The sequence below is a fragment of the Pygocentrus nattereri genome, chromosome 19, assembly GCF_015220715.1.
Source record: "Pygocentrus nattereri isolate fPygNat1 chromosome 19, fPygNat1.pri, whole genome shotgun sequence".
Classification (NCBI taxonomy): domain Eukaryota; kingdom Metazoa; phylum Chordata; class Actinopteri; order Characiformes; family Serrasalmidae; genus Pygocentrus; species Pygocentrus nattereri.
Window position 1 is genome coordinate 28,077,397 of NC_051229.1, and position 134,784 is coordinate 28,212,180.

General features: G+C 41.9%; 6 protein-coding genes and 1 non-coding gene across 8 annotated transcripts; 4 read left to right on the top strand and 3 right to left on the bottom strand.

Moving 5' to 3' along the window:
* Window positions 1-28,916: 28,916 nt before the first annotated feature.
* Window positions 28,917-33,782, bottom strand: tmem70 (transmembrane protein 70). The gene is made up of 3 exons (XM_017711734.2): window positions 33,449-33,782; window positions 31,494-31,593; window positions 28,917-29,953 (listed from the first exon to the last, which is right to left on the bottom strand). The coding sequence occupies exons 1-3, from the start codon at window positions 33,653-33,655 to the stop codon at window positions 29,508-29,510; spliced, it is 753 nt and encodes a 250-aa protein (XP_017567223.1). The 5' UTR covers window positions 33,656-33,782; the 3' UTR covers window positions 28,917-29,507.
* A 157-nt stretch (window positions 33,783-33,939) lies between these two features.
* Window positions 33,940-39,168, top strand: elocb (elongin C paralog b). The gene is made up of 4 exons (XM_017711735.2): window positions 33,940-34,069; window positions 34,440-34,467; window positions 37,052-37,195; window positions 38,430-39,168. The coding sequence occupies exons 2-4, from the start codon at window positions 34,464-34,466 to the stop codon at window positions 38,618-38,620; spliced, it is 339 nt and encodes a 112-aa protein (XP_017567224.1). The 5' UTR covers window positions 33,940-34,069; window positions 34,440-34,463; the 3' UTR covers window positions 38,621-39,168.
* A 1,224-nt stretch (window positions 39,169-40,392) lies between these two features.
* ube2w (ubiquitin-conjugating enzyme E2W (putative)) lies at window positions 40,393-46,920 on the top strand. 2 transcript variants are annotated; one of them, XM_017711731.2, is made up of 6 exons: window positions 40,393-40,978; window positions 41,744-41,835; window positions 42,960-43,062; window positions 43,146-43,301; window positions 43,481-43,556; window positions 45,351-46,920. In XM_017711731.2, exons 1-6 carry the CDS (start codon window positions 40,964-40,966, stop codon window positions 45,362-45,364), a joined length of 456 nt encoding a protein of 151 aa, XP_017567220.1. In that variant the 5' UTR covers window positions 40,393-40,963; the 3' UTR covers window positions 45,365-46,920. The 2 variants fall into 2 exon arrangements, with proteins under 2 accessions (XP_017567220.1, XP_017567221.1); XM_017711732.2 differs by lacking the exon at window positions 40,393-40,978 and adding an exon at window positions 40,989-41,544.
* A 10,723-nt stretch (window positions 46,921-57,643) lies between these two features.
* rdh10b (retinol dehydrogenase 10b) lies at window positions 57,644-62,859 on the bottom strand. The gene is made up of 6 exons (XM_017711728.2): window positions 62,133-62,859; window positions 60,225-60,460; window positions 60,018-60,116; window positions 59,726-59,871; window positions 59,163-59,294; window positions 57,644-59,053 (listed from the first exon to the last, which is right to left on the bottom strand). Exons 1-6 carry the CDS (start codon window positions 62,404-62,406, stop codon window positions 58,930-58,932), a joined length of 1,011 nt encoding a protein of 336 aa, XP_017567217.1. The 5' UTR covers window positions 62,407-62,859; the 3' UTR covers window positions 57,644-58,929.
* A 74-nt stretch (window positions 62,860-62,933) lies between these two features.
* Window positions 62,934-69,037, top strand: rpl7 (ribosomal protein L7). The gene is made up of 7 exons (XM_017711729.2): window positions 62,934-63,014; window positions 64,339-64,441; window positions 64,532-64,698; window positions 65,011-65,148; window positions 65,489-65,598; window positions 66,119-66,338; window positions 68,984-69,037. Exons 1-6 carry the CDS (start codon window positions 63,001-63,003, stop codon window positions 66,325-66,327), a joined length of 741 nt encoding a protein of 246 aa, XP_017567218.1. The 5' UTR covers window positions 62,934-63,000; the 3' UTR covers window positions 66,328-66,338; window positions 68,984-69,037.
* LOC119261666 lies at window positions 64,853-64,941 on the top strand. The gene has a single exon (XR_005129158.1). It is a non-coding gene; the product is annotated as a small nucleolar SNORD12/SNORD106 (small nucleolar RNA).
* A 1,595-nt stretch (window positions 69,038-70,632) lies between the features above and the next one.
* Window positions 70,633-120,770, bottom strand: LOC108435719 (potassium voltage-gated channel, Shab-related subfamily, member 2). Its single transcript, XM_017711727.2, has 3 exons — window positions 120,390-120,770; window positions 115,989-116,698; window positions 70,633-74,462 (listed from the first exon to the last, which is right to left on the bottom strand). The coding sequence occupies exons 2-3, from the start codon at window positions 116,562-116,564 to the stop codon at window positions 72,564-72,566; spliced, it is 2,475 nt and encodes an 824-aa protein (XP_017567216.1). The 5' UTR covers window positions 116,565-116,698; window positions 120,390-120,770; the 3' UTR covers window positions 70,633-72,563.
* Window positions 120,771-134,784: the final 14,014 nt, after the last annotated feature.

Here is a 134,784-nt window from a genome sequence, read left to right on the forward strand (position 1 = left end):
TAAAACACTCCCACCGACCGAGACACAGGAACGGCTATCAGAGGGGGGTCAGAGGCCTTGGCGCTAGACCCACTGTACATACTGTATTCTGGATTAAAGGAAAGACAAAGTTTGCAGTGTGTTGTGTTTGTGGAAACCTACAGGCTAATCTGCTGAAAATATATGTTGTCAGAACAAAATCTCGTATCTCCAAAATGATAACTTTACAGGAGAAGGAGAAAACCAGCTTTACTTTTAATGTAAGTCAATGGAACCAGACGTCTTTCCGAGTAATTTTAAGCTGTTTCTTTTGGTCCATTCATCATGAAATTTACATACAATGTAAAGAGCAACTGGCACTTAAAAATGATGATAAAAACTGAAAAACTATAAAAATGGAGATGCGTTTTGTTCGAACAGCAGCGACATGCTACAGTTAGTGTAACTACAGGTAGGAAGTAAGGAAATATCCGTAAACTGGGCTGTGAGTGGAAAATGAGTGATGGTAAGTGGACTTTTTTCTGATACTTGCCTTAAAAACACCGAGCAAACCGCCAGCGGACCACCAGCTTTGCCGTTAGCGGGCCGACAGTGGACCGCTGTCCTCTTGCTGTCAGGGACGATGATAATCTGCTTCGTTCTAGTTTCACTGGACGTTTTAAATCTTCATCAATGACTTTAAAGTAACGTCTACATCCCAAATGCTAATGTTGCTAACAGTGTGTGAAAATGTATAGCCAACGATTAGATTAGCATTAAGCGCTAGCTTCGTTCATAATTAGCCACGTTAGCATGTTGGGTCGAGCTGCTGCTTCAAAGGGTCATAAAATTATTAAGACGTATTTAAAGACATTCGGCGTGATTTGATGTCAAATGTACCAATGAAACTTTGTTTTTTAGTTTTTATTGATTTAACAGTTTGGTACCTTCTTATTATTAAATTTTACTTTTATGATTTTTATCATTTGATTATAGTTTTTTTTTTTACTGTACAGCTTCTCAATCCTTGATTCCTGTATTACTCAGCTACACTGTAAATAAGGGTCTCCCTCGATGTATTCTGAGTTAAATAGAGGCTGACTGACTGACTGATTGATTGATTAATTGATTGATTGATTGATAGAAAGCATTTCATGCCTCTAAAAGCCACCTCACATAGAGTAAGTACAAAACACGGTATGAATAAGCTGCTTAATGTTTGAGACATAGTGTTACACAAGTTTTGATATAAAAGTGTATTTTTTAATATATTTAGGGTTGAGATATATGTAGTGTGCTGTAAGTTAAGTGATACTTTATTAGTCCCACAAACGGGGAAATTTCACCTCCGCATGTAACCCATCCGTGAAGTGCAACACCACATACACACTAGTGAGCACACACACACACTAGGGGGCAGTGAGCACACTTGCCCAGAGCAGTGGGAAGCCCTATCCACAGCGCCCAGGGAGCAGTTGGGGGTTAAGTGTCTTGGTCAAGGCCACCTCAGTCACGGCCTGTCAGCACTGGGGATCGAACCGGCAACCTTCCGGTCACAGAGCCAGTTCTACGACTGCCCCGAAATCAAAATAGTCCCCAAGCAAAACTTATTTTTCAGATTTATCGGCGCTTATTAACATTATATGTAAAATCTTCTGTTTTGGATAGTAAATAAAATGGCTCTATCTGTGTTGTACTTATGGTGACCCCTGGTTCCTATCACCACCACTGTAAAGATACCCTTTAAGTTTCTCCTCACTGACCCACTTCACACAAAATCTCTCTGAATGGCATAGTTTATATCTCCAGTACTAGAGAAACATTGAAAACTTTATGTCCAGTTATTAATATTAAGGCTCATTATTCACTGGTGCCCTGCTGCTGGTTTGTAAATTATCTACTGAGGAATCGAAAGTCCCCGGTCATGAAGCCTCTCTGTGGAAGCAGAGAGAAGATGCAGCCCTTAAAGTCCTTAAACTCCACCATCTGCTCCTCTACACACGTCACGTCATCTCTATTTTTCAGTTTCTCTCACGTTTGGTCTTGGTGCTTCATGGACGGGCTGCTTTACATGGAGGCTCCTTAATTAACCCTTGTTTCCTAACACCCCCCTCCCCACCGTTAGAACTAGATTGATAGGCCCCGTGGGTCAAAGCTGTGAGGTCGAAGCGTCCGAAAACACCTGCTGCCACTCATCAGGCCTGCAGCGCTGCGGCCTGTGCCAGAACGGCCAGAACACCCCACCCCTGCGTCTCTCGCTGCCCGAGGAAATGCGCAACACACAGGGACGCGCTCAGCCAATGAGGTTGTAACATCATGATACATGATACATAATAAGATGTTGGTGAAAAAGTTGGTGAAAGAAACACTAGTGACACCTTAAAGGTTTGAAAAACTAAGCTGAACATAAACTATTTAAATGGGAATTTTCTCAAAAGTTTAAATTCAATTACGATAAGCACAGTCATTCCAAGTGAGGTGCCAAAATAGTTAGCAGTGGTTCCTGGAACCGGACGTCCCAATGAGTTTAATGCCTGTAAAAGCATGACGTGGTTACGAATGTGACGCCTGATACGTGAGACATTGTTTTACAGTAGTTTTGGGATTGGATTTTGGCTTAAAATGGATTACTTAAAATGAATTACATGAAGTGCAATGGAAGTTTTTAATATTTTAATATTTATAACCTCAGAAGGCATGTTTGCTGGACACGGGTTCACTGGTCATTATTCATTTTTTAACAGTAAATACAAAGACTGTGTTTGCATTGTAGACATTGCAACTTCTGGTTCCCATCACCACCATTGTATGGAAAATCCGCATTTCTCTACCTACCAAACCACTCTCAGCAAATGGAATTCTGCTTTAGGAATGATCAGAGCGCATTACCAACCAACTGGAAAAATGTGAACTAATAAAACAGACTTTTACAGTGGGCAATTCAGTTAGCTGCTTCTTAGTTTACATGGCTCTTTAACTTGCCTTGTTTTCTTAACCCCCCCTCACCCCCAAGACCCTGAAAACGCTCAGTTTACATACTTTTTGCTTTTCCACAAAAAATACTAAGCCAGTTATTTTTATTATTAAAATTTGCACTGTAGCTATGAGGCCAACGTAACTAACGAGTAACGAATGATGTAACTTCCCCAATTCACCCCATACAAATGATCACATTTGCCTCAAACGTAGCAACATTGTTCAGTAACCTCAAACAGACTTATTTATGTGCTTTCAGCATATTTTTATATTTAAAAATGTACAAAAGTAGCAGGCACCTTGTGCTTTGTCTGTACTATATATCAATATAGCATTTTAATGAACTGTAATCGCAATGAACTGTAATCTTATTCATATTTTGTTTTTTTCCATCTGAATTTACAAACCAAATCATACAGCAAATTATTCAGGAAATAAATAAATGAAATAATGAAATAAATGCAAATTTTTATTTATTTATTTATTTTTTGTAAAAGTTCCCTCAAATGAACAGAACATGTGTTTTATGATCTCCACACATCACTACATGCATCTTTGTGTTGTTTTCTAAAAGTGATGTTTCCAGAGCAGATCACTGAAGAGACACCGTCTGTTTATAGTTTAGAGCCCAGATTTGGGGAAAAACAGGTCGACTTTCAGTAGAAAAACAAACTGAGTTCAGCTTCTTTTATTGTAAGGGTTTAAAATGACATCACCATCTATTAGACTGGAGAGAAAAGCTACAGCCTCACACGATGCCCAGCTTCTGAATGGAGCTTATGGAATATGAACGTTATGGAGAACATGACCGAGTGCGGTTTGGACCCAGCGGTGGTCCCGAGGAGTTACATGGTTAAAGAGAGATGAATCCGTCCCTGCCCTATTCCTGTAGTCGACCTTTAACCCTCTATTAAACAGCGTTCCTTCAGGGCAACAATGATTTTCCTCACTTTAGACTTACTTGTTACATATTCATTATGTTTACAAATGACAGTCAAATGGTTCAAAGGGAAGAGAGGAGTTTGAATAAACCAACTAAAACCTCGTGCTTGGGCAAAGTGTCTCCTGCTAAGTATTATCAACCTCTTTTTGTCGTGGTGCGTCTTGTAGATAACAATTCTTCAAAGACTGTCTTAACTGTTTTTTCCCGTATATATTTTTTGACATCAAACAAAAAATAAATAAAATATTTTAGACAGAGTTCATTTTTATAACACACTGTATGATTGTTAGAATGAAAAAGGGCAATTTATTGAAAAGTGTTGCCCAGAAGCAACAATAGTATGGATTAGTAATAATATTCAGCAACAGCTGAAGTAACACGTATTTAACCATCTAAATATACTGTAGTTACTGTTTATTTTTCTTTCAGATGTCTAGACTTTCTCTAGACAGACAAAGCTCTTCTTGTAAGTCGCTCTGGATCAGAGCGTCTGCTAAACGCTGTAAATGTAAATGTTGCCCCAAGGCAACATACGCCAAAGGGAATTATGGAAAAGTTAATCAAACATTGTGTAAACATTGCTGTCATGATGCGGTGAAATAGAGAGTTCAGTCTAAAATAATGTTATAGCAATACTATATTAGACTGTTCAGCACAGACTGGAGTGGGAAACACTAACTGATTCATTTATAGGAGAGGAGTTCACCCACTGACAGCACAGTGTCACTTATATTGTGTAAGACATATAAAACATACAAAATATACAGTAAAATGTACAAGAAAATAATGTTTTATTTCACTGAAGAACAATTTATAACAATGAAGAATTTTTAAATAAATGAGACGTATTCATAATAAAACATCCAAAACAAACAAATCAAGATGGAACTGAAATAAAATGATAAAAAAACAGAGCAATCCAGGCATTTAAAAGTAGTTTCGTTTATAATTTAGTGATTTAGTTTATAACTATAATTTCATCTATAGTTTCCACCTTCCTTTCTACTTCAAAAGGAACAAGCAGCTCTATTTCATCTAATAAACAGAATAAAAATGTCTAGTTTTTAGAGTTGTTATGAATTATAGCGTCTATTTTCTTATGACTGTTCTGAGGAAAAAGGGGGTAAAAAATCAAGAATCTTTACAGCTTATCTGTGTCTGTGTATTGAATTATATGAATCATGACTTTCACCTACCAAAACAATAATTCACAGTGATTAATCAGTATCTGTCAGACACTGACTCACGAATCACACGCTGCCTGTGAACGTGTAAAATCTCAGCGTGGAGCTGGGCTTTCATTTCGACCTAATCTGTTACAGTCCAGAGCAGCTCTTCACTGAGAAATGCTCAATAACTCACAATGAGGCCCGTTTAGGTAGAATCCGTACGGGTTAGCTGGTCCATACAGGCCTTTATTCGTTCTTAGCCTTGCCAGCGTGTTTAAGTGAGGTTTTCCTTAATTTACAGATCCTCAGTGCCTCTTTTTTTAGGGTGAGGATTATTCAAATTAGCCTCCGTGGTTGGCAAAACCTGCCAAGCATGGCCTTCCCACTTCATAAACACATGGCTGAATGACGCTAGCTGTCCTACAGCACTCCCAAATGGTCAAAGGGGCCGTCCCTGCCGTCGTGTCTCACATGCATGGTCAACTTTGCGTTCACAGATAATTCCCTTTCCAGGTCATCAGTAAAATATGCTGTGCCAATGAACAGATATTCCCCCTAAAAATGAAAGAAACACAGTTGGTAAAGTTAGCTTACCTGTGCCGCGTGGTAGGTCTCTCATATCGCTGTTGTCGGAAGAAAACCTCGTATCTCCAAAATTACAACTTTACAGGAGAAAGAAAAAACATACTGTAGTTTTAATGCAAGTCAATGGAACCAGACGTCTTCCCAAGTCATTTTGGGCCCTTTCTTTTGTTCCTTTCATCATGAAATTTACATACAATGTAAAGAACAACAGGTCCTTTGAAATTATGTCAAAAACTGAAAAATGGAGATATGAGGTTTTCTTCCAACAGCAGCGATATGCTTCAGTAGGAATTACAGTCTCCTCTGAAAGTTTTGGAAAGGAAAATTTGATGCTTCTGCTTTTGCTCTACATTGGAGACATTTTGGTTTGAGATCAAAAGATGAACATTAGACGATCAGAGGTTCAGCTTTTAATCCTGATGTTTACGTCTAGACAGTGGTGGTCAGTAACTGAGTATCTGAGTATCTGAGTAAATGTAATTAGTTTCTGTACTTTAGTATTTTTGGTGTATCTGTACTGAAGTTTCTCCATCCTGGACTTTTTCCTTTCACTCCACTACATTTCAGAGTCTAAAATCCGACTTTTTCCTCCTACATTTTGAGAAATCTGTCGTTCCTTTTGGTTTCTGTGTGTATAAAAACGTAACATGTCAAAACGAAAGAAGCACAAAGCCAGAGCACCAATCAGGGCCCAGCGGTCACTTTGTTTAGAGCTGGTTTTGACCTGTTGGTCATACCGACCCAGTGCAGCACGCGGTTCAACGTCAGCGCAGCAGCGTAAAACTTTGGGAGAGTCTGTTCAACATAAATGATGAACTAACCTAACTTTGTGTAAATAGAGCACAATATAGAAATATGTCCACATATGCAGTTGAGACTGACGCGGCTTTTTTCTGAATTTCTACAAACACCATTTCATTTTATAGTAAATTAGTTTGGGCTGGTTTATGTTTATGAACAGAGGCCTACAGATCAACATAGTAAAGGAGCTCATTTTTTTGGTGATACCTTCACCACTTCCCTGTATATGACTTGTTGCCCGTGGGTTTTTCTTCAAAGCTCTCTCAGTATTTTCCATGGTTGACTCATCAGATTCCTGGTTGTTAAGGCACCATTGTCTTTTTCTTCATCAGGAAATTCCAAATTCCTTTTTTGGCCTGTGCTCAATTCCGTGCAATGGCTCTGATTGATTTTCTGTGTTTTCTCAGCTTCAAACTGACTTGTTTTTTTCCCAGAGGCAGGTCTCTGTTATTCCTCTTTGATCTCAAACCCACATGTCTTAGTGTATAGCACAGGGGTCGGCAACATGCGGCTCTTACTGCCCTGTTGCGGCTCCACAGCTGAATCAGATCGGTAGGTAATAATAAAATAATCCTCCTCTACAGTAAAATAAAGCTCTGCTGATCCTTCAACACAATTTAACAGTAAATGGTCTTAAACTCTGGAGTTAATGTAGAACTGCTGATTCACCCTTTAACCCTGAAGATCAGCGCAGATGGCTGGTCACCATAGCAACACAGACAACCAGTCTCGCCCAGCTATTAGCCACGAAACGGCAAAGAGAGAGATTTAAGACGAACATCGATAATTTGGAGATTAATGGACTGATTTGTGTTTATAAATAACTCCAGCTGATTTCCTGATTCAATTAATCTGCAACGTTTCTCATTCATCAGCTTTTCGTTCTAATTTTCCCGTTCCACCTTAAATGGTGCAGCGGTTACATTCTGGCACCTCAGGCACCATTTAAGGTTCAACGGGAAAATTTGAAGCTGGCGAATGAGAAGCCTCACAAAAAAATCAAATGTTGAGAGACATTTTACAAGAAATAATTCCACTTCTGAGGAAAAGTTTCCTGCTGGAGATGCGAGAAAAGCGGCTGTAGCTGAGCTAAAACTAAAAGCAGAGCAAAGTAAGTCTTGTTTATATTACATTTCTAACCTGTACTTGTACTACAAAATGGCTTTTCTTAACATTTGGGTTGTGACCCCTAGTATAGCACGATGCTTTCAGAGGAGACTGTATTTAGGGGTTATTACTCACCGCAGGGATGTAATACGGCCTGAGAGTGACGGTAAATGATTCATGAATTGTTTCTGTAATAAGGAAGGAAATGAATGAATGTTATTTGAAGGCTGAATATTGTTTTAGATTATGATGCTACATGAACAGGCTACTGTATTTTTTATTACTTGAATATTGATCTACGATCAGTGCACACAGCTAATACGTATACAAAGTCACTGTTGTATATCTACAGTGTTTATTATATATTTTTTGTCTGTATTTACTGTATTTATTGTCTGTCAGAGGTGGGAACAAGTCACTCAGTTGCAAGTAACAAGTAAGTCTCGATTCTTCACGCTCAACTCCCGAGTCAAGATGAATCTTAATTCGAGTCCTGAGGCAGTACAGGTGAGTCTCAAGTCAATAGTCCTAATCTAGCAAGTCTGCCTGCATTCTTCAGCTAATTTAAGACCACAACACTCAATAATGGTAACAGTACTGTAGCCTTTTAATGACAGCGTGTATGGCTGTATATTCATTTTTATTTTTTTTTTTTTTTTTGTACCATTCCAACTAAAACACAAAATCCATTGTACACAGATAACCATGACAGTCATACTGTCTACAGAAGGAGTAATGCACTACATATGGAAAGGATTTAAACTGTACTACTGACCTCAATTTCAAATACAAACTTTAAATTTCAAGGTAATTTTTGATGATTATGGGAAACATAAAATAATTAATTAAAATAAAAACCAGCTCAGCACTAAAAACAACCTCTAGTTTGAACTGAATTTAGACGACAACAGTGTTAGAAATTTGGCAGGAGGAGTCAGGAGACTGGAGCTTCGGCACTGACTCTAGTTTAATCCCACATAGGGAGTACGGGTACAGCGCGGTCAGTTCTCAGGATCAGGAGTCTACACTTATTATCATGCACGGGCACAGTTTGGTCATCAGTGTGTCACCAGTCTAGTCTCCAGGCTAGTCTGATCACCAGTCTAGTCTCCAGTTTAGTCTGGTCACCAGTCTAGTCTCCAGTCTAGTCTGATCACCAGTCTAGTCTGATCACCAGTCTAGTCTTCAGTCTAGTCTGATCACCAGGCTAGTCTCCAGTCTAGTCTGATCACCAGGCTAGTCTGGTCACCAGTCTAGTCTCCAGTTTAGTCTGGTAACCAGTGTAGTCTCCAGTATAGTCTGATCACCAGGCTAGTCTGATCACCAGTCTAGTCTCCAGTCTAGTCTGGTCACCAGTCTAGTCTCCAGTCCAGTCTGATCACCAGGCTAGTCTGATCACCAGTCTAGTCTCCAGTCTAGTCTGGTCACCACTCTAGTCTTCAGTCCAGTCTAATCTCCAGTCCAGTCTGATCACCAGTCTAGTCTCCAGTCTAGTCTCCAGTCCAGTCTGGTCACCAGTCTAGTCTCTAGTCCTGTCTGATCACCAGTCTAGTCTCCAGTCTAATCTGGTCACGAGTCTAGTCTCCAGTCCAGTCTAGTCTCCAGTCCAGTCTGGTCATCAGTCTAGTCTCCAGTCCAATCTGGTCATCAGTCTAGTCTCCAGTCCAGTCTTGTCACCAGTCTAGTCTCCAGTCCAGTCTGATGAATACATGGTCTGGCATGCTGTAAGTAGAGATACTTGGGGTTGGGGGAGGAAGCCAGAACAGAGGGGAAGTAGAGGGAACAATACAGATAAAACACCAAAAGGCAGAACTGCGAGAAAGCTGACCCAGCAAAACAGACCTTTACTTTCAACAGAAACCAAAACGAGCAGACTGGACAGGCTTTACAGACAACACAGTGAAACGATGGTGAACGAGTGAAACTGAGGTTGACTTTTTCCGCCCCCTTCCTATTTGAAGTTCTTATTCCACCTTAAGTGGTGCTGCAGTCAGGTGCTGGAACATAACTGCTGCACCGGAACTACAAATTCCAGTATAAAGCCGGTGAATGAAAAGTCAGCTTCAGACTCGTCTTCAATACTGCGCTTGTTTGAACTGCAGAAGCTGTTAAAACTGGTCAAAAAGACGCCGTGTCTCTTGTGTGTTGTTATCGTGAGGGAAATGGTCAGTTCGCCTGGTCAGTTACTCCAGTAAGGCTGGAGTTTAAGTGCTGAGTGAGGGTGCACTGATGCTGTTGATGCTTTGCTCACTTCCAGCTCATGGAACTCTAAATGCTTCACTTCTCTTCCAACATGTGTTCTAAAGGAATTACAGTGGGGTCTAAAAGTCTCTTTAATAGTAAGGCTACTATTTTTTAATTTTTTTTATTTAATACACTTTTTTTTTAATTATAAATTATATTCTCAGTGGAACAACTTAAAGTAGAATCTTTAAAATATTTACAAGAATCTCAGAATTTCTTAGCAGTTGTTGTGTCTCCGTTTTGCTTTCATGAAACTGAGTGTGTTTACATCAGATGTTGTCAGTACATCAACACGTTTACATGCACTTGAGTAATCAGATAATGGGGAAACTCCAGGTCTGCATGAATCAGACAGTAATCAGATGTCTGCTTTACCTCCAGCCAATAAACTCACAGAAGACGACGTGATGTAGATGTGAAGCAAAACGCAAAAAAAAAAAAAAAACCAACCCACCACCTGAAAATATGAACATACATCATCTAGTAGACGAAGAATGTTTAAATCCTTCATTTCGTCAGAAATCAGAGTAAGAGTTTACAGCACTGAGAAATCTGACTACTGAGCTAAAATCCAGCCTCTCGATCAGATTTCTTCATCAGAGTATGGTGTTTTGACCATTGCAGAAATCTGATTATGATCTGATTCCTGAGCGCATGTAAACGCACTCATTGCGCGCTCAGCCTGGCCTGGTTTTTTCTAGATTAGACGCGACTGAGAGTCGTTTGAACACTTCAGCTCGAAGACCTGATCTTTTTGTACCAAGACCTTAAGAATCAGTGTAGCGTCTTGATATGTAATCTTCATTTTACTTGTCTTGACTTTGCTTTGTTCTAAATGTTTCACAATTCTTTTCAACGTAGTCTCAGGTGGTGAGACAGTTGACTCTGATTTGAAAAGCCTACGTTCAGAAAGATCCTACCTCCTTTGATTATTTCACATATTTTTACATCCTCGCAGGGATCCTCGAGGTCAGAGAATTCCATCCACGTCTTATTTTTGTACAGGATGACACTGCTGTAGCCCACATGCACAGCCGTGTACACTGGAAGGGTAGACAGAGGGCAGAGTGTTAGCTGCTCTTAGTGTCAGGGAAATAATGAAGGTAAAGGGCCCACGTTCACGCCGTCCAGCAGCGGTGTGCGCTCGCTGACATACTGTGGCATACTGTGATGTACACTGCACCCCACCACTATATTAGGTACACCTACCTTATATCACTGTCCATTTGATCAGGTCCACTGACCACACAGGTGCACTTTATAGTTCTACAGTTACAGACTATAGTCCAGCTGATGCTGTTGGCTGGTCGGGGGACCCTTCACCTTTCTCCATCCAGCAGTAACCGTAGAACTACAAAAGTGTGCCTATATGGCAAGATGACCTGATAAAATGAACAATGAGTGCAGATACAAGGTAGGTGTACTTAATAAAGTGGACAGTGAGCGTTCCAAAGTATTAGTGAACAGGTGTAACCGCTGCTGACACAAGCTGCCTTCGGAAAGCTAGACCGTAGCTGAGAAAGGTGGGTTAGACCTGTCCATAGACCTGTCCTACGACAAGAAGCATCCCCAGAAAAGAGAAGGTCTGGACTCTCATACCTGGTGGAGTTTCCTAAGCAAGGAAAGTAAAACGAGTCGCCAAATATACTTTGGAAATATTTGAAACGTGGAGTTATGTATTCCCTGTCTGAGTGGAGCGGCCGGCGATCTGTTCTCCTGTGACCGAGTGTGAGTGACGAGATCAGTGGTGTAACTGTGCTGACCTACAGTGACCTCACCTCTTTCTGTACATCCTAACAGGCTTTAGCAGCGTTAAACCACGTCTGCTCCTCACAACTACAACCCTGTTACAGCGCTCAGTCATAGTTAGGTTAGGGATCTGGCCCTGTGACGAGAAGGTTACCGGTTCGATCCCCAGGGCCGACAGTCCATGACTGAGGTGTCCTTCAGCAAGACACCTAACCCCCAACTGCTCCCCGGGCGCCGTGGACAGGGCTGCCCACCGCTCCGGGCAAGTGTGTTCTCACTGCCCCCTAGTGTGTGTGTGTTCACTAGTGTGTATGTGGTGTTTCCCTTCACGGATGGGTTAAATGCGGAGGTGGAATTTCCCCGGTTGTGGGATCAAAAAAGTATCACTTAATCACTTAAAATGACAACAAATCAGGCGCAAAGCTTAAAAGAAAGATCAATTTGGCATTTATCGTGATAATTATCGATATTGACTGATAAAAACTTTTTTATTGTGATAACATTTTTGGCCATATCGCCCAGCGCTAACTGTATGCTTCACTGGCCTTTTTAAACAGCATGCAGTGGTCAGTTTCAACTTCCAGCATAATTTTCTCATAAACCTTCCTCAGTCGTGATAGAAAGCGGATAGTAAACCACTGCCGGCTCCCTGGCGGCAACGCTGGTTTTTTGCCCAGCATTTTCCGGGATGCCCACCAGTGATTAAGCAGAGTATTAGACAAAATTCCACCTATCATCGTAGGTCCACTCATAGTCCCATGTTTTCCTTCCTTCCTTCTTTAGTTATGCTTTGTAGATTAGTTTAGTAAAATCTTTTTAATCTGTCGCAGTGTCAGTTTTGAGCTGGGTGGGTGTAATAATGGCTAGAAGGAGGGGAATAATTCTTAGATTTCAAAATACAACAAGGTTTTTTTTTTCTACAACAGCGGCTTCACTGCAAAGCAGAACTTCAGAGTAAATGTGCGAGTCTGAATAACAGAGCGCCACATCCAGGAGCTTAATGCCGTGCATTTTTCCCTGCATGACTCACAATAAAGTTTCTAGCTAACTGCTCACGACAGACGTGAAAATACAGTGAAATTTCCCATTCAGAACAGGCATCGCCGTGAGCCTGATGAAGGGACAAAAACATACTTGGAATTGCTGTGTAGGTCACAGTAAGGTCAGTCATGCCTATGTAGCAGTGAGAGAAGTTCAATGAGAGGTGGTAGAAATACAGATCTGAAAAAGAAATGAGACCCCATTCAAACAGCAGCAATGGCATTAGAAATCTGAGACAAGTTCAAGTTTCAGTAACTCAAAATCCCCACTCAGTAACAACATATACACCGGCCAGGCATGACGTTCTGACCACCTCCTTATTTCTGCGCTCACTGTCCACTTTATCAGCTCCACTTACTGTATAGCTGCACTCTGTAGTTCTACAGTTACAGACTGTAGTCCATCTGTTTCTCTGATACTCTGTTACCCTGTTCTTCAGTGGTCAGGACCCCCATGGACCCTCACAGAGCAGGTACTGTTTGGGTGGTGGGTCATTCTCAGCACCGCAGTAACACTGACGGGTCCTGACCACTGAAGAACAGGGTAAAAGGGAGTTAATAAAGTAAACAGAGGAACAGATGGACTACACTCCCTCTCTCTCTCTATTATATATATATATATATATGTATACACGATATAATATTAATTAAATTAAATCATAATTAAAAATGAATGGATACAGTGAAGTACCTTATTTTCTGAGCTTATCATTTTTTTCATATTTTATAATATTTTACTCACCATCTACTTCAAACCAGATGCTCATGGATTCTGAAGAGCACAGCAGTCGCTTTTCTGCAAAACTCCACCTGATACAGCCCAGCGCCACGACTATTACAGTAACCCTGAACGCAGTTCTGCTGTACAGCAGCTCCATGGCCTGATGTTCACTGTAAGTCTAATCTTACTCACAGCAGTGTCCACAGTCACAGTCTCACTGGAAACCCTTACTGGGCTTTCCTCAGTCAAGACCACGGAGAGTCCAAACCAACGAGAGCAGTGTTCTGATTGGTCATCTGCCACGAGGGACAACAGCCACTGTCGCTTTCACTTTCCAGTCCAGCCTGCAGAGCACTGATCACTGAAACAGCCCAGTCCAGGATTACTGGTGACCAGTTTTTTCAACAGTATAAAGCCACGTTCAGTACGGCTGAGCGGCTTTTAAGCTTTTAAATAGTCGGTAGGACTTTAAGAGAAGCGAAGAGAGACGACAACAACTTATTGCAAATAAGCTCTAATTGCAGTATAGAATTTACAGTATATAATAACAAAATCTTTAAAATACTGAATGAACAAACAAACAAAACCTACATACCAAACTTAATATTGTATATACACCATAAATAATTAATATAACAAATGATTTAGAATTTGAAGCATATAGTTAGCATTATATAAGGTGTACAGTAAAGTAAAAATATATATATATATGTGTGTGTGTGTGTTTTATTCTGTATATTTATAATACTAATAATAATATTTATCATTATTATTTTATTTTTATATAGCATTTAATAACAAGACTAATGAACATATAGTAAATGATCATATTTTACTGGGTACTAGGTGCATGTCTTTCACTGAACCATAATAACAGAAATAACATGCTGTGATTTTACAGTCACCTCAAGATGACTGTGATGTAGCTTTTATTCTGCTGTACATTTACAGTAATGAGCTGAAATTAAAATACAGTAAACAACTGTAAAGAAAACAAACAAATGGATCCTGGAACAAATCAAGCTTTACCTCAAAGCCAGTTCTCTGACGTTGGACACACTCTGAGGAGACCGCTCATTGTAAAAGCCCACTATGCTCGGATACAATCAGACCTATAATGAACTCAAAAGCCTTAAGACCCAAACGGAGGACAGAATATTCTGGAGAAAGACTGACCCTCTGACCGTACGGTCACCAGGAGTCAGAAATGACTTGGCAGCACTAATAATACTTTTTCTGCTGGTTCTTCTGTTCATTCCAAGTTTTTCACGAACCTCAGAAAGACTAAATAATGTGGTACATCTTTGCTTAGGCGTTTACTTTTAGCATCCCAATTAGCTGCCATCTGTTTTTCCTGGGGTCCGGTGGACATACTGTACATTACAAAACAGTGCAGTAACAATCAATGAAACACGTCATACAAGAGTAAAAATAAAAGGCAAAGCAAAACACATTTAAAAACAAAAATAACAAATGAAAAAATAAAATCACAGCAAAAAGGTGATTAAAAATGGAAAAATCAGACTGAAAGGAAACGTCATTTTTATATCTCTGTCTATAAAGACCTTAAAAGATTCTATTCTGGTGATTATCTACATCCCTGCCCGCCATGAAACTCCACCATCGAGTTGTCCCGACTGTCAGGGTCCTATTACATCTAAAACAAGTTTTAAACATTAGGAGCTTCTTCGCACAAGTCATCTCTCTCTTCAACAGTTAAAATATCACACAACACAGTATCCCAGCTTCAAACTGCACTTCTACATAAACTGGTATATAGTATCAAGTTCAACTCCATCCTCTGGAACTGCCACTCAAACGAGTCTTTGTTCTAGCATCTTACTCACCTGCCATATCACCCCCCCATCTGACTGTCACCCCACTTACCTGCCATATCACCCCACCTATCTGACTGTCACCCCACTTACCTGCCATATCACCCCCCCTATCTGACTGTCACCCCACTTACCTGCCATATCACCCCACCTATCTGACTGTCACCCCACTTACCTGCCATATCACCCCCCCATCTGACTGTCACCCCACTTACCTGCCATATCAACCCACCTATCTGACTGTCACCCCACTTACCTGCCATATCACCCCCCCTATCTGACTGTTACCCCACTTACCTGCCATATCACCCCACCTATCTGACTGTCACCCCACTTACCTGCCATATCACCCCCCCATCTGACTGTTACCCCACTTACCTGCCATATCACCCCACCTATCTGACTGTCACCCCACTTACCTGCCATATCACCCCCCCATCTGACTGTCACCCCACTTACCTGCCATATCACCCCACCTATCTGACTGTCACCCCACTTACCTGCCATATCACCCCCCCTATCTGACTGTTACCCCACTTACCTGCCATATCACCCCACCTATCTGACTTTTAACCCACTTACCTGCCATATCACCCCCCTATCTGACTGTTACCCCACTTACCTGCCATATCACCACCCCTATCTGACTGTCACCCCACTTACCTGCCATATCACCCCCCATCTGACTGTCACCCCACTTACCTGCCATTTCACCCCCCATCTGACTGTTACCCCACTTACCTGCCATATCACCCCACCTATCTGACTGTCACCCCACTTACCTGCCATATCACCCCACCTATCTGACTGTCACCCCACTTACCTGCCATATCACCCCCCTATCTGACTGTCACCCCACTTACCTGCAATATCACCCCACCTATCTGACTGTTACCCCACTTACCTGCCATATCACCCCCTATCTGACTGTTACCCCACTTACCTGCCATATCACCCCACCTATCTGACTGTCACCCCGCTTACCTGCCATATCACCCCCCTATCTGACTGTCACCCTGCTTACCTGCCATATCACCCCACCTATCTGACTGTCACCCCACTTACCTGCCATATCACCCCCCTATCTGACTGTTACCCCACTTACCTGCCATATCACCCCACCTATCTGACTGTCACCCTGCTTACCTGCCATATCACCCCACCTATCTGACTGTCACCCCACTTACCTGCCATATCACCCCCCTATCTGACTGTCACCCCACTTACCTGCCATATCACCCCCCTATCTGACTGTTACCCCACTTACCTGCCATATCACCCCCCATCTGACTGTCACCCCACTTACCTGCCATTTCACCCCCCTATCTGACTGTTACCCCACTTACCTGCCATATCACCCCACCTATCTGACTGTCACCCCACTTACCTGCCATATCACCCCCCTATCTGACTGTCACCCCACTTACCTGCCATATCACCCCCCTATCTGACTGTCACCCCACTTACCTGCAATATCACCCCACCTATCTGACTGTTACCCCACTTACCTGCCATATCACCCCACCTATCTGACTGTCACCCCACTTACCTGCCATATCACCCCACCTATCTGACTGTCACCCCGCTTACCTGCCATATCACCCCCCTATCTGACGGTCACCCTGCTTACCTGCCATATCACCCCACCTATCTGACTGTCACCCCGCTTACCTGCCATATCACCCCCCTATCTGACTGTTACCCCACTTACCTGCCATATCACCCCACCTATCTGACTGTCACCCCACTTACCTGCCATATCACCCCCCCTATCTGACTGTCACCCCACTTACCTGCCATATCACCCCACCTATCTTACTGTCACCCCACTTACCTGCCATATCAACCCACCTATCTGACTGTCACCCCACTTACCTGCCATATCAACCCACCTATCTGACTGTCACCCCACTTACCTGCCATATCACCCCCCCTATCTGACTGTTACCCCACTTACCTGCCATATCACCCCACCTATCTGACTGTTACCCCACTTACCTGCCATATCACCCCACCTATCTGACTGTCACCCCACTTACCTGCCATATCACCCCCCCATCTGACTGTCACCCCACTTACCTGCCATATCACCCCACCTATCTGACTGTCACCCCACTTACCTGCCATATCACCCCCCCTATCTGACTGTTACCCCACTTACCTGCCATATCACCCCACCTATCTGACTTTTAACCCACTTACCTGCCATATCACCCCCCCTATCTGACTGTTACCCCACTTACCTGCCATATCACCACCCCTATCTGACTGTCACCCCACTTACCTGCCATATCACCCCCCATCTGACTGTCACCCCACTTACCTGCCATTTCACCCCCCTATCTGACTGTTACCCCACTTACCTGCCATATCACCCCACCTATCTGACTGTCACCCCACTTACCTGCCATATCACCCCACCTATCTGACTGTCACCCCACTTACCTGCCATATCACCCCCCTATCTGACTGTCACCCCACTTACCTGCAATATCACCCCACCTATCTGACTGTTACCCCACTTACCTGCCATATCACCCCCTATCTGACTGTTACCCCACTTACCTGCCATATCACCCCACCTATCTGACTGTCACCCCGCTTACCTGCCATATCACCCCCCTATCTGACTGTCACCCTGCTTACCTGCCATATCACCCCACCTATCTGACTGTCACCCCACTTACCTGCCATATCACCCCCCTATCTGACTGTTACCCCACTTACCTGCCATATCACCCCACCTATCTGACTGTCACCCTGCTTACCTGCCATATCACCCCACCTATCTGACTGTCACCCCACTTACCTGCCATATCACCCCCCTATCTGACTGTCACCCCACTTACCTGCCATATCACCCCACCTATCTGACTGTCACCCCACTTACCTGCCATATCACCCCCCCATCTGACTGTCACCCCACTTACCTGCCATATCACCCCACCTATCTGACTGTCACCCCACTTACCTGCCATATCACCCCCCCTATCTGACTGTTACCCCACTTACCTGCCATATCACCCCACCTATCTGACTTTTAACCCACTTACCTGCCATATCACCCCCCCTATCTGACTGTTACCCCACTTACCTGCCATATCACCCCACCTATCTGACTTTTAACCCACTTACCTGCCATATCACCCCCCCTATCTGACTGTCACCCCACTTACCTGCCATATCACCACCCCTATCTGACTGTCACCCCACTTACCTGCCATATCACCCCCCATCTGACTGTCACCCCACTTACCTGCCATTTCACCCCCCTATCTGACTGTTACCCCACTTACCTGCCATATCACCCCACCTATCTGACTGTCACCCCACTTACCTGCCATATCACCCCACCTATCTGACTGTCACCCCACTTACCTGCCATATCACCCCCCTATCTGACTGTCACCCCACTTACCTGCAATATCACCCCACCTATCTGACTGTTACCCCACTTACCTGCCATATCACCCCACCTATCTGACTGTTACCCCACTTACCTGCCATATCACCCCACCTATCTGACTGTCACCCCGCTTACCTGCCATATCACCCCCCTATCTGACTGTCACCCTGCTTACCTGCCATATCACCCCACCTATCTGACTGTCACCCCACTTACCTGCCATATCACCCCCCTATCTGACTGTTACCCCACTTACCTGCCATATCACCCCACCTATCTGACTGTCACCCCGCTTACCTGCCATATCACCCCACCTATCTGACTGTCACCCCACTTACCTGCCATATCACCCCCCTATCTGACTGTTACCCCACTTACCTGCCATATCACCCCCCATCTGACTGTCACCCCACTTACCTGCCATTTCACCCCCCTATCTGACTGTTACCCCACTTACCTGCCATATCACCCCACCTATCTGACTGTCACCCCACTTACCTGCCATATCACCCCCCTATCTGACTGTCACCCCACTTACCTGCCATATCACCCCCCTATCTGACTGTCACCCCACTTACCTGCAATATCACCCCACCTATCTGACTGTTACCCCACTTACCTGCCATATCACCCCCCTATCTGACTGTTACCCCACTTACCTGCCATATCACCCCACCTATCTGACTGTCACCCCACTTACCTGCCATATCACCCCACCTATCTGACTGTCACCCCGCTTACCTGCCATATCACCCCCCTATCTGACGGTCACCCTGCTTACCTGCCATATCACCCCACCTATCTGACTGTCACCCCGCTTACCTGCCATATCACCCCCCTATCTGACGGTCACCCTGCTTACCTGCCATATCACCCCACCTATCTGACTGTCACCCCACTTACCTGCCATATCACCCCCCTATCTGACTGTTACCCCACTTACCTGCCATATCACCCCACCTATCTGACTGTCACCCCACTTACCTGCCATATCACCCCACCTATCTGACTGTCACCCCACTTACCTGCCATATCACCCCACCTATCTGACTGTCACCCCACTTACCTGCCATATCACCCCCCCTATCTGACTGTTACCCCACTTACCTGCCATATCACCCCACCTATCTGACTGTCACCCCACTTACCTGCCATATCACCCCCCCTATCTGACTGTTACCCCACTTACCTGCCATATCACCCCACCTATCTGACTGTCACCCCACTTACCTGCCATATCACCCCCCCATCTGACTGTCACCCCACTTACCTGCCATATCACCCCACCTATCTGACTGTTACCCCACTTACCTGCCATATCACCCCACCTATCTGACTGTCACCCCACTTACCTGCCATATCACCCCACCTATCTGACTGTCACCCCACTTACCTGCCATATCACCCCCCTATCTGACTGTCACCCCACTTACCTGCAATATCACCCCACCTATCTGACTGTTACCCCACTTACCTGCCATATCACCCCCCTATCTGACTGTTACCCCACTTACCTGCCATATCACCCCACCTATCTGACTGTCACCCCACTTACCTGCCATATCACCCCCCTATCTGACTGTCACCCCACTTACCTGCCATATCACCCCACCTATCTGACTGTCACCCCGCTTACCTGCCATATCACCCCCCTATCTGACTGTCACCCTGCTTACCTGCCATATCACCCCCCTATCTGACTGTCACCCCACTTACCTGCCATATCACCCCCCTATCTGACTGTTACCCCATTTACCTGCCATATCACCCCACCTATCTGACTGTCACCCTGCTTACCTGCCATATCACCCCACCTATCTGACTGTCACCCCACTTACCTGCCATATCACCCCCCTATCTGACTGTTACCCCACTTACCTGCCATATCACCCCCCATCTGACTGTCACCCCACTTACCTGCCATTTCATCCCCCTATCTGACTGTTACCCCACTTACCTGCCATATCACCCCACCTATCTGACTGTCACCCCACTTACCTGCCATATCACCCCCCTATCTGACTGTCACCCCACTTACCTGCCATATCACCCCCCTATCTGACTGTCACCCCATTTACCTGCAATATCACCCCACCTATCTGACTGTTACCCCACTTACCTGCCATATCACCCCCCTATCTGACTGTTACCCCACTTACCTGCCATATCACCCCACCTATCTGACTGTCACCCCACTTACCTGCCATATCACCCCACCTATCTGACTGTCACCCCGCTTACCTGCCATATCACCCCCCTATCTGACGGTCACCCTGCTTACCTGCCATATCACCCCACCTATCTGACTGTCACCCCACTTACCTGCCATATCACCCCCCTATCTGACTGTTACCCCACTTACCTGCCATATCACCCCACCTATCTGACTGTCACCCTGCTTACCTGCCATATCACCCCCCTATCTGACTGTCACCCCACTTACCTGCCATATCACCCCACCTATCTGACTGTCACCCTGCTTACCTGCCATATCACCCCACCTATCTGACTGTCACCCCACTTACCTGCCATATCACCCCCCTATCTGACTGTTACCCCACTTACCTGCCATATCACCCCACCTATCTGACTGTCACCCTGCTTACCTGCCATATCACCCCACCTATCTGACTGTCACCCCACTTACCTGCCATATCACCCCCCTATCTGACTGTTACCCCACTTACCTGCCATATCACCCCACCTATCTGACTGTCACCCTGCTTACCTGCCATATCACCCCACCTATCTGACTGTCACCCTGCTTACCTGCCATATCACCCCACCTATCTGACTGTCACCCCACTTACCTGCCATATCACCCCCCTATCTGACTGTTACCCCACTTACCTGCCATATCACCCCACCTATCTGACTGTCACCCTGCTTACCTGCCATATCACCCCACCTATCTGACTGTCACCCCACTTACCTGCCATATCACCCCCCTATCTGACTGTTACCCCACTTACCTGCCATATCACCCCACCTATCTGACTGTCACCCTGCTTACCTGCCATATCACCCCACCTATCTGACTGTCACCCCACTTACCTGCCATATCACCCCCCTATCTGACTGTTACCCCACTTACCTGCCATATCACCCCACCTATCTGACTGTCACCCCACTTACCTGCCATATCACCCCCCTATCTGACTGTTACCCCACTTACCTGCCATATCACCCCACCTATCTGACTGTCACCCTGCTTACCTGCCATATCACCCCACCTATCTGACTGTCACCCTGCTTACCTGCCATATCACCCCACCTATCTGACTGTCACCCCACTGACACCTTTCTCTGCCACTATACGCCCTTTACCTGCTGCTGCACTCAGAACTTTAACTTTAGACTCACACTTTGCACAACGTAAGGTTTACAGGTATGACCGTGTGTGTGTGTGTCTGAGTGATGGTAGGAATGCAGGTTTTATTTCATTTTATTTTGTTATATTTTATATTTTATCTTATTCTCTACATGTGAGTGTCTGTCTGATGCTGTGCTCTGTGAGCTCCTGTAACCAAAACCAAATTCCTTCTATGTGCAGCACACCTGGCCAATAAACCTCGGTTCTGATTCTGATTTTACCCTCAGTTTTAATTCTGTTCCATTATATTATATAAACTACTGGTCAACAAATGAATAATTTTTTTGTTTTAGGCAATTAGTAACCATTTTTGTTGTATATCTTGTTGTATTACAACCCCATTTCCAAAACACTTAGGGAAAATGTAAATAATGTAAATAAAAACAAAATGCAATTATGTGCAAATCATTTAATTGTGTGTGTGTGTGTGTGTGTGTATGTGTGTGTGTGTGTGTGTGTGTGTAATGTGGCCTTGACATAGTCACCTTTACAAATTTGCTTAAATTTTAATAGTGGCCTTGGCTGAATTTTGAATATTTAATACAGAAGAACTTCATTAAAATTTACTCGTGCTTCAAGTGTCCACATACTTTTTGGGCCTCCTGTAAATAAAAGCTAAACTAGCTAAACTAAAACTCTTCACCTTCACAGAACAAAAACAAAGCGAACTATTAAAAAAACAGGACAAAAAACTCAATGACAGTAAAAACTAACTAACTAACGATAAATACAATTTCGTGGCTGTTTTACATTCCAGGTTTTTCCACAAACCTCAGAAAAACCACATCCTAGAAGAAGTCGTGTATCATGAACATGCCTTCAGCTGACTGTGGTCGTATCATCAGGTTGGTGTAGAAACCTGAACGGTCTTCCCAGCACTGGATGAAGACACAGCTCTAGATCTCTATCTGCCATTCAGATATCCATTAATGGTTACATTGACAGTGAATTCCCTTTCAAAGTCATCAACGATGTTTATTCTCAGGAGAGCCAGATATTCACCCTGGACAACAGAAACAAAGCACTACAATCAGATGTTTGCTCTGAAAAAACAACAACAGCGCAAACTTTGAATGATCTTAAAAGTATTTTAAGAACTCACTGTAAGTTCCAGTCTAGAAAACACATTCAAATGCACAGGGAATGATTCCTGAAAGCTTTCTGTAACAGAAAAGTCAAGACATGAGCATCTTACAGCTGTTTACTGTCATTGTCGTAAGAAAATAGGCTTTGAGCACGGGAGAAGCGCTATAGCAGGGCTTGGCAACATGCAGCTGCGGAGTTGCATGCGGCTCTTTTACTGCCCCCTTGTGGCTCCACAGCTGAATCAGATCAGCAGGTAATAATAAAATAATCCTCCTCTACAGTAAAATAAAGCTCTGCTGATCCTTCAACACAGTTTAACAGTAAATGGTCTTAAACGCTGGAGTTAATGTAGAACTGCTGATTCACCCTTTAACCCTGAAGATCAGCGCAGACGGCTGGTCACCATAGCAACACAGACGACAGTCTCGCCCAGCTAGTAGCTACGAAACGGCAAAGAGAGAGATTTAAGACGAACATCGATAATCTGGAGACGAATGTGTGTTTATAATCACTCCTGCTGATTTCCTGATACAGTGCGTTTAATCTGCAACAAGAAACTCAAACATTAAAAAACCACGAAGCCGAAGCCAGTTCTCATTCACCAGCTTCTCGTTCCAGTTCTACCGTTCCACTTTAAATGGTGCAGCACAGCGTTCTGGCACCTCAGACACCATTTAAGGTGGAACAGAAAAATTCGACAAGATGCTGGCAAATGAGAACTGGCTTCAGCCTCGTAAACAGTCGAACGTTAAGAGACATTTTGCAATAAACTAAAAGTTTCCTGCTGGAGATGTGAGAAAAGCGGCTATAGCTGAGCTAAAGACTGAAGCCTGTGTTTTCGTTTATATTTTAAGCCTATACTAGGACATCAGCACATACTTGGACATTTTCAGCCAAGACGGTGAGACGTTACTTCAGTAAAATAGATATAAAATGTTGTGGCTCCCAAGGAGGTTGGATTTTTGCTGAAAGAACGAAACGGCTCTTCTTAACATCTGGGCTGTGGCCGATGACGCTCAGTTCTTACCTCCTTTAATGATGTGGCACATTTTAAACCCCGAACAGGAACCCACAGGTTCGGAAAACTCCAACCACTGTTTGTTCTTGTATAGGATGGATAAGTGGTATCCAGCACGTTTAATGGTAAACACTGAAAGTGAAGATGCAAAAAGGGAAAAGTTAAACAGTGTTTGGATGCACGTTTTTCAGCATTTAGTGTGCCCACACTTTGCCTTCATTCCAGCTTCCGTTGTTTTCAGGAATCTCACTTTCAGCTCCTCAACGGATCTGCAGACATGCCTCAGTCTTAGGAGTTGGTTGAAGTAATCAAACCTATTCAGTGGTGCTGGGGTCTGGGCTCTGGGGTGGTCAGTCCATTGTCCAGCTTCTTTGTTTGATGTGTCCGTCTCCTTTTCTCAGTGAGGTTCTTCTTGATCAGCTACACGTCCTTTCAGACCCACAGCGCTGGGTAGTCTTCTCACAGTGGAAGGATGGACAGAAACACCTGTGGATGTTTTCAGATCTGAAGCAGCTTGATCTTCTCCTCTCTCTCAGAGATGAAAGCTTAAGTGCTTGGCGAATGCCAGAACAACATTACCTGCCTGACTGCACTCTGCCAGCTGTAAAGTTTGGTGGAGGAGGGATGATGGTATGGGGCTGTTTTTAGGGGTTGGTCTAGAACCCTTAGTTCCAGTGAAGGAGATCTTAATGCTTTAGCACCAAGACATTTTGGACAATTCCAAAACTTCCAACTTTGTGGAACAGTTTGGTGAAAAACCTTTTCTGTTCCAGCATGACTGACTGAGCCCCAGTGACCAAAGCTCCATAAAGGCCAGACTGGGTGAGTTTGGTGTGGAAGAATGTGACTGACCCTCACAAAGGCTTGACCTCAACCCCAGCAAACACCTTTGGGATGAGCTAGAATGGAGATTGTGAGCCAGGCCCTCTCGTCCAACATCAACGTCTGACCTCACGAATGCTCTTCTGGATGAATGGACAATGGACAGAAGCTTCCCAGAAGAGTGGAAGCTGTTAGAGCTATAAAGGGGGACCAACTCCATATTAATGCCTATGGATTTAGAATGTGAGCTCCTGTAGGTGTCCTAATACTTTTTTTTCCCATATAGTGTATTATCTATCCACCTGGATTCCAGAGAGAAAAACAATTCCTAATTGGCCCGTTTTCCACTCAGCATTTGAAGAATTTAACCCTTTTGATTCCATCCCAAACTTAACAATGAAACAAGAGTAGTGCTCTAATACAAGTTTAAACACAAGCATGATTTTATTGACTAATAATTACAAACACTTCCCCAGAAACCATGCAACCCTCGCTGAAGGTCTAGAAGACTCTGAGGGTTCAGAAATAGCTCCTGAATAATTAGTCATTTGTACTTAATGGCCACTTTGACTGGAAATTAAATAAATGAATGGTGGTTTTTGGCCAGAGCAAAATAATACTTACTGGAGTAATAAAATACAAGGAGAAGGAGAAATCAAACACCATAAAAGTGGGATCAAAGGTAAAAGAAAAGACATTTAGTATCTTAAAACAATTATAGACAAAGAAGTAAAGCAAAAACAAAATGAACAACTGAACCAAGCAAAGTTACAAACATGCAGCATTAAGAATAACGGCGGGATAGAAAATGACATCTTACTCGGAATCACAGAGTACTGCACGTTTGTTTGCCTCATCCCGAAGTAACAGGGCGAGACACTCGCTGTGAAGTGATATATTGGTCCTGAGAGACAAATACAGACAGTCAGGTCCATAAATATTTAGATATTGGCAAAGTTCTTGTCATTTTGTCTACCACAGTATAATAGAGTTCCAGTTAAAGGGAACTTCCACCAATTTTCCAACATTTCTGACTATTCCAGTCCGTGTATCATTCAGAGCAGTTTGATGTGAAGTGGTTTACTGCAGTTATTTATACTTATAGTTTTACTATAAAGCCATTTTATTTACTATGAAACCCACTAGTGAACCCACACGTGTCTAGTTTCATCAGGTATTTTATATATATATTTAAAATATATATTATACATTACTGTGCGAAAGTCTGAGGCACCCAAGACACATTTTCAAAATCTATTTATTAGTGTAGTTTGTGTTTATTTGCTGAGAAACGTTTTAATATTTGAATAAACAACATTTACAGAATATTAACTAATAATAATTTTATATATATATATATATATATATATATATATATATATAATAAACAGTGATTCTCTGGATGTCAGTGTGTTTGTTTACCCATCTCCAAGCCTCTCCTCGAGGAAGTCCAGCATTATATGTAGTTAAAAAGCAGCTCCTGGTTTGACCAATCAGTGCTCAGTAAATTGAGCTCATGATGTCATTGATGATATTAACGAGTCTCTGTGGCGGCTGTGAAGGTGTCGAGGAAAAATATGGACCCAAGAAATTCTTGTTACTTTTTATTCTTTATACTTTTTTCTGTTTATTTGAATTGTGAATACGACTTTATTCTAATGTATATTGTGATAAACTCACCGCTGAGGGAAACTGTTTAAAATGTGCTTAAATGCCTAAAACTTTCATACAGTAGTGTGTGTGTGTGTTTGTGTGTGTAAACCATTTCATGCAATAATTTTCTGTGAGGGAGCTTTAACTCTGACTCGGAAAGTTTCTCTAGAACAAAACGTTTCACAGCAAACCACTCTGAACGACTCTGTTTACATCACAACCATTTAAGTGTGTCATTTCTTTTCAGTGGAGTTCCCCTTTAAATAATGAAGATGCACATAGTTCTTGGGAGAAACAGACGACTCGAGGCTTTGGTCCATAACGCAGCTTTATTTTTAAATTTGCTGAAAACTGCACCAAACATGAAGACAAGAAACACGACCGCTACTAAGACAGGCTGGCAGACCTTGCGGTGGGTCGGTTTTCTGCTTTTTGTCCCTGAAATCCAATCCAAAGGTATTACATGTGTTTAGGTCATTCTACAGAAACGTCCACTTTCCTGCCTCTCCATAGGAGTCACTGGTGTTACCGAACGTCATCGGTGTTACACATAATAAAGGAAACACCACAGACGTTTTTAATAAAATTAGTGTTAAAAAAAAAAAAGTAATTTTACTAAATGGCTGCTACAGAGCATCAAACCAGGTCATCAATCATGGAACATCCACTAAAATGTGGAATTTAATCCATTTGTATTTAAATTTTTAACAGAATAAATGAGAAAATCTCTGATCACTGAAAGACACAGGGGACTCACCATGTGCCTTTCTTCATTAGATCCTCTAATAACAGGTAAAAGGAAGCCAAGTGGCGTCATCGGTGTGACTGTTATTTCAAAATAAGAGATTGTTATTTTTGTTATGCGGTAACACCAGTGACACAACTCCTATCAATCATTATATCATTTATGATATTTGTTTCCTTTGTCATTTAAATCATACAGTAAAACATCATATTGTTTTATTTAAAAATGAAAATAAATTGTAACTCTAATGTTTTTCAAGTGTAATGTGTCTGTAGGACAGAACAATTGGACGGTTCCATAGAATGATCCATTTATGTTTTCATATCTGACTTACCTTCATAGTCATACCAGATGCCGCCGGACTCTAAAGAGCACAGCAGTCGCTTTTCCGCACAGCTCCACCCAACAGAGCACAGCACCACGACTACAGTAACTCCCAGAGCGGTGAAACTGTACAGCAGCACCATCGCCTGGTGTTCATCTACTCAGCACACAAGGTCGAACCCTACCTGCAGCGAGCTGTGATGGGGAGACATGAACGTGTTATCACTACAGTGGCACCAGCTCGGACTCTTATCCTCACCAGAAGGCAGAAGAAACACTACAGAGAGAAACAGAAGCTCGGTCAGATTGCAGAAGTGGGATATCCAGAACCCACGGCTTAAAATTACAGCAGATCCCTTTTTTGTCTTATGCTGGTGACGGTAAAGACACAGCGTCACTGTTCATCGTACGTGCATTCCTACCGACATACTTCCCCTTTTAATAACCCACAGCATGCCAAGGGTTTTACACGTCACACGTCTCCTCATTAGCCTTCATTCATGACCGACATGCTTGGAACATCCTCCTGCATAAGAAAGGAGAACGGTCCAAGAAACATGAATGACAGTGTTTCCATAACCGAGTTTTAAAAGATGAAAATGGCACTTTCAAGTTTTTCAAGATCAAGCTGCTTCAGATCTGAAAACATCCACAGGGGTTTCTGTCCATCCTTCCACTGTGAGAAGACCACTCAGCGCCGTGGGTCTGAAAGGACGTGTAGCGCATCAAGAAGAACCTCACTGAGGAAAGGAGACGGACACATCAAACAAAGAAGCTGGACGATGGACTGACCACCCCAGAGCCCAGACCTCAGCACCACTGAATAGGTTTGATTACTTCAACCAACTTCTAAGACTGAGGCGTGTCTGCAGATTCTTTGAGGAGCTGAAAGTGAGAACAAAGAAGCTGGACGATGGACTGACCACCCCAGAGTCCAGTTTTCCTTTTTTTGCAAAATACAATATGACAGAAACACTACACCTTGATTGTGCGAGTGTATATTTACACCGGTCAGGGGTAACACTCTGACCACCTCCTCGTTTCTACGCTCACTGTCCACTTTATCAGCTCCACTTACTGTATGGCTGCACTCTGTAAGTGGACACTCCAGCAGCACTGCTATTCCTGATCCACTCAGACCAGCGCAACACCACCACTACCATCAGTGTTACTGCAGTGCTGAGAATGATCTGACCTTCCGGCAGGTCAGCGTAGCCGGTCAGTCTAAAGGCCGTGTGAGGCTCCGTTTTATATCAGAAATGAGACTCTAATGATCCAAAGTGTCTTATTTTGGGAGAAAGAAGAAAGAAGCGAATGGATGAATGAATGAAATGAATGTTTACGTAGTAGTGGAGACCTCATCAATTCAAATGTTCACTCTTTAATTACCTTTAATGCTTAATATTTATAAAATTTAAGCCAGGGACACTTTTTAAAGGGTTCTAAGAAGACAGGCAGAGTTTCACTGAAGTTTTATAAACTTTTCCTGCCGTCACTGAACAGAGCGGCGACTTGCCAAAGAAGCAGATGACTGGTCCTCTTATGAAGTGCTGACTGGCTCACAGACAGAACCTTACAGAATTAAGTTAAGAGTCTGACTGTGACAGAACCTTCGTTTCCTTCTCGAGTCCAAAAATGCACACAACCTGAAAAACATCACATCATTTTAGGAAGTTTTCCCAGAATACAAATATGTGAATAACTCAATTTCAATGGATAGAGCCTTAGAAGTCCAAGAGGACGATATGCCTGTCCCTCTGTGGGCAAAGCTTCTGAGCCTGAACCATATTATAAACAGACAGAGGTTTATTAGCAGAAATCCTCAAATAAGTTACACTCTTACTAACATATCGACTGAGATCTTTCAGCCTGCGTTCAAAATCTCGTTCACAACCGTTCCTCTTTATATGCGCTTATGAAGTGTTACAGAGATACAACCAACCGGAACTCAGTTAACTTTTATCTGGCTTTTTTAAATCGTCCAAGTCGAACGAGAACGGCCGATCGTAACCCATCAGGTGGTTGTAGTCGTGGGGCAATTCAAAAAGCATCGGGTTTACGAGCATTGAGCGCTTTTTGGCATAGAAACTCGTGAACATCCTGCTCACGTCGGGGATTTTGACGTCACTCTGGTGAAACACAGTCTTTTTCTCCATCAGAAGCACGCTGTACGTGACGGCCGTGTACATGTCCGTGTCTTTGTTGTGATACAAGCGCACCACGTAGCCTTTGGTGATCAGGTGGAGGAGCGCCGGAGTCAGAAAGGTGAAGAAGCCGATGAAGCCGCAGAAGGCCACCTTCATTGCCAAGCTGCTCGCTCCGAGGCCCGTCTTCGTGAGGACGTAGGGCATCACGCACAAGCTGAACATGCTGGTGGAGTAGGAGAAAAACTTCACTCCTGCAATGAAAACAAAAGCATGTTGACTCACTGGAATGATGATGCAGCAGATTTAAAGCAGTGATGATCGGTATTGATACAAGTCAATAACTATAACATTTTCCAAATTTACATCTACAAGGTGGACTGACGAGGTAGGAGCGTCTAATAGAGTGGACAGTGAGTCGACACAGTGTTTAAAAACTGCAGCACTGCTGTGTCTGATCCACTCATACCAGCGCAACACACTAACACAACACCACATCAGTGTTACTGCAGTGCTGAGAATGATCCACCACCCAAACAGTACCTGCTCTGTGAGGGTCCACGGGGGTCTTGACCACTGAAGAACAGGGTAACAGAGTATCAGAGAAACAGATGGACTACAGTCTGTAACTGTAGAACTACAAAGTGGAACTATGCGGTCAGTGGAGCTGATAAAGTGGACAGTGAGCGTAGAAACAAGGAGGTGGTCAGAATGCTACGCCTGATCGGTGTATAGAAATGTTGTGGACTGAGTCGCAGCATTAGATCAGCCACTGAGCTGGACAAATCAATCTAGCAGCCCAAGTGACCGATTATAGTTTATAGCCTCTTGTTAGCTGCTCAGAAAACATTTACAAGTTTCCACTATTAATGCCACTGAAAGAAGGTGGAACCGAAAATGAACCACTTTATCAGCTCCACTTACTGTATAGCTGCACTTTATGATTCTACAGTTACAGACTGTAGTCCATCTGTTTCTCTGATGCTTTATTTGTTGATATTTTATTAAATGTGCTAATACCTGTGTAAAGGTATAGATGATCCATTGCTCAGCACTAACGCAGAGTAAATGTAATGAGTACCAGGACTTGGTGGCACCAGAAGTCAAGTTTTAACCCATCCTTTTACTTTGGCTGCATCACAATTCATTAGATCACTCAGTTTATCTAGTAATGACTAAACCCATACACATCACTTTAACTCGACCATCACGCGCTCAGAACTAATGTATCGGCTTCCTGCCATGGAAATACAACAGCAGCTTGTAGTGAATGATGTGCACAAGTTGAACTGAATAAAACAAAATACTTTGGCCAATGTCACTAATAGGCGGAGAGCGGACCGGGTCTGGACCCAGACGCTGTCCTATGTGGACCTGGACCTATAACCTATAAACTAAGCAGAATTATTTAATTTCGACAGGGTGGTCCTGTTTTAATCGGCGTAACTTCTCTAGTCATTACGGTGCTCCAGGAGACTCACAGACCAGTCGCATGTGTTACACACATCACATGTGATGTTACTCGGCCAATCAGATCTGTGCATTACGATGAGCCCTGAGACTTGAGTGAGTGGCAGGGGAGGGACGAGGCGAGAAACAGCAGTCAGAGAAGAAAGTGAGCCAGATTATTTCACAAGTCATTCTCTAAAATGAGAAAACTGACAAATATTGTTGAAGTTTTACTGATTTGGGCTTTATTTGATTTGACATTCAGTTGTTGACTGTATAAGATGTTGACATTCCTACTCGGCTACTTCAGTAAACAGTAAAATGTAAGCATAAACAGGAAAATACCGAGCACAGCTTTGCCCAGATTGCCAGTGTAGATCAGGACTCCATCCTCAGGGCTGACCGGCTGGGAGGAAAAGCATCGTCCATAGATGTATGGCTGAACCTGTCAAGTCAAGACGAGGTGGTTAGGGAGCTTAAAAGGACAAAATAAACCTTTTGTGAATTGTTAACAGACTTACTTGCATATTATATCCCCTCTGCGACATCAGTACAGCATATATTAATATATAACTGCTATAGCAGTTAACATACAATGTACTGAGCAGCACCAGTACTGCATACAGTATTGCAGATCAGCTACCACCACAGTTATAGTTTGACCTTCAGTGCACATCTTATCAAAAGCACTCACTCGGCTAAGCAATAATAGTGTCTGGACACAGCATCAGTTTGGGTGAGCAAGGTGACCACGAGCTTCCTTACTATGCTACACATCCTGTATCCATCTATAGCTCATTCAACATGCTCTAAAATGAGGGGTATTAGTAGTGAGCTTGTCCTCCTTTGTGGCAGTAACAGCTTCCACTCTTCTGGGAAGTCTTTACAATAGATCAGGGGTCGGCAACATGCGGCTCTTACTGCCCTGTCGTGGCTCCACAGCTGAATCAGATCAGTAGGTAATAATAAAAGAATCCTCCTCTACAGTAAAATAAAGCTCTGCTGATCCTTCAACACAGTTTAACAGTAAATGGTCTTAAACGCTGGAGTTAATGTAGAACTGCTGATTCACCCTTTAACCCTGAAGATCCTATAAATAAATAAATAAATAAATAAATAAACAAATAGAAAGTCTACTGCAAAAATCAAAACACTTTGGGAGCCACAACATTTCATGTCCACATAGTCAAATGAAGACGGAGTTCCACCCACTCCGGCCTCCAGATGGCAGCAAATTGCTGCTCAGGGAGCACCGGAGCATCTCAGAATATATGATCTTGAGATAATATGAATGAGGTGTCCTCTGGCAGGCCACCCTTTAAAAAAAGTCCACCATGTCTTCTTGTGGGCGCCGTATCTTTATACTAGAAGTGGGCGATATAGTAAAAACGTGATATAACGATATGTGATGATATGTCTGTATATGTCGGGAAAATGTTATAAAAAAAAAACTACGATAACCTTAATATACACCCATCAGTCATAACATCATGTCCACCTCCTTGTTTCTACGCTCACTGTCCACTTTATCAGCTCCACTTACTGTATAATCTCACTCTGTAGTTCCACAGTTACAGACTGTAGTCCATCTGTTTCTCTGATACTCTGTTACCCTGTTCTTCAGTGGTCAGGACCCCCATGGACCCTCACAGAGCAGGTACTGTTTGGGTGGTGGGTCATTCTCAGCACCGCAGTAACACTGACGTGGTGGTGGTGTGTTAGTGTGTGTTGTGCTGGTCTGAGTGGATCAGACACAGCAGTGCTGCTGGAGTTTTTAAACACCTCGGTGTCACTGCTGGACTGAGAATGGTCCACCAACCAAAAACATCCAGCCAACAGCGTCCAGTGACCACTGATGAAGGACTAGAGGATGACCAACACAAACTGTGCAGCAGTAGATGAGCTGTCGTCTCTGACTTTACATCTACAAGGTGGACTGACAAGGTAGGAGTGTCTAGTAGAGTGGACAGTGAGTGGACACAGTGTTTAAAAAATCCAGCAGCACTGCTGTGTCTGATCCACTCGCACCAGCACAACACAATAAGTCTCTTTGCAGTTGTACTAACGAATTATTTAACACAATAACCATAAATATTGCCATACTGCCCAGTCCTAATTCATACGAACAACCCTGAAATTCCTATAAGCAAAGGAAGATTCCGGTCAACTGAAAAATTGATATTTTGGGTTATTTATGTACATTAGCATCAGGAAATGGGACATCTATGCGGACAGGCCTGCACAGCTTTTGGGTTAATTAAGTTAGATTAATATAAAGGGTGCGAATGCACGTTTCTCACCTCGTTAACTCCAGGCTTTAGAAACGTCCTTCGGAGGGCATGAAGCACAAGCCCCCTGCTCAGGTGGAGGGACCAGGTGAGGGGTTTAACGTTACTCTGCTGAGCTCCGTTCCGCAGGTGAACCCCTCTGCACTGCACGGTCCTCCATATGTGCTGAGGCTTTCCCGAGATGTATCTCAGTCCCGGTAAAACCCTGATCAGATACATTTCCAAAGGCTTGCTCTTTTCCAATGAGCCAGTACGCAAACGTGGTCCCAAGCACCACCATGCGGATCCGGAGCAGCGCGCCGCCAGCGCCGCCTCATTGGAAAGCGCGCCGCCGTGAGTGTGGAGGAGAGGGCAGACAAGAAAAGGTTTAAAACCACTCGTTACAAAGCCAAGCACATTCAATCGCTTATTCAAAAAATATAAACGCGTCGTTCGTAATTTGACACGGTTATTGCCCCTACAAAACAAATTTTATATAACAATTACGACTTATAAAAGTCCAATCTGCTGGTGACTTTTATTTTGGAGAGCCCTTAGCCGTAGCGGTTTTACTCAATCGACTCCTGTTTCAGATTCGCTGGTTGTTTTTTTTAGCAGTGCAGTTTGCCTCGGCGAAAATCGGGCGGACGGAAGGTACAGATAAATAATATAAACCGGAATGATGTGGTTTGAAGTGGTTTTCTCGGTGTGGAGAAATGTTTATAAAGACTTTTCTTGTAGCGCTTGTGTCGTTAGCTAGTGAGTCAGCTAGCTTAGCTCCACGCTAGCTGTTAGCGACTAGAGGCTAACAGCAGCGAAAGCGATTTAAATAGAAAGCTTTCTGGGTTATAGTGGCCTTTTATAAACAGCGTACTAGTGTAATTAATCGGTAAAATATATGTTTAGGGCAGCCCTGTATAGCAGGTGGATGTGTATCAGTTAAATGAGGCTATTGGCCTGTTTTTCGGAGAAGCCCTGCTTTGCTGATCTCTCTGTGTTGTTGTGATTTTGTCTGAATTTCCAGAGACAGAAGAGCTGAAACAGTAAGATGGGTAAGTAATTCACTCACTTCACACCTTGGAAAGAAAACGCTGAGGGCTTGTGTCTTAATCTGGAGTGCTCGCCAACATAGCAGGGGCTCAGCTGTTACAGTCCAGGACATCCCTGATTTATGGCAGTACATTAAATAGGTTATATGGCGTTTAGTGGTAACAGAACAATTGGACATTTTAAATGTGAGTACAGTCTACAAACGAGTCTACATACAAGTCTAAAGTGGTTGGTTAGTGTAGTGGTTAACACCTCTGCCTTCTACGCTGTCGACTGGGGTTCAAACCCCCACCTGGGTAAACACCCTACACTATACCAATGAGAGTCCTTGGGCAAGACTCCCAACACCGCCTTCACCTCCCTGAGTAAAATGATCAAATTGTAAGTCGCTCTGGATAAGAGCGTCAGCCAAATGCCGTAAATGTGAATGTAGTACCAAAAACGGTTCTCTGACACTAACAGAACCATTGTCATTGTTAAAGAGCCCTTGAACCATATTCTAAGGGCGTATTTAGAGGTGGACGATATGGCAAAATACAGTATCACGATTCTTTCCAGAAGGTTTTTTTAATGATACGAGCGGCCACAACGCTCATATTTTTCTGACATCTGGTGACTTGCAACATGCGAAGAAGTGCCACTATTTAAAATGCTATTAAAAATCTATGAATCGAGTGATGTCTTTTCAGCATTTCACACACTCTGCTGCATTAAATGCAATTAATCGACCAGTAATGCTATTTTTTAATAAAAAGCAGCTGAGAAGTGTTTAACCTTGTGTTCTCCGGGGGATGTTTTGGTTTGTGTGTCTGAATTTATGTGATGAAATCTAAAGGCAAATTATTCAGTTATGCTTTTTTTTAAAAACCCCTCAAATGAGCAGAACGTGTGTTTTATGATCTCCACACATCACTATACGCTCACAATTTACTGCTGAAAGGCAAAAATCTCCGCCGCTCTTTGTGTTATCTTCTAAAAGTGATGTTTCCAGAGCAGATCACTGAAGAGACGCAGTCTGTTTATAGTTTAGAGCCCAGATTTGGGGAAAAACGGGTCGACTTTCAGTAGAAAAACAAACTGAGTTCAGCTTCTTTTATTATAAGGGTTTAAAATGACCTCAACGTCTATTAGACTGGAGAGAAGAGCTACAGCCTCACACGACGCCCAGCTTCTGAATGGAGCTTATGGAACATGAACGTTATGAAGAACATGACCGAGTGCGGTTTGGAGCCACCGGAGATCCCGAGGAGTTTTAAGTAGATAATCATTGATAATGTCCATGATTTACTCAGAAAGGTATATTGAGACATTTGACGCAGTTTATGATAAACATTGCTATGTTGTCCAGCTTTGTGTGTATTTACCATTTGTAGAAGATATTCCTTTATTAGTCCCACAGCGGGGAAATTCACAGTATTACAGCAGCAGAGTAAAAACGCTTTCCCTTCAAGCTGAAGTGAGCCAGAACTTTGTGGAAGTGTCCCGTTTATTCCTTTAAAGCAAAATGAACTCTTCTGTCCTGCGGTCATAAAAGTCTTACCATGAGTTTGTCCACAGACATTAAGGGGAATATGAGAGAGCATTAACAGAAAGTCTGAAGTGGGTTGATTTGTTTCGCATTACGTTGTAGAAATTATTCATTTAAAGTCTGTTTGAGTCTCTTCTTAGTCTATAAAGTGTATTTGCTGAACATTTGGATTTCTTCAATTTAATATTTAAGTAATGAATCATTTTGTTGAATGTTGTGTGCTTTTTATTAGTGGGGGAATCTCTTGTTTAGTTCCATTAAAAACAGTCAACTACTGCAAATACTAACAAAAGTGACTCACCAGCCACTTTATTAGGTACAGTTAAATTGCTTGTTAACACAAATAGCTAATCAGCCAATCACAGGCTGCAGCTCACTGCTTTTAGGCATGTAGAGGTGGTCAAGACGACTTGCTGAAGTGCAGACTGAGCATCAGAACGGGGAAGAAAGGGGATTTAAGGGGCTTTGAATGTGGCGTGGTTGTTGGTGCCAGACGGGCTGGTCTGAGTATTTCAGAAACTGCTGATCTGCTGGGATTTTCACGCACAACCATCTCTAGGGTTTACAGAGAACGGTCCGAAAAAGAGGAAATATCCAGTGAGCGGTCAGTTGTGTGGACGAAAATGCCTTGTTGATGTGAGAGGTCAGAGGAGAATGGGCAGACTGGTTCCAGATGATAGAAAGGCAACAGGAACTCAAATAACCAACTAAAATCTCTGAGGAACGTTTCCAACACCTTGTTGAAAGTCTGCCAAGAAGAATTAAGACAGTTCTGAAGGCAAAAGAGGGTCCGGCCTTTTACTAGCAAGGTGTACCTAATAAAGTGGCTGGTGAGTGTAGATTGATAGTTGGTGAATGGTCAGTTATTACATTACATGTAGTCTCGGTCAGTGATTACAGTTCAAGTTCACTTAAGTCAGTTGTTATTGTTTGGCCTTTTTAATAAAGACTGATTACTTAATTGTCCAAATAATTGGCAAATTGCTCGATTTCTAGTATAAATGATGGTGACGGCTATTAAAATGTTGGTGAGTTTGAAATGTGTGGATTGTTTTCAGACTGTGAAGAGAAGACGTATGGTGGCTGTGAAGGGCCGGATGCCATGTATGTGAAGCTGATCTCCTCTGATGGTCATGAGTTCATCGTGAAGAGAGAACATGCTCTGACTTCAGGAACCATCAAAGCTATGTTGAGTGGCCCAGGTGAGTAACGTCTGATAAAAGACTAACAGGCATTTGAACTTAAGCTTAGTGACAAATGTCTTTATGATTTATTAGATATTTATTACGAAAAGGGTGGAATGCTCTGTTCAGGTCGGGAGTGAATTCTTGCCTCAAGTAGAGGAATTTAAATATCTCGGGAGCCAGAAGGTGAAGCTGTCAATTTACCGGTCAGTCTACGTTCCGACTCTCACCTATGGTCACAAGCTTTGGGTAGTGACCGAAAGAACGAGATTGCGGATACAAGCAGCCGAAATGAGCTTTCTCCGCAGGTTTGCCGGGCTCTCCCTTTGAGATAGGGTGAGAAGCTTGGCGATTCGGGAGAGACTCGGAGTAGAGCTGCTGCTCCTCCACATCGAGAGAAGCCAGCTGAGGTGGTTCAGACATCTGGTAAGGATGGCCTCTGGACGCATCCCCAGGGAGATGTTCCAGACATGTCCGACGGGGAGGAGACCCCGGGGAAGACCAAGGACACGTTGGAGGGATTATATCTCTCGACTGTCTTGGGAACGCCTCGGTATCCCTCCGGAAGAGCTGGAGGAGGTGGTGGGGGAGAGGGCGGCCTGGGCCTCTTTGCTTAGGCTGCTGCCCCCGTGACCCAGACTCGGATAAGCGGTTGAGGATGGATGGATGGATGGATGGATGGATGGATGGATGGATGGATATATTTCTTACTTTTTCTCTGATTATTTTTAATTAATATTTTGAAAACAGGGATCAGTACTTTATTGATCCCGAAGGAAATTTAGCAGACACCCTGTACAGTAATAGTAATAAGGGTCTGTCTACAGACAGATACACAAATAGAGAAATACAACAACTTGTAATAAGAGCTCTAACCTGAGATACACACTAGTGAACACACACACCAGGGGGCAGTGAGCACACTTGCCCAGTGCGGTGGACAGCCCTATCCACGGCGCCCGGGGAGCAGTGGGGGGGTTAGGTGTCTTGCTCAAGGGCACCTCAGTCATGGACCGTCAGCCGAGGGGATCAAACCGGTGACCTTCCGGTCACAGGACTGATTCCCTGACCTCCAGCCCACGACTGCCCCAATTGTGTGCAGAGCTGGTAGCCAAGCTAATTAGCAGGTCCTCTCTCCTAGTTAGCACCACTGTTTAACATTTGAATCGTTAATTAGATGGTTTGGTTTTTTAGTAATGGTTTGGGAATCTTGCACAGTAATACCTGACTCGAACTTCTGTCCTCGTTACAGGTCAGTTTGCCGAAAATGAAACAAACGAAGTGAACTTCAGAGAGATTCCTTCTCACGTCCTCTCCAAAGTCTGCATGTATTTCACCTACAAAGTACGATACACCAACAGCTCCACAGAAATCCCAGAATTCCCCATTGCTCCAGAGATAGCCCTGGAACTCCTGATGGCTGCAAACTTCTTGGATTGTTAAACACCTGCATGAAACCTATTTATATTGCTGCCCTACGTCGCTCGATTCTTGTTAAGAAAAGGAACAAATAATGTGAAAATAGCATCATCATGATTTATGTTTTTTTTTTTTTTTTATCTTAGTGTTCACTACAAGAATAGACTGCCCCCCCCCCCCCCGAATCCTTTCTGTAATTAATACTGCATAATGACGAATATATAGAAACCATCTCATCTTCTCATGTACACCAACTATAATAACCTTATATGAACGTTTTCCCCACATAAAGCCTTCCTCACCAGTGTGCTGGATGTTGTGATTTTTGCTTGTTTTTTTATTCGTTAATAATCCTGCTGGCTGTTATTCCCGAGTGCTCTGCTCTAAAATGCCATGACAGTGTTGGTTTTTAAAAACTAGGGTTATGATCAAAGTTTATTCTCGAAACTGTGGAGCCGAGAGAAGTTACTGGTGTAAATAAGTAAAGTCTGGTAGGAAGAGTTCAGCCGTGTAACCGTTTTTCTTCTTAACTTTTTCATTTTTTTTCAGAAAGTATTAAACCATTAAAGCTCCAGGGTGTCATTTTTTATTATTATTATTATTATTATTTCTTTAGGTATGCTGATACCAAATGGTAGCCCTTCAGCCATAAATAAAAGGTGTGTTAAGTCATTAAGCACAACTGATTATCCCCACAATCTGTCCGTTTGATCAGCTCCACTTACTGTAGAGCTGCACTCTGTAGTTCTACAGTTACAGACTGTAGTCCATCTGTTTCTCTGATACTCTGTTACCCTGTTCCGCAGTGGTCAGGACCCCCATGGGCCCACACAGAGCAGGTACTATTTGGGTGGTGGGTCATTCTCAGCACTGCAGTGAGACTTACGTGGTTTCTTGTTAGTGTGTGTTGCGCTGGTACGACTGGATCAGCAGTGCTGCTGGAGTTTTTAAACACAGTGTCCACTCACTGTCCACTCTATTAGACACACCTACCTTGTTGGTCCACCTTGTAGATGTAAAGTCAGAGACGACAGCTCATCTGCTGCTGCACAGTTTGTGTTGGTCATCCTCTAGTCCTTCATCAGTGGTCACAGGACGCTATTGGCTGGATATTTTTGGTTGGTGGACTATTCTCAGTCCAGCAGCGACACTGAGGTGTTTAAAAACTCCAGCAGCACGGCTGTGCCTGATCCACTCAGACCAGCACAACACACACTAACACACCACCACCACGTAGTGTTATTGTGTTCCAGTCGCTGCCTCTGTACATGTTTATTACCGTCCGTTTGGACTGGTCTCCTGAAAACGTAGCTGAGAATGTGCGGCCAGAGAAATTTTAGAGATTAGAATTCCCCCTCTGCAGTGTCTTCTGGGTGTCCCAAACGCTAGAGGGCGCTCCCGAGTGAGTCCAGAATGAGTGGGTTGATATAGAGCGTTTGAGCAAAATTATAATCTATAAATGCTTCAATATTTCTAATGTAAAGGAATTTAGTTTAGTTAGGAGTTTAAAACGGCAACACATGTACGCCCATGACGTCAGTGAGCGCGAATAGCCAATGAGCTGCTCCGCTCGCCAATCAATCATCACGCTTTAGCAGTACAGCCCCGCCTCCTGCTGCCCAAAACCCGTTTGCAGTACAAAAAAGGAAACACACAGGTGAGATTTCTTCGTTTTATTAGTGAAATCCACCCTTCCACTGTCTAAAACTAAAGGAAAGTTCTGGGCGATTAGAAAAACTATTTAACTGCTCGTTATTAGCCGTTGAGCTCCATTCACATTGAGGACTCGCTCTCGGGCGCCCTCTGCTGGGGGGCTGTGGTACGGCTTGTATTTCATTTTGTAGTCCATTCTATGAACTACAAATTCCTCGGAGCACAAATCGGACCCCACTGGCTCATCCGGGCACTCTGGCCGTAAAACACATCGCTAGCTAGCCGATTCCCCACCAAGCTGTTCCTCCTAATGATTCTCGCCCCTCGGAAAAGAGAAGTCTTTCGCTTTCACACGTACAAAAGCAGACGATGTCGCCGAAGGGTGACGAGCCAGGCTGCTGGTCATCGGAGTTCATCCACAGACTAACGCTAGCTGAGCCGGAGCGCTGGTGTTCATGGGAGATGTAGTTTCTGAACAGTGACCAGCGAAATTGATGCGGACGGCGGCTTACGCGTTTGGGAATGTGGCGCAAAGGAAGTGGGAAACGGACAGTGGCGCAACGTAAATGAGAAAGAAATACGTTAAATTTTGAGTTGTAAAACAAAACAAAACAATAATATGAATAATAATAAAAAGTAAATGCCTGAAAGGAATGGGAGGAATCCGGTGTGACGTCACGTGCCTACTCGCCCGTCCAGTTCGGGGGGTTCAACATGGCGTCCATGCAGGTGAGTAGCAACCTGCCGTAAACAGTCGAGTGAATTCGGACCGGTACGCGCCGCCTTTGGTTCGGCCGCCCGGTGCAGTGTCCAGCGCTGCTGGGCGCCCTGCGCACATTTTTTCCAGGCGCTGTTATTTCGTCTCTCGGCTCTGAAACGGTCATTTTAATGAGCGGAGTGGTCGCGAGCTGTTGTGTTAGCCAAGTTGCTAACGTTAGCCGTTAGCTAACCTAGCTAACTCGGGTGTCTGCAGGTGTGAACGGCAGCGGCTGCACTCACACCCTGACGGCTGTAACGCGACTCAGACACGGGCTACATCGGCTCTGGGCGCGGAGAACGCTCCTGGCTTAGCGTCCGATTGAAACACACTCTTGTTTTGGCTCGACGGCAGAGAGCGAGTTAAAGGGGAATTCCACGGATCTTCCAGAAATTCCGCCTAGTTCGTTGCTTGAGGTGTAAACGCAGCCGCGCAGGCTGGTCTGGGCTCCTCTAAGCTTCTCCAGTGTGGATCATCTAACACCAAACCCCCTCTGAACGACGTTATTGAGCATTTGATTGAGCAGAAATTCGGAAAGGTCGGTGGAGTTCCCCTGCGAGCTGGAGGTCAGGTGATGGGGGGAGGGGGGGGGGTGAAAGCTAAACTCTGCTGTCTCAGTAGTTTGCCACCTTTTTGCCGACTTGCCTGGTGTTTTGCTTGGCAGCTGTGGAAAACCCTGTTCGTGCTGCTGCTCTTGTAGTTACGTCTTTGTTTCTTTCAATGTTTTTACTCACTAGAAACGGTTACAGAAAGAACTGATGGCTTTGCAAAGTGATCCACCCCCTGGAATGACCCTGAATGAGAGGAGCGTGCAAAACACAATCACAGAGTAAGTGTCCTTTTAGAGTCAGTACTTTACCAGAACGCTGACCAAGCCTCAGACGCCTCCCTGCTTCCTACATAGTGCACTACATAGACCGTAAAATAACAGATTATACTCACGGATATGGCTCTCGCTGCACTTGGCCTCCCCACATTTATTACTTAAGCAGTAGAACCTGAGAGGGAGGGTGTTATCACGAAATACCGTCCCAGCTGTGATCTGGTGGCCGTAGATCATCCCAGCCATGATGTTATTGGTGATAACTTCCTCCTCGAGTGCTCTACTGCTTTAATACAGCAGTTAAATAAATACAGTAAGAAATGAATAAACTGGCCGTGAACGCAGCGTTTAATATGTTTAAATGTTCAGTTCCTTCCTCCTAATTAAAGCTCCTTAACGAGCAGCTTGTAGCTACGTCAGAGTAACGAGCTCCGCCCACTCGCTGTTCAGCCGGCAGTTCGTTCTCCAGCTCCTTACACTAAATTCCCAAACTGTCGTCTCCACTGAGTAGCTTTTGTTTTTATTGGGTCAGTTTTACGGCTCAGTCTGATTTGGTCCGACTCTGAAGATCAGACACGTCTGGCGAATGGTGTTGGGTTCATTTCTGGCTGATTCCAGGTTGTTCAGCTGTTCTTCTGTCACAGCTGCCGACTGAAAAGCTGCTCAGTGGTGACGACAGTTTGGGAATTTAGTGTCGTCTCGTCGGTCAGATGTGATCTTAACAGTGTCCGTTTTCTGTTTGTGGCAACGTAAGAAGTAAAAATGTTCAAATGGCTCGAGCGTCTCCTACAGCTGTCAGAGTCGTTGCTTAGCAACGGCGTCACAGTGGAGAGATGCAGTGTTGTTTGTGATGTTGTGGTGAAATAACAGCACAGTTAGACGCCTCTCAGCTAATCAGCTCGCGCGGCCAGAGCTACTTTAACTTTTCCCTTTTGTTATTTTGGTTCACTTGCTTACTTTTAAGAAATAAAACATTTTAAAAATGTAAAACTTAAATGTTTTTCTAAATAAAAATAAAACTGAATTTTATGGATTTTTTTTTATCTGCTTGATGCTTATGACACTCACATATTTAGGGACGTGTTTTGGCCTCGGCCGCGTCGCAGCGTCACGGTTGTGTCTTTGTCTAGGTGGTTTATAGACATGGAGGGAGCCTCTGGTACTCTCTACGAGGGCGAGAAGTTCCAGCTCCTCTTCAAATTCAGCAATCGTTATCCCTTTGACTCACCTCAGGTAAGTTTTGTGTCGCGCGACCACAGTAAACCGCCTGTTAATCTCCTTCTGTGTTTCTGATCTTCTTTATTTCTCTCAAACAGGTAATGTTTACTGGAGAGAATATTCCTGTCCATCCACATGTGTACAGCAATGGTCACATCTGCTTGTCCATTTTAACAGAGGACTGGTCCCCAGCTCTCTCTGTTCAGTCTGTCTGTCTTAGCATTATCAGCATGCTGTCCAGCTGCAAAGAAAAGGTAAGCGCAGTGGTTGTTGGCAGGTGTGTGTGTTGATTAAGGCCGTGTGTGTGTGTGTATATATATAATATATATAATTTTTTACTTTACATCCATAATATTTAATAGGGTACATTTGATGATTTGAATCGTTAATTAGTCACGTGAACTTATAACATGAGTTACCTCTCTTCCTGAAGCGGCGCCCACCAGATAACTCCTTTTATGTACGGACATGTAACAAAAATCCAAAGAAGACAAAGTGGTGGTATCATGGTGAGTCTGTTTGTTTTAAGTGTAACCAACAGTGGTGGATGAAGTACACAAACCAAGTACTTGAGTTAAAGTCGAGACCCCCAAGGTAAAATATTCCTCCAGTAAAAGTAGAAGTTCCTCCCTTTAGACCTCCACTTGAGTAAAAGTACTAAAGTATTTACCTTCAAATGTACTTAAGTATAAAGTAAAAGAACTAAAAGAGTAATTCTGGCTCTGATGTCCTGTTTATAACCAGACTGGCTTCATGAACTCATTTCAGGTGAAAGTCCTCCAGCGTCTCTCTTGGTAAACCAGTCTTTTAATAGAACGTCATTAATTAGTGACGCTGACGTCTATTAAAATGATCATAAGCACAAAACACTGAAGGTAAACAGTTTCCATCAGGGAGAACCGAGTGGCTCTGAAATCACTTTTTACACACAAGCAAAGTTTCAGTTTCAGATTTATTTACAACTTAGTTCCAAGTTTAAGTTGAATAAAAACTGGCTTTAAACTCAGGATCACAGATGAGCTCCTTTACTATGTTCATCTGTAGGCCTCTTTTCTCAAAATGTAAGAGGAAAAGTAAGAGACACTATATTTCCAAAAGTATTAGGTCATATGACCTTGAGTCCTTGAGTGACATCCCATTCTTGATGTTGGACGAGAAGGCCTGGCTCGCAGTCTCTGCTCTAATTCATCCCAAAGGTGTTCTATGGGGTTGAGGTCAGGACTCTGTGCAGGCCAGTCAAGTTCTTCCACACCAAACTGGCTCATCCACGTCTTTATGGACCTGCTTTGTGCACTGGTGTGCAGTCATGTTGGAACAGGAAGGGGCCGTCCCCAAACTGTTCCCACAAAATTGGGAGCAGGAAATTGTCCAAAATCTCTTGGTGCTGAAGCTTTAAGAGCTCCTTTCACTGGAACTAAGGGGCCGAGCCCAACTCCTGAAAAACAGCCCCACACCATGATCCCCCCTCCACCAAACTTTACACTTGGTACAATACAGTCAGACAAGTACCGTCTCCCGGCAACCGCCAAACCCAGATTTTCCAGATGGAGAAGCGTGATTGGTCACTCCAGAGAACACGTCTCCACTGCTCTAGAGTCCAGTGGCGGCGCTTTACACCACTGCATTCCACGCTTTGCATTGCGCTTGGTGATGTAAGGCTTGGATGCAGCTGCTCAGCCATGGAAACCCATTCCATGAAGCTCTCTACGCTGTTCTTGAGCTGATCTGAAGGCCACGTGAAGTTTGGAGGTCTGTAGTGATTGACTCTACAGAAAGTCGGTGACCTCTGCGCACTATGACCCTCAGCATCCGCTGACCGCTCTGTCATTTTACGTGGTCAACCACTTCGTGGCTGAGCTGCTGTCGTTCCCAATCGCTTCCACTTTGTTATAATCCCACTGACAGTGGACTGTGGAATATTTAGTAGTGAGGGACTTGCTGCACAGGTGGCGTCCGATCACGGTACCACGCTGGAATTCACTGAGCTCCTGAGAGCGACCCATTCTTTCACTAATGTCTGTAGAAGCAGTCTGCAGGCCTAGGGGCTCGGCTTTATACACCTGTGGCCATGGAAGTGACTGGAACACCTGGATTCAGTGATTTGGATGGTGAGTGAAAGTAAAAAGTCGCCCAAAAACGGAAATACTTCAGAAAAGTACAGATACATAGAAAAAGTTCAGTCACAAATTACATTGACTTTGTTACTGTCCACCACTGTTAATTATACACCAGTTACATGATGCGGCTGTTTCCTTGGTTTTCTGTCTTTCTCATTCACTTTCTCTGCTCTTTCTCTTTTTCAGATGATACATGCTAGTGGTGCTTGGACTTTTAGTAAACTGTAATTATAAAAACAGACTCACTGATGGTACATCTGCACTTTTTTAATATTCAGTCTTTGGCGTTAGACTGAATGAACAGACCTCCTGGCTACTTGGGAAGCGGCGTGTTTTGGGGGCGTACACTTCAGCGGGCTGAAAACTGGGCAGAGCACTACAGGAATGTAAAACTCCATATTCTGAAGCAAGCGAGCAAGTCGTTGCAGTATATAGGGAACTTTTTTTTCCTCTAATGGTGAAATTACTTTTGAGTCACTTTTTTGTTCTCATTATCTTTCTGTCTGTCTCAGAAGCCTTTCCAGGTCGAAGCCTTTTGTGCAATAATCATTTAAGCATGCTTACGTTATCAAAGATCAACAGTCCAAATGTGTAATAATCTGGAAAAAGACAAAAAAAAAAAAACCTACTGTAAGGGATCAAGCATTATAAGCAGAGACAAACGTCTCTCTTTTGCCTCACCTCAAAATATGCACTGTGAAATTTGGGGAGTGAACACTATCCTGTTTTGTACGTCGTGATTATAAAGTAATGAGACCTTCGTTTGGAGGGAGCCCAGATTAAAGATAACTTCAGTGTGTTTGATTATAGATTGTAGAAGTTATTCCAGCAGGTAGGTTGTTATTTACTGTGGTACTGACGAAATGGAGTGACAGTAAAAAGTCAGCAGGGGTCGAGGTTCATGTGTCCTTTACGCTCCCCCGTCTCTCTTGCGTAGTTTTCTCTTGAAGCCCATTCCTACCAGTAAAATTAAAATCTTTTTTTTCCTTATTTCTGCAAAGTTTTATTTTTTGTTGTAGTTCTCATGAAATAATTACACATTTCCTCAAAATATTTGCTTAGTGTCTCAAAATATTGACTATTTAACTTAGTTATTTTCATGTAACATTAATGCAATCTTGAAATATTTACTTATTCTCTCAAAATATTGACTTAGTATGTTGAACGAATGACTTATTTTCTCAAAATTATAACTTACCATCATCTCAGGATTTTCAGTTAGGACGGAATGAATATTATTTTCAAAATAATGAGTTATTTAAAGTTTAAAGGTGATAAAAAAAATTATACTATTTCAGAATTTTTCATTTTTCTGAGGTACTATATAGAGAAAATAAGTCAGTATTTTGACGTAGTAAGTCATTTTAAGAAGAAAAGTAATTGAGATTCTGTGTCAGAATTTTGAAAGGAGGCACTGTTTTCAAAATTCCAAGAAGAAAAGTAATTATTTCAAAATACTTTGTCAAAATTTGAAGAAAGTTTTTGAAAATAATTACATATTATGTCAGAATATTGAGACAGTAAGTCTTATCAGTAAAATAAGTCATTATATTGACCTACTATGTCAAACGTTTGAGAAGAAAGTCATTATTTTGACACATTAAGTTGATGCGTTCTGGTTAATTGAGATTTTGGCAAACTGAGGCCAGATACAGAAAAGGGAAAAAAAAAACATTTCTTTTCTACTTTCCAGGAACGGGCTTCTGTAATTTTCAGAGAAAAACTCATTAACCACTTGATCGTTCATGTAATGCCATCGCTTCAGGTTCTTTATCGATTTTCTGTATCAGATTTAATGGGTGGATGCTCTTACATATTGCAGTGATGGGAAAGGCTGTTTTTTTAAATTCTTTATTCTTTTCTGGTAGTTAATCTCTTCCATTTGTTTGAGAGCTGATGAAAGAGCTCCACAGCCACTCTGGGTTAAATCTGAGTTTACTGACAGAGCCTGTTAAACGTATGTAGTGTGTGTTGCTGTTATTGGAAAGTTTCTGTTTTTTTTGCAGTACTAAAGTATGATTTCTGACTGGGGCTTTAAGGCAAGTAACTTTAATTTGAACTTGTGTGAAATGGTTTATGTTTTTATTTAACATTATTTAAACAAAATGTTCTAATTAAAAAATAATATATTTTGAAATGACTGCAGTCTCAGAGTTTTTAGTGTTGTAGTGAGAACTTCATGCTGTTCGGTCTAAACCTTAGTTCTAAATCCTGCGTCGAACAGGTTTTGTACCCCAAAATGCAAATAATGTAAATAAACAAAGTCAGTATGGTCAAAGTGTGCAGCTTGAACTACACTGTCTTTTCTAGGGGTATGTTAAGGGGTATGTTTCTATTGTTCCGCAACCTGACCAGCTGTCCGAAGTCGGCGCTGATGATCGCTTAAAGATTACGTCAGTGATTCCACTGAAGATGTGCCAGTTTGTTCCTCAGCAAAAAAGTTACTGAAGATTTGCTAAGACCCTTTATGATACCACCCCAGTGATGGCATTTTTTTATTATGAGGGGGATGTAAATCTGACCTCACTATGAATTGATTAGTTTACACTGATCAGGCATCACTGTCCACTTTATCAGCCCCACTGACCGTATAGCTGCACTTTGTAGTTCTACAGTTACAGACTGTAGTCCATCTGTTTCTCTGATAGTCTGTTACTCTGTACTTCAGTGGTCAGGACCCCCATGGACCCTCACAGAGCAGGTACTGTTTGGGTGGTGGATCATTGTCAGCACTGTAGTAACACTGACGTGGTGGTGGTGTGTGAGTGTGTGTTGTGCTGGTACGAGTGGATCAGACACAGCCATGCTTGAGTTTTTAAACACTGTGTCTACTCACTGTCCACTCTATTAGACACTCCTACCTTGTCGGTCCACCTTGTAGGTGTAAAGTCAGAGACGACAGCTCATCTGCTGCTGCACAGTTTGTGTTGGTCATCCTCTAGTCCTTCATCAGTGGCCACAGGACGATGTTGGCTGGATATTTTTGGTTGGTGGACTATTCTCAGTCCAGCAGCGACACTGAGATGTTTAAAAACTCCAGCAGCACTGCTGTGTCTGATCCACTCAGACCAGCACAACACACATTACCACACCACCACCACATCAGCACAAAAACAAGGTGGTGGTCATAACGTTATGCCTAATCAGTGTATGTGTTTTTAGCCAACAGTTCAGTGCGTCATGAAGTATAATATTTCATGTGACAGTTATGTTTTGTTGTAGTTTGCTGTAAGAAGTCAGTTTAAAGTTTTTTTGTTTAGTGCATTTTACAGCAGGCAATGTCACAAAGCAGCTTTACAGAAAAGAACATCTGTGTTTGAGCCCCCATGGGAATCATGTGAGGTGACGGGGGCGAGGAAAAAGTCCCTTAGAATAAGACGAAGAAACCTTAAGAGGTGCCCAGACTCAAAAGGGGAACCGAGCCTCTGGTCGACACTGGATGGCAAACAATAAAATAAGCAAAGAGACAGATTTTAAGACAATGTGAAAACCAGCGGGAGCAATGTCTGTGATTAAATAGTCGGGGCCTGAGGAGCAGCAGCAGCAGCATCGTCAGGAGGGCCAGTTCATCAGGTAAGGTTTACACAGCATTTCACTCCGGTTCTGAGGGGTGAGTCCATTTAGAGCTTTATAGGTCATTAAAAGGGGCAGTCGTGGGCTGGAGGTTAGGGAACTGGCCCTGTAACCGGAAGGTTGCCGGTTTGATCCCCAGCGCCGACAGTCCATGACTGACGTGTCCTTGAGCAAGACACCTAACCCCCAGCTGCTCCCCGGGCGCCATGGATAGGGCTGCCCTCCGCTCTGGGCAAGTGTGCTCACTGCCCCCTAGTGTGTGTGTGTGTGTGTGCTCACTAGTGTGTATGTGGTGTTTCACTTCACAGATGGGCTAAATGCGGAGGTGGAATTTCCCTGTTTGTTTTTTTAATAAAGTATCAAGAAAAAAAATTGAGGACTTGCAACCAGTGCAGGTTTGATAAGACTGGGCTGATATGGTCAAACTCTGGTTCTTGTGAGACTCTGGCTGCAGTGTTCTGGACTAGCTGAAGCTTTGGCTCGAACGTCCAGACAGCAGGGCATTACAGTGATCCAGCCTTGAGGTAATAAATGCAAGAACAAGCTTTTCTGCATCCTGTAGAGACCGTACAGCTTTTTGTTTATTTCTGTACCGAATACACGGTCATTTTTTTTTCAAGCTTCATGAGGAAAAAAATCAGAAATCACCTTTAACTTAAAATTAAAATTACACAGAGAAGCTTCAACAAAAATGTTTTTTCAGTATTTATTATGTGAATTACTGCCCTTTGTCCTCCGTTCAATTCACAAGTCTTGCTTTCAGTTTTTGAAAGAAATCTGCAGGGATATTTTTCCACACCTTGGAAGTTCAGTCTTAGAGGTTAGTTGCATTAACTGTAGTAGTTCCACCACACATTCAGTGACGGAGGTCCGAGTGGTCAGTCAGTTGTTCTTTTTCTTATTCGCAGATGTTCTTTTTTCATCCTTTCAGACACCTAGCACTAAGTTGTCTTCTAACGGTGGAAGGATGGACAGAAACAGCTGTGGTTCTTTTCAGGTCTGAAGCCAGAGTGAAGCTCAGTGGACGTAATGCCATTTTACTGAAGGTGACATAGTGATCGACTGTCGGATTTAACTGGATCATAATGGACAGTGGAAGTCCTGTGTGAGAGCCGATTGGACTGCATTAATTCTGTCTGCACTGTTAGACGTGGACACTACCACCAGGAGGCAGTAAAGGAGTGTTTTACTCTAAAGCCGATGTTTGTTTAAAGCTGGACTTCTGGAGAAACCGTTTGTCTGTCTAGACGATTAAACTGAAATTTATGAATGACCTTTTCCTCTTGAGAGGTTTCGTTAGGTTCTGTTCTGACGACTATGTGAAAACCCAGTCAGAGCCAAGTGTAGTGAGGCATTGTGCCGAGATTGTGTTGTAATAGTGACTAACAGCAGTGAATATGCCAAATAACACACAATCCATTTATTCAGAACTTCTGTAATCAGACCGAATAAATTCCATCCTCTGATCTTCCCTCCTCCAGAGCTCTGCATTCTTTAACCGTGTGTGAGTGTGCTGTGACTCAGTTCAGTTTCGTCTGGTGTGGAGAAAGTCTGAGTGTGTAATTTTACCAAAATAGGCTGCATTTCATGACAGCCGTGATGTTCATATCAGTTTATTCAAGTTGCTGGACAGTGTCCACTTACTGAAATAATTGTTCTCAGTCTAAGATGACTGTACAGTATCTCTGTCTGGAAAAGAACTAGATTAATTAAGATCAAGAGACCCTTTTTAGTCCCACATTTAATCCATCCGTGCAGTGAAACACCACATACACACTAGTGAGCACACACACACACACTAGGGGGCAGTGAGCACACTTGCCTGGAGCGGTGGGCAGCCCAATCCACAGTGCACTGGGAGCAGTTGGGGGTTAGGTGTCTTGCTCAAGGACACCTCAGTCATGTGCTGTCGGCTCTGGACATCGAACCCGCGACCTTCCGGTCACGAGGCTGGTTCCCTGACCTCCAGCCCACGACTGCCCAAATAATTAGCTCCTTGAGCCCTTCAGCCTTGAATAAGTTTTTTTTTTTATTAATTATATATATATATATACTAGATAATACTAGTTAATTTGCTCAATACATACATTGGATGGGATAAAATATTACCAGTACAACTAATTTACCCTTAAAACAAAAAAACGTTTTGTCCATTTTTATTGATCAAGCTCATTAAGGCTGAAAAGAAACGGAAGCGTATACCTCACTGATTAGCACTAGGCTAGTTGCAAGCCTAAATCATCACACATTTGCCTCCAACAGACAACAAACGCAGTGGTGGACAGTAACTGAGTAAATGTAATTAGTTTCTGTACTTTAGTATTTTTGGTGTATCTGTACTGAAGTTTCTCCGTTCTGGGTGACTTTTTCCTTTCACTCCACTACATTTCAGAGTCTAATATCCGACTTTTTCCTCCTACATTTTGAGAAATCTGTCGTTCCTTTTGGTTTCTGTGTGTATAAAAACGTAACGTCAAAATGAAAGAAGCGCAAAGCCAGAGCACCAATCAGGGCCCAGCGGTCACTTTGTTTAGAGCTGGTTTTGACCTGTTGGTCAGACCGACCCAGTGCAGCACACGGTTCAACGTCAGCGCAGCACCGTAAAACTTTGGGAGAGTCTGTTCAACATAAATGATGAACTAACCTAACTTTGTGTAAATAGAGCACAATATAGAAATATGTCCACATATGCAGTCGTGACTGACGCGGCTTTTTTCTGAATTTCTACAAACACCATTTCATTTTATAATAAATTAGTTTGGGCTGGTTTATGTTTATGAACAGAGGCCTACAGATCAACATAGTAAAGGAGCTCATCTGTGATCCTGAGTTTAAAGCCAGTTTTTATTCAACTTAAACTTGGAACTAAGTTGTAAATAAATCTGAAACTGAAACTTTGCTTGTGTGTAAAAAGTGATTTCAGAGCCACTCGGTTCTCCCTGATGGAAACTGTTTACCTTCAGTGTTTTGTGCTTATGATCATTTTAATAGACAGCGTCAGACTAATTAATGGCATTGTGTTAAAAGATTTGTTTACTAAAATGTATTTAAATTGAATGGGAAATCAATGTAATCAAATGCGTGACTTTGAACTTTTAGGCTTGAATATTTTTTGCAGCTTTCGATTGTCGTTGTTAATAAAACTAGAACTGCACACACGTTATCGTGCACCTTTAACCTCAAGGTATCATCAGTCCTTATTAACAAGCAATACGGCCGAAGCTGTACAGTTTCACATAGACGCTTCATTCAAAGCCTTTGTGAAGCCGTTGTCATTTCAGAGGCTTAATTGTTTGGTGTCATTTGAGCAGATAATGGTGTTACGTAATGCAGGGACTGGAAGTCCCTCTGTGTTCCCAGTCCAGTCTGTTTACATCAGTGGTCCAGTGGGAAACTAATTAACTGCACATTTTTTATGTTTGCGCTGCTCTAAGACGCCTTAGCTCAGCTCATGAAAGACTCGGTAATTACCCGATGAGCTGAGTTACGGGACCCTAGAAGGAATGTTAAATCGAAAATCTCTATAATACCAGGTTAGATTTACTCACAGTGGTGGTGATAGAAACCAGGGGTCATGAAGTCTACAAGGGCAAAATGGAACTGAAAAATGACTTCAACTCAATTTATGTTGCACCATATTGCAAACACTTATTATGGGAGACCTCAGAATCATGTTGGTGAGTGTTACCTAATTGCTACAAATCTCAAATCTCAAGAGCGCTTTAGAGCCTAGTACAAATTCCCATCTTTTACATTAACAAAACCTTGATCTAGAGATCTTTCTTAAAGGTGCCTTCACAGATGTGCAGGTTGGCCATGCCACTGGCATTAACACACCCCCCGTACCATGACAGATGCTGGAACTTGATGCTGGTAACTATCAGGATGGTCCTTTGCCTCTTTGGCCCGAAGAACATCATGTGCATGTTTTCCAAAAACAAGTTGAAAGGTGGATTCGTTAGACCACAGAACACGTTTGCACTTTGAGTCAGACTTTCTTAGACGAGCTTTAGCCCAGAGAAGGCGGCAGCGTTTCTGGATGATGTCAATATATATGGCTTCCGCCTTGTGCAGTAAAGTCCTAACTTGCCTTTGTAGATACAACGGCAGACAGTAGTCGCTGGCAAGGCCATTTTAAATATCCTCAAGCCCATGTGATTATATTCATTTCAGAATCATGTCAGTTTTTAACGCAGGGTTCAATGTCACGGACATTCATTATTAGTTTTTGTCCTTGGCCTTTACACACAGAGATTTCTATCACGTTACGTCCCATAGAGGGTGAAATACATAATCCATGCAAAAGCTTATTTTCATTTAAATACGAAATACTGCTTTCTGTTTTAATGAGCATTTTACCTACTGGTCCATACTGAGCATATTGATTAGTACTGACATTATCTGCTATATACAACAGCTGCAATTAAAAGCTTGATCATCTGTTGGCAATAAGACCACACAATTCAACGGCTTTAAAAACAGTCAGATATTAGGAATTGTGTTACAGGAATTCTGTGACGTAAGCAAATAGGAACGTTTATCACTCTGAACGTGTGATTTCCTTATTTTCTTCATTTCCACCGGATGAATTCATCCTGTGGAACGCTCCCACAGCTGTAGGACATTGTAAAGATAAGCTTAGGCCGAACCGCAGTGATACTTCATCATCCTGATTTGACTGCGAGTCATGACTGCAGGGAGAGGATTCCCTTAATGAAGTAGCCACACAATGGGCTGTTCTATCTGACCTTTATTCACTCACTCCTTTACACAGAAGGGAACGTCTGTGAATGCCAGTCCGATGCTGTAATCAGGCCATTCTGGATTGGGATTTCCAGAGGCAGTGTGTGCGGAGATGGAGTTCCCGTTGGAGCAGGAATGAGCCCAGCCTGGGGGATGATTAACAGAAGATTTTTAACCCCCTGAGGTCCTGCTGGGATGAAACCTCTTCACTGATCATACCGATTGCAGTAAAGTTGGTGTTCATGAATTACTTTCAGTGTACGCTAAAAAAAATAACACCGCACCGTCTTAAAGTCGGAGACCAACCTTCATTTATCAAATTTACAGTCAAAACAGACAATTATGTACAAATGATTATTTTTAATTATTATTTTCAAGTGAGGTTGAAGATATGACAGTCCAGTTGCATAAGAGAGGGGAAATCAAAGAAAAATAGTGTTGCTGTCCGATGAAAAACATGCATCTCCATTTTCTGCGATTTTTACTTTTCTGCGTCAGTTGAGCTCAGCAGCTGTTCTTTACAATGTGTGAACATATCATGAAGATTGGACCAATAGAAATGGTCCAGAATTGCTTAGAATAAAAGCTTTTTCCATTAACTTACATTAAGAGTAAAGAATGTTTTTGCCCTCTCCTGCAAAGTTGCTGTTTTGGAGATGCTTGTTTTTCACTGGACAGTAACAATACACGGAAAAACAATAGTTTTCAAAGCTGGAGTTCAAAATGTGTTAAAAGATATGAGAGAAAATGAGACCCTGAGCAACTATGCATGACCACCAACACCGCCCCCATCAAAAACGTTCACCTGTGTTTCTGTCCATCCTTCCGCTGTGAAGAGGACGACTCGGCCCTGTGGGTCTGAAAGGTTGTGTAGCTGTAAAGAAGAACCCCATTGGGAAAAGGAGACGGACAAAAAAGACGAACATTTGCAGTAAAACACCAGAACGGACATCCAGTATGTGGAGGTAGCTTTTATGGATTAACTGCTATTTAGAGTTATTAGCTGGCCCTGTGACCGGAAGGTCGCCGGTTCAATCCCCAGAGCCGACAGCACATGACTGAGGTGTCCTTGAGCAAGACACCTAACCCCCATCTGCTCCCCAGGCGCCGTGGATAGGGCTGCCCACCGCTCCAGGCAAGTGTGCTCGCTGCCCCCTAGTGTGTGTGGAATTTCCCCGTTTGTGGGATTAAAAAAGTATCGCTTGACAGTTAATAAATGACAGAAGCTATAAGCACTCATGAATATGCATCTTCACAACCTCTTAATGACAAGGGCATATTTTGGTTGGTCCATCTGAATTATTCAGTAACTGCATAAAATAAATGTAAATTTTTATTTTATTTATTATTTTTTTGTAAAAGGCCCTCAAATTGACTTTAAATATGTTTTATGATCACACGTATCACTACATGCTTACAATTTACTACTGAAAGCCGTCGAAATCTCAGACGCTCTTTGTATTATTCTCTAAAAGTGATGTTTCCAGAGCAGATCACTGAAGAGACGCCGTCTGTTTATAGTTTAGAGCCCAGATTTGGGGAAAAACGGGTCGACTTTCAGTAGAAAAACAAACTGAGTTCAGCTTCTTTTATTATAAGGGTTTAAAATGACATCACCGTCTATTAGACTGGAGAGAAGAGCTACAGCCTCACACGACGCCCAGCTTCTGAATGGAGCTTATGGAATATGAACGTTATGAGGAACATGATGAAGTGCGCTTTGGAGCCACCGGAGGTCCCGAGGAGTTTAAGAGGCTACTGTAATATCATGTAGGCCAAGCTGTGGAACATAAACGTTAATGATTCCAGTACAAGACTCCGCTACTTTTGCCCCACTGGAAGGTAAGTGAGAGATAGTGAAAGTCAATATGCAACACTCAGAGTGTGGAAACAGGAAGCCGAGCTGGGGCAGTGACTTCATTTCCATGCAGCTGTGTGTGGGAGGCCATATCTCTCTGATAATGGAATCCCTGCATCCCGTTTGGTCCAACGTGCCTCATGCTGAAGCATAAAGCTTATCGTCATTACAACCCTCCATGCTATCCTGCTAAAGTTTGCTGCAAATAGATAAATAAAATGAAGCTAGTCGCGTAGAACTTCACGTTTCAAATGACTAGAATTAAACTGTAAAACATTCATCGACACCAATGTGTTCAGAGGGACGAACGAAGCTGGATGATTCCAAAATTACTGATAAAAGTAGCATAACATCAAGAACAAAGGTGTAATAACACCAATAGTTCCAATGTTCTAACACACAAGGCCAGCTCCAGCATTCTGGAGTCCCTAAGGAGGTTTTTTTTGTTGGGGGGGGTGTATGTGCCGACCGTCAATACAATATTTAAAAACTTTTCCAAACTGCATGGAACAGTATTTCCTGAGTCCCACTACAAGGCACACGTCTTTAAAGTCTAATGTGAAAGAAATAAACGTAACATTAGATTCCAGCTGTGATCAAATTCCCGGCTTTAGAATTTCTGTTCACTCCCAACTGAACTGCTAACTAAAGCAGATGTTCATGTGCACGACTTTCCAGTTGAGGGGCAGCTCTCACGCTGACCATCACGCCAGGTCGCGGCGAACGCTGTCTCACTTCATGCCACGCTAACATGTCGAGGTCACCTACAGTTACAAAAACCATGAACTGCTGATTTGAATATTAATGGAATACAACTTTAAATACAGCTTCACAATAAATCCCTGCTATTGTTTATTTAATCTGCCTTTTTTTATTATTTAATCAGTTGTATTAACTCCAAAAATTATATTGACTGATTCGTTCATTCAAAGTGTTTCTTTAGGTTGAATGAAACTAGTTGATTTTAGTAAAGTCATATTTTAAGGATGATCCACTTTTAGTGTGGAGTGCTGACTATAAATATGCACTATGTACTTGTCAATGTAGCAAGCTCGAAACATTTCTAAGCTATTCTAAATTTCTTGAGAGTTGAGTGTAGATACAAGGTGTACCTAATAAAGTGCTCATAAGCGTTTTAAGGTGCACCCATTGCTGACGCAGGTGTTCAGTTGCACACACACAGCCCAAGAACGGGATGATCTGGAGCAACAGCACATGAGCTTAATGTCACCATGTCCAGTGCCAAGCGTGGGCTAGAGGGCACCATCTCAAAAATAACCTGCATATTAAATCTACACTATGCAAATTATTACTGAATAACTACTAATAATATTAATATGACAAAGCTCTGAATGGTAGCGTATGAAATAATCATCATAGAACATCATCACATATGTTAGTGCTTTATATGTTAACATGCATTTAATATGTAGAAATGCAAGGATGAGGCGTAACATCATGACCACCTTATGACCATCATCCACTTGGATGGACCATGACCATCATCCACTTTATCAGCTCCATTGACCGTATAGTTCCACTGTTTCTCTGATACTCTGTTACCCTGTTCTTCAGTGGTCAGGACCCCCATGGACCCCCACCGAGCAGGTAGTATTTGGGTGGTGGATCATTCTCAGCACTGCAGTAACACTGACGTGGTGTTGGTGTGTTAGTATGTGTTGCGCTGGTACGAGTGGATCAGACACAGCAGTGCTGCTGGAGTTTTTAAACACTGTGTCCACTCACTGTCCACTCTATTAGATGCACCTGTGCTGTTGGTTCACCCTTTAAGTGTAAAGCCAGAGACGACAGCTCGTCTCTTTATATATAGTGTGAGCTAATCATCCTCTAGTCCTTCATCAGTGGTCACAGGACGCTGTTGGCTGGAAATTTTCTCAGTATTCTCAGTCCAGCAGTGACACTCCAGCAGCACTGCTGTGTCTGATCCACTCGTACCAGCGCAACAGTGTTACTGCAGTGCTGAGAATGACCCACCACCCCAAACAGTACCTGCTCTGTGAGGGTCCATGGGGGTCCTGACCACTGAAGAACAGGGTAACAGAGTATCAGAGAAACAGATGGACTACAGTCTGTAACTGTAGAACTACAGAGTGCAGCTATACAGTAAGTGGAGCTGATAAAGTGGACAGTGAGCGTAGAAACAAGGAGGTGGACATGATGTTATGACTGATCTGTGTATGTCGGCTATTGAAATGTGCTAGATTTTTTATAGCCGTACATATAAAGCACATCAAAATTAGGGGGGACAACTGTATGTGGATTTTGAGAAAACAGGACAGTCACATAAGTTAAAGACTTTCTTTTATTGTGTCAAACTTTAACAGTAACAATCCTGTGTGATGCATCTCTTATTGCACAACACATTTGTCGTGTTTTCAAAAAAAAAAACAAAAAAAAAAAACAACACTAACTAGAAGGCACGTAAACATTTAGTCAGAAAGTTGAGGTGGACACAAAAGTACATGAAAAATTATACAGGATTATCTATAAATAAGATACTACTGTACATTTTTACAGTAACATACTGCATATTTCATCATCAGAGCTGATCTGTACATTTGACATCACTGATTATGAAATTAGCTTTGCTTAAAAGCAGCAAAATAGCTTAAATATATTTCTGTGTAGCGGTTTACGGTCTGAATTTGTTCCAGCAGGTTACCGAGCACCAGCTGTTCATCAGAGAGCCGGTGTCAGCGTTCACTCACGATTCAGATGAATCGGCAAAATGTGCTTCCCAATGTTGCTTTAGTTTTGGAGCTACAAGGCTAATGAGGTTGACGAGTAATGAGATGCGTCTCATTATCTGAAACCGCAAACAATTAGGGCTGGGTGATAAAACGCCAACGATAATTATCACAATATAACTTTCCTCGATAGAACTATAAGAAAGGTTGGATAAATGTTCGATATAAAAGACCTTTCTCACACTTCCACGTTCAAGCAAAAGCCCTGGTGGCATTTTTTACTGCAAGGAAAGCGACACTACTCTGTCACCAGGAGAGGGCGCTCTTCTGAATTTTCTGACATGATTAAATATACTTTATGATTAAATATTCCCTGTCTGAGTGGAGCGGCCGGCGATCTGTTCTCCTGTGACCGAGTGTGAGTGACGAGATCAGTGGTGTAACTGTGCTGACCTACAGTGACCTCGCCTCTTTCTGTACATCCTAACCGTCTTTAGCAGCGTTAAACCACGTCTGCTCCTCACAGCTACAGCCCTGTTACAGCGCTCAGTCATAGTTTAGTGTTAGAGAATTCACAAATATCACAAAAATCTGAGATGCTCCACTGTATGTTGAGTGTTTGTCGTGTTCTGAGCATAAATGATAGTATAAACCACAATTAACCCCCCAGGAGCAAAAATCAGCCTTCAAGCTTGAAAGAAATAATGATTGACATTTATCACGATAAATATCGATATCGAATTATATACACACACCGCTAACTGGTGGCTATAAGCATCCGCTGCTCCTTAGCAACAATAACCTTCGTAGCTCAAATGCAAAATTAAGGAAGTCTCCAAAGCCAGGGTTGTCTTGGCTGATTGGCAGCCATGAATCCAGTGGATTATATCCCACTTTTCGACTCGTTGTTGTTTGTGGACTCTTTCCGATGAGCCAGAAAGGGATACATGCATTTATCCGCACCAATAAAGCGGTACATGCACACGATAGCATCAAAAGGCAAAACCCTGCAACAGACGAAGATTTCTGTGATTAGAAACTAGTAATTTAGTAAAAAGTGGAAAAAAGAAAGACTTTTGCAAGAGGAAGGTGATAAGGGAAATGGACAATACGTACGTTTTCATGAAGCTGACCACGTACATAGCACGTGGTGTGCAGACCATTGGCTGGTCAGTGAGAATGGCTCTCATAGCCTGTTCCACACAATACTCGGGCTTCAGTGGAGGGAAGAAAGGAGCAATTTCTTTCCTGCACGAAGGTTAAAAACACATTACTACCAACTCAAAACCTACAGCACGCAGAAAACCCGTCATCAGTGCAGTATCAATAATATATACATGTTGGAAACAAAACCTCGTATCTCCATTTTTGTCATATTTTGAAATCGCCCGTTTCCCTTTTTACGTTGTGTGTAAATTTCATGATGAATGAAACAAAAGAAAGAAAATGACATGTAAAAGTCTGGTTCCATTGACTTTCCATTGACTTTACTTAAAAGTAAAGTAGGATTTTTCATTCCCCTGTAAAGTTAACATTGTGGAGATACAAGGCTTTGATTACAGCAGCATGATTTACATTGTTATTGTATGTAAAACAGCAAAAATGATTAACATCTGAATGGGTGTCTACATATAACATATAACTAAGTAGTGAAGCTCCAGCATTAACATGTTACAAACCTGATTCTGCAGCCTTTGAACATGCCCGTGTCCACCAGGAACGGACAGACCAGGGTCATTTTAATCCCGTCTTTATTGGCCGCCTTTAACTCGTGGCTCAAGGACTCATGGAAGCCTATGGCACCAAACTTGCTCGCACAATAATCCTGTAACAAACATGAGAGAAGACTGCCTCAAACAACTGCACAGGATCAGATCTGCTTAGAAGATTCCGACAATATTCCTAACGGACAGGGGTGAGGGGTGAATTCACTGCACTGATTTTGGAATCGGAGGGATGTGGATCACATACCTCCACGCCAGCCGTGGTGAACAGACCCAAGGAGCTGGCGACGGTTACGATGTGCCCTTCGTTTACCTCCAGCATCTTGGGAAGAAACGCCTTGGTGGTCTGTAGAGCACACACCTGCATTAGCATTCCTCGCCGACCGAAACATTAAGCATCACTATACGTCTTTATATTCCTCCACATTAAAGACCGACTGACCAATACACTCACCCAGAAATGGGCATGGCAGTTGACCATCATAGTCCTTTCAATCAGTTCGTCGGGACATTCGAGGAGATGGTGTCCGGAAACCACGCCAGCGTTATTGATGAGGAGGGTGACGTTGCCCACCTCTCTTCGCACCTTTTCTGCTGTGGAATACACACTCTCACGCCTGCTCACGTCACACACATAGGTGTAAACCTGGGGCTGGAACAAAGGCAAGTCTTGAACTCCATCTCCAGGCCCTGCAAACAGAGAAACAATTAATTAACGCCAATTTAATTAAGACTAATGCAGCTGTGTGACAGCTGGTTACGTCAAATGCTCTCAGGGCTTTTTACCAAAGCAGAATTGCTCAGTTAGTTGAACTTAGGCCTGTTAGGCTGGTCAGTTAGGAGACAGTTGGGCGGTCTTCAGTTTGGCCTTTAGTTTTTTGTCGTTGAGAAATTGTGCTTAGAGAAACGTACCGTGTTTTTGAGGCTTGGATATCTTTACAGAGGTGGTGCCTCTGTATACCTATAAATAAACGACCAGTATACCTACATGCGTCTCCTTAGTGTTTGTATGAAATACGCATAATAATGATGGTAAATCTGTTTTTTGGGTACTATTTTGCCACAGAACGTCCCGCATGCACCACTGATTAATGCGTTTTAGGCCAAAAACTGACCTCAACTGACCATCATAAACAATGTGTCCAGCTTGAGGAATGTATTAGTAAGAACTTCGTGTTAGCAGTTTCTTAGAGGTAGGTTCTAAAGGCACTTCAGACGTCTGGTTCCCATCACCACTGCTGTGAGCGCCTCCGGCTCAGTAGGTTCTTTGAGGGTTCTTTGGTGAAGGCAACCAGGACAAATAACCGTTTGAATGTTTAAATAATTATCTGCCTGGTTAAGGGGTTCTTCTCTATGTTGATATCTGGTTCTTCAAAGAAGGTTTTCGATATAAGCACCAAGCAGTTCTATACATCACCAAATAGGCACTAGAACCATTTCAGCTAAAACTGAACACTTAAAGATGCAGTAGTGGTTCTGCTTAGAATCACAAGCTCTGCATAGAATCAGCCATTTAATGCTGAAAAGGTTCCTCACACGGCGAAACGGTTCTTCAGATGGAGAATGTGTTGTATGTAGTTCTATATAGCACCAAAAAGGGTTCTTCTACCACTACAAGCTTGCCATTGTAACTACAGCAGAACCCTTTTTGGTGCTATTTAGAACCCTACCATACAAAGAACCATTTAACCCTCTACTGCATGCATTATGAGAGCTAATAATAAAAAAAAAAAAAAAAACATTTCACTTGTCTGGCATAAATAAATAATTAGTTAGTTAGTTAGTTAGTTAGTAACTTGTGCAGGGGTTCTTTTGGAGTTTGTTGCCTTGAGGCAAAATTGTGTGGCAATGGGAAGAAGTGATATGGAGCCATGTTCCCTGAGGTGGTGAGACCTGACTTGTGACCAGCTAAATCCTAAACTGCTTCTAGACAACAAACATTTCTGCAAAATCTTATAACAAAAAAGAAACAAAACAACAACAAAAAAAAGATACTGAATGTTAAAACTGAGGTTCATTAACATCTAGTACATATACCAAGTACATGCTTTTACTGACTTACTCAGACTCTTCCATTTACTGTTAACCCCACTGTTGTCTTTAAGCATGTATGTTATTGTAAAGTGAGGAAATTGAGTTTTAAGGGTTAAGCATGAAATGTCTTAATATAGAACTCAACGTTCTACACAGAACCACTGCCTTTACTAAAGAACCACGTTGTTTAAGAGCAGCAGCACTCGGGGAACCTGCTTCCAATCATTTTCATCATGCATCAGCTGTAATATCGCCTGATTCGATACATTCGAGAGGAAAAGTATCGCGAAACTGACTCGTATCGATACAGCCGCACTTCTGGATTTACCTTTGGACGGAACCATTCCGCGATAGATGTCCCGCACCATCTCCGCCGTCTCCTCGTTGGCCTCTCGGTTGATGTCCCACAGCACCAGGGTGGCTCTTCTCCGGGCGAACTCGGTCGCGAAGAGGCGCCCGAGTCCACTTCCAGCCCCGGTGATGACACAGACCTGCCCCTCCACGCTCTTTTCCCGGGGCTTCACGAGCCACTTGGCCCCGGCCAACACAAACGACCAGATGACTTTAACGGACACCACGAGCAGCTCAACGACGATGTACATCTCGAAGACTCCACACGGACCTTCTGAGCACCTGGGCGCTACACAGGTAACCTACGGCTGGCACTCCGGTGAGCTCACGGGCTCAAAGCTCGCAGTCGAGGTCGCAGAAGTGGACTAAAGTCAAACTGAGTTTAAATCGACGCAGATTAAGGCGATTAAGCTCAGCACCGACGAAGTTCAGCGCTTCTTCTGCTCCAGAAACGCAGCGACATGCCGCTTTATAACCAACACATGCCCGTTTTGCGTAACCGTAAACATGAGATCCGTGACGCAGTCGCTGAGCCCGTCCTATTCGATTTACACATCATGCGGAGCGGCGTCTGTACAACGCGATGATCTGTAGATCTGGGAAAACTCACAGCGCGACTAAGCGTCCTTTAAAAAATCGCGCTTGGCTCAAGAAACTGATCCAGCACTTCCATTGGACCATTTTAATGCTAATTCACTATGGAAGTCGTGGATTTGTTGTTTAATGGACAAAACGGCCAGAAGAAACTCGGGCAGTGCAGAAGAGACCACGTCCTGACCGGAAGCTTCCGGTCCGTATAAGACGTCTGGTGCGCATGCGTGAAGCCCTCTTTCACTGTGGGGATAATGGCGGGCGAAGCGTAAGTTGGATGTCTTGTCATCTAAATCGTTAAACATCGGCTACGTGGCGGTCTGTTTTGACTTGTTTGTGGACTGGATGTACAGTTCAAGCACTCGCACGCTTTGTGGAGTGGGAATTCGGGGTCTTTGGTGAAGAGAAGACGTGATAGGGTTGATGTGGAAAGATCGCGGCTGGTTGGCTCTGAGGCGATAGCAACGTGTGGTAAAATGGCCTGAAGCGGAGTTTCAGCTGGGTGAACGGCCGCGCTCGGGCGGTGTGAGGAGTGAAGTCCGTTTCTGGGTCGCGATGCCGGTTATTAGAGCCGGTTATTGGGTATATGAGCGAATCTTGACGGCTCACCGGTGAGCGAAGTGCGGCAGTTTAACTAGGCGACGCTGCGCTAGCCGGGTTAGCTTCGTGGACGCCGCCTTGCTGTAGAGTCACCCCGGCTGTTTTTACGCCTCGTATCTTCCCGGAGGCTCCAAGTTCATGAACATGTGGAAGAAATGAGTGAACACCCGACTCAAAGTCAGTGTCCGGTCAAATGATTTGCGGGCTTTATAACCGAGTTGGCACCTGTGAGTCTGCTCGCGCTGCCTCGGTCCTGGCTGAGAGTCCTCACTCCAGTGTTTTCATACTTCTGCCTCGAGGCACTTTATCACGTTTTACATGAGAGTAGAGTGGAGTTTTTAGGGCAGAAACGCACAGAAATATTCTTTCAGTAAGTAAGAAGCATCAGTCTTCAGGTTAAGTGTCACATGGCCAGCTAGCCACACTGCAGCTCATAGTGTGGCCGCGGCGTAAAGGGGAGTTCCACCAAATATTAAAATTTCAGCGTTTTTCTTGCCTGGAGATGCGAGCTGTTCACTGGTTTGATGTGAAATGGTGCTTTTCTTTGCAGTGGTGGCGATAAGCAGAAAATATAGCCCAAATAACACGATGATATTTATCTAAAACAACCTGTGAACCAGATTTTATAGGAAATGCTACTAGTAAAAACTGGCAACTTAAAAAAAATCTTTTAAGGACTTTTTTTTTTTCTCCCTCTATGTACCAACAAGGCTTTTGAAATGTTTTAAGCTTCAACCTGAACCAGTTTCTTAGGTGTGATGTGTACATTTAGTCAGTACCTATAACCTGTGCTTTTGGAGGCTTTAAATGCTTGGTGTGTTACCATCACTGCCTGGCACAGAGCATCATGTCAAACTGTCTTAACAGCCAAAGAGTTTGAGCAGTTGGTATAATTCAGCACTGATATGTTTGATTGGCAGCGTAAGCTGTAGGTCTGACTTGGAGAAGTCGTGCAAACTGATGTGCCAAACTGTTTTTGTTTGTTTTTCTAGGGAAAAAAAGGTTCCCTCGGTCCCCGAAAGCCTCTTGAAGAAGAGGAAGCGCCATGCTGTCATCAAGGCCAAGCGCATCAAGGCCCAGAGTGCTGAGAAGAAGGTTAGTGGCTCGAGTAGCGACCCTCTGTGTTCAGAAGTGAGTGCTGTGGCTTGAGTCTGTGGAAGCTGATTCTGTCGCTCATCCGTTCAGGCCCGCAGAGTCACGAGGAAGCTCATCCTCAAGAGAGCGGAGAGTTACCACAAGGAATACAGGGAGCTGTACAGGCGCGAGGTCCGCTTGAGCAGGATGGCTCGCAAAGCAGGCAACTTCTACGTCCCCGCCGAACCCAAGCTGGCTTTCGTCGTCAGAATCAGAGGGTGAGGACTTGAGCGAAAGGCTCTGTGGTCTGCTATTTTGAGGATTTCTCCCAAAAATGCCTCTCTGGCCAGTGGTAAATGAGTTAATGTGGTCCATGATGCAAAGCGCACTGTCCTTGCGTGGCTTTTTTGGGTGAAGTCCTAACGTTGTCATTCAGTGGTTAATGATGTAGCTCTTTTTTCCCCATCTTATCGACCATGGTGATTTCTCTGAAATTAAGCCAATTCCTCTGAAACCACCCTGCCGCTGAATGGGAATGCTGTCTCCGTCTGGTGAACTGTACTAATGCAGTTTGCTTCTTTTCATGCCAGTATCAATGGTGTCAGCCCTAAAGTGCGCAAGGTGCTTCAGCTCCTGCGTCTTCGCCAGATCTTCAACGGCGTCTTTGTAAAGCTCAACAAGGCGTCTATCAACATGCTGAGAATCGCAGAGCCCTACATCGCCTGGGGGTAAGGAGTATGAGTGAAATATTTCACGTTTTCAGAGTTCGAACAATTTATAGTTTGTAGTGGTAATCAATAAAATCATCTGGTTCAGCCCAAATAAAATGATTGTGCTGTTTTCAGATGTAAAGATGAGTGCTTGGTGGTTAATTTGTCTTTGTACATAATCCTAAAGAGAAATAAGATTTCATGAATAGTTTATGTGGATCTAAAGAATGAAAGGTGATCATTTACATATGTAAACTACTGTAACAGTTTTACTATATACACTCCTGTAAACTACAAATAGGCCTCTAGATGCTGTTGTATGAAAGGGCTGGTTATCTGAAGTTTCCTGTTTATGCAGATATCCCAATCTGAAATCTGTGCGCGAGCTGATCTACAAGCGTGGATATGGCAAGATCAATAAGCAGCGCATTCCTCTGACAGACAATTCACTCATTGAGAAGAGCCTTGGTGAGTATCCCGTTCGTTGAACGTCACACGTCCCAGTGGCACTTTTACCGTATGGCCCTTAATTTGACTTTCACATTGCTGGTAATACAAGATAAAGGCGTTATGAGGTGTTGTCCCCTCAACTTGAGTTTGAGTGACTTAAGAGCCGGCTAACTAAGTCAGATAACTTCAGACAAGTCAAGCCTGATAGGAGACGAGATGTTTTATTAGACCACCTTACATTTTATATTTAAGGCATTTGGCTGACGCTCTTATCCAGAGCGACTTGCACTTTGCTCATTTTACACAGGGAGGTTAAGGTGGTGTTGGGAGTCTTGCCCAAGGTCTCTTAGGGTGTAGGGTGCTTGTCCAGGTGGGGGGGGTTTGAACCCCAGTCGACAGCATAGAAGGCAGAGGTGTCGTCCACTACACGATCCAACCACTTTAGGCTTAAGCCGTCCGTCTTTGCTGTGTAAACTTGCTTTTTTGGAGGTGTGCTAAGTTTTTAAATGCGCTTAATGTGCCATGCATTTCTTTCCAGGTCGCTCTGGAATCATCTGCATTGAGGATCTTATTCATGAGATCTACACGGTTGGAAAGAACTTCAAAGCTGCCAACAACTTCCTCTGGCCATTCAAGCTGTCCTCTCCCCGTGGTGGCATGAACAAGAAGACCACTCACTTTGTGGAGGGTGGAGACGCTGGAAACCGTGAGGACCAGATTAACAGACTGATCAGGAAGATGAACTAAGACCACACATGGTGAGGATACTCATATGCTGGAACTGTTCTGGTCCTCATGTTGCTTGATGTACAGTAAATCAGATTTCTGTCAGGCTAGTCTGTAAGCATTTCAGTCACAGTTCTCTTCGCGTGCTCACGTGAGAAGCTCTGCCACTGCGTTTCATACAGCAGCTGTGTGCTCCTGTGGGAATGCATATGTTTTAAGAACGTGGATGTGCGAGCTAAGCAACCTGAAGCTTTCAGTGTTTTTTGATGTTTATTTCAATGTCGCTGGAGTTTAAACAAACGAGGCAGAGATGTTCTGCTCTGCCATCGTGCTGCATTGCTTCTGTGTGTAAAATAAGCTTGTTAGTGTCATTAAAAATAAGATCAATAAAGCTGTCGCACTATTTTATACCCAGAAGCAACAGAGTAGACCAACCAGAATTCGTAGTAGATTAATAGCAGTGGTTCTCGCTGCCCCACCCCGACAGTCCATGTTTGTTTTATCCCAGCTCCCAGTAAATCAGAAGATAAGTATACTGGTGCACTGCTCCATTCAGTGTTAGACATCCTAGCCGTTATACTGGTTTCCCACGTCACTGAGTGACTGGCATGTTTTAAATGAACCCGAAAACTGAGGAACCACTGCAGAAGGCTGAAAAGCTAATTGATCTAAAATTTCTGATCAGTAGAGCTGGGGTAATTTATTGATTAATGCCAGTGGTTTGCAAACATTAGGACCAAATATTGCGTCGCAGTTACTCAATTGCGGTTGTTTACTGTTTGGGGCACTCGTGGGCTGGAGGTGACCGGAAGGTTGTCCGTTCGATCCCCAGAGCTGACAGCACATGACTGAAGTGCCCTTGAGCAAAACACCTAACCCCCAACTGCCCCCCGGGCGCTGTGGATAGGGTTGCCCACCGCTCCGGCCAAGTGTGCTCACTGCCCCCTAGTGTGTGTTCACTAGTGTGTATGTGGTGTTTCACTGCGCGGATGGGTTAAATGCGGAGGTGAAATTTCCCTGTTATGGCACGAAAAAGTATCACTTCAACTTATAATTGAGGTGGGGGCCATTTTTGGCTAAGAAGACCAGCGTAAGCTTCGTCTGGCTTGAGACTTGAACTCTGAGCGCCGGCCTGCCAGGTATTTGTAGTGATGTTGCAGCAGTTCGTGTGCTTCATGATCTTGGGTAAAATTTTCCGTACGTTAAAGTTGCTTGTCGAAGTTTTCATATAAAACTTGTGCATCGTTGTTGACAAAACTAAGACTAATATAAATATAATACTAAAAAACTGTAGCTCTTGCGGGGGAAAAAATGGGCAACTCTTTAAAATCGCAATTTAGAATTTTGAAGTCTCTGCATTCTTACACCTCTGTGTCCGGCTCATGGGATGAAGTGGCATCGGAACAGCTCTGTGGTCGTTAAGGGTTTTGGTGTGTTAGGTTTGTGTTAGTTAATGTGTAGTCATAGGTTTCGGGTGGTTAAAGGAAGTTGTCCTCTATAATAATGTCGCTAACAGTAGCCCTGTGTCTACATGCACCCTGATTATTTAGAAGCAGTCGTGGGCTGGAGGTCAGGGAACCGGCCCTGTGACCGGAGGGTTGCGGGTTCGATCCCCAGGCTGACGGTCCATGACTGAAGTGCCCTTGAGCAAGACATCTAACCCCCAAATGCTCCCCAGGCGCTGTGGATAGGGCTGCCCACTGCTCCGGGCAAGTGTGCTCACTGCCCCCTAGTGTGGGTGTTTCACTGCACAGATGGGTTAAATGCCGAGGTCTAATTTCAGTGTGAAACAGTGACATGGTTGTAAATTCTATTCTAATTCAACTAATTGCTCAATCGGAGTAGAACACCTGAATATACACGCGTCTGTTTAAGCTGGCATCATGGCATCTGCGCTGTGTTGCTGCGTAGTGCCTTTTGACTCATTGAGTCCTGGCAGTGTCGGGTAGCTTCAGGCAAAAGTGTGTTTCACCTTTGAATGTTTTTCCCTTGTTCGAACCAGAAAAAGGTGTTTATGATGGAACCGCAGGACTGCTGGAAAATGGACAAGCAGTCTTTAAACTCATCATGGACAGTCCCCAAATCATGTGAACTCCTAACGTTAAGAATTTTGTGTATTAACTGGTAGATTGTGAAAAATATCCGGCTTAAAAATGGAATGACTGTCTGTGGGATGTGAGCGTAACTCCACCTGTAATGCTGGGCGAATGAATCGAGCTCCGTCTGCGTGGATGTGCTCAATGAAGGGTTTGATTCAAGCAGCCTTGGTGCTGAAATTGGGTTTCACAGCATGGCTGGTCATGATACTTGGGAAATGTCAGTGCCGACAGCAATTTGGAGGGAATCCTTTTTACCCAACAGAGCCTGTTTTGGTGCAGCCGGCAAATCATTCAGCGAGTCATTGACATTTGCTGCAGTGGCTCGGAACTGGTTTCTGTTCTTTGTAGCAGAATGTCGGATAACACTGTGTACTACTTAACGGGACACACCCGTGTTTTTACCGTAGATAAGGATTCAGATTTTCCTTTAGTTTAAAAAAAACTTGCTCTGAAACACTTAAAATAGGCGGCAGGCCTAAAAGCAGCTTTTTATGTGGGTAAAAAATGTTCTGTTGAAGTTCAGATGGTCACTTGAGAAGTTCACTAACTGAAGACTTTTTTTTTTTTTTCCTTTACAGGTGCACCGGGACGTTTTTCCATCAAAAGTCGGAATAAAACATTTAATACTCATATAATAGTGTCTGGTTTGTTTTCTTTGGGTGTTTAATGAATGTAGTGCGGTTCAGTGATGCGCGTCATACGTCCAGCTCCTTTATAAGATGGGTGGTGCTGCCTAGTGGTCAATCAGAGGAATAATGATGCAGGCATTTCCAGCAGTTTGCTCAGTAGAAAAATTCATAAGGAAAAGTATAATTTTATCATGTGTATCAATATTGGCTTTCAGTTTAGGCCGTGATGTGCAAACACCTGATTAACCGCAGTGTGTAGCTCAGTCGGCAGGTTATCATATTAAACTTGGTGGGCTTCCTCTCTGTAAATGTGCTTTGTTCTACTGTCCACTGTTCGTTTGGACTAATTATATATTAGCGTGTGTATGAGAGGGTGAGTCAAAAGGCACAGGGTTTTTTATATTTTATTATGGACTTTTATCTCTGGGGTCATCTCAAACAAATTGTGTAGGCTGAGAAAATGTGCAGCAACCACCACCTTCAGCACCGTGTGGTGGAGGCTTGTGACAGCATATAAAATAAAATTGTGCCCTGTGACTTGACTCATCCTCTCTCATAGATAGATATAAAAATAAAATGGATGTATAGATATAAAATATTTTATATATATATGTGTGTGTGTTTAAAAATTCCTTAAGTCATTGAGGTGGAGAAAGTCATTCAGGGTGGTTTGAGGTGAAATGCACTTCTACAGAAACCCGCTCAGAATTCCTCACAGTGAAGGTGATGGGAACCAAGTATATCCGTGTTGTGTTCAGTACCTCTAAAGTAGGGTTGCTCAGTCCTGGTCCTCTAGAGTGCGTATCAACACACCTGGTGCCAACACTGAATTTTGGTTCCACTGACGTTTTTTCCTTCTACTGTAAAGTTACTACGTTGGAGATATGAGGTTTTCTTCCGTTATATGTATATACACACCCACAGTGATTATATATGTATATACACACCCACATGCAAAATGGTACTTTTTTGCATGTGTTTTTCTGCTTTTCTGTATATGTTCACCATAACATCTGAAAACCAAGACGCATGTAGGTTAATAGGCTTTTAACTTTAGTCTTTCTTTTTAACGTGTGCGTCCTGTCGCCTCTGTAGAGAAAGCAGAGATTTTCTCATCAGTTTTACACCAAAACACTCCAAATGGCTTTATTAACATTTCATGGATGAAATGTAATTTTTTTTTAAAAGTTGGTTTCATTCACAATTAAGAATGAACAACTAGACTGTCCAATCAAAACAAACTCAGGTTTCTAAGTGCTTAATTCCAGTATATATGCCCCTAGTTTAGCCCCACCCATTCATGTTAAAATTAAGGAGTGTTTCAGCCTGGACTGTTCAGAAGGAGGCAGAAACAGAACAGGGGTCGGTCTTAAAGGCGCACCAACAAAAACAGCCTGTTTAGGGGATGATGAGAGGCTGGAAACGGAATAATTAAAATGAATTATTACTTCCTTGGTAAATGAACATAAGTGGACCTCAGGGAGAAAGTAATATTAAGAAAAATGTGAATGGGGTCGTTAACTTATTAATCTTAAATATCCAATACTGTGATGTATTTGTGAAATCAGTAATCAGAAATAATGCATACAATGGCACAGTCCTGTACAAACACATTTATTTGGTCTTTTATGGTAGTTTACTGTGTTCGAAACAATCCAGTCACTATTTTCAGCTTAATTGTACAATAGAAATTACTACTTGCCACTGCCACAAAACTACCAACTGACCTTTAGGAAAGAAAAGACATCAGCATGAGAGATAAATGCAGAAATGACAGCTTCCAGTTTGTCATGTACACTGTACTCTACATTGTGCAGGTTATATATCCATTATAGGAGGCTGTGACCTCCCGTTATGGCTGATAGAAGGAAACTTGCATTGTAAATATGACATCTAATAGTCGATTTGCCTCGGGATATTTGTTGAGCTATGGTTTCCTTTCCCTGACATCAATACAATGAATACATAAGACGTATTGCAAAGTAAAACAACTGTCTAAAAAGAAGCCATGATATTAGTGCTTTTCAAGTTATAATACAAAACCTGAGAACTCAATTGTACTTGCATATTTTACTCTATAAAAAGTAGAATTTTCTGTACAGATACGAACAAAGCCAAATATCGTAACGCCTTCTCATAAATATTTATGAAAAGGCACGCATAATTTAATACTTGAAGCAGGAATTGTGATCCTGCCAAAGGATTCTCTTTAAAAAAAAAAAAAAATCACTTTTCACAAGCAAGAATCTCTGTGATCAGTACTTTAGTTGTTGCAGACCGTCATGTATATATACAGTTTGGGTAGCCCCCAAAAATATTTAACTCTGTTGCCTATGAAGACGCGGCTGACTTGTGAAGTTCTTCTACTGAATGGCAGTCATTTCACACACCGGATAAAACTACATTACCAACAAAACACATTCATCCCACAATGAGTATCTTCACCAACTCATGCTGTCTTTTGTATATATAAATATAAAGTGCCATTCTCTTTGCTCCAGCAGAGGGCGCTGCTGTCAAATGCTGGATGCTCTCCTAATTGCTAATCAACTAGTTCTTTCCCAGATGTTTGTATAAAAGGCAACACAAATTACAGCAATGATCTTCTCACTTCCAGAAAGTCAGGACTTTTGTCCTCAGTGTTTATAGTGTGCTGGACAGTCATAATTTGCACGTGCACCGTTTCCACCGATAAACAGTGGAACCGGACGTCTGTAGACTAATATATGCTGAACATATGAAGACTAACATGCTAACATACATATCTGAATGATAATGTTTTTGTTTTTCTTCTTTTTGGTCTCTACACTGTGCCTCGGGGACTTAATGACTTCAAGAGCATGCAAGCTACCTGCCACCTACTCAGGGATGTGAATTCTGTATTTTGCCTGAAATCAACTGAGGCATAACACACAGCATGAATTCACCAAATAAATTCATGAAGGCATATTTTGTGAGCATTTCAGTGCTCAAATTCAAGTCCTGTGAACTAATTTTGCATACAGTGACAGCACTTTGAGAGTGAAAGGATTACTAGTGAACCCAGCATAGACAACGTTGCCTGCTGTTTGCATCAGGCCATGACAGAAGCCATTTGTGGATGCTTACCTCATCCAATCTGTTGGGTGGAGACCTAATATGTCAGGCTCATCACTGGCAACAAGTCTGCTTTATCATATTCTCTTTGATCAACCTGGAGAACACCGTCACGTTTCTCAGACTTGCCGATTCAAACAACTGAAACATTAAAAAAAGAAGAATGTAGAAGATTAATGTTCATTATTGTCCTCCCTTCCTGTAATAATTAGACAGGCTAGCACACCAAACCATCAAGGTGTGTGTAACCTGAGTCCCTTTCTCTGCAAACGTGCAGTCCGATCAAGACTCTCACAGATGGACATGTCCTGCCATGCAAGCTAAAGAATGTCCTCTTCACTACACTGGAACGTCAATGTGCCTCTTCCAGTGCTTATTAATAACTTAATGTCAGTCCATGTGTAACATACTAAGGTAGCCACCTCTGTAAGCATCACATGCTAGTTTCGCACGGAGGGGAAAGGTTTCCATCCCCTGTCTGTTTGAGGATATCTGGCGAGAGGAGGTGATTGACGACCTTCTGTCCACTTTCTGAAGTTCCCTCCATGCTGCTGCCACCAGTAATGCCAGGTGAACAATTCAATGCAGTCTTAGGTGAAGCAGGAGACACAGTTGCTGACCTTTCAACATGATTCTTCCCTCTCTGGCTTTCACCGGAAGATGGGATGAAACCCGGGGACCTCACTGATCCTTCCGCTTCAAAACCTTTCCCTGGGGACTTTGGGCTTTGCCAAGATTGCGGCGTAAGTGTCGCTGTGTCTTCAGTAACCACTAGATGCAGGCTAGAAGATCCTTCCTCTCCAGATTCGCTCAAATTGACTTTAAGCCCCTTTGCTTTGATGGGGTTGTTTGGGGTTGCTCTTGGGGAGCTCTTGATGTTTTCGCTGCTCATGTCAAAGCTTTGGTTCTCCTCCCCTTGAGACAGAGTGCTGCTCTCTGGCTTGTACTGGACAAACTCGTAGAGACCCTCTTTGATGATGGTGGGCTGCTTTGCCTTTTCAGCTGCCCGTGTATCCAGGGCAGAGATCTGGCTGAGATCCAGAGGAGGCGGGGCACGGGGGTGTCTTGATTGCATCCCAGTCACACTGGGGAGTAGGGCGGTTTTCTCGACTTCGCTAACGTCTGTGGTGCAGCTTGCAAAGCTGTCAATACTTGACAGGCTCCGAATGTCGGTGATAGGACAGTCTTTAAGCACCGGCTCTGAGTGAACCACCTTCATCTCCAGTTTCTCTTCCCTGCCCATCCTACTACCCCCCTTTGGAACCAATGCACCAGTGCTTGCAGCAGCAGGAGCAGTTGTCATCTGGTTATACATCTGTTCCAGAGACTTGGCGTTCAGCCGTTGAGGGCTTGACCCTGCCTTTATTGCTCGTTCTGGAGATCCCAGCTGTACCACTTCCTGATATTTTGCATCGTAGGGTTTGGTAATGGAGTCTGTGCTCTTTTGATAATTCCATCTGTTTGGAGAAAGATGATTGTCAGAGGGTTTTTCTTCAGGCTTTTCTATCACCACATCCATCAATTCCATGTTACGGACGAAAGCATCCTTCATGTTCATTGATACGATGCTGCCGTTCCTCTTGGCCCTCTCCAGTGCTTCTCTGCGCTTGATGGCCTTTTCTTGCCTCTTCTGCTCTTTGTAGAACTCGGAGAAGTTATTCACAATGATGGGAATGGGCAGCGCAATCACCAGCACACCAGCGATACAACAAAGCCCACCTACTATTTTACCTAGAAGGGTTTGTGGATAGATGTCTCCATAACCCACTGTTGTCATTGTAATCGTGGCCCACCAGAACGATGCTGGAATACTGGTGAATTTTGTAGCATCTTCATCTTTCTCAGCGAAGAATACCAGACTAGAGAAGATCATGATTCCCATTGCTAAGAACAATATCAGCAGGCCCAGTTCATTGTAGCTCCTTCTGAGAGTGAAGCCCAAGGACTGAAGGCCTGTGGAGTGCCTGGCCAGTTTCAGGATCCTAAGTATTCTCATGATCCTGAATATCTGGACCACTCGGCGTACATTCTGGAACTGCAGGACACTCTTATTGGACTCTGTAAGGAATATAGTGACATAGTAGGGCAATATGGCGAGGAGATCGATGACATTCAGAGGTCCTTTGAAGAACTTCCACTTGTTGGGCGAGGACAGAAACCGCAGAACATACTCCATTGTGAACCACGCTATGCACACAGCTTCTACATGGGCAAGGGTGGGGTTGTCATTGGACTGTCCAAACTCATCAATGACTTGTAATTCAGGTAAAGTGTTCAGTGACAGGGCAATGGTGGACAGAATGATGAACAGGATGGATATTATGGCCAGGATCTGAAAAGAAAAGATAGATAAAGTTTAATAATGTTGCTACAACAAATTTTCTTAAACATGGCCATTATTAACTCCTTCATATACACATAAAACGACATTAATAGCTTAAAGAACAAAGCCATAGACGCTAATTTATCCAACATTTCGATTACACTTTAGCAAATGCAGAGTACGAGATATAAACAAAGTTTGACAAAATTCTCTATTCATTTTAGAATCTTCTACAGATCTGTTGATCCACAGGACTAGCATATGAAAAACATTTTGAACAGGAATCTAAAGCCAACCACTTACACAGATTCTGACAATGACCGGTGTTTTCCTATTTGGGATTCATTCTTAAGTACGAACAGAATCTTTTCATACGCTCAAGAGCACAAAGGTGAGTCTGAATGAATCTGACGTGGGCTTTTTCTTAGGACCTTTCTCAAGAACACATTTCAGAAAAAAAAAAAAACGTACTAAGATATTGGCGAATGAGGCCCTTTGATTCCAAATTTAAAAAGACACATCTGCTCATAATTCACTTCCCGCAAAAATTGCAATAAAAGCAAGGATGACACCAGTGTTCCCTTATCTCTATTAGAATCACAGGAGATGCACCACGGGCTGCCTTATCGATTGTGTACAGATCTCATCAGAGATACCTTTGGTGATGAGCACTGCCAAGCATTTATTGATCAGCTGCTTTGTTAGTTTATGGAATAGATGCCCCTCGAGGTTTTCTAATTTGCTTGACTGTGTAATCTGATATTCTGGATCAGACTGGGTTGCCTCAGTTCAGATCATATTTCACACCATTAAATCAATCACAGCATTATGGTGGAAGGCAGAATGCTTTTAGTTTAGTTTGAAGTACAGCTGGGCGATATGGCCAAAAATTGTTATCTCGATAAATAAAATTCATATCGTTCGATATCAATACATATCGCGATAAATGTCAAATCATTATTCCTTTCAGGTTTGAAGGCTGATTTTTGTTCCTGGGTGGTTAATTGCTGTTTTAAACCATCCTTCATGCTCAGAACACAAACACTCACCAATATGTCATGGGACGGTGGGAAAAAGTTGCTGATTAGCTGTTTTTACCAGCTGGAAAAGCACGGCCGCAGTTTTGTAATAGTCATAATTTAAGAAAGAAAACATTATTTTAGCTGTCTGGTGACGAGACTCGGCTATCCCGTTACAAATGCTGTGGCCAACAACAGCTAAACTGTTTAGTTTCTCAACAACGTCAAGTCTGTACAAACAGCAAACACTACCTGGCTCGGCACATCAGTGACGGATCACACTATCTTAGTGCTATCAGTGCTATCAGTCCCACCACATCCATGTCACAGTATTCAAACACCAGATAGCAGATGACTGGATTTCTCTATTGTAGCTTTAAGGGTGAACCAAAACATATGGTGGTTGGTTAGTGTAGTGGGTAACACCTCTGCCATCTACACTGTAGACTGGGGGTCAATCCCCTTCTTGGACAAGCACCCTACACTACACCAATAAGAGTCCTTGGGCAAGACTCCTAACACCACCTTGGCCTCCCTGTGTAAAATCATCAGATTGTAAGTCGCTCTGGATAAGAGCGTCAGCCAAATGCCATAAATGTAAATATATCAACACCACACAGAGTCCTCCTTTTAGCTACATTTAAACTGAAAATGGTGCTTTTGTGTGTTTGATTTATAGTAACGTCAGTCCACTGTGTTGCGCTGCTTCAAGCAAGCCAGCTGCTAAAAACAGCTAGCCTGGGAAGCTAGTGCGCTCCCGCTCTCCAGTGCCTCACAGCTTCCTCAGTTTCCTTTCCTTTAAATCAGGGCTGTAACATGAACTCACTTCAGTCTTTCACTTTCGTTGTTTATGAATTCTCTAACACTAAACTATGACTGAACGCTGTAACAGGGCTGTAGTTGTGAGGAGCAGACGTGGTTTAATGCTGCTAAAGCCTGTTAGGATGTACAGAAAGAGGTGAGGTCACTGTAGGTCAGCACAGTTACACCACTGATCTCGTCACTCACTCGGTCACAGGAGAACAGATCGCCGGCCGCTCCACTCAGACAGGGAATACGTAACTCCATGTTTCAGACGTTGCTACCCATTTTACTCATCCCCCTCTCCTCTAATCATGTCGAAAAACTTGAGGAAAGTTAAGGAAAGTTACATCGCAATGATTTTCAGTGTACTTTTATCACCCAGCCCTGGTTTCAAGTATAGTTTAGGTCTACTTTGCACAAACATACTGATGTTGAAAGATCAGGTTGCTCCTTACTAGCTTTGGTCATTTATTAGCATGTTAGCATTAGCATAATACACCCATTTAATAACACTTCTGTAATGAGTTGTAAGATACAGTAAGGTACTTATTTTCAGACTAAGTGTTGTGATTTATGAGTGAAGTTCAGATATAACTGTAGTCAAATGTGTCATCTGGTAATGTTTTAAGGTCCATCAAATAAAGAGTAAACGTTCTCCGTTAACTACCTAAGGAGGAATAAGGCAGATGATTAATGTTGTTAGAATGCTTTAAATCTAATGACCATGGAAAATTATATTTCAGAGGCATCACGCTGCCGAATAGATTTGGAAAAACAACCTTGTGGTCAGTATCGTAGATCATTAAGAGCTAGAAAATTGAGCCAATGAGATGCCTTAGGTTTTCCAGAGATTTTGCCTGAGAGTAGCAACCACTGCCTCCTACTTTTCCCAGGCTTTAATATCACCTATCCATCTTACTCAGCACGCCATCCCCAAGAAAAACCCCCTGAAAACACCCACTATTATTCTGAAGTATCATTCAGACTGTTTAAATAGTGGCTCAGCAAGTTCACGATATTATCAATCTTGCTAATAAACCTCTGCGCTCCAGGCTGTAGGGAAGCCATTCATCCGTTTTCATTTTTCACTTTTATATGCCTTGATGAGGGGGTTCGGCGAGGATGCATACGCGCGCTGAATTTAGAATGCAGGGAGCGTCTGTGATGGACTATAAAAAGCAGTGGCATTGAAGAGCGCTGTCAGTAAAACAAAGATTTCTCATTAGCAGTATGCACATGATACCACCGAAGCTAAGCTGAGCTACAGCAGAGGGGCCAGAAGGGTGCAGCTCCACAACCTACAGTATTCAAGCATAAACTTGATAGGCATAACGTCTTTTGTTGGTTTCCAGCTTCACTCATGATGAGAATCAAAATGACAGTACAGTGGAAGAAGTGACGCAAAGAATTTACTTGAAGTGTCTAAATCAGGCGTCTTTAATTAAAATTCAATAAGACCTAGTTAGAGAAAATTTCCTCAAGCAAAGGTCTGGAACATCATAATGTCTAACCTGCATCATGATTCCGTTTACTGAAGTAGCCGAGTAGGAATATCAACATCTTACACCATCAACAATTGAATATCAAATCAAATAAAGTATAATTCAGTGATATTTCACTAATATTTATTGCCAGTTTTCTCTTTTTAGAGCACATCATGTGGAATACCTTCCCTCTGACTTTCTTCTCTGACTGCTGTTTCTCTCCTCGTCCCTCTCCTGTGTGGCGTCACTCACTCGAGTCTCAGAGCTCATCCTAATGCACAGATCTGATTGGCTGAGTAGCGTCACGTGTGATATTTACAATGCATGTGATTGGTCTGTGAGTCTCCAGCCGCTAAAGCTACCGTAAAGGCTAGAAAAGTTACACCGATAGTTTATCGGTTATAGGCCCAGGTCTGCATAGAACAGACTCAGCCCGCGGTCCACCTATTAGTGACCTCTGGTCTACATAATTCCCACATAAATATAATCTCATCGGTACCACTTCACAATAAGACTGCTTTTATAAGGGGTTAATTATTTGGTTTAATTTTAATTTTTGAATGTTTTAACTTTATTAATGTTTTTAAATTAGACCTTAAAATCATTACATAAGCAGTAGAACCTGAGAGGGAGTGTGTTATCCTGAAATAACATCCCGGCTGTGATCTGGTGGCCGTAGATCATCACAGCCGTGATGTTGTTGGTGAAAACTCACTCCTCGAGTGTCTCTACTGCTTTAATACAGCAGTTAAATAAATACAGTAAGAAATGAATAAACTGGCCGTGAACGCGGCGTTTAATATGTTTTAATGTTCAGCTCCTTCCTCCTAATTAAAGCTCCTTAATGAGCAGCTTGTTGCTACGTCAGAGTAACGAGCTCCGCCCACTCACTGCTCAGCCGGCAGTTCGTTCTCCAGCCCCTTACACTAAATTCCCAAACTGTCGTCTCCACTGAGCAGCTTTTGTTTTTTATTGGGTCAGTTTTACGGCTGATTTGGTCCGACTCTGAAGATCAGACACGTCTGGCGAATGGTGTTGGGTTAATTTCTGGCTGATTCCAGGTTGTTCAGCTGTTCTTCTGTCACAGCTGCCGACTGAAAAGCTGCTCAGTGGTGACGACAGTTTGGGAATGTAGTGTCGTCTCGTCTTCAGAGTCGGACCAAATCGGCTGTCGGTCAGATGTGATCATAACAGTGTCCGTTTTCTGTTTGTGGCAAAGTAAGAAGTAAAAACGTTCAAATGGCTCGAGCGTCTCCTACAGCTGTCAAACTCGTTGCTTAGCAACAGCATCTCAGCGGAATGATACAGTGTTTGTGATGTTATGGTGAAAGGGTAGTCTTATTTTAAAGTGATAACATCAACACAATTATATTTTTATTTTTAACGTATGATCCTCTTGGGTGCAATATTCTCGCTGTCCTGCAAAAAACCTGCATTTCCATTTTGCCATTTTTCACTTTTTTTTTTCCTTTCTAAGCTGAAAATTCCAGTTACCCTTTTCATTGTGTTGAAAACTGACAAAATGGTCCAAACAGAAATGGTCCAAAATTACGTGGAAAAAGGAATCTTAAGAATAAATTCCATTAAAATTAAAGAATATTTTTTGTTTTACTCTGTAAAATTACCATTCTGGTTCCAACAGTGACGACATGTTTGTTTGTTAGATACTTAACAGCCTCCAAAAGTCAAAACACATCACCTAAATGATTCTAGGAAAGCTAGTGGGAGTGCTAACGTCATCAAAAACGATTTTTAAAAACTCAGTAAAATCCTCCTAAAGACACTCACACCCAACAAAACAACTCTGACCTTGTAAAATGCATAAAAACAGAAAACATTTTTACCAGAAATTATAAATCCATTGATTTCAGTTACTGAGGTTATTACTGGGCGTATTATGTGTAGATACTTCCTTAGAGACTCTGCAGCTCAAAAAGCTGGAATCACAGTTTCTGGTAATATAAAATTAAACTGTGTTGCAGGTACATGTAAAAATATATGAATATATTTTAGAGTCTAGAATTATAAACATAGCTGTGGATGATACCGTACTGAGAAATTACTGTATATGGATAATTACAGTACATTATTTCTCCTTTATGTTTTTGCTTTTCCCCAAAAAGAAATGCAATATTATATAAAAACAATAATAATCTTACAATGCCTTCTTAAAACGTCTTCTGGTGTCCGGCTTGTTATTGTAAAATGATTCAAAACGTGTGACTGGTAGTCCATATAATATAAAACATTTTAAAAATAGATGCTTACATATATAATACATATGGGACACATACTATTGCTAATTAGACATATAAATATTTGATACATATAATTGTTATTTATAGCTGTGTATACATATATAAAACATTATATATAGCTAATTTCTTATATATATGTTATTATACACAAGGGACATATTATTGATATATATATGGGCTGTTGTAGGAAGAAAACCTTGTATCTTCAAAGTGGCAACTTTACATATATACATACATGAAATCTTATATATATAAAATGGAATAATCTTTACATTGCGCTACAGTCATCATTCAACTACTGATGACCACTGAGTCACTGGAAAATTGGTCAGTGTCTTTACACTAAGACACATTAATGGCTCAGCTCTTCTAATACATGCAAACTCGTCTCGGACTACATGTCGTGTTGCGCTTAAGCTTCCATAAGAAGTCGGTGAACACGAGGGCCGTCTTATTAAGTGAGTAAATTTTCTGATTATTCATGCACAAACGAAAATCTCCGCACGGAACCTCATCATGATTCTTCCTGTGAGGTGGAAAGAGTGAGTAACCACTTCTAACCTTTCTGTATCCTCGCTATAGATAGCAACCAAATCCTATTATTACAATTATCCCGAAACATCCGCCAGCGGAGAAGACAATGTGAGCACACTCACCAAAAGCCGGGGAAGCTCACATGCAGGAGGCACAGAACTGTCTCCGCAGCATTTATATCAGTGTTATACATTATACTGTACATCACTTAACAGCAGACACTCTTTGTAAGCGCTGGCTGGTCCAGGAGGACGTTCCCTTCTAGGCGGTAGAGGATGCAAAGCCTCAGCGTGCCACGTGAAATCCTCTCCAACAACAGCAACCACCGTCAGCTTTTCAAGGAAAGCCCATCAGACTCTTAGGGATCTTTTGGGCAGCCAGTGTGAGACAGTATGAGTGCAAAGACACCCTAAACAATATTTTTCAATATTCAGCAAAGCAAACATGCTAAAATCTTCTGCGCTTATGTGTTCTTTACTCAAACTAGCAGCCGTTTGCCGATTCTCAGTTTCCATTCTGGTGGTTTTAGTAGACAAACAGCCTTTTTATACTTTTTTTTTGGTTTGTTTTCATGAACATTGAGTCCTAAAAGAACTTAGATTCATTTTGTGAAGTGGGCAACTTAACAAAGACATCAGATCCCAAAATCAGTTCAGGAGAAGTTTAAAAAGAAGCCAACTTGAACGCGCAAAGCTTTAGCCAAGGTTTGTGGCACCATGTGACGTAGATGGAGGATTAGCATGGCTATCTGAACTGGCAGCCATGGTGTGACGCAGGGACCGTCCCGGCTAGGTAGGACTGATCAGATGGCTGTCCATGGCCAATAAGAGGCCTGTCCAGGTCAGAGGTCAGCAGAGAGGTAAAAAAAACTGCCCGCAATTCCCCACGGAGATGGACGCTCAGGCCGATAAGGGCAGGAAGGACGACTTCCTCTTTTAGATGCACATAAGGACGATTAAAACAAAGCGAAAGAAAAGCTCAGCGGTCGAAAGTTGTTACTGTTGTAGACAGTGTTCGTTTGACATGGTGCTTGTTTTTCAGTTTTGGGCACAATTTGATGCCTTTTGCTCGTTACATCGTGTGTAAATTTCATGATGAATGGACCAGAAGAAACAGACCAACTTTAGTTGTAAACATTCTGGTTCCATTGACTTACATGGAAAGTAAAGGAGGTGTTTTCCTTTCTCCTATAAATTTACCATTTTGGAGATACAAGGTTTTCTTCTGACAACAGCAACATGTATTAAATCCATTTACATTTACGGCATTTGGCTGACGCTCTTTTCCAGAGCGACTTACAATCTGATCATTTTACACAGGGAGGCCAAGGGGGTGTTAGGAGTCTTGCCCAAGGACTCTTATTGGTATAGTATAGGGTGTTTACTCAGGTGGGGGACTGAACCCCAGTCTACAGCGTAGAAGGCAGAGGTGTGACCCACTACACTAACCAACCACCAAATTCATTGTGTTAGGACACAAAATGTCAAACTTGGTGCCAGTTATATTATTTTTTTGTCTTTTTGGCAAAGTATTCTTTCAAAATCTGGCTTATGTTTGTCAGATCACTGTCGTTTGAGTAATTTCTTAGCTGGTTTACATCCAGAATGCCTTTGTACACTTCTGAGTTCATGATCAATGAACCCCGTCATCAAAGAACACCAGCTCATCAACACCATCATAAGAATAACAACCCCACGTTTTAATGTTTCCACCCAGGGATGCCGGACGTGGGGGACAGAGGGGGCTGCACCCCACAAATTTCAATACTGTTAAACTGCAACCGCTAAATATAATAATTATTTTTAAATATAATAATAATTTGTAAGCCCACCGTGTCTTAATGTAACAAGACTATACTCCAATTAAGTAAGTCAACCACTTCTATTCACGCAATGATACGTTGACGACTGGAAGAAAAATGAAAAATTACCACTAAAATATTACATAAAATACTTCTGCGCACATGCGCATCGATGCTGTTGTAAAAGTTTGATCAGCCCTGGTCACACATCCTTTACAGCCAACGCACAATAAATACAGTATTTTTCCGCTCTTATTTATCTTCTGAAAAACACGCAAAATGTGAAAAAGAAAGAAACAAAATATAAAGTGTACCGAAACTTTTGCACCGGCCATGTGTTATGCCCCCCCCACCAAGGATTATAAATTCAGCAAATAATCAGTAAATGAGTATTAAAGCATGTGTTCTCCGAGGATTATTTTCAAATCAACAAAACATGTCATTTGACCAAGGGTGCCCAAACTTTTACACACCACAGCGTCTCCAAAGCAGTAACTTTTCAGGAACTGTGTAGTTTTTGAGATGAGGGTGAAAATACAAATGCTTGCCACTAAACTACACGTTGGAACGGAAAAGTCGAAGCGTTTGAAAGCTAGTCGTCAGAAAGACACCAATTCCCACAATGCCATGCTGCTGTGGCCATCTCATTTATCAGACGTCGAACGTTGGGATGAAGGCATTCCTCGTTACTGTGCATTTCCGCTCTCTCCGCTGTTCTGCTTAGTGATGGCTGTGGTATTTTTAAGTAGCTATTAGTGAGCGAGGGACTAAAGGTGGACACGGCGGGGGGGTGGGGTGGGGGGGTTGGGGGGATTACTGGGCTCTGGCTGTCTGGCATGTGATTACATGAGCATGTCTTGACATGGTGAGGTTTTTTGGGGCCAGGCCAGGGCATGTGCACATAAGGAAAGGTACAGATCCTACCAGGGACACATTCCGAGGGAATTAACTCCCCGTCTCACCTACAGCCAGAGGACACCGTGCCATGCCGATGATGTCACAAAGCAGGGCTAAGTATGTGGTGAAATGTCCGCAGAACAGTCCTGATCCTGTTCCCACCAGTGTAATATTGATATACAGCGCTGGTGTTCATTTCACAGCTGTATCCTCAAAGAAGGTATTAAAGGGATTATGCAGTGCCTTTCAGCCTCATCCAGCCGTTTCTCTCCAGACCAGAAAACATTGATTGAGAGTGCATTTCTAATAGAAGTCAATGGGCAGTTGATTCAGCACATTCCTAGTTATTCTATTATAAGCAATGTTTCAGGCAGTACTACCTTTTTTTTGTAAAAATTAATTAAATAAATAAAAACAAAGCACATAAACACAGCTCGTTTGTCAATTTTCTAAGTGAAAAAAAGTTAACACAACTTATTTTCACTTCAAGTCAAAAAAACCTGATCTGGGTGTTTAAGCCTTAGCATAAGACAGTATGGTGTAATGTGACATTAAATAATATTAACAGTAAATAACTAAGTAAATGTGACTATATATGTACTGGTTTCCTCAGCATATAAACACACATTCGTTTAAAAAATGCAAGACTTTTTCTAAGAGTGTGAAGTCATGGTGGTAGATGCAGATCAGATGAAACAAACAGGAGCTATTTGGCTAAATGGCCTGGTGTGCAATGAACAATCAACCATCCTAACATTTTTATTGTTTATACATCATAACTGTGGTAGGAAAAATCTCAAATCTCTGAAAGTAACTTCACTGGAGAAACTTTAAAGGGGAATTCCACAGATTTAAAAAAAATTCCTTAGCTCAATTCCCAGTAAGATGTAAACAGAGTCATTCCGAGTGGTTTGGTGTGAAATGCTCCCTCACCGGAAGCCGAAATAAACAAATAATGAATGGCATTATATAGTTATTGTGTTGCCTGATGCCTGAGAGATTGCTTTATGATGAGATAAAGTTTTGTCCTAAATATATTCATGTTTTTAATCCCCGTTAACGACGGAGAGATGCATGAAAGGCATTGTAAGTCAAAGCAATAGATTCAGATTTTCCACTGTCGCACCGTGCCAACACTGCATATATACTCAGAAGACACGTGTTGGTTCACTGCCGGTTCTGGATAGTAGATAAAATGACTGTGTTGTGTCCATTGGGACCCCTGGTTTCTGGGACCACTGTAAATAAATTGTCAGTAAGTTTCCGTACAATGAACTATTTCACATCAAACCCGTCTGATGTTTCATTTATGCAGTTTTCTTTGGTTGAGTAAATGGACTTTTTCTATTGGACAGTTAATCATGGAATGTTCACGCAATATAAAGGGCAGCTGGAGCTTTCAGATGAATAAATAAATAAATAAATAAATAACTTATGGGGTCTTCACACAATAGTCATGACATATTACATTAACAGAACATTAAATTGATTGGGGCAGTCGTGGGCTGGAGGTTAGGGAGCTGGCCCTGTGACCGGAAGGTCGCCGGTTTGGTCCCCAGGGCCGACAGCACATGACTGAGGTGTCCTTGAGCAAGACGCCTAACCCCCAACTGCTCCCCGGGCGCTGTGGAAAGGGCTGCCCACTGCTCCGGGCAAGTGTGCTCGCTGCCCCCTAGTGTGTGTGTGTTCACTAGTGTGTATGTGGTGTTTCACTTCACGGACGGGTTAAATGCAGAGGTGGAATTTCCCCGGTTGTGGAAGTCCACAAGTGAAGTCTACTTTCAGGATGACCAAGTGACCTCACCACAAAACAAGACGTCTGTTTGAGGCAAGTGAACACCTGTTCAATTTAGCCAAAATATTTTTTGGCTACGGAATATTTTCCATTATGAGACAGAAGGTGACCTCTTTCTTTATATTTATCTTATCTAAAGGGATTTCACACTGAACGGTTCTGAGCTTGGATATAGGGTTCTAGATAAAAACCTGTTATTGACATAGAATCTTTCATTTATGTGGAGGTGTATGTATATGCATATGTATGTATATATATATATATATATATATATATATATATATATATATATATATATATATATATATATATATATATATATATATATATATATATAGTTTTGCACAGGCCACATTTTTAAATTAGTTCCTAATTTCTTTAATTCTGCTTTCAAGGTGCAGACGTGTGTCCTCGGTCCACTTTCATTTCCATCAGCGAAACAGGCCCAGTTGTTTGCAAAAGTTTAAGTGCCCTTGGTCAACATAAATTTTTTTGCGGATTTTCTGAGTGAAGGTAAGTTACATTACTACAGCTTATTATTAGAAACCACATGGACCACAATTCAAACTGGCTGAGCTGTTTTTAGATTATAACAGTGTGTAATCAAACTTTGGACCTGCAGGTGGATCCCGGCCATTTAAGTGGTTAAACACATCCTGTACAGAGAACACACTTCTGCACACTTTATGCCATATAATATGTTAAATCAAGCAATTAAATAGAAATCGTTCACTAAAACTGGCAGGAAATGCCGGATATGTTAACGTATTTTTTTTATTTAAGCAACAAAACATGTCATTTGAAACTTTTACATATGACTAATTAAATGCGTTTTTAATCATTTGAAATAAGTAAAGACCCATTTGAATAATCTTATAATATTCTCACAACAACCTCACAATAAAATGTATTATGTATATTTCCCACTTCCTTCCTTAAAGAAGAGGTCACCAGTCTTGCACTAGATTTTTTCCATTTTAACCTTATAAATAGTCAGGGAATGCTTGCAGATCTAGGCCTAAGTTCCTTGTTGCTATGATTAAACTCATTTTCCATATAAGGACATAATAAATCTGGGATTTATTAACAAGTATCATTGCATTTTATTATTTCTGTATTGTTGTTTAATGATTTGTTGTATTTTGTATTTTCATGGTCTGCACTGCGCGTACTTGTTGAGCCATAAACCAAATTACCATGAAGTGAACTGTAAAACCACCTGGACGTGGTGTTTATGAGCAGCAGCTGGAACCTCGCTGGACTAGTCAGGGTGCCACTGCGAACCCTTGGCTGGTTTTTGGGTGCAGCCGTCCTGCCTGAGCTCTTTGTGACCTGGGCCGGTCTTTTAGTCCTTGGAACATCTGGCCCCTGGGCTAAGCAGATTAATTGGAAGATCTGGACGTTTTTTTTTTTTTTCCTAATTCAGCTTCACTGTCTGCTGAGTTACTGTACCGACTCAGCTGAGGCCGCGTAAGCGATCATGGAAAAATATCTGTCTGTGCAGGAATTGTCTACGGAAGGCAATCTGGCAGAACACAGGGATTTGTTCCTAATCTTCCATTATGGGGTGGATTTAAACAAGTCTGTGATGGAAAGGTCGACCCGCGCACGTGGACGACACGCAGAGGGGCATCACGAAAGTTTGGATTTAATAGAAATGGAAAAAAAAAATTGTTACATATGTTTTATATTTTGCAGTTCATAAATACAAAATAGCTACAGTGTAATTTAAGTGTGGGTCACAAGGTTAACAATAAACAGAATATAAACAACAATGTAAATCATTAGTGTAACAATTTAGCGCCATGGACAGCTCCCTGGACCGATGCCTTTACCATTCACTCTATTTGTTTATATATATATATATATATATATATATATATATATATATATATATATATATATATATATATATGTATAGAACATTCTGACCACCTGCTTGTTTCTACGCTCACTGTCCACTTTATCAGCTCCACTTACTGTATAGCTGCACTCTGTAGTTCTACAGTTACAGACTGTAGTCCATCTGTTTCTCTGATACTCTGTTACCCTGTTCTTCAGTGGTCAGGACCCCCATGGACCCTCACAGAGCAGGTACTATTTGGGTGGTGGATCATTCTCAGTACCACTGAAGAACAGCAGAAGTGCAGCTATACAGTAAGTGGAGCTGATAAAATGGACAATAAGCATAAAAACAAGGTGGTCAGAGTGTTTTACACACACACACACACACACACACACACACACACACACACACACACACATATATATGTATATGTCAGAGAGAGGAGGGAGAGAGAGAGAGAGAGAGACAGAGAGAGAGACAGGGAGAGAGAGAGAGAGAGTGAGAGAGAGAGAGAGAGAGAGAGAGAGAGAGTTCAAGGTGCTCTATAGCAAACAGTCTATTATCGCTTACAGATAAATATCTACATTAAAAAAGAGCATCTCTGGCTTCTACAGAGAAGCGTGTGTTAAAGTCTCCAGGCTCAGTGGGGGGAGCATGAAGGTTGAATTATTTCTGGAAAACACTGTTATCATTTCTGCCCGCAGAGGAAGAGGAAATTCTGTCTGGAAACCCAAGAATGTCTTGATCAATATCGGGGGTATTTATGGAAGGGTGACACGGGATCTGTTTGATTCGGTGGGTTTTTTATAGGGTGGGTTTATTTGGAGTGAACCTGGCAATCTGTCGGAGGCCTCTGTGCCGAGTGAGTGACGCTCAGCTCACTAAGGCGAGCAAATGACATAACGGAGCCGACTGTAGGTGAACGTGAGGAAACAGAGCGCCCATAGTGCTCAGCGGCGATAACCAAAACACGATTAATCACTTCTGACTTTTAGCTCACTGAAACAAACCCACCACATCTGGATCTGTAAGCAGAAGAGAAGGTGTTTTATTAGGATCTGAATCTGAGGAAAAGATTACAGACGTTGTCTTTTTCAGGTTGCTCAGTAAAATAATTAATTAGTTCGAAATATATTGTAATTTCATATATTCTATTTCTTCTGCAGTCTATTTGTTCTATGATATAATGCTATATAATTATATTTGTATTGTAATTACAAATATAATATAAAGCAATTCTGTTGCTTGTTCTGTAAAGTAATTCCAGAATACAATGTAATTCCACTTGTCCTGAAATGTAATTCTGGAATTTTTTAATGTAATGTAGTTTGTTTGTTCCGTAATGCAATTCTATTTATTCCACGAAATAACTCTGTAATGTAATGGAATTCCATTTGTTCCGTATTGAAATTCTATAATGTAACATATTTCTGCTTGTTCCGGAATGTAAACCTGTTTGTTCCAAAATACAATGGAAGTTCATAGTGTAATGTGATTCTTTCTGTTCTGCAGTGTAATTCTGTAATGAAAAGTAACTTTGTTTCATAATGTAATGCAATTCCATTTGTTCTGAAATGTAATTCCATAAGCTAATGTAATTCCCTAATTTCAGCTTCATAATAATTGCTCTGTGTAATGTAATTCCTAGAATTCTTCTATTCCGACACTAATCCTGATATAATAAAGGATAATGCAATATAATCAACACTCCATGTGGATTTCTGGCAAAAAAACTTTCCAGTGTAAATATCTTAGCTTTTCATTTATTTATAATATTTTATATTGTTATTTTTTCATGAAGGATAGTTTTTATATTTTTTAATCTTATATATATATATATATATATATATATATATATATATATATATATATATATATATATATATATATATATATAAAACCAGTAACAAACTGTAAAAAAACCTTGTTGAGTACTTAAAGTTAATTTCCTGCTTGTTAACTCTTCTTATTACTTCTTTTTTCTTGAGTGTCTTGCTCTCCCTTTGCTGCTGTAACACTGAGAATTTCCCCACTGTGGGACAAATAAAGGATTATCTTATCTTATCTTACACTGTATTATCAAAAGTATTCGCTCGTCTGGCTTCACACGCATATGAACTTGAGTGACATCCCGTTCTTAATCCATAGGGTTTAATATGATGTCGGTCCACCCTTTGCAGCTATAACAGCTTCAACTCTACTCGGGAGGCTTTCCAAAAGGGTTAGGAGAGTTTATGGGAATTTTTGACCGTTCTTCCAGAAGAACATTTGTGAGGTCAGACACTGATGCTGGACGAGAAGGCCTGGCTCACAGTCTCCGCTCTAATTCATCCCAAAGGTGTTCTATCGGGTTGAGGTCAGGACTCTGTGCAGGCCAGTCAAGTTCTTCCACACCAAACTGGCTCATCCATGTCTTTATGGACCTGCTTTGTGCACTGGTGCGCAGTCATGCTGGAACAGGAAGGGGCCGTCCCCAAACTGTTCCCTCAAAGTTGGGAGCATGAAATTGTCAAAAATCTCTTGGTGCTGAAGCTTTAAGAGTTCCTTTCACTGGAACTAAGGGGCCGAGCCCAACTCCTGAAAACAACCCCACACCATGATCCCCCCTCCACCAAACTTCACACTCAGCACAATGCAGTCAGACAAGTACCGTCTCCTGGCAACCGCCAAACCCAGAGTCGTCCATCAGATTTCCAGATGGAGAAGCGTGATTGGTCACTCCAGAGAACACGTCTCCATTGCTCTAGAGTCCAAAGGTCTTTCTGTTTGTTCTAATATATAACTGAATTTTCTAACGTAGTGTCATTTTTTTGTTCTGTAAAGCAATTCTGCTTGTTCCCTAAAATAACTCTGTAATGTAAAGAAATTCCATTTGTTCCATAGTGTAATTCCATAATGTAACACATTTCTGCTTATTCCATAACGTCATTCTTTTAGTGTACTTTATTGTTCTGTAGTGCGATTTAATTTTTTCTGCAGTGTGATTCTGTAATGTAATGTAATGTAACTCAGTTTGTTCCATAATGATATGCAATTTCATTTGTGATGTAATTCCATAAGCTAACGTAATTCAGTTTGCTTCATAGTAATTGCTCCGCGTAGGGTAATTCCTATAGACGGCATGACAACACTCTTTTCCGATACCAATATAGATATAATACAGGATCGGATAGTGTTACAGGATTGAATCGGATTCTTTCATTTTTTCCTCCATATCCAGTCCAGCATTTTCTTCTGAGATCGGCCTGAGTGATTCCGATTGCACTGTAATGTAATTCCTTTTGCTCCATAATATAATGCAATTCCGTCATGTAATTCTGTTTGTTTTGCATTAATCTAATGTAATGCAGTTTGTTCCATAATGTAACTCATATACAGCAGTAACAGCGCAGCTCTTTTTAAGCACTTCTAAGGCTTAAACAGGCATATTTTCCCTCGCTGGCCTTGCTGTGCTGGCTGATGTGTTCAGCAGTGTGTTTTGCATGTGCGGGGGAGGCAGGAAGCGCACAGTGGAGGGGTGTGTGTGTTGATTACAGTGATTAGTCAATAAATGTGGCCCTGATGACTCCCTGTGATGTACAGGCGAATCCTCAGCCGCTACTTATGCGCAAAGTCCCTCGCGCTTGTGAGCGTCTGCCAGCGCACAGGCTGCTATTCTGCCTGTCCAACAGGGCCTTTGTCTTTCTTAACCCCTTAAAACTGAAACACAAAAGCAGCTATTTCTGCCTTTTAACCTTGAGAAAGTTGAGTGATACTATTTGCTATACTATTTAATCATTACTCAATTACATAATCAACTATGTCGTTAGCTAAATATAATACAGTTCACTGAACATTACAAACAAAACAAAGTAACATTCATATTTGATTTATATCAACAGGTTCAAGGTGCAATACATTTATTTCTTAATTTTGATGTCAAAAAATGCTTTCTCCTCTACTTACAAACCCAAATGCTTTATGAAAGCCTACAATCTGCGCTTCTGACAAAAGCAGACAAGTTGCTTATTTCAGTGAGCTGTGAGTGAGAAATAATTCATATAAAATGATTTGCTGCTGTTATTCCCATAACTGCAACTTTATTTTGATACATGAAGAACATCTGAGCCGGCCCTCTGTCGATTTTTCATTTTGAGCAAGCAAACAAAACAAAATTAGGAACATACTTCTCAGAGGGACACTAACTTAATTTAAATAATTTAAATGTAACTGCTTTATACCTGATGTTTCATATTACTATCACAATCACTGCCACCTTACTATATTCTTAAGTACTTAAATCTGGTGTACATCCTGTAAATTCTCTATATTGTCTTAAATTATTAGTAAAGTGTTTATTTTTACATAAATGGCTGCAACTGTAACAACTGCAATTTCCCCCTGGGATCAATAAAGGAATCTGAATCTGAATCTGAACTTCAGTTGCTTTTTTTGTTTAGGCCTTTCGACACCAAGCGTGATTTATTTGTGCAAAGTATTGAGGCGTATATACTCATTCAAAGGTGTGTACTGATGATATCTTGCACACCAAATGTGTTTTTTGGGGGCAAAAATGTATTTTATACTGCTTTTTGCTTTCGTGTGCTGTACAAAAAGTATTTTTACAGTCAAAGTAAAACTCAATGGTCATTCCATTCATATCAATAATTATAATTAATAATGTCATTGTTTAATTGTTAGGTCATTATGCAACTATCAAAGCTTGAGCTTGCCAAATTAACTGATTATCCGTCTGGCATCCTTGCTACATTTACTTGAACAAATGGCATTTGAGAGTGAAAATGTGAACAGGAGCATGAATTCTGCTAGAATGCTTGCTAAAAGCTTTAGAATTAGCTACTTAACTAACAAATAAACACATATTACTTGCTCTGCCTCTAAACACGTGTTCACCTGTCCCTCACTGTTCCGTGTATTTAAGCCCTGGGTTTGCCAGTCTTTGTATGATTGTACCGGTCTCTGTTGAATGTGCTTGTCTGTGTTAACAGTTGTATTCTGCCGTCTATCATGTCTTACCCTCGTTCTATCCGTGTTGGCTCTTTGACCTTGGACCACTTTGACTATGACCCTGGACTTGCCCATAATAAATCTCGCTTATCTCAGCGTGTGCGTCCGCCTCCTCGCTCCGCATTACACCCATTCTGAATGTTTGTATCCATTCAACATATAAAGGTGCATCCAGCAATAAGGGCAGCATGGTGCTTCTTTTATACAGTGATGGGAAACATATGCTGATCCAATGTGCTGTGTAGACACCAACTACACCGGGACCAGATTTTAATTTTAAACTACAAAGAAGATCCCTGAATGGCAGGATGTTAGCACGACTATCAATTATGTTAGCAATCATCATTCAAACTGACTAATCACTGACGATTCTGTGATATGTCCTATCCAACAGTTTTCACTGAGTTTGATAAAGTAATCGTAACAGGCCTAACAGGGTTAAACAATAACTACCCACGTTTCCATGCAGCATAATAATCCGTTAATAATCTGACTAATAGCTCAATTGGAATAGAATACGTCCATGTTCTCAGTTCATTCGGAATAGCTTAGTCTACAATTTCTATCCGATTGAACGAGGTGGGTAATCCTGTAAATAATCCTTTAAATAGAAGAATAATATCTGTGTAAACGCCTGTATCCGATTACATTCCCTATCGGAAAGTTTAAGTCCGTTCTGCATGCGTCGTGTCATGGTGAAAGTGTATACCGTTCAGCATGCGTTCTCCCGGCATGCACAGCATTTTGGACCGGATTACTTGTAGTGAGCATGTAAACGAAGATTTTCCATTAGGTTGTTGAGCAGAGTGGCAGTAAACATTTCCGTCTATATATATAATCGGAATGTTTTTAATCGGATTGGCCAAAATCTTCGCATGTAAACAGAGACACTGAGACTCGGCTTTGCGTTTTAAAACGCGGGACTGCTGTAAAGCACATGTAGCGTAGCAGAAGCAGAAGTAGGTTCATGACGGGGCTGTGTTTAGAGGATAAAGACACCACGGCTTTATCCTAAAAAGAAGCTGGCACGGCTCCCGGCTGTGGCAGAGGCTCTGAGCCTGAGTGGGCTGGGGAGGTGGAGGTAATAGTAGGCACTTTTGTTGTCACGTCATGTTAATAACACACAGCTTGCGCTAACGCGAGCGTCATTACAGCACGGGGCGTTCCGGCTCCGATCTGGTCCCAGCCAGATTTTACAGAGGCCGGGAAAACAGCCAGCGCTAGAGCTGCACAATATGGACAAAATACCATATCATAAATACTTTGTTATTTGTACTTGTACGTGATCCACCCCAAAAAACGCATTCTTTAGTGGCAAACGTCTGATACCTTTACAGAATGTTTCATTTAACTTCATGAGAACCAGTTTAAAATGATGTTATTGTTAGATTTTGCCAACATTACATGACTAAAAAAGACAAACACCAGCCCCTAACATAATAAACCTTTCTCATTTGCTTAAATATGATTTTTGCCGATATCCTGTAAAGCCTGTCCAACCTTGTAACCGTTGATACAAAAGAACACGCTTGTGGGTGGGGCACAGATCGGCCAATGGAAAGATGCCTTGCAAAATTAGACCCTCCCTTAGTTACTGTTGCAACTGTGAGCTAAGAAAACAACACTGTTCTGTAAAGTTATTTACGGAGCCCTGATGATGGCCACACCTTAATAATGCATGCAAACGAGATGCTAATGTGTGGCCACAACTTAGTAAGGTGTGGGAATGAGATGTTTAAGTCGTGGCCAAGGCTTAGTGTGGGAATGGGATGGGAATGAAATCACGGCTTACTAAGTCGTGGCCATGCATTAGGATCTTGTTTCCACGCTTTATTAAGTTGTGGCGATGAGTTAATCATCTCATTCCCATGCCTTACTAAGTCGTGGCCACGCATTATTTGTATTTATACAGGATGTTGCCAGTCGGGCTCCATAGTTATTTATAAAATCAATGTTTTCAAATATAGTAACTCAGACAGAGTTCGGCTTATTTTAGGACTACAGGCTGATAGTTTTACTGCTGAGCTGTGAATGTGGTCCTTCTATCGTTTCATACAAAACCTCTTCAGTACTAAAAACACAAACAACACAATCCAGGACAGCAAATATGTGTGAGAAACACATTCTGAGTAGCACCTTTTCACATTTCTTAGCTTAATATTTCCGATTAATTTACTGCCAGTGCCATTCTCACTGCACGTTTGCTCTGATGAGTTCTGTCAAGGTTTCCCTTCAGCCAGTGGGGTTATTATAAGGGCGTACAGATCATGGTGATTGGCTGAGAGGTGTGTCAATTATTATTTTGTCACCTGCAAAATATCTCACACTGGAGAGACTCTGACCCGACATGGTTAAAAAAATGAATACCACTGTTCAATAACGTGAATGTCCGGATTTAATCCAACAGGCTCACTCGGTCATCTCAGGTGGATCAGGAGGCTCATGACTATTAGAGCGAGGCCAAAAAATAGTCAGTCAAAAATGAGGGAAAGAACACCTCTATCACAGTGCCGACTCCTGCTAGCACACCTATGGGACTTTAGCAGGTTAAAGTTAATGGTAATTCACATATTTGGCCCATCTGGATTAAACAGACATTGGGAAGTTGTAAAAGACATTGTTAAAGACAATTTTCCATTGGGTGTTTCAAAAATGTATCCCTTCTGTTTTTAAATAAAAACTCAACGATGAAATGTGAACTACTACAATACTCGCAGAGTTTAAATGAAACAAGCATGATGAGTCTATTAAGTATGAATGAGCTAAAAATGACATTTATCTTTTTTTATTTCACAGACATTATTAGTCTCTCTCTGAAAGCCTACAGGGCTCCTCACCCACATAAGTACCACTCACATCATTATGGTATCACATAAATGTACAACCATGAATAAAAGATCTCTAATTTGCTGGTGTGCTCCTTTGCATATTGCGTTATCAATACTGCCAAGGCCGATATCATGAGAATGATTACCAAAAAAATCTACTGTGCAGCCCCACCCAGCACACAAAGGAGACAGGACCAGTCACTGATCAACCACATCAGGCCCTAAAATTCAGCAGAAACACAATTCAGAGGAGGCAGCGCTACGGTCAAAACAGTCCCAAATAAACAATCACGTCAAGCCAAGTCTGGTCAGCCCTGATTTGGAACACCATCATATACTGAGACGGTCATGATAGCGATCGTTTCTCTGCCGGAAGCACACCTGAAATATAACAATTTAATCAGGTATACGCACTATATGTCCAAAAGTATCCAAACACTCATTTACGGCATTTGGCAGACACGCTTATCCAGAGCGACTTACAATTTGATAATTGTTTTTTTTTTTTTTTTTTTACACAGGTAGGCGATGGTGGCGTTAGGAGTCTTGCCCAAGGACTCTTACTGGTATAGTGCAGAGTGCTTGCCCTGGTGGGCGATTGAGCCCCAGTCTACAAGGCAGAGGTGTTAACCACAAGACTAACCAGCCACCACTTCTAACTCCTTCTAACTGGTGAATTCAGCTACTCTGAGGTGCATTTACTGCTGACACATGCAGTCAATTCTAACGCAGTTTATCACTGTTGTCAGAACAAAACCTTGTATCTCCAAAATTGTACCTTTACAGGAGAAGGAAAGGACTTTACTTTTAATGTAGGCCAATGGAACCAGAAGTCCTTTTGGGCCGTTTCTTTTAGTCTATTCCTCATGAAATTTACACACAGTGTAAAGGGAAACGTATATTTCCACGTTATAAAGGAAAAATGACAAAAATGGAGATACAAGGTTTTCTATATCATATCCATTGAAAAGCACTATCCAAAATAATGGAGTTCACTATAGCCGAAGGTCACCATGCCCAATGCCAAGCATCATCAGCTAGAGGCAAGTAAAGCCCCCTCGCATTGGCTGTGAAGCAGTGGCCCTGTGCTCTCTGTAGTCACGGAGCTCAATCCGGAGCTGGAGTGATCCACAACTGATCATCCAACATAAGAGCCTGACGAAAGTGGTGCTCTTGTGGCTGAATGCAATCAAATTCTCACAGCAATATTGCAATGTGAAGAATTTCGAGGAGAATCGAGACTGTTACTGCAGCAAAGTGGGGACAAACTCCCTAATACTCTGATTTCATGAAAAACGCTGGAGACGTCATGATGTCATACAGGGCTGACACTCAATCGTCTTTTTGTAACTCAGTGCTTATGTAGTTACTACACACTGGTTATTGTTGTTTATAAATTCTCTATAATTAGCCTCAAGTCTTTTTTATGATTCATGTCTAGTGTAGAAGTACAGACGATACTATATAAACCAGACTGTGATATAATTTATCACTAATTTAGTAATTTAGCAATGATAACAAATCATCTTATTGCTCATCTCAACCCAGGCTTGTTTACTATGAAAAGTGCTGCAATGAGACCACATGGAAAGACTCAATGTGACCTGCATGTCCATCTGCGGTCAGCTCAGGTGATAAATGAGCGCTCCTATGACTTTGTTTAGGAGCCTAAATTACATGACTTTTGTTTTGACTTTTCTGCCATTGACGTCCCCAAAATACTGCAGTACTTCATTTTTACACCTTCTAAAGAGGTAAATAAAAATCAGTCTTTATACTTTTCTGGACTTTTCCCCTGTACACTGTCAGAAATGAAGGTTCTGTTCAGGTACATTTTTCATTCATCAAGGTACAAACATTGTAAATGCTCCCTCAAAGGTTGTACAGTGGTTCTAAGGTCTGATTGTGAAGCTTAAATCAGGTTCTCCAGGTGAAAAGTTGGTATTTGTTCCTTTTTTCTTAACCAAGAAAGGGGTGTGTGAAGTCAGTACAGCTTAGAACAGATCATTTCAGTGGATTATGGTTCAGTTATGTTCCCGGACTAAAGGCACTGAGATGGACCCTTGAGTGTTCCACCCCAGTGACGAGGGGGGGAGTGACCCAGTCACAGTTTAGTACCTTTATTTCTAAAAGTGTATAAAGCCCTTCAAGGGGCAAAACACTCACAAAAGGGGGTGATGTTTCGCCCCAGGGATGCCCACCGAAATTTGCTAAGCTCTAAAAATCGTTCTCCAGATTGATCTTCTTGGAAAGACTTCTAGCGCACTCACCTATAAGCTTAGAGACAGATCGAGACGGAGCCTCAGGCTTCACCCGCTGGTTCCCAACCCCAGCGAACGCCCTCATGCTCCTCACATTTTAAAGTGACGGATTGCAGCCAGTTTGCATGAAGCTAATCGGTGGCCATCATCTTCCATTACTTGTTCGCTACATTTGCCTCATAACTCTGGTCCATAACGAAAGAACTTTGGACACCAAACATGCCTTGGCTGATCGACTTCAATTGTGGCAAAGTGGAAATCGTGTATACTTGATTTATCACTTTAATTTCACTCTTCCTGTGATTCACCCCTTGAAAAGATCAGTGATCCTTACACTTTTCTGCATTTCTCTTCTATATAATGCCCTTCATGCAGCAAGGCACTTACAAAAGGGGGTGAAGGGGCTGGGGCTGGGGGGTCCGATATAGTTTTAATGGAATGAAATTCATTCAATCTTGTCATAAATCTTCACTAAGAGAAAACTAGAGTAGATTTGACCTCCAGTTTATGGACATAGAGGACGAAGCTTATGCCCTGAATGTTAAAAGCTGTCAGATGGCTATAATTTAACGCAACACGCTAAAGGCGTATAGAATGTATATATGAGACCAGTGGCTGTATAGATTATTAAACATGTTCAGAGAGTCACCTTAATTGGAAAGGCAGTTTTTAGTAAGGATCATTCAGTAGTGGCCTGTGTACAGTAATGAAAATCGATAAGACACACAAACTATTAACAACATAGTAACGACAAAAACGAAGCTGCGCGATGGTCCATATAAAAACGAATCATACTGCAATGTCAAAATGTCAAAATGGCCATTGAGTACCAATTACTCTTCTCAAAGAGATATTTCTGAGAAGATTAAGAAACAAGAAAGGGGTTAGTCATGTTACTCCTTGGCGCTCCTAACAACCACCTGGGAGACCTGGTAGACACCAAAACTGACTCCCGTCAGATTAACAATACTTACAGCTTTCATCTTCCAGAGAGAGGAGAAAATCAAACGGCTTCAGATCTGAAAACATCAGCAGGTTGAACGAAGCAGAAATTTAAGAGACAAAGACTGGAACTTTGGAAGAGTCGAAAAAAATATCTATGCAGATTTCTTTAAAAAGCTGAAAGCAAGTCTCCTGAAAAGAAAAGAAGTTCTTGAGGCTTCTGCTTTTTCCTGAACTTGTGCCTCAAGGCCATGTAAAGAAATGAAGGGTGGTCTCTGACTTTTGCACCAGTACTTGAGAATATATCGCATTATATAAAACGCATGAGATAACGTAAACATTATCCATGCTAAAGTGTCCTGGCGACTCTTGGTGAAACACTACGTCCACTTTTCCAGCCACCCTGTAAAAAAACACTTCAGTATTAACAAATGACATGAGAAACAGTGTAAAACAGCCAAATGGCTCGTCTATCTCATCTGCGAAGGATCCATGGAATAATGATCATCGACCTGCTGAATCAGGGTTGCTGATTAGCATGGCCTTTTTTTTTTACAGAGACGTCTCATCGAAACCAGTGTTGATCAATCACACTGAAGGTGCCCGCAAAAAGCGTTCTCAAAACGAGCCTGAATGTGTCACTGAGACATCGGCTTCTCTTAAAACCACTACTGAACCGCTGAACAAGCCATAAGAATGTAGTTAGCAAAGCTTTATACAGCACTGGCACAGGAAGAACAGAAGGACCTGTTCTAGGTCTGTTTTTCATCGCTCAGATTAAAAATATCCCTTTTAGGTCCGTATTAATTAAGCAGTAGAACACAGAGGGAGGAGTGTGTTATCGCGGAATACCATCCCGGTGTGATTTGGTGGCCGTAGATCATCACAGCCGTGATGTTATAGTGATAACTCACTCCTCGAGTGTTCTACTGCTTTAATACAGCAGTTAAATAAATACAGTAAGAAATGAATAAACTGGCCGTGAACGCAGCGTTTAATATGTTTTAATGTTCAGCTCCTTCCTCCTAATTAAAGCTCCTTAACGAGCAGCTTGTTGCTACGTTAGAGTAACGAGCTCCGCCCACTTACTGCTCAGCCGGCAGTTCGCGCTCCAGCTCCACACAGATTGACTGACAGTTTGGGAATTTGGTGTAGTCTCATTTTCAGAGTCTGACAAAATCGGCTGTCGGTCAAATGTGATCTTAAAAGCAATCGTTTTCTACAGCTCCTACAGCTGTCAAAGTAGTGGCTTAGCAACATCGTCTCAGTGGAGAGATACAGTGTTTGTGATGTTATGGTGAAATATCAGCACAGTTAGACGCCTCTCAGCCCATCAGCTTATGTGGCCAGAACTAACTGTTGTATAAAATGCTAATATTTCACAATTGTATTTGCATTTTATTTGTCTCCCACTTGCAACACATCTTTCTTATGCACAAACAATCTTGGAAAGTGGTCTCTGTATTGATATTTTTCACATGACACTTTCCAAACTTTTTTTCCCTTTGAATTAAACAGGTGGTTACTGTTACTCTGCTTTATTTAACTAACCTCTTTTTTGATTGGTCGTTATCTATTTTTTGTACCTCATTAAAAACCACTGTGTTCTTTAATGTGGAACGAACTCTGAAATGCTAAACTTTTCAGCTGTGTTCTTTGGAAAGCTGCAATGATCCACTTGCTGCCTGACAGCCAGGAACAGCACAACTGTGGCTACGTTTACACAGCAGGTAAAAGTGACCCTAATCCGATCTTTTTCTCTGTATGTGTCACAGATGTGTGTCTGTGTGTCTGTGTGAACAGATAAACACACTGAACCTGACATTTTCAATTCCAATTTGAGACGCTTTCACATTTGGTACTGAAATCCGATACATATCCGATCTGCGGCAATGCGGCTCAGTCTGAACAGCCAGATCGGAATTCATGCATCTTTTACTCGGCATTCGTCATAATTTCACACTGCTGAGACTCAAACATTTAGGCTGATGTTTCTGTAACAAAAAATTTGAAGAGACTCATCCCAACCGTTCCATGTTTGAAGAGGTTCCAAACGAAATGGCTAAACGCGGCCGGAGGAGCCCGAGGCCGCAGCGTCAGAGAACAGTTTAAAGAATCCGAGGACACCAAAGAAGTGGCCGTGGCTGAATAACGGGCCCTTTTTACGGCGAACTCGAACACATTTTCGGTGATGAGTCCAGCTGTCAACCACTGGAACTTCATGATCGCTCCTGAGATGCTGGTTAAGATGAAACTGAAGCTCTGGGAGCGACAGGCGTTCACTGGCCGTCATGATTGTTGACCTCTGGACGAGCCACATTAAGCATTCTTCTTTTGCGCATATGAGTCGGTTCAGGCGCTGATCTGTTCAGACTGATGTCGCATACAGATCACATTTAAAAGAAAACAAAAGCAGATTTGGTGAGAAAACCAGATTCGGGCCTCTTTTACCTGCTGTGTAAACACAGCCTGTCTGCAGCAGCAACAGTCAGCAGCTCTTCAGCGTGAATGGACGGTGCTAAACTGCTGTGTGGTGACATCACAACCATGACACATTTAAGACAAGGTATTTTTTGCAGCTTAGTCTCCATATATGGTCCATATACATCTATCAAATATTGTTTTGTGATTTGGGCACTTTACCAAAATGACTAAATGGACTGAGGGCAAAAGATGTGCACTGGTCAATGCTTATGCTGGCCACAGGTATAAATTATCTATGAAAAAGTAATATAATATGTAACACATGATAGCCCTAGATGTTGATTTAGAGTCTGTGAGCATCTTTATGAAGCTGCCCAACCAAATGTTCATCCTTCAGAGGAGAAAAGGTGTTGGCCAGGGGAAATCATCCTGAAAATTGTGTAATTGGATGTAGAAATGTCATCGCTAGTGAAGAATCGCACATTCATTGAGTAGGAACGGGCTTTTAATCCAGCTTTTAGCAAAAAGTGGCCACTTAAACATTTCAACACAGCACTTGCCAACCCAGTTCTATATTAAACACCGAGATCCCTCCGCGTCGATGCATCTTTCAGCTGATTATCTAGAACACCCTTCCTCTTTCGTGACCTCGGCAGCACGGAACAATGATGGCGGTGTTTTTGTGCTGATACATACACACAGACCATGGTGGGCTGAGAGGGTAAAGGCGCTCCTGAGTGATTGATATCATCTCACACTCCGGTTAATAAAATCTCGCTGGACCCTGAGAGTGCTCTTTCTTTTTCACTTCATCCCCTGACCTGTGTGGTGCTCAAAAGTGGCAGCTGGACACCAGCCAGACTCCTCTGTATTAGGAAAATGTCACTGAGATGCTTCTTCTAAGAAATCCTTTGATGCACAGCGGTGAGAAACAGGAAGATTTAGCTTTGAGAACCGAAAAGAGAAATGATGACAGGAATTTATGATAGGGGACTACAGCCGCAGCACAACTGCACAGGAATGCATGTGCTGTGATTTACAGAAGATTGCAGTTCATTATTGCAGATGGGTTCATTAAATAATCCCCATCTGCTAGTCTTGTGCATCTTCAACGGTTTTAAATGATTAGTAGGAACGCCAGGACACTGCTTTTGTTCATTTCTGACAGTGCTGCTATTATTACATGATAGCCTTGCAGCATCATCAGAAATGTTACCCAACAACAACAGATATAACAGTAGCAAGTGTAACACAACACCAAGCCTGTCAGAGATGGAACAATAGCAACATGGTTAGATGTGTAACAACAACACCAAGGCTGTCAGAGATGTAACAACAGCAGCAGGATTAGATGTGTAACACAACAATAAGGCTGTCAGAGGTGTAACAGCAATATGGTTAGATGTGTAACAACACAAAGGCTGTCAGAGACTTAACAATAGCAGGGTTAGATGAGTAACACAACTATAATACTGTCAGAGGTGTAACAGCAGCATGGTTAAACATGTAACACAACAAGGCTGCCAGATATGTAACAACAACACCAAGCCTGTCAGAGAAGTAAGAACAACATGGTTAGACGTGTAACACAACATATTGAACTTGTGTTACGTTTTTTACAGATTGGCGTTACATCTCCAATGCCCTTACTGTTGCGTTATATGTCTTACAATGTTACTAGTGTTACAACTGCGACAGCTTAGTAGTGTTACATTGACAAATAGTACAGTAATAAAAATGTCCGGATTCCATTTAAAATTAAATGAAGAACTTTTATATTTATCCACAGTGATGAACACAACTGTAGATGATTCAGAGGAAGCTTAATAACAGAAGAGGTAGTGATCGAATCTTGACGCAGATAACAAAAAAGAGTAAGTAAATAGATAACTACAGTATTTCACTTGTCAATTAATAATTCCTAAAACACTTCATACCTTTTGGTAACCTGTGCATAATATTCTACCTAACATTGTGTCGATCTTATAAAAAAAATGATTTACACGGCTTATTAATAAGTTATTCCACACTTTTGAACAGCTGAGTAAACAGTTGTGTTTAGCACCCAGGCTAGATGGTCATCTTTGTCTCTCTATCACACCAACACACTGCAGTGAACACTGCAGGTCATACACACTCCCCTACCCCAAGACAACTACAGCAGTGTCACGTCATTGACATTCACTATAAATGCAATCTATTATTCATGAGATAAGCACTTAAGGACAACGGCAGAAACCCGATCGCACAGAATCTGCTTTAAACACCTACTTACAAAAGAACCTATGTACTTTTGAAATGCTCTGCTTCTGTATGGATCCTATGTTATGGACTTCATTAGATTGTTTAATATCATTCATATGAATAATTAAGAGTATGTTATTGTTATTTTGTGTTATTATTACTACAATCTATGAAAAATCAGCGTAGTTTCATCTGCTTGATATGAGACCTGGAGACCTCAGAATCCCAGGCTATACTATCACATTAGTTTTTATATCTTGGACAGAACTGCTGATGTTACATTCCTGACAAATCCGCCAGGGTGCTACATTTATGACCAAGTTGCTACTTTTACATTTCTAACAATGCTGCAAGTGTTACACCTCTGACAGCCTTGCTGTTGTGTAACATTTATGACAATGTTGTTAGTGTTACACCTCTGACAGCCTTGCTGTTGTGTAACATTTATGACAATGTTGTTAGTGTTACACCTCTGACAGCCTTGATGTTGTGTAACATTTCCAACAATATTTCTGGTGTTACACCTCTGACAGCCTTGCTGTTGTGTAACATTTCCAACAATATTTCTAGTGTTACACCTCTGACAGCCTTGATGTTGTGTAACATTTATGACAATGTTGTTAGTGTTACACCTCTGACAGCCTTGATGTTGTGTAACAATTATGACAATGTTGTTAGTGTTACACCTCTGACAGACTTGATGTGTTACATTATGACAATGCTGCTGGTGTTACACATTACTAGCAATGTTTCTGATGTTACACTCTGACAGCCTTGATGTTGTGTAACATTACTAACAATGCTGCTAGTGTTACACCACTGACAGACTTGATATGACCATGTTTGACAAATGTCAGGGCATTACATTTCAAACTATGCTTGGAGTGTTGCCTTTCTGACAATCCTGCTAGGGTTTCACCTCTGACAGTTTTCATAGCTTTACCACAGTCTTATTATTTTGTGTACAAAATCTGTTCCTTTTTTTTTTAAATACAAAAATCCAAATATGTACATCATTTTCACTTATTATTACATCAATGATTTTGTATTACTGTGTGATATTGTGTTACTGTGTCCGGTAGTAACTGTTTTGATGTAATATATTTTATTCATGTGAAAATTCTACACACATTTGAGTCACAGTACAGTGAGTACAGTGCACTATTGCACTATATAAAGAGCTGTTTCATGCATTTCATCACATTTATTTCAGAGACTGGCAAGCCCTTTTAAGTAGCTCTGCCTGATCATGTGATGCAAAGGGGTTAGAGCTGTGTGCCCTTTGGAGAGGACACTTCGCTAAATCCTTTGAGATAGCATGGGCAGGGAGAATGTCAAGGGGGAAGGGACGGACTAAAACGGACCACAGCTAGAGCTAATCAATGCGTTAGCTATCAAAGAGCAAGGTTAAAGCCTTTACATCTCCGTAAGATTTTAATCTGCCAATATTCTTCAACCATCACATTAAACTCCAACGATTTCTCTCGAAAATTTAGCCAGAGATGTGAACAGGGCTAATTTAAAGCAGGATTAAAGCTCCGCCATCTGCACCGGTAAATGGACAAATTCCACCTCCCCCAGCAGCCAAAGAGTGAGAAAAATGGGCACGGTGTGCAGAAAGGCAACCGAAGTTCTGTCACACGATGTAATTCTTAATCACTCTTTCTTAGTGATGGAAAACCACCTCTGCTAATTAGCAGCTCTGCCAACCACGTGACCAGATGGCATTCGGCAGCCATAAACCAGACAAGGCAAGGCCCTTCCGAGTGAGCTATTTGTGGGAGCAGACTAGCAACCAAAGGAGATTACATCGCGATCCCTTTGCTGGTACTGTATGGACACAGCTCACCTCGGGCAGTGTCAGCTAGACCTTTCCTGACTTACAGTCAAGGAGAACGACAGGTTCTGTTGCGACAAAATAATGGCAGTTACAATGACTTCAACGAGCCCCTGGTCATTTCTGACCATTATAAAAAATTGTGAATTACATCGCACTTATCACAGTAAGTGTGTCCATTAGGCCTCAGGAACGTCAGCGGCTAGCTAATTAGCTAATTGGCTAAGGGATGGTGGTGGACTGTGGCCGAAGGCTGAAAGGGTCTTTATTTGGGGGTGGGGGGTTACACTTTTTGAAGGCCACTTCCGGCTATTGCTGAGCAACATTAGCTTGCTACTGTTTTAGTCAACAGAAAGTTCTACCATCCTTTCAGAAAGTGAATTACTATTAAAAGCTTCTGATATTTTGCACCAATTCTGATCCTTGGAATTATACAGGTGATTTTATGTGGGTTTCCCAATTTTCTCTCCATTTTTGTTATGTCCAGTTCCACCTGTTAGCTGAGTTTCCACCTATTACACAACGCCACCAATCTGGGAGGACAGAAGTTATGAAGCACCGCTGCATCTTTTTAACTGCCACTCATGCAGTGTCACGGGCAGCATGTGTTGGCTGGCATTGCGCTGAATTATGGGCGGCCATTATACTCTCAATTATACAGGACAGCTTTACTGTCCCGGACTCCTTGCCGCGGAATGCTGTGGCAAAGACAGAGACAGCGCTTAGATATTCACAGCCTCTGATGTTCTGCCCACACGGCAACGTCTGATATGTACTGAGCACAAAGTTGGATTTATTCAATGTCCAGGCATTCAAACAGGAAACTGTCCAGCTTTTTACAGTTTCTCCAAGTTTTGTTAGTCAGAATTATTGACCAGCTGCCTGCACTGGAAATCACAATGCAAAATCAGTGCTGGATATATCCTTGGAATCTTCACATTCACCTCCCGTATCACACTCAGCCAAAACAGCTGTTGCTGGTCATTTTGCATGTCGGTTAAAGGGCCTCTTCCTGAGAATGTGGGCGGCTCTCGGCCATATTATTAATCAAAAAAGCACCAGAATTCCTGCCAACAGGCTAAATGATTAGGCGGTCGCACCACTCGGGAGCGCCGCCTTCACTCCGACTGGTCCGCAGAGAAAGGAGGCTCGTGACGTGGACTACTAGGACTGAAGACCAAAGAGGCCATGAACTGTTCCTGTAATTTTCTGGATGGTAATCTTGTGATCACAAGATAATTAATTCATTATCTCAAGACAATATCTTTGTTATCTTGAGATCACAAGACAGGTAACTCATTATCTCATGACAACAACTTTTTATCTTAAGATCACAAGACAGTTAACTCATTAGGTCAAGACAACAACTTTATCTTGAGATCACAAGATAGTTAACTCTTATTAACAGTTAACTCGTTACATATGAGATACTATACATAAGCTAACAAGTTAACAAGTTTTATATATATATATATATATATATATATATATATATATATATATATATATATCTTGTTAACAACCTTATCTCGAGATCAAAAGAGAGTTAACTTGTTATCTCAAGGTAACAAAATCCATCCATCCATCCATACATTTTCTAAGCCACTTCTCCGTCAGGGTCGCAGGGGGATGCTGGAGCCTATCCCAGCAGTCTTCGGGCGGAAGGCAGGATACACCCTGGACAGGTCGCCAGTCCATCGCAGGGTAACAAAATCCAGAAAATGATAAATTATAACTTTTTTCAAACAGGCGTTTTGCATAAAACACAAGGAGCTTATCTTTTTATCTTTTGTTGATTAAAGTGAATTTGATATGTGAGTAAAAATAAACGGAATAAAACAGACGAGTCACCGGCATTTCATGTCGGAGTTTGGATGGCTGACTTAGCTAAACACCAAAGTCCGGCTTTTCATGTCCTGCCAAATCAGAGATAACCCGGGTCGGGAGGAGCTGAGGCGGTGGTGCTGACTCACACATATGATTGACTGCCAAAAAATCAGAGTGGCAGCAAATCAACCTTCGTCCTGTGTAGTGAGATAAGAACCCGCAGTTCCAGCTGCCGCATCCAGTCCTGCCAATAACGCCGAGCTAAAACTGTCATGTGGGATGAATGAGAACCTGCCCCGGTTCTCTGTTCCTTCAGGTGGATGATAAGCCTGTGAAAAATGTCTATACGCAGACTGGGGGGGTTGTATGATGTGGCACACGGAGTTCAGGGGATGGATAATTATGGAAAGGGGTGGGATATTGTAGGTATTCCCATCTGTCCCTCTCTCCCTCACGCTCTCTCTCTCTGTGTGTCTCTGATCCCTCCTCTTGCTCTCTCTTCTCTCTCTCCCTCTTGCTCTCTCACGTGCTCTCTCTCCTCTCTTTATCTTTCTTTTTCTCTTCTTGCTCTCTCGCTCTCTCTCTCCTTTCCCTTTATCTCCCTCGCTCCCTTTTCTTCTCCTCCTCTCTATCTTCTCTCCTTACTCTTTCAATCTCTCCCCCATCTCTCTCCTTCTGGGTCTATAATGCACTCTCTTCTCTCTTAATCTCACTCTCTTCTCTCCCCTTCTCTCCTCGTATTGCTCTATCTCTTCTCTCCGTCTTGCTCTATCTCTTCTCTCCATCTTGCTCTATCTCTTCTCTCCTCATCTCCCTCTGTTCTATTTCTCTTCTCTCTTTATCTCTTTCATTTTGCCATCTCTCTTCTCTCTCTGCTCTCTCTCCTCTTGTGATTTCTCTCTCCATCTCTATGTTTTTCCTCTCTCTCTCTCTCTTAGTATCTCCATCAGTGTCCGTAAATATTACAAGATTTTTGGAAACAAAACAAGGAGTCAAAAAGGAAGGAAAGGAAAAAACCTACTTTACTTTACATTTTTCCACTCATGATGAAATTTACACACAATGTTAAGAACAACAGGCATTTTCAAATTATGTCAAAAACTGAAAAACGACAAAACTGGAGATGCGAGATTTTCTTCCAACAGCAACGATATGCACCACAACATTTGGTTTTTCTGCGGTTTGAGAATAAACGCACCACTAGTCCCGCATTTACATAATACTCTGAAAAATTAAAATAAATCGCAATCATTTTTTATTTAACTTCGTATGTAAACATGGCTAATGTTTAAAAATGTACAGCCTACAGCCGTTTAGCCCTGCCCATCCACCCTGAAGCTATAAAGAGTGTTTCAGTCGGGATTTCCTTTTTGTATTAGGCACAATACAAAGCAGCCAATCAGCTCTGCTGTATTTACATATCACTCCTAAAGGCACAGTAACAGAAATAGCCAGTTTAGTTCTAAGGGATAAAGAAAGGTTGGAAAATAGTCATGTAAAAAACTATTTTTGGTACATAATTCCACCAAAATGTTATGAGAGGATATAAGAGGAAAACAAAAAGATGTATGACATGGACGGCTTTACATACTGCACAACATTAAATCCAATTAAACAGGACTAATTATGCTCTCTCTGTAATTAGACTCTTAAAGGACTGATGATATCCATGATGTTTTCAGATAGCATATTATGATGTGACATAATTTGTCAAAATAAAAGAAAAATATCATCAAATTGGCAACAACTTCACCAATACATCCAAATATGGTCTGTGATTGGTTAGGATAGTCACAGCTCATCTGCATATTGCAGCCTTCTGTGACAGCGGTGGTACAGAAGGCCAATATTGATTAACAAACGATGTATTGTGCAGCCCTGTTGTCGCTACGCTTAGTTCATGAACATCTGTGCTCTTCTCAATCTGGACCTTCGCTCTGAAGGTATCCAGCACAACTGGACTCTTACAAAATGACCGCGAACAGATTCTGAATAATAGATGCGTTCTACCACAATGTCAACAAAGAGAGGACAGTTAGCAAGACTCTCATTACGTTTTCATTTTTTCTAGCGACACGGAAAGTGATACTGCACTTATGGCCATTATCATCAGCTGTTAAGTGTATTTAATGCTTCTTGCAAAGGATACTTTCATCTTGCTTTCTAAATTTCTATAAAATCCTCAAGATTCCGCTTTTATAAAGGCTACAGAGTGGCATGGTAACGAAAGGCCAGGGGAAAAAAGATGAATGTACATTAAAGCCCTTTACTAATGGGCCATTTGACTTCTTTCCATGACCATATTCTGGGAAGTGGGCGGTGGGCCTATGGGACTGGGCAGTGTATGTCTGCAGACCAGGCTGGTGAATCGCTGTACGAATGCATTCAGCTCGTTCAGTGACCTTCTCTCAGTGCATTAGCACTGCGTGTTAGCAAACAACGGTCTCTGATCACAGCGTCTCTGATCATCCAAACAGCTACAGCACTTAGTCACACTCACTGTCCTTATACTAGCCTAATCTCATACAGTTGAGATTCTGTGTCTTAATTAAGACTTGTTTTCTCATAATTATGACTTGCTATCTCATAATTATGACTTGCTATTTCATAATTATGTCTTGCTATCTCATAATAATAAGGTCCTGTCTTATAATTATTACTTATTATCTCAATTACGAGTTCCTATCTCATACAAAAGAGATTCTGTCTCTTAATTAAGACTTGCTATCTCATAATTATGACTTGCTATCTCATAATAATAAGGTCCTGTCTTATAATTGTTACTTATTATCTCAATTACGAGTTCCTATCTCATACAAAAGAGATTCTGTCTCTTAATTATGACTTGCTATCTCATAATAATAATAGGGTCCCATCTTATAATTCTGACTTATTATCTCATAATTGACTTGCTAACCTTATAATAATGACATCTCATAATATGGAGAATGTTTCTCATAATTCTCACTAATCTCATAAGTATGACTTAATATCCCATAATTACAAATTAGTATCTCAAAAAGCATTTTTATGTCATAACTGTGACTTAGTATCTCATAATAATAACTTAGCATTTCATAATTATGAAAAAAATGTTCCCATTGTTTTAAGATAGCAAGTCATTAAGAGATCATAAGTCATAACTATTGAATACTAAGTCATTATTTTGAGATATTAAGTGAATAATGAGATAGTACATCATAATTTTGAGACAGTATGTTATAATTATGATTTACTACATTGTTGTAAGTGTGAAGTTCCTGAATAATAATATTTAATAACACAGAATTAAGTGAACAATAAAAAAAAAACATTTAAAATATTCAAAATAGTTTCAGAAAGTCAGCGGTACAAAAAACTGGAAGCCTGCATCAGGTTCTGTCTGACTGTAAGAGAGTCAACTCATTTCTACTTCATCAAGAAGGTAAACTTTAATTGATTTCTATTATTATTATTATTTTCTTCAACAAATCATGCGAAGAAGCTTGAGGGGTTAAATTATGGGGGCATGAGCCACTTTTGTGCTCATCTTCTGTTAGTTTTAAATTATGCGAGGTTTGTGTGGGCGTGATATTAAATATTCACAAGGTCGTTTGGCAAAACACTGCGTGAGGGAGACATCTCGAGCTGTCTGTTGCTGAAAACAAATGCAGTTTGCAACACAAAGTAATTACCTATTTATGATCAGCGGCGCAAAAAGGACGAGACAATATTTGATTTGAAAACAACGAAAGCCCTGAAAGCCGGAAAAGATCAGCCTGCATGAGTTCAGTGGATTGGACCAATCAGAAGACCAATGAAATATCGGACTCTGGGCAATACGGCAAAAATATAACATCATGATACTTTAACATTGCTTATAATATATGCGAAAAACATTAGTACACCAATTAGTCATTTTACATAGGACAATCTTTTTAATTAGTCATTTCCAAATTTCTCCTCAAAGAAGCCCGGTATTATTTGCAGATACCAGAAAACCTGGTTTGGCCACTTAATACTTTAATATATTCAGTCAAGTGTGCCGGCGATGGAGTTTAACAAATCTATGCGACGGCTGGAGGCGTCCAGGAGAACCTGGAACCAAACTGGAACCCACAAGATTTCAGCTACTTTTACAAAACAAAAATTTGCGCTTATTTGCATTTATTCTAACGGGTTACGGTGTTTTACAAGCCAAAACACTTCTTGCCAAGATGAACAATGTCATTTAGGTGCCTGAGACTTTTGCACAGTGCTGTGTATTTCTTATTTTTTTTATAGCTGGAACAAACAAAATGTACCAGCATGTCACATTTATAAAAAGTTATGGAAAAGTAGGAACAGTGATGTTTTTCCAAGTCATTTTGGGCTGTTTCTTTTGGTCCATTCATCATGAAATTTACACACAGTTTAAAGGCCAACATGCGTTTTCAAATGATGTCACAAACTGAAAAACAACAAAAATGGAGAGATGAGGTTTTCCCCTGACAGCGGCGGTTAAACTAAAAGGGGAAAGTTTGTAAACAGAATTGAAGTTGGCTTGACTAAAGCGGTTGTTGAAGCAGGTATAGACGGCTGTTGTTTGTGTCTGATAGCTTAACTAGGTTTATATAGTGACTCCTTATGGTTGCTGCATGGTTGGTATTGTATTCCAGGTAACTATACTGTTACTCCACAACTACTATGGTATTCTGGCTATTTGTTAGTCTGGTTTGCCAATTATTAGGTGGCTGCTAAGTAACCAATGTTCGATGTGGTCGTTAGGGTATTGACAGACGGTTGCCATGGTTTCCAGCTGGTTGCTTTGGTATCTGTAGCCCTTGACAGGGGGTTGCTAGACGGTATTGGTTGCTATGGTATTCCAAGTGGTTGCTAATAAGAATGTAAATTCTACTATGACAACATTTGTGTTGAATTAGAATTTTATGATTCTGCAAATCCAGGCAGTTTAAGCTAAAAAGCCATTTGTTACTATACACATTTCACAGTCTCTGTTCACTGGTTGTTGTTAGAGATGGTTTGATTCCTGCCACAAGTTGCTTTTCTGATACTGATATCAGTCCAGTCCAGTCAAGTAGTCTCTCTTGAGCTTTAAAACAAACTATTTCCAATTACTTTTTAAAAAAGTCTTTTTATGATGCTTGCAGTGTTTTAGAAGTACTGATAATGTACTTAGAAAAGCATTATTTATTGTGATAATCCTTTGTAAGTTGCTATAATAAATAAAGCACCATCCAAAAAAGGTATGAAGGAACCCTCAAGGGTCCATCTCAGTACCTTCAGCTAGGGAGCATAACTGAACCATAATCCACTAAAATTATATTTTCTAAGCTGTATTGACTCCACACACCCCGCCTTGCCTCCAGGCTTTTATTCTACTCTTCTGTTTTAAAACATTCGGTTATGAAAAGATACAAATAACAACTTTCCACCTGGAAAAACTCATTTAAGCTTCACAATCAGACCATAAAACCAAAAACACTGCTGTACCTTTGAGGGAACATTTACATCGTTTGTACCTTGATGAACAGAAAGTGTACCTCTGCTGTGCCTTTATTATTACCAGTGTCATTCTAAGACATGTAAGTACAAGCCAACCCCATCACTGTGTGTATGTAGAAAATATAACTCATAAATATCCAAATCAATCTTTGAGAAAAATCTCAAAGCTTTACCAAAGCTGTATGTGCATAAAGTATAAAACAACAGTAGTACATAAATATTCATCTGCACAGTGCTCTGGATTGTGCCCATCCAAAAGAGTCTGAGTGATGTGCCAAGACTTTAAATCTCCCATACGCATGGGCACATGCATAACAACAATATGTCACTGGTCTCATGACATTAGAGCCGGTGCTTAAGTGGATTCATTTGGATAAACAGAAGCAGAAGGTGCATAAAAAGTGCACTGCAATTATAATGTAACTTCCAAACACTATTTTTCATCATCTACAGACTTGCTACTTGCTCTGTGCCATGGTGACATGAGACGAATAAAAAGCGACGTCTCGAAAACATGGTGCATTATATCAGCTCAGGGGGCGTTATATCAGCTCAGGGGGCGTTATCTCAGCTCAGGGTTTTGTTTTGCTGAAAAAAGCATGTGCACATCGTGAATATGGTTTTCTTCATATCATTTATAGATAAGCAGTACATCATGTTGCAGCACAGAATAAATAGTTTTGGATTAACTCTCACATTATCGGTCTTCATTCTGCAAAATGAGAATTTCACACTGACGTGGTGGTGGTGTGTTAGTGTGTTGTGCTGGTCTGAGTGGATCAGACACAGCAGTGCTGCTGGAGTGTTTAAACACCTCAGTGTCGCTGCTGGACTGAGAATAGTCCACCAACCAAAAATATCCAGCCAACAGCGTCTTTTGACCACTGATGAAGGACTAGAGGATGACCAACACAAACTGTGCAGCAGCAGATGAGCTGTCGTCTCTGACTTTACATCTACAAGGTGGACCGACAAGGTAGGAGTGTCTAATAGAGTGGAAAGTGAGTGGACACAGCGTTTAAAAACTCCAGCAGCACTGCTGTGTCTGATCCACTCGCACCAGCACAGCACACACTAACCACCAAGTATGTCAGTGTTACTGCAGTGCTGAGAATGATCCACCACTCAAATAGTACCTGCTCTGTGAGGGTCCATGGGGGTCCTGACCACTGAAGAACAGGGTAACAGAGTATCAGAGAAACAGATGGACTACAGTCTGTAACTGTAGAACTACAGAGTGCAGCTATACAGTAAGTGGAGCTGATAAAGTGGACAGTGAGCGTAGAAACGAGGAGGTGGTCATGATGTTATGCCTGATCGGTGTAAATGTGCTGTTCGGTTCTTTTGGTTCAGACCAAAGCAGAAAATGACAGACTGTTGATTTCACACTGACATTTTTAACGCTCGCATAAAAGATGATACAACGACGTCCAGCAAACTTTTTTTTAAACTATATTGGACTGTGGCTCAGCTGAGCTCATGGTTTTAGCGAGGACTTGTTAAATCTGTCTTGTGACATTTAGGAACAATGAGTTGTGTCACAAACATATTTACATGTCAAAACAACATCAGAAATGCATATGTTGCAAGAATCAAAGAAGCTCTCTAGAGAAGCGACAGCGATTTATTCTGGGTTCGACCAACAATGACCTCCTCAGGGGTTCTCGGCCCACTTATCTGGCAGTGTTCTCACTTGTTCAAACAAACTGGACTAACAGTAATCGCACCAGGGGTTTGTTTTAATTTAGGGTAATATGACAACATTTATGCCCTGTGATGGACTGGCGACCTGTCCAGGGTGTATCCTGCCTTTCGCCCGAAGACTGCTGGGATAGGCTGCAGCACCCCCCCGCGACCCTGACGGAGAACGGCTTAGAAAATGGATGGATGGATGGATGACAACATTTATCATCATTGTATAAATTACATCACAATATGTCTCAATATGCTTGTTTTAGCATATTGAGGACATCATCAGATTCCCAAATGCATGCATGTTTGATTAAAAGGAGAATAATTTGTCCTGTTTAACTGAATGTTAAAGCATTTTGTGTGAAATGTTGAATAAAAATACCTGAATTTGTAGTTTTTGAGAGTATTATTAAAATATGGCACTACTTTGTCTGTTCCAGCTTCCAAACTCGTGATTTTACACTTTTGCCACATCCATTTCCCAAATCTAGTCTGAACACACCCTCAGACTGTGTAAGGCGAATATGGTCATGTGTTTAGGCCAGTAATGTGGTTCCGGAGCGCCCCTGCCCTGCAAATGTTGGTGCTTTTCATGTTCTAACACGATTAACCAAACTAATCAGTTCATTAACAAGCGCTTCCTGAGTTGTAGTGGGTGTGTTAAAGCAGGAAAACACTAAAATGGTCAGTAGGGCCAGAGCTAGTATCCACCAGACTAAACACACAGTCCGAAAACAACCATGTAACCCAAACACACAGGCCAAATGTACACACGGCCCAAACACATGGTCTGAATGCAAGCATGGGTCATGTGCAGGCCAGGCTTTGGATTGTGGCTCTGGTCAGTGGTAAAGGTTAGGTTTGGGTTTGGACTGTGTATGTTTGGGCCGTTTGGAGTGTGTGTTTAGGCCACGTTAGGCCAGGGGTTGAAACGTGTGTTTATGGGTGGGCTTGTTTGGGCCATTGTGTCTGTACATCTTTGGGCCAAGTGTTTGTACTGCATATTCATTTACGCCTAGTATGTGGGGACTTTGCTTGTGTGTTTAGGTTATGCCAGACCAGGGGTCGGATCATGCGTTTGTTAGTGGGTATAGGTGAGTGTGCTCGGACTTTGCGTATAGACTGTGTGAGGTTGGGTAATCCACTGAATTAACTCAGTTCAAATGTGTACATTGTTTCCATACAAATAACATAAACATGCCACAGCAAAAATGAGTTGCAAGCAAAATTTCTTCTCTAAAACTTACGTTCCCTCGCCTTCATAACGGTGCCAATTCTGTCAGGTCAGGATTTCGAGATAGACATTTTACACCCATTTCAGCCACAGCTTGTATGAGCTTTTCAACATTTCACACGCTGCTCCAATCTGAAAAGTGGAGTTTAGGTTTTTATTGATTTTTGCTGGTCATCCTGGAATGCAGGAGTGTCAATCTTGTGCTCTGCTTGGACAAGAAGTTAGTCGAAAAGAGGGTTAAAATTAACATAAATTTATTCTAATCAAGGCTGCTTAACCAAATATTAAAGAGGAAATGCTGCATGCATGAGGCATGTCCTGTGCCAATGCGCTATGCCTTTTAAACGTTTATATAAGGTACCCATGTTTGTCTGGTACAAATAGCAATGGTGTTGAAATCTATTGCTGCTCACAAAACAAGCAAGACTGTGTCAAATGCAGAGCTCCTGTTCTGTTACCCTCACTTTGAGGGAAAGGTGCAAAAGTGATACAAAAAATGTACTGAGGTACATTAGAAAAAGGACGTTTCCCCATTATTAAAAAACAATGATATTGAACATATTAGTTTCGCAACTCTGTGTTAGTTTAAGAGATAAGAAAGCTGCAGATGAGGTAGGACATGGTCAAAGTTATCTTGCTTGAGCGGGTTCCTTAGGAAACTCACCCACCCTACATTACAATACACCCATCTCCACCAATCATGATATTTTTGTGCATGTCTGAAACCAGCAAACTGCTAATCTGGACCACATTAAACAAAGTAAAAGTTCAAATATGCTCTACATAGAATAAATTCAAATCTGACAATTTTCTGCACGTTTTAGTGCACAATGTCTAAACATTAAACATAAGACGTACCATAATTTGTGCATTTTATGTTTTATAAAAGTATGTTTTTTGCCAAAATGTTCAATTCAGCAAATATGCAGCAATAATACATTAAAATGTGTTCACTTATTTTCACTTAGAGAATAAAAAAAAAAAACATCATTTGACCATTTGACCAAATTTTTGCATACAACTATACAATAATGTGAAATTTTAGTTTTAATCATATTTTGGTTTATAAATACATCACTGTTTCTCATAAAGCCGTCTTTAGTCTTCCTTACATGTAAATTCAATACATCGCTTTTTTCCAGTGTGCGTTTAGACCACGTACAGGCCAGGGGTCAGACTGTGTGGTTTTGTGGTGGATATGGGGGGTAGGTAGTTTGAGTTGGATATAAGGACAGTTTGTTTTGGGCCTACAGGGTATTTGGGCCAATGTGTATTTAGGCCACATTATATTTGGGCCACGTATGGATGTGTTTGTACCTTGGCAGCCACAGAAGAGCTGGGCTTCTCCAGCAGGTCCCAGAGTTTCTGCCTCTTGTCAGGGCAGCAGCCCGTGTCCACCTCGTCCCCTTCTTTCTCCCGCAGTGTCTCGGCCTCGCGCCTCAGCTCCTCATTCATCTGCTCCTTCTTCTGGTGGTAGCGCGCCTGGCAGCAGGACTCCAGGTAGATCTCGTCGATGCCCCAGTAGTCGAGCTCCTGGCCAAAGGACAGCGCGCACATCTCCTCCATCATGTGCAGCTTCCCCGTCCGGTAAAAGTTCAAGATGGAGGAGAAGGCGCCCGGGTGCCGGTCGAAGAAATACTCGTTGTCGTTCAGGCTGTAGTCGTCGCAGATTTCCATTAAGGTGTCGTGGGTGTTGCAGTCTCTCAGCTTGCCGAGCCGTGTGCGCGGGAGGCGGTCCAGCGTCCGCCACAGAACCTCGTGGACCAAACCACCCACGTTGATCCGGACCCTCCTGGAACGGGCCTTGGTCCGGATGATGTCGATGGGCTCGGGCGGAAGGGAGCCCTGTGGCCGGGACAACTTCTGAGCCCCGAAGGTCGTTCTCTCAGCCATGACGCTGGCCGCTAAAACAAAGGTTGCACTGGTCAAGGGAGTTGTGCTGGTCAACGAACAGGACCGATACTGAAAGACAGGTCCAGTGATGAGGCTAACTACAGTGAGTCCACTTCAGACAAGTCCCTCCATACCTGCAAAAGAGGCAGAGGAGAGAGATTTACAGGCAATCATAAATTCACACTGAAATAAACCTGCAGTGGATCTACTTGATTTAAATGCACAAATCATGAATAGAATACATTACGTCAATACAATTATGACCAAAAGCCTCATGAAAATAAAGCACAGGTATAAAATATGAGGCTTCAAGATTTCTACAGTGCTGTATAATGATTTTAGAATACTCTCTCCTCTGGAGTATCATCCTACAGAAACCTATAACCTGTCTGTAACTACTGCAACTGTCCGAGTTTAAGAATTTTCTATAGTAAACCAGCAAATGCCCCACTTTAAAAAGTGTCTGACTGTTGAAATACCATCTGAATTCCTGTAGTATTACTAGTTACTAGTTCTTTTTCAAAAGGAAAGCAAGTACACTGTGTTGATGTAATGTATTTTACTCATCTAAATCAGTTCAAGTCAATGCATCACTTATTCTCAGCGCAGATAATTCACACTAAACTTGTCTAGTAGTCAAGGTACCTAAGCAATTTGAGAGAACATAACGAGTATTCTGTACTTCTCAAACATGAATCAGATTTACAAAGCAGTTAATAACTGATGCTCTAGATAATGCTCACAGGATGATGAACTGCCCTACAATATGTATCCACCCTAGTCAGTACATCAATCCAGAATATGGTCATAAATGAGAAAAAAATGTCTAAAATGAAAAAAACTTTATACAAATGGACAAAATATTCAGCAGCACCAGTGTTTTTGAAACACATGGGGATAAATAAATCCTTATTTTTGGAAGGGCGGTTTAGTTCAGCACTTAAAAGGAGATACACTGGGGAAATATCCAAACATAATTGTTTAAAAGTGGAAATGAAATCTTATACATGTGCATTTTCACAACTGTGACTTCATTCAGGGTTAAGGCGAATGATGGCCGAGTGTTGTTTTACTTTCTAGATCCACATGAACGATGAAGCGAAAAGAAACACGTCTTCAACGTGCTGAAATACCCATGGCACCGGAGTGACCTCAACAGCTTGTCTGGTAATGAGTGAAGGATTACATAAGTGTCCTTCTACTTAACACTAAATACCTCTCCAAAAAAGTTGCAGGTTATAATGTTCCTACAGGAGTTGTGAATACAATATTGAAAATAAAAATATATCTATAGGTTCCTGTACAGAGAATTTAGGTGAAACCTTTGATTGGTATCGAATCTTAACGTTACGTGGAGATTCTTTAAGGTTCTTCTCCTCATTCACCAAAGGATCCATCCACTAAGAGGTTCCTTAGGGAACTGAGAGTGGTCGTTCAGTGGCACCTTTTTTTGACAAATGTATTTCTTTAGAGTGCAGCATTGTCCCAGGAGTGCAACAGGTGCACACAGGACTTTGAGCGTGTAAAGGTCCAACAGGCTACAACGTCCGAAGGGAAGGAGACCGTAATGCGATTGGGCGTTTAAAACCGTCTTGATCACAAATCCCTGCAGGACTATTTAACGGGCTGCTATTTCCCGCACTTAAAAGACTTGGAAAGAGCCGGGCTATTTTAAAACCCCCCAACCAGAGAGGGAACTTATTTAGGCCAGTGTTTGGTAATGAAGCTATTGAGGAGAAGTCGAGCAGCTCCTTTTGCACTGCGAGCAGTTTGCCCTGAGTTAATTCCCTGCCACATCCAATACGTCAGGAGCTCTGCTCTTTATCCCTGCAAGGTTGGAGTGTCCTGTTATTTCTGAAGCCCAGCTGGGCTGCGCAATCTGCTCTTGTTTTAGAGCCTAGAGGTCTGAAAGGTCTAAACTAGGGCTGGCCGAAGTGTGGACCCTTGAGGATGTTTGATTTGGACCCTAATTTCATTCCTCACCCAGAAGAAACATATTTACATACACTCACCGGCCACTTTATTAGGTTCAGTTGCTTGTTAACACAAATAGCTAATCAGCCAATCACACGGCCACAGCTCACTGCATTTAGGCATGTAGAGGTGGTCAAGAGGTTCATGCACAACCATCTCTAGGGTTTACAGAGAACGGTCCGAAAAAGAGGAAATATCCAGTGAGCGGTCAGTTGTGTGGACGTAAATGCCTTGTTGATGTGAAAGGTCAGAGGAGAAAGGGCAGACTGGTTCCAGATGATAGAAAGGCAGCAGGAACTCAAATAACCAACCAACATCTCTGAGGAACGTTTCCAACACCTTGTTGAAAGTGTGACATGAAGAATTAAGGCAGTTCTGAAGGCAAAAGGGGGTCCAGCCTTTTACTAGCAACCTAATACCTAATAAAGTGGATGGGGAGTGTTTAATGTGTAATATATTAAACATTTAATTTCCCTTTATATGTTTCTTTTATATATTTTTGTACATTTTACTGAATCTGACCTTTTTATTTGTATACTGTATTGTTTCCTGGCCCTCTGTCCACCACAAATCTTGCACTTTTGAATAGAAAGACAAAGTTTAGCCACCCATGATTCCAGCCTAGACCAAGACTCCAAAGAATAGAATAACTTAGCCACTTTTTTAGGGTATAACTGTCCTTTCAAGGGGAATTCCACCACCTTCTACATAGGTCAGTTGTTAAGACGTTGTGCAGAGTGGTTCGGAGTAAAATGCTCTGCTGTGGAGAAACCAGAAATAACCCCAGCAGTTCTGATAGTAACCGGACGTCTGAAGAGTTCATTGCCTGTAAAAGCTCCTTCAGAGAGTAATCACAAAAAAATGGTTATGCATGCGATGCTAATGTCTCAGATGGTTTCTTGACAGTTTTTCAGCTTAAAATGTGTTGTTTTTAAATACATTCATGGTGGAGAGATACATGCAGTGTGATATGAGGCAAAATAGTCCTCAGTAAACATGAAACTGTGTTTTTTTCCTGATTTACCTTGCCAGCATCACTAATACATCCTAACACTCAGAGGACTCATACTTCTCCAACAGCCAAGGCGTCTAAGCAGTTTGAGAGAACACATAGACTCCTCTGTCCTGAATGAATGAATGAATATATCTCTCAAAAAACAAGCCAGAATTTCTCAGCAGTGAATAACTAATGTTCTAGATAACCTCTGCACTGCCCACAGAAGGATGAAGTGACCTTAATCATGTCCGTCCCTCCTAGTCTCAGTGTCTTGATTCAGAATGTGGAGTAAAAAAAAACTCAAAAATAAAGAAATATTTCTAACTAATAAAATAGCATCGTGTTATTAAAATAAATGTGAAATGCGGCTTTTCCCTGGACTCTTGGGGGTTAATAATGCCTCGTTAAGTTCAAGGATAAAGTGCCTAAAAGGACACATACTGGGAAAATACTCAAATGTAATTGTGCAACACTGGTGTGCATTTTCACAACTGTAGCTTCACTCAGGGTCAGAGGTCCACTGGTGGTTTTGGATGGAATATAAAACCTTTACATCTGCACTGGTTCCCATCACCACCACTGGAAAGCTCTCTGACTTTGTCAGCAGAGGTTTAGGCAGAACTGGTGGAATTCCCCTATATGGCTACTAAGCAGGGACTTTCAGGAAGCTCCTGGTGCCTCGACAGAAGCTCAAGAGGCGTAAAATGAGCTGTGAACTTCGTCCCAGACTGTCCGACACTGTTTCAGAGACTTTGAGTGAGGAGGATGGAGCCTTCATTAGATCATCCTCAGGACTGCAGCACAGCATGAAAGAGAGCAAACAGAAAGAAACGAGGGTCGTAAGGAGGTCTTACCTTCTCTAGTTGCCCACTTTGTCCATAGCTCCGCTGCTGGGGGGGTATGGAAAGCTCAGGGCTGTAACTGAGCCTCCATGAGAGGAGAGGGAGAGAGAGAGAGAGGAAAAGCCCGGTCGCTCCTCTTCATCCTGTGCGCGCTCGATAAAGCCGCGATGTGAACACGTGGGTTCAGGCGGAAAAGAGAAAGAGACGGAGTCGGTTATTCTCGCCCTCCGGCCATCCGGATCATTTTAGAAAACGAGCACAAAAAAGCCCCTAAAAGCAGCTCCGTATGAAACGTCCCACTCAGCCCTGTGGGCTTTTCTGCTCACACTGAGCAGCGGTAGTCCCCCCCTCTGGCTGCAGCACAGCCGTGGGCGAAGCCTAATTGGATTGGGCTGGACATCACTAAGGATAGCAGCAGTTTTCCATCCCGTACAGGACTCAGAGAACGGGCAGCTGGGAGTTTGAGAGTCCAAAGGCAGAGACAGGGACAGGCAGCAGCTCCAGGGGAATGGCTGCGAGTTTTCAACTGAAAAAAGTGATATGATTCAAATATTCACATCATTTGCATATGAATAAAACCGCAATCGTATTTATTCGGTATGCAATTAATGAAAGAGGCATTAAAAAGAGGCTTGATGAGGAAATGAGTTTAATTACGGAATACCAGAGAGCCCATGGGCTGTGGCTATCATTTTCTGGATTGCTGTCTTAATTAATAACATTTTTTGTTTATCTCAAGATCTCAAGATAGGTAAGTTGTTATCTTGAGATCATGACTTATTTATCTTGTGATATCAAGATAACTTTTTATCTCGAGATCACCAGATAATGAATTCGTTAAGCTGTTAATTAATAACGAACAACTTTATTATCTTGAGAGCACAAGACGGTTAAGTTGTTATCTTGAGATCATGAGTGTGTGTGTGTGTGTGTGTGTGAATGAGATGATTAAGTTGTGGTCATAACGTAGTAAGGTGCAGGAACGAGATCATGTCATGGTCATGCATTAGGTTCTTGTTCCCACGGTTTAATAAGTCGTGGCCGTGACTTATTCATCTCACTCCCATGCCTTACTAAGTCGTGGCCACACATTATTTATGTTTATGCAGAATGCCACCAGCGGGGCTTCGTTTTATCTTGTATATGAAATCACAACTTTGTTGTCTTAAGACAGTTATTATCTTGAGATCACAACTTGACATGTCATGTCATGTCAGGATGACAACTTTTGCTATTTTGAGATCACAAGATCATGATCACATGTTAACATTTTGTTATCTTGAGATCACAAGATAGTTAAGTCACAATAATGTCTATAGTTTAAAAAATGCTAAGGCAAAAAAAGTATCTGGACCATATTAAAAAGATCTTTCAAGGGTTAGTTAGTAAAGGCAATGGTTCTATTTAGAAACCTTTGCGAGCTTAAATGGTTCTCCATATGGTGAAATTGTTCTTCAGATTGATGGAGAATGTGGTGGTTATACAGTGCCCTCCATAATTATTGGCACCCCTGGTTAAGATGTGTTCTTTAGCTTCTAATAAATTGAGGGTTTTTTTAAATAATATAGGACCACGATGGAAAAAAGAGCAAAATCCAACCTTTATCTCAAGTGCATTTATTCAGTAGGAAAAAAATCCCACATTAAGAAATAATTGCTTAACATCAAATAATGTGTGCCACAATTATTAGCACCCCTGATGTTAATACTTTGTACAACCCCCCTTTGCCAACAAAACAGCACCTAATCTTCTCCTATAATGTTTCACAAGATGGGAGAACACAGAAAGAGGTATCTTCGACCATTCCTCTTTGCACAATCTCTCTAAATCATCCAGCGACCTGGGTCCTCTCCTCTGCACTCTCCTCTTCAGCTCACCCCACAGGTTTTCAATGGGGTTAAGGTCTGGGGACTGAGATGGCCATGGGAGGAGCTTGATTCTGTGTGTGGTCAACCATTTCTGTGTAGATCTTGCCATATGTTTAGGGTCATTATCTTGCTGAAAGACCCAGTGACGACCCATCTTCAGCTTTCGGGCAGAAGCCACCAGATTTTGTTTTAAAATGTCCTGGTATTTCAAAGCATTCATGATGCCATGCACCCTAACAAGGTTCCCTGGGCCTTTGGAAGAAAAGCAGGCCCACAGCATCACTGATCCTCCCCCGTATTTCACAGTGGGCATGAGGTGCTTTTCTGCATACTCAGCTCTTGTGTTACGCCAGACCCACTTACAGCATTTGTTGCCAAAAAGCTCTATCTTTGTTTCATCTGACCAAAGCACACGGTCCCAGTTGAAGTCCCAGTACTGCTTAGCAAACTCCAAACGTTTACGTTTATGATTGTGAGTGAGAAAAGGTTTTTTCCGTGCATGCCTCCCAAACAGCTTGTTGGCGTGTAGATAGCATCTGATGGTTGTTTTGGAGACTTCGTGACCCCAAGATGCTACCATTTGTTGCAGTTCCGTAACAGTGAGCTTTGGAGAACTTTTTATTTCTCTTATCATCCTCCTCACTGTGCGTGGTGGCAAAATAAACTTGCGTCCTCGTCCAGACTTGTTTACCACTGTTCCAGTTGTTTTAAACTTCTTAATAATTCCTCTGACAGTAGATACGGACAGGTGTAGGTGAGTGGCTATTTTCTTGTAGCCATTGCCTGACCTGTGAAGGTCAACACACACCTGCCTTACTTGAATGCTATGTTCCTTTGTCTTTCCCATGTTGAAGAGAAATGGCCTCTGTGTCACGTCATAATTATACCCCAGGGAAACAGGAAGTTGTGAATTGCTAATTAAATGTTCCTACATACTTTGATTAACTTCGTAAACTACTGTAGAAGTGACAGAAATTCTTTAATTACATTTATTTCCTAAGAATTGTTAGGGGTGCCAATAATTGTGGAACAGGTGATTTTATGAAGAAAAATTATTTCTTAGTCAGGGATTTTATTTTCCCCCTAAAACTCTACTTGAGTTAAAGGTTACATTTTTCTACAATTTTCAGTGTGACAGTATGTTTCCACAATAAAAACTGAATTTATTTTAAGGCTTTTGACACATCTTAACCAGGGGTGCCAATAATTATGGAGGGCACTGTATATATGATGGCATTGTTATGATGTCGAGCTTGTAACAAGAACTGCAACGGTGGGGAGCGATGATGAGATGGACGCATACGCGGAGAAAAGCGAGATTTATTAAGGGCAAATCCATAATCAGGGTCGAGACGGTCCAGGGTCAGCGAGCCAACACGGAGAGCAGGATGGACAGACATGATGAATAAGAAACTCAGGATAAACAAAAAACGGAAGCCAGAATAAACAAAACACCACACGAGAATACGTCAACAACTTCAAACAATATAAAGACCAGCACTAGACTAGAGAAAACACAGGGCTCAAATACAAACGGGGACAACAAGGGTTCACAAGACAAAGGTGGAAAACAGGTGGGAACAATCAAGGGCGGAGTCAAGAAACAATGGGGCAGAACTGGGAGGAAACCAAACAAAGAAGCACATGGACATGCAAACAGATGCACATGGAAGACTCGGAGGGGCCAATTGTGACATGGACCCTTTTTGGTGCTACACAGAACCATTTTCAGCGGTTGGCACAGTGGTGTAGTGGGCAGCGCTGTCGCCTCACCGCAAGAAGGGCCTGGGTTCAATTCCCCGGGTGACCGGGGTCCTCTCTGTGTGGAGTCTGCATGTCCTCCCCGTGTCTGCGTGGGTTTCCTCCGGGTTGTCCGGTTTCCTCCCACAGTCCAAAGACATGCAGTCAAGCCAATTGGACATGCTAAATTGTCCCTGGGTGTGAGTGACTGTCTGTGTCTGTCTGTCTGCCCTGCGATGGACTGGCGACCTGTCCAGGGTGTATCCTGCCTTCCACCCGATGACTGCTGGGATAGGCTCCAGCACCCTCCCATGACTCTGAGGGAGAAGCGGCTTGGAAAATGCGTGTGTTTTTAAAATTGCTAATATGAGAAAAATGCACTATTTGTTGTTTAGAAATAAAAAAACTCTAAATGCTTTCATGTAATATATATAAGAAATAGACAATAATATAATATGACACAAGAAAACTTTGAATTTTTATTATATAATGAAAACAGTTCTAAAAGCATTTTTATGAATGTATGTGTTTTATGGTAGAACATAACGGATTCAATCAACACGGGTTTTAAATGCTGTTCACACCCCTCCCTAAAGAAATGGCAGCAGGGTTGCAAAGCAGCTGCGATAGTCACTGATTTGACAGCCTAAGGCTGGAAAATAACATCTCCTGAAAGTTACGCGCTTACTTTGATTAATACTTTCTAACACCAAGGTACATTTTTAAAGAGTTTTGAGGCCTAAAATGAGCTGGATTCAAACAAAGTGCCTGCAGTCAATACCAGGCGTGAAAGCTAAACGACTTAGCAGACACTTTCAGAAAATATTTCCTTAATAGTGTATTCAAGACAAAATTTGTGCCAACCAGCCCCAACATGGAACGTGCTTTGTGGATAGTTGGCACAGTGTTAAAAAAAAACCAATAAATTCAAAGAATAAACAAATTAACATAATCTGAGCTTTAAAAAAGAACCGAAACGCAACAAATGTTTACTTCATGCTAGCCAGCAATAGTTATCACTAACCTTCAGATCATATATTCAGTTCCAGCCTTTTGTCATGCATGCAAACTAAAATAATCCTTAAACATTTCTGTCATGTGTTTATTCAGGGAGACTTTTATGTTGTTTTAACACAGAAAAAAACACCATAACAGACTGTAATGTTCAGCAATGCTCTTGGGGAAAAATGAATGGATGCTGGTTAAGACTGCAATCATTTGGTCATTTTTCCCCCAGTGACCCAGAAATGAACACTGTGCCAACCAACCCTGTCCTCTAATCTGCCACCTTACTGCTTTTACACCGAATACATTTCAAACTTCTAAACACTTGTGTACATCAGACACTGCAAAATGTTAATAAAAACAAAATGCAATTAATGTGCAAACATGGTGTCTTAAATCTTGTATTTAATTGAATACAGTACAGGGACAACACATCAGATGTCGAAACTGAAAAATGTAATTAAAAAATATATATAAAAAATTTAAATTTGATGCAGCAATAAATAAATAAATAAAATGTTGGAACAGTGCAACAAAAGGCTGTAAAGTAATGTAATGCTAAAAAAACACCTGCTGGTTAACTGGCAAAGGATTTGAGGATTTCATCATCTACATTATATAATGTTATTAAAAGTCTTAGAGACTTCAGAGAAATCATTGTTTGCATGAGACAAGGCTGAAAACCAATACGGGCTGGCGGCACTTCATTAAAAACATGATTCTGTAGTGGAGATTACTGCATGGGCGCAGAAACACTTCCGAAACACTTCTTTGTACGCAGTGTTCCTGTCTGAGATCTGGATTATCAGACACCTGCACTGAAAGTGCTGTGACTCTGTTGACCACAGGAGGGAGAGATGTGATCAGTTTTAATAAAGGAAGGAAGTGTCATAGTTTGGAGACGTCTATGGAGAACAGGATTCAAAAGATAAAAACTACATGCTATTCTACAGCCAGACAAAATCCAAAGTGTAAGAATACTATACACTACCTCAAATAAGTGTGTAGTGTGTAGACTCAAATAAGTGTGTAGACTCAAATAAGTGTGTAGTGTGTAGGATCAAATAAGTGTGTAGTGTGTAGGATCATATAAGTGTGTCGTACTCAAACGTGTGATGTGTTGCACTCCAATATGTGTAGTGTGTCATGGGAAAAGTTTGTGGAATACTGTACTTTAATGTGAGTGTACTGTGTAGTACAAGCACGTGTAGTGCTCATTATGTGTAGAGTGTATTACTTGCAGTGTGTGTGCTACTAGAAAGGTTTAGTGATGAAAACGTAGTGTAAAATGTTCTGCGTTGTTCTGTGTGCACTCTTCATGTGAAACACTACTGAGCCTATGCTGTGGAAGAGCGATGCTGCAGTAATAACTGTGCATGAGCAAAACAAAACTTGCTGCTCTGCCAGTTTCCATTGCATGGAAAATTATAACTCATTTAGAACTTGATGGCAGCAGTACATCTCAAGAAAGTTGGGACAGGGGCAACAACAGGCTGGAAAAGTAAGTGGATCTAATAAAAAAGCAGCTGGAAAAGCAATCTGCAACTAACTCAAATGACTAGATATAAAAAGAGCATTTTAGAGAGGCAGAATCTCTCAGAGGCAAACATGGGCAGAGGTCAGATGAATAAAAAAAAATCGACATTCTTTTTGGAAAAAAACGTGGACACCATGTCCTGTGGACTCAAGAGGAGAGGGACAGTCCAGCTTGTTATCAGCACACACAGTTTGAAAGCCCGCATCTCTGATGGATCTGTGGTTGCATTAGTGCCTATAGCGTGTGCAGCTTGCACATCTGGAAAGTCATTATCTATGTTGAACAGTATATAGAGGATTTAGAGCAACATATGCTACCATCCAGACAGCATCTCTTTTAGAGAAGGCCTTGGATACCATATACTGCATCCTTCACAACAGCATGGCTTTGCAGAAGACCTGCTTGCAGTCCAGACCTTTCACTGACAGAAAACATTTGGCGCATCATGAAATGAAAAACCTGACAAAGAAGACCCAGGACTGTTGAGCAGCTAGAATCCTACGTCAGACAAGGATGGGACAACATTCCTCTCCCAAAACTCCAGCAGACTCGAGTCCCCATCTCTGGTGTGTAGTATTTTAATTAGGGTATTGTTTCTGGCACTAGTGTGGTGCTCAAATACAGCTTCTGGAAACATTAAACTAGGAGACAAGTATTCAACAATGATGAACACAGAACCCAAAGGTCAAGCTCACCAGTACAACACAAGATTTGACAGTGTGTGTGTTGCGAGCCGTCTGCTGCACTCTTTATTTATCTCTTTGGTGGGTCAGCATGTCTCTTTAGTACCATTACAGTGAGCAAGGTTTAGTGTGTGTAGTCCCACTGGAGTGACACGTCTGTCTTGTCATTCTTTGTATCCGAGAGATGCAGCTACTGATGCAGGCCAAAACTGGAGAGATTCCTCAGAGAGGCTTTTTGGCCTCTTCACTTGTCTTTCTGCCCAAGAGAATGGGTGATTACTGGAGATGCTTGAGCAGGATTTACAGCGAGTGCATTATTCATTGCAAGAAAGCACCTCATCCCCTAAAGTGGTCGCACTGCCAGCAGAGTCCATCAGCCCGAAAGAGTAATGGATACATATGAATCTGTTTGCTCCCACTGAAGCTGTGATGTTTGTTAGACAACTGAAGTATGATTTCTAAAACTTGCTGTTTTGATAATTAAAGGCAAACCTACACAGTAACATAGCCAGTTTATAGCTCCTCTTATTGGAACTCCACTTTACTGGTGACTATACTGTTGTCCATCTGTTGATGCACAGGTTGTGTTAGCCATTCTCTAGTCCAGGGCTGTCAAACTCAACCACTAAAAGGGCCATATTAAAAAATCTAAACAAATCTGAGGGCCAGAGAGTGTTTATATGTTAAAAACAATACATAAAACACTATGTTGCAAAATACAGCCAATTGTAGTGAACCTTCAGTTATTACACGTGAATACTTGATATATTTAGGCCACTTTAGCTTCAAATACCTGTTAAATCTCTCTAAATGTCCCCAGGATGTAGGTAGTTTAAACCGACCTGTGTGCTTGGTCTCAACACTTGATCTCTTTTTTTTTCTTCAAGTTCAGTAATTCTTGCGATCAGTTTCTGAACTGCTGAGTGCTTGTAGTTTTTATAGTGTTTATGTTGGTTGCACTGCAGCTGAATCTTAGCCGACATGTGCAACTGGGTAGAAATCTGCTGTGCCATTGAGTGTTGTTGGGAGTGGGGTGTGAGTGGAAATTAGGTTACAGTGCATGTTGGGGATTGCAGTGCTGCTGATTGCGAAATGGGCTAATATTAACTGAAAATCTAAATAATTTCAAAGACCAGATTGGACCTGATCTGGTCTGCAGGCCTTGTAACACCTGGGGTCTAGCCCTTCATCAGTGGTCAGTTTCTTGATCATAGACTGGATTGTTGTGGGTGATGGATCACTCATGACCAGTGATATGAAATGTGTAAAAAAAGAAAAAAAGGCCAGTAACACTGTTGTACATCTATATATATATATATATATATATATATATATATATATATATATATATATATATATATACACACACTTATATATTTATATAGGGACAATCCTAATTAGATCAAACTGTGGTAGTACAGTAAAAATAATGGAAAAAACTATAAAGTATTCAGACAATAGATATTTACAAAAATGATGTGATGACCCAAGACATTAATTTAGATAGTAAGGGATGCTTCCGTTGGGAGGTGGCTACACCAAACCATAACACCTAAATTTACAACTGCGAATATTTCATTTATTTTATTTTTTAAACTTTATGTTTTCTTTTAAAGGCACACTATGAAAGATTTAAATAAAAGCTTTAAATAGTCATTTGGTCAGGCATGCTAAGTTAAAACGTAAAACTCGTGGGAAGTTGTTTTGAGCGAAGTCATACATCTTTACGTATGAATGTCACATGCACAGACTCAAAAAGAAGATCTGGCTCAATTTGCAAAATCCACATCAAGTGATTAAGATTAAGTGACCCTGATTAATCCCACAACGGGGAAATTTCACCTCTGCATTTAACACATCTGTGCAGCGACACACCACATACACACTAGTGAACACACACACTAGAGGGCAGTCAGCACGGCCAGAGCAGCAGGAAGCCCTATCCACAGCGCCTGGTGGACCGGGGCGGGTTTAGGTGCCTTGCATGTACTCTTGGCTCAGGGGATCAAACCAGCCACAGCCACAAACCAGCCAGCCAGTCACAAGGCTGGTTCCCTAACCTCCAACCCATGCCTGCCCCAAATACTGATGAATCGTTATACTGATTATATAATAATCATTGATTATTATCATTATAATCATATATATATATATATATATATATATATATATATATATGTACATACATATACATCACATACCGACTATACTGATGAAGTAATTCACTCACATTCTCAGAAGTCTTTCACCCACTCTTTCAACGCACTCTCGATCAGCTGGTTCGTCCATTCAGGGAGCGGCTTCAAGGCACAACCATTGTTATTTTATGTTCTACCACATTTTGCGTGGAATTACACACCCAAATCCAAAGTATTACGCAGTAGCGTGAAGTCTAGTTTGACTAACAATTTGGGAGAATGATCCATTTTTCATAATACCTGCACCTGCACTATATATATATATATATATATATATATATATATACATATATATGTACACACACACACACACACACACACACACATATATATATTGCTGCAGTCAGAAGAAAACCAATGAAATCAGACATCCAAGTAATTCTGAGCCATTTCTTTTGGTCCGTTCATCAGAAAATGGCAAAAATGGATGATTCTCAGCACTGCAGTAACACGGACGTGGTGGTCGTTGGTGTGTTAGTTTGTGTGTTGTGCTGGTACGAGGGGATCAGACACAGCAGTGCTGTGTCCACTCTATTAGACACTCCCACATTGTCAGTCCACCTTGTAGATGTAAAGTCAGAGACGACAGCTCATCTGCTGCTGCACAGTTTGTGTTGGTCATTTGGTTGGTGGATTATTCTCAGTCCAGCAGCGACACTGAGGCATGTAAAACCTCCAGCAGCACTGCTGTGTCTGATCCACTCAGACCAGCACAACACACACTACCACACCATAACCACGTCAGTGTTACTGCAGTGCTGAGAATGACCAACCACCCAAATAGTACCTGCTCTGTGAGGGTCCATGGGGGTCCTGACCACTGAAGAACAGGGTAACAGAGTATCAGAGAAACAGATGGACTACAGTCTGTAACTGTAGAACTAGAGAGTCCAGCTATACAGTAAGTGGAGCTCATAAACTGGACACTGAGCGTAGAAACAAGCAGGTGGTCAGAATGTTCTGCCTGATTGGTGTATATTTTAGCCGTAGATGCTTTCTGTCTGAATCTGGGCTGTTTTCTTCTCCTCTGGCCGCTGTCCAGCCTGATTGTGGCTGGAGGAAGTTTAGTACTGCCTAGATTGCTCTGGTGCCTCGTTAATGACATTTGCACAGAAGCAGTAGACAGATGGTGCCGCATTTGCAAACAACAGCACTGATTTCCTCGGTCTGTTCTGGGCTGCTAGCTAACACACTCATGCACAAAGAACCTCAGAGAAGAGGACTTGGAAGAAAACCGACTCAGAAATTCCTCATCTGAATTATAGTTATAATTATAATATAATTCAAATGCATATAATTATCTGGATTATACTCAAACAAACATGCGAGTCGTGCACCAGTATTAAGGTTGCAAGCAGCTGCGTGAGGCTTGCTCCTAGAAGATTATCTAGAGCCAACGCTGTATCATGGGATGTTGGAGGAAGCACGCAGCATGATGTGGATGGAGGTCATGTCATGCAAACTTCCATATTTGTTTAATACCTTGTGCAGTTTCATTAAAAACAGCAGTAACACTATTATTGCTTTCTTGTTTTATTCTTTTACCTGCTATTACTTTAAATCTGTACTCAAAACACTTTGTCAGCTTGTATATATACTATTTTATACAGTATTCTGTAAAATAAACAGACCAAACTATGATTTTTTTTTTTTTGGAAACGCTTTTTATGAATGTCACATTTGTAAGCATCTATAAACACACTCATAACATGTTATAATGCATTCATAAGGCATTTTATGCATACGCCTGTTTTGCTTTTTTTTTTTTTTTTCTTGGCTACTTTCTCCATAGGCAGCACTAAACTGCTCATCCCTTCGGTGTTCCAACACCTTTTATATATGAAATTAAAGGATTCTGCTAAAACAAGTAATTTGAGGAATGCTTTAAATTTGTGTCTTGATTAAAATTTTAAAGGACTGGGGAAATTTTATGTGCTCACACATTCGCTCCTGAGTTAGAGGAGTGGGTGAATGTGCCCCTGAATGAAACCGAGAACAGTGAGAAGGATGTGTCAGCGAGCTGGGACGAACCGCGTGATGTTTGCATTATAAGGTATAAATATTCAGATATGAATATGATGCTGAGGCCAAGCGACCTCTGATCACATTTTGGCTTCACTGGTCACTTTGAATAGTAAATAAAGTGGCTACATTGTGACCCCTGGTTACAATCGCCATCCATCACTTACCTCTGTAAAGAAATTTCAGGTGGCAGGTTTCTCCACAAAACAAACATTCCACACCAAACCTCGCGGAAAGACTTTGTTTCTATCTTAGCATCGGAATTACACCGACATTTTATTTAACAAAAAAACTGTATTTCCCCTTTAAAACCAGTTTCATATCATATGTTAAAGCACGTGTGTCAGGCTCCAGTCCTTGCAGGCCAAAACACTGCAACCTTCAGCCAGCTGCCTCATTACGCACACCTAAATCAACTCAGCAGCTAATTTGCGAGACCTTCGTGAACTGAATTCAGAGAGCTACACTGTTAGAAGGGAAGGTTCTCTGCAGGTACGTTTTTATGTTGTTCAAGGTGCAAACAGTATAAATGTTCCCTCAAAGGTACAGCAGTGGTTTGTGGTTTTAATGTCTCGTTTTGAACCTTAAATCAGTTCCTCCAGGTGAAAAGTTGGTATTTGTAGATTTTCCTAACCGAATGTTATAAATCAGAACAGTAGAATAAAAGCCTGGAGGCGAGGCGAGGCGAGGCGAGGCAGGGTGTGTGTGTGGAGTCAGTACAGCTTAGAACAAATCATTTCAGTGGATTATGGTTCAGTTATGTTCCCTGGCTGATACTGAGATGAACCCTTAAGGGTCCCACCCCAGAGAAAAGAGGGGCACTGACCCAGTGACGGTTTAGTATCTTTATATCTGAGAGTGTAGAAGAGGGTAAACACTAATACCCCCAGCACTTTGGCCTGGACTGTCTCCAGTTTGACATGCCCATGTTAAAGCTTTTAATTAAATATAATTTTTGATGTTTACATGTGCTTCTTTTCTCATTTAAGCATTAGAACATGAGCAGAACTCTTCAGCTGGGTTTACTCATAAATTATCATCACTTCCTAAGTCAACAGTGCCTTGTTTACTGTGTGGAATATGTGCAATGCTGCTGCCCCGCTTAGAGTCCATAAATTAGCAGGGTGATACATATTAGTGACACCTTCACTGGGTGTCTTTGTGATCGCTGTCATCTTTGATCATGTTTATTACTCAGCGGTCCGCTCAAAGACATGGTATACGGCAGTACCTGCACATAAACACTGAATAAAACAGTGACAGCTTAGATAAATTATTAAAGAATGAGTGAAATGCACAGCCAGTGTAATGTGTTCATGAGTAGAAAGGACTTGGAATACGTACTGCCTAGTATACAACCCCAATTCCAGTGAAGTTGGGACGTTGTGTAAAACATTAATGAAAACAGAATACAATGATTTGCAAATCCTTTTCAACCTACATTCAATTGAATCCACTACAAAGACGAGATATTTAATGTTCAAATGGATAAACTTTATTGTTTTTTGCAAATATTCACTCATTTTGAATTTGATGCCTGCAACTTGTTCCAAAGAAGTCGGGACGGGGCAACAAAAGACTGGGAAAGTTGAGGAATGCTCAAAAAACACCTGTTTGGAACATTCCACAGGTGAACAGGTTAATTGGAAACAGGTGAGTGTCATGATTGGGTATAAAGGGAGCATCCCTGAAAGGCTCAGTCGTTCACAAGCAAGGACGGGGCGAGGTTCATCACTCTGAACAACTGCGTGAGCAAATAGTCCAACAGTTTAAGATCAATGTTTCTCAACGTGCAACTGCAAGGAATTTAGGGATTTCATCATCTACAGTCCATAACATCATCAAAAGATTCAGGGAATCTGGAGAAATCTCTGCAGGTAAGCGGCAAGGCAGAAAACCAACACTGAATGCCCGTGACCTTCGATCCCTCAGGCGGCACTGCATTAAAAACCCACATCGTTCTGTAACGGATATTCCCTCATGGGCTCGGGAACACTTCGGAAAACCACTGTCAGTGAACTCAGTTCATCGCTCCATCTACAAGTGCAAGTTAAAACTCTGCCATGCAAAGCGAAGCCACATATCAACATCACCCAGAAACGCTGTCGGCTTCTCTGGGCCGAGCTCATCTGAGATGGACTGACGCAGAGTGGAAAAGTGTCCTGTGGTCTGACGCGTCCACATTTCACACTGTTTTTGGAAATCATGGACGTCATGTCCTCCGGGCCAAAGAGGAAAAGGACTGTCTGGATTGTTCTCAGTGCAAAGTTCAAAAGCCAGCATCTCTGATGGTGTGGGGGTGTGTTAGTGCCCGTGGCAGGGGTAACTAGCACATCTGTGAAGGCCCCATTAATGCTGTTCCTAAAATGTGTGTGCCATGTACACTACATGACCAAAAGTATGTGGACACCCCGCCAAGAGACCAGCTGAGGGAATCTTTTGGAAGAAAGTTCATCAGCTCTCCCGGACAGCCTCAGAGTCTTGTAGAATCAATGCTGGTGTTGAAGCAGCTCTGCTGCGTTGGCCTAAAAGATCACAGAGTGGCCAGACTTTCTGAAACCAGTTCAACAGGATCAACCCAGATCCGAAAATCCATAAATCAGGAAAATAGAGGATCACACACTGCAAATGATTTCCTCTAGTTTGCTACAGGAAGCCATCCCACCAGCCTAATGAATTTCAGTGATGATAGAAAGCAGCTTAGATGGGAAAAAAATCCCATGACTGATTTCACACTTCTCAGCAGTGATGTTTCGCTTATTCAGTTAGCCACGAGAAAAATATGGCTAAAACAAATACAATACAATTAAAGCAAATCATGCATTTCCACAATTGTATCACAAGATTTCACAATTGTATTACTTTGTACATAAAATCTCATAAAATGACAGCTCATAATTCTCGACTTTCAATCCCGCCTGTTTCTTTTCAGTTTTTGAGTCTTTTCGTTTTCCCTGCTGGACTGTAAGTCCCATTAAGACTCAGACAGTGCATCATGAGCCAACACACGCTGGGCTTTTTACCGACACACACAGTAATCTGATATTCAGGGCGCTCTATATAAACCCTGCTCGCCAATAATGAGCCGCTCACAGGCTAAACGTACAGAAAAGCACAGCTAACCAGGTAAGAACTTTCACCTTCTTTTCTACTTAAACTCTTAATGTTTTACTCTAATGTTAAAATCTTATTCTCTGTTTATGTTCCTCTTTTGTTATTGTTATTATTGTTTGCTAACCGGTGCTGACCAGAGGAGGATGGGCTCCTCGTTTGAGCCTTTGAGTTTATAAAATTTGTGAAAATGTTTCTGCTTACCGCCATTTCAAAACGCATGCTTCTGAGATGTTTGTGGTC

What these genes read in the sequence shown, in the direction of transcription:
- tmem70 (XM_017711734.2), bottom strand. Translation starts at nt 33,655, where the DNA reads ATGTATCTGATCAGGGTTTTACCGGGACTGAGATACATCTCGGGAAAG. An exon ending in TAAAGCCTGGAGTTAACGAG is followed by an intron (nt 31,594 to 33,448) that starts GTGAGAAACGTG and finishes TTGACTTGACAG; the next exon opens with GTTCAGCCATACATCTATGG. An exon ending in TCTGGGCAAAGCTGTGCTCG is followed by an intron (nt 29,954 to 31,493) that starts GTATTTTCCTGT and finishes TTTTCATTGCAG; the next exon opens with GAGTGAAGTTTTTCTCCTAC.
- ube2w (XM_017711731.2), top strand. An exon ending in GTGCAAAACACAATCACAGA is followed by an intron (nt 41,836 to 42,959) that starts GTAAGTGTCCTT and finishes GTCTTTGTCTAG; the next exon opens with GTGGTTTATAGACATGGAGG. An exon ending in TGTCCAGCTGCAAAGAAAAG is followed by an intron (nt 43,302 to 43,480) that starts GTAAGCGCAGTG and finishes CTCTTCCTGAAG; the next exon opens with CGGCGCCCACCAGATAACTC.
- rpl7 (XM_017711729.2), top strand. An exon ending in CCCAGAGTGCTGAGAAGAAG is followed by an intron (nt 64,442 to 64,531) that starts GTTAGTGGCTCG and finishes TCATCCGTTCAG; the next exon opens with GCCCGCAGAGTCACGAGGAA. An exon ending in ACTCATTGAGAAGAGCCTTG is followed by an intron (nt 65,599 to 66,118) that starts GTGAGTATCCCG and finishes ATTTCTTTCCAG; the next exon opens with GTCGCTCTGGAATCATCTGC.
- LOC108435719 (XM_017711727.2), bottom strand. Translation starts at nt 116,564, where the DNA reads ATGGCTGAGAGAACGACCTTCGGGGCTCAGAAGTTGTCCCGGCCACAG. An exon ending in GCTCTTCTGTGGCTGCCAAG is followed by an intron (nt 74,463 to 115,988) that starts GTACAAACACAT and finishes TTTTCTTTTCAG; the next exon opens with ATCCTGGCCATAATATCCAT.
- elocb (XM_017711735.2), top strand. An exon ending in AGCTATGTTGAGTGGCCCAG is followed by an intron (nt 37,196 to 38,429) that starts GTGAGTAACGTC and finishes TCCTCGTTACAG; the next exon opens with GTCAGTTTGCCGAAAATGAA.
- rdh10b (XM_017711728.2), bottom strand. Translation starts at nt 62,406, where the DNA reads ATGTACATCGTCGTTGAGCTGCTCGTGGTGTCCGTTAAAGTCATCTGG. An exon ending in TTCAAAGGCTGCAGAATCAG is followed by an intron (nt 59,295 to 59,725) that starts GTTTGTAACATG and finishes ACCTTCGTGCAG; the next exon opens with GAAAGAAATTGCTCCTTTCT. An exon ending in GTGGTCAGCTTCATGAAAAC is followed by an intron (nt 59,054 to 59,162) that starts GTACGTATTGTC and finishes CGTCTGTTGCAG; the next exon opens with GGTTTTGCCTTTTGATGCTA.